This window comes from Erpetoichthys calabaricus, chromosome 5 (genome assembly GCF_900747795.2).
Source record: "Erpetoichthys calabaricus chromosome 5, fErpCal1.3, whole genome shotgun sequence".
Lineage (NCBI taxonomy): Eukaryota > Metazoa > Chordata > Cladistia > Polypteriformes > Polypteridae > Erpetoichthys > Erpetoichthys calabaricus.
Genome location: NC_041398.2, coordinates 193,047,282 through 193,191,460, shown reverse-complemented (window position 1 = coordinate 193,191,460; position 144,179 = coordinate 193,047,282). Strand labels below are relative to the sequence as shown.

The window sequence follows — 144,179 nt, the reverse complement described above, 5'->3', positions numbered from 1 at the left end:
CATATGCAAGATTAATAATAATTACCTTCTGCTGAGAAATAAGTCACTTGCCTGCAATTGTTATATGTGGGACACGCTCTTGACACTCAGCCTTTGAATTTGTCAGACAGTTCATACAATTCTATGATTATAAAGCTCAAAGGCATATAACAAGACCTCTTTGAAAGCACCTTACATTTGTTCTTTAAACTCTGATAACTAAAAACACCATATTTAAACTTAAAAAATAAGCTTTGTTGCCTTGTGACCCCAAACAAGAGGAAATAGAAGCAGAAAATGGCCAGCAGAGTAAGAAATCACACATATGTATGTTTCTGATGAGAATTTTACAACTCCAAGGCTGCCGTAAGACAGTTCATTTGCACCAATGTGAGAAACGTTTTGGTATAAATCTAAAATCCAAAATGTTGCTGTCAAGGGAGTGAGGTTTTGTGTTTACAAAAACATGGAAACCAGTGTGACTGTTCACAGAGGTAACAAGAATGTTTTATTCACATTCTAAACTTTGAAAATAATATTTAAATAAGCAAAGGCACATTGTACAATCCAGAATGATGTAATAAATTTAGCCATGGTATGTATTTGAAATAACAAAAGCCGAAAGAGTGTTGAGTATGGGGAGAGTCCTGTGCTGAACAAGGCCAGTGCACGCCATTCTGTCGTTGTAGGCAAAACACAATTGTGCTTCCCCTTTGAATTAGCAAGATCACAGCCAAAAGGTATTAATAAATAAAGAGTAAATGCTGTAGTACCATGACACTTCCACTTTAAAAGCTAGTTATGTGTGTTATTGGACAGATGAGCTTTGTAAGATTTCTGAAGTTTTAATGACAGTTCAGAACACTCATACTGCACCAATTAAAACCTGCCAGTAATCAACCATCTCTCACGTGCATAAACGGACACAAACTGGAAGTCTACAGAGAAAGATTTCTGCACAAACTCGACTGACAGCATACTTAACTAAAGAAGGATTGTTACATTAATAATATTAATACATTAATTAAGCATTACAAGTGTTATTATTTCACTGTTGTTGCTTTGTGGACTTTGCAGCCATTGATGTCAAAATATTTATGCTTACAGGTTAGTTTCAAATGCTAGCATTATTTGGTTTCGGGATCTTCAACATTTCTTTATGGACAAACCTATTAATTGTCACAAATGAATTTGGGAGCCTCCTGTGTAATTCCATATAATTTGTTATACTAGTGATGTGGCTATTTTGATTTTTTTTATTTAATTATTTTATCTTGTGATTTAACCATGCCATCCTTTTGTAGTCAGTTTTCTCATGGTGACATCATGTTCTATGTCATTTTCATTTTCTGTTGCCAGTCATTTATCTATTTGGCATAACAATGTGAATGTTAAGGAAACAATGTAATGCCCAGAGATTATTGTGACTACCAAAAGACCAGAAGATGATAAAGAAAACAAGACATTGTCCGGGGCATTAAAGAAAGTCGCAGTGAAGATGTAATAAATGGGCCGAGAATATACAAGACAAGAGGCAAGGCGAAAACCGAAAGTCAAGGACATAAGCGAGAAACTAAAAAGCAGCTTAGCACTAGAGCCTACTTGGATATAAGCTAAAAAGGTTAACCTGAACGTTCTTTCATCGGCTGAGGGATAGTGAATACTGAATCTGTTACATATTTATGATGTTACCACCACAACGCCATTAATTTAATAATCAAGGTCACATAATGCTTCCAACTGATTTGCATAAATAGTAATAACAAGACAGTAGCCAAAATCAGCTTTTCAAAGCAAGACCAAAATAAAAAAAATAAAACAACTCAATGTGATCTGCAGGTCCAAAATATTCAAAAACACCTGCTTAAAAACTAATATTATTACAGAGTGATGGTATCACTTTTAAAAAATATAGCAGTATGTGCAGATTATTGTCCAAGCTTGGATCTGTTTAAATAAAAAATGAATTTGTTATAGCAGAAAAGGAAAAGACAGTAGTACAGATTTAGGACTTTTGTCTGTGTTATTTGAATTTGCCTAGCATTTCATCCTGACTATGAGACTCAACCACTTCAGGATTTCATTTCAGTTCACATCCCATTTTATGTGATCAATTAAATTGATTTAAGATCATATTTTTTAAGTGTAACTCTTTTAATCAAATGTACTGTATATTTAAAACTATCACTATAAGAGAGAAAGGGAATGTGGACAAATTCTGAATGCAATTTTGTGCGTGTTAATTAGATGAATTAATGTTATGGTCAAGATGGAAAAATGACAAGTCTTGAGAGCTCAAACTTTATTTAGTTTAAGAACAGGAAATCAAGTGCTTTCTTTTAGGTGCAATTTGAAAAGACCTGTGAGTATTCAGGCAGAGGAAAACTGAACTTCAACATTTGTCATTTTTCCTTCTTTGCCATAACATTAATTCATTCTTTCAGAATCTTTCCATATTCTCCACTCTCTTATAGTGATAACTTTTAATATGCATTAGATTAAAAGAGTTCTACTTTAAAAAGTGTGATTGTTAATTATTTTAATTGATCACATAAACAGAGCAGTGAAGTAGGATGTGAACTAAAATGAAATCCTGAAGTGGGTTAGTCTCACAGGGGCATGCATCACATAAAATGGCACATTAACAATTCCTGTTATTTGTCAGGATAAAACGTAAGGTAGTGAGCCATTCAACAAATGCGTATGCTTGAAGAGCATTGTCAGTGCGTGGGTGGCTATGTCTTAGAAAATACTGTCAAGGGAATTAATTTCTAACTACTGTAATTATTTTCTATAGATCATTTTCCATGTACCAGATTTTTGGTGGAAACCTAACTCATGGCCTTTACATATGGATAGCAATGCAAGATCACAGAACTGAAGCTACGTACTTGAATTAAATGGATGAGTAATAATTTACTCAAATGTAAGTTGTATAGTCCATCAGTGACTCTGACATCCCAGACACATTTTCACAGCAAAAAAAGTACATTTACAGTAGTGATAATTATATAGTGAGATGTAAAGTAATTTGACTTCTTATAAAAGGGAAGAGGAGGATTTAAAGGAAACTAAAAAAAAAAACCAACAAATGCTGCAACCAGCTACTGAACAACTAAAAATGTTAAAATAGACACAGGAACTATTACTTAAATTTCGTTTCCCAGTACTTCAACTTTCTAATTGTCACAAACATAACCTTTTAAAGAAATTTTTTTTCTTTCAGTTATGACAAAAAAATTGAAAATGATAGCAATCTGTGGGCTGACAATGGGGTAACCCTGACTTTGCCTTTTGTTTTTGGTAGCACTCATTTTTTAAATTCTGAACAAATTTCACACTACTTATAAGAAGAGTGTTTTTCTGTGAATCTATAGCATGTTTTTTCATCTTTTTAATTTGCCGGTAATAACAATTCTCTTATTTCACTCTGGGAAACTTGGGATTTCACCTCATGATAGGAATGGTCTTCTATACATTTACAAAATCAGGGTTTACATACTATCTTTGAAAAAATGATAGCTGTTGATTATTGACAATTATATACTCAACAGGATTTACAGTAATAATTAAAATAGCTGTGATACCATTTAAGAATTTGAATGAAGGTAGACAATTAATTTAAATATTTTAATTACAGGTTATGTTTTGTTATTGTATTACAGTATTAATAAGTGTTTTTATTATTAATGTTAAATAACAACCCCACTTAATCCAGTGTAGGGTTATGGGGACAGGGGCATGTCCCTCCCTCATCTTAAAGATTTGCATGACTGATGTAATGAGCAATAAAGTGACATTTCATATGTGAGTTTGGGTCCTGCAATAGACTGACACCTTCTCCAGAGCTGGATCCTGCCTTGCACCTGACACTGCTGGAGGCTCCAGTCCTCCATGGTTCTAGAGTTGATTGTGAAGGTTTTAAAATGCAGTGTTTTTGGATGTGGGAGAAAAGCAGAGTAATCTGAGGGAAACCAGAACAAACACAGGGGAACATGTAAAGTTCATATAGACATTAGTAAGTTTGAGACTGCAGTGATGTTCAATGTGCCACCAGGCCACCATTGATTAGTTTGTTTTTACCATTTGTGTTGCCTTATGAAGTAAGTTTGGAATAATAATAATAATAATAATAATAATAATAATAATAATAATAATAATAATAATAATAATAATAATAATAATAATAATAATAATAATAATAATAATAATGGGCGGCACGGTGGCGCAGTGGGTAGCGCTGCTGCCTCTTAGTTGGGAGACCTGGGGACCTGGGTTCGCTTCCCGGGTCCTCCCTGTGTGGAGTTTGCATGTTCTCCCTGTGTCTGCATGGGTTTCCTCTGGGCGCTTTGGTTTCCTCCCACAGTCCAAAGACATGCAGGTTAGGTGGATTGGCGATTCTAAATTGGCCCTAGTGTGTGCTTGGTGTGTGGGTGTGTTTGTGTGTGTCCTGTGGTGGGTTGGCACCCTGCCCAGGATTGGTTCCTGCCTTGTGCCCTGTGTTGGCTGGGATTGGCTCCAGCAGACCCCCGTGACCCTGTGTTCGGATTCAGCGGGTTGGATAATGGATGGATGGATAATAATAATAATCTCTCTATTATAAAAAAAAAATCTTGCAATGATACAAGACTTTTTTCCTGTGACAAGACGTGATCTTTTTGAAGAGAGACACTTTCATGTCCCGCGAGACAACCTTTGGAAGCAAGTCCCACGATACACATGCACAGCAGGTTAGAGATAATGGAAGTAGGGAAATTCGAAAGGCTCAAAAAAATGAGAGTAAATATCGCATTAGCACAAACAAACGGAAAATATTACTTGATGAAAAAACAGATCAGCAAAAAGAGATTGAATAGTGTTTGATGATGTCTGGGGGAGAAGAGAGACAAGGCAGTGAGACAAAAGGACAGGTGCAGTACAGGCTTTTAAACGTTCAAAGCGCCGCACGAAATGCAGATCATGTGGCATAGCAGCAGCAGCACGCCAGCAGCTGCTTGAGCAAAGAGGAGGTAAAAAAAAACTGTTATTTATTTCCCATTGTTTCACAGTTTAAGAGGGGTTTCGGAGGAGTGGCCGCAAATCCTTGGAGTGGGTTCAGCCTCACTCTTCACAATGGTGTGTAGCACTGGTGGGGGGAGAAAGGGGTTGGCGAGTGAAGTGAGCAGGGGGCAAAGCCCCCTAGTACTTTATTAATATAAAGTTAAATAAAATGCCTTATTATTCATATTTTTGAATAAGTGATTAATTAGTTAAATTTAGACTTAGAATGCATCACGTTCAGGAAGCTATTCTAATTATGGGTGGCAAAGTATCTGCTCTATAGTTCCAGTGTCCTGGTTTCAGATCATTTGTCAGGTCATTTTTTGTGTGAAGTTTGTACATTCTACTCGTGTCTGTTCAGATTTTCCTCCTGGTACTCTGGTTTAACTACCCAAACACCAAAAACTACAGGTTCATTTGACTGGCAATTCCAAACAGTCCCTATGGCACCCTGTCCAGTACTGTTTCCTAACTCTTTTGCACCTAGTACTGCCAAAATTTAGTGAGTATTGGAATGGTATGTTACTTTATTCACATATTATTTGGCACTAAACAAAGTCACATTATAAATGTAGTAAATGATAAGCTCTGGACAGGTGTAAAAGGATGTGCAATTCTTGAAATCAGCAGTGATTAAGAAACACATGGTACAGGGGAGGATCAGGGTGCACTGTTTTGAAGATGTGTCATGCTCTATGTGAGTGAAGGACACTGGAGTCAAAGTATTGTGGGAATTACAGGCATTGTAACCAGCTATACTGTAGATGATTCAGAAGTCTGAATCACCTCTCACCATGTATAGATGTGTCATTTATGTAGTTAAGAGCACACATAATAAATTGTTATATGTTCAGCATTTTAGCATTGCCATAATGTGGTATTTCCTTCGACATTGTGACTGCTCTTTATGTTTTCATACTCCTATCTGTATTTTACAGGTGACAGACATTCTTTGAATAGAGAGGTTCTCTAATGTTGTGGTCTAATGATAGAGACACCACCACCAATGTTATATTATCCTCTTTATCCCTTAGGGAAAATACCTTTCAGCGCTCATTTTTGGTAATGTATACAGTAATAGAGAGAGAGAGAGAGAGAAAGAGAAATGACACAAAGGATGGACAGGTACCCTGACTAGGATGGAGAGCAATGCCTTACCCAGCAGGGAGGCTATAGTGGAAGGACATCATGGATGGGTTCACAGCCCAGTCAGGATGGTTCTCAATTCTTATCCCAGCTGGGGTGAATGAATGATGGATGGACTGAGGGAAACCATGCACCAGGAACAGTTGGGTGGCACTCAACCCCCTGTTGAGATCCTTGGGTGCAACTTGGGGGCACTACCAGGAGAAGACTCCTCTGCTTTATGGAACTTCCACATGTCACAGAACTGCTTCCAACATACAGTGCTGTGGCACTGGAAGTACTCCTGGGTCCAGCATAAATGAAGCCTTCTCACCTTAATCTGAGTTTTGTAGTTGTGAAGAGGTGGACAAGGCTTGCATGGGAAGGAGAGGAAAAAAAGAGTTCTATTGATTTTTAAAGTGTCCTGGAAAAAGGAACACATGATAAGTACATTGTATATAAAAATCTTTTTCTCTTGAACCCAAGATTGTGTTAGTGCCATTGTGTGTGGCATTTGGGAGTTCAGTAATGCCTCCAAGAAGCTGCTCTCTCTCTCTGCAATGGATTCAGAATGCATTCAGACCTACTATTTTTACCCATCAATCTACACTCAACATTCAATAATGACAAAGTGAAAACGTTCTCAAATAGATTTTCAAATTTATTAAAAATCAAAAACTGAAATCCCTAACTTATATACAGTAAATATTCAGAATATTTTCTGAGGCACTCAAAATTGTGCTCATTTGCATCCTGTTTGTTTTAATTATTCTTGAGATATGTCTAGAACTTGATTGTAGCCCACCTGTGGCAAATTCAATTCAGTGAACATCGTTTACAAAGATATACACCTGTGTATATAAAGTTCCACTATTCATTTTGCATGACAGGACTAAAACCAAGCCATTGAGTCCAGGGAACTCTCTGAAGATCTCTGTGATAAAACTGTGGTGAGGCATAAATCAGTGCAAGGGTATAAATCATTTCCAAAGCTTTGAATGTTCCCAGGAGCATAGTGGCCTCTATATTTGAGAAATTGAAGAAGTTTGGAACCACCAATATTCTTTCTAGTAAGAAGAGCCTTGGTTGGGGAGTTTACCAACGACCCAGTGGCCACTCTAACAGAGCTTCAGAAATCCTCTGCTGAGATGGGACAGCCAGTTGGAAGGATGACCATTCTTCAGCAGCACTCTATCAATCCGGCATTTATGGTAAAGTGAATAACTCCCGCTTGGAGTTTGTCAAACACCATTTAAAGGAAAATTCTCTGGCACTGCTCATCACCTGCCTGATACCATCTCTATGGTGAATCATGATGCTGACAGCATCATCCTATTGGAGTATTTCTCAGTGGCAAAGACAGGGATACTGGTCAGAACTGAGGAAAAGATGAATGCATTCAAATACAGAGAGGTATTTGAAGAAAACCTATGCATGATTACAGTCATACCACAAATAGATTTGTAAAATGAGCAACAATGTTTGAATCTAACCTCTCCAAGATTAAAGATCATCTGTAACAACTACTGAACTACTACTAACTACTAGAAGATCAAGAGATCATCTGGCATTCTCAGATTTTAGGTTTATAAGGGCATTATTGTCACATGTTCAAGGAATAGTGAGATTTTTAATCTCATGTGCTAATCAACATGCAACATATCAGTACTCTAAGGCTCAAAGAATTGTAAGTATGACTACCTTACCTGGAAACATCTGTCTTCCATACCTGAAAGAACTTTATTACATGGAAACATTTGTCTTCCTTACATGAAAAAATCACCTTACCTACAGACTTCTGTCCTCCTTAGCTGAAACATCTCATAATAGTTTACAATAATCAGAAAGTAGTGTTTTTCGAAACTTAAATGGATGGAGAAGAGTGTCAGGAGTAATTTGTGACAGACGGTTATCAGCAAGAATGAAAGGGATGGTATACAGGACGGTAGTGAGACCAGCTATGTTATATGGGTTGGAGACGGTGGCAGTGACCAGAAAGCAGGAGACAGAGCTGGAGGTGGCAGAGTTAAAGATGCTAAGATTTGCAATGGGTGTGATGAGGATGGATAGGATTAGAAATTAGTACATTAGAGGGTCAGCTCAAGTTGGACGGTTGGGAGACAAAGTCAGAGAGGTGAGATTGCCTTGGTTTGGACATGTGCAGAGGAGAGATGCTGAATATATTGGGAGAAGGATGCTAACGACAGAGCTGAAAGGTAAGAGGAAAAGAGGAAGGTCTAAGAGGAGGTTTATGGATGTGGTGAGAGAGGACATGCAGGTGATGGGTGTAACAGAACAAGATGCAGAGGACAGAAAGATATGGAAGAAGATGATCCGCTGTGGCAACCCCTAACAGGAGCAGCTACAAGAAGAAGAAGATTTTGACCAGCAATAGTAGCTTTTTACATACATACTGTACCTGTATATACATTTTCTATCCCATTTTTCCAGTTCAGGGTTGTGGGAAGCCTGTGCCATACAGTGACTTGTATGACTAATACCAAAGAGGTCAAGTTTTTTAATGTTAAGATAGTTGTGCTCTGGTTAAACTTTGCCCTAGTAATTTGCTCCTTGATTGTTCATCTTGGTACATAAATATTTTACAACCCAATTGTGTTCACATTTTTGAATGAGCTACTGACACTTGTGGTTTACTAAGTAATGAAAATGAGGCCAGTCTTATTGATCCATGCTTTTGATTGCATGCCCAGCAAGATATACTATTAAAAACATTATCTGCAACCAAATTTTCTGCTGGTGTATTTTATCACAACAAACATGAGCATGGGAAAGGCACTATACAAATTATTATTATGTATTATTATTATTATTATCTAAGACTTTGGGTAAATGAATCACAGTCTTAGGTAAGTGGTATTCTGCTGGAGAAGGGCCAACCACTAGTTATACATCCTAACATCTCATAAATAATTAAACAGACTATGCTTTGATGGTTTAAAAGAACTACTGTATATGCTATCTTGTTTGAACTGTAATAATTCCCTTCAACATACAGTATCTTTGGACATTGTGCTGTTATCTAGAACAAGCACAGACAAATCTTCGAGCCCTTTATGTGTAAATCGCTTACATAAGTAACACATAATATATTAAGGGCAACATTTCGCTTTATAGGTTTGATGTTGTGATCATCTGCCAAATGGAGAAGGAGATTTCTGTTTTAGACATGGTATCCTGGAAGGCAATGTCAGGCAAAATCTCTTGGGCACTCAAATACATAACACATTGAGCAGAATGGATTGAATAATGCAAACCTGAAAGGAAATCTGAATAAACAATAAGTGTTATACACCTCATAAAAATTGAGTAAACTAATAGAACAGGGTTTGGTCTGAGAAAAGAGGAAACATGGAGACACAGTTGAAAATTTGTTAAGGGTAAATTTTGCACAAATGTTAGAAGGTTTTTCTTCACACAGAGAACCAAACACATTTGAAATAAATACCCAAGTAGTGCAGTAAAGAGTAGGACTTTAGGAACCTTTCCCTACCAATCAGTTTATCTCCTGCCTCTCACATTCCTATTTTCTCTATACTGTACACAATTCTTTTTTATTGTTTCCTGACTCTCTACTCAAAACCATACTTCTGCCACACCTTCCTTTTCTCCTAACTTCTCTTGTCACTCATCTCCTAACAGATGTGTCAGCCTCTTACAAAACAGAAGCCTTTCACCCAGTCCCATTACTTGCAGCATTCATTCCACCCTTTCTGCTCCCCAAAAGCGCACCACAAGCTGCCTGCTCGTCACAATATATTAACAAAACATAATATAACAGAATTTAAAAAGAAAATTACAATACTGGAGAACATTAACATTAATACAATAACATTACTGTCAGTGATTTCCATTTTCAACACATTGTTCAATTTTGTCGGCATCACGTTTTATATCATTCACTGTTGTTCTTTTTGAAGCAATAATACAAGCACTTTTGCCGTAGTACAGTAGGCGCTGATGGTTAGCAGAGACTGACGGTTAATCGAGTGACGGGTTTTACTGTATTTTGGAGAAATTATGTTCATAGGATTGGCAAGCTTTGTTATGCTAATAGTCAAAGAAATAAGCTGTTATGGATCAATAGCATGATCTTCAAAGTTCAGAATATTATTGTTGCCAATTGACTCACAATCACAGAATCATGCAGAGTCACATGAATACGGAAGAGTGAAAAAAGACTTTCATGTGCAAGACAGTGAGAACAAGGTAGATGTATCACATGTCTCAAAAACAACTTGTAATTAGGAGACCAAAAATTCACCACAAACTATAAAGTACTGGGAAATTCAAATTCTAGTACTGTTACATTTGCTTTCACATTAATGCTTGATTCTCCTTATGTATCGCTGCTACTGGGTCTAGTGAATCATCATAAGTGAACAAATGACCAATCATTCTATCACATTAATAATTCTGTGGAACCGTTTACTGCAATTACGTACTACTACTACTATTACTACTTGTATTTTGAACTTGAAATGGTTTTAAATACTGTGCTACATCTACACATCTGATGCACCAGATACTGTCACATGAGATACTGGTCTCCAAGATGGAGCAAAACAATCTGAGACTTTTGACAATTAAGAGTTTCCAACAGTACAAAAAGACTGAATTCCCCTGATGAATCACTAATGGAGAAGAACAAATCAGAGAGGCCCTTTCTTTAATATCTTAGAATATAACAACACCCAAGTTGAAAATATAAAGCTTCTATCCTAACTATTCATAAGTTCCAAACTATGATTAGTCCACTCAAGGATGACTCAGTGGCTTCAGAAGCAGCTCATTAGAAAGAAGAAAACACATGTCTGCAAAAAGGAGAAATGCTTATTTCGAATAAGTCAGCCAAATAACCTAAAGAAATGCCATAAAAAGTCAGACAAACCACATTCACAGCTGACAGAAGCGGAAACAATTAGAATTTGGAAACAAGCAGATGTCTACATCATCTGATACTGAATGATCTTACCATGTGTGCATTGCAGGGCAGGTGTACTGCAAACATCATTGCCATTGCTCAATACAAATGACACAAGCTGTGCTGTGTTCTCTGACTGTAAGAGACAAGTTAATATGAGCACATGCCTACTAAACCATTTATTTAAGAACAGTCAAGTGGTAAAGACAAAATAACTGAAACAATAATTTAAATAATGATGAAAGAGAAATCCACAATTATGCTGGATCTTAGCATTTACAAGGGTGTAAACGGTTCACAATGCTTAAAAGAAAATTATGTTCAAATTGGTTTTGTTTTTATCAAGAAATATTCTAATGAAAGTGTCATGTAAAATATGCACTGTACGTCTGAAGGACTTTCACCATTCAAGGACAGTGAAAGTGCCAGAGTTTAAAAACAGCTGTACTGTTGATGATTTTGTATGTAAATCTGAAACTGATAATTTAGCAGTATGAAAGAAACAGACATCAACAGATGTTCCTTGTATACCGTTAAGATGGTGTTCAATACATAGATCTGTGTGCAACATTTTACTAGTCAGAAAGTCATTATTTGCAGACAATATACAAAACAGAAAGACCTGAATTCTTCATACACCACTCATTTTCTATATCCTGTTTTTTAAATGTATCACTTTCTTCACATTCAATTCAATTCATGACATCCCCTACCTTCCTCAATGTCCTCTGCCTTCCAACTCTTAACTCAATGTGTTTGGCAGAAGGAAGCAATTTTAAAAGCATTTTACTTTCTGGCATTCCTCAGAATAATTTTTGTAGTGGTGGGATGCTAGTCCCCCAGGTCATGAGATCTTCTGGTAGCTAATGGAGCCCACATATCTTTGAGCCCTGACATCCATTTAAAAGCTTATTCTCTCTGAATGGATCTTGGTGGGCTTACAGCTGCAGGAAATAGCAGGGACAGTAGTTACCTTTAGATGGTCTCTGGTTAAACATGGTGACAATGAGGAAATTGAAGGTCTTGCATGAGATCCAAAAAGATCATACATTGTGCTGTGTCAACAAATTTTACAGTATTTGGCCCAAAAAGGCCTAGGCCCACGTGCTTTACTCATTGACTGTTTCATAACTTACCTTTTATTTGTTTCTTTACATACATGTATTTTAATACGAATCTTCCATAATCAAAATATTGCAGGGTTTACTGAAACAGGAGAGACGCAGGCATACGCCGTGCAGGACAAGCAGGTCTGTCCTCTTTGACAGCTGGGTGTATTTATTATTTTACTTGACCAAAAAGAATCAGCAAATCGCTAAACCCCTAGCATGCCTAAGCAAATGTCCCCATTGTTACAGGAAAGTTATGTCTCAACTTTTCTTTTTCCTACCCCATACACATTTGTATTCGTAGGCCATACTCCATAATGCACCTGCTGACCTGTGGCGACCTCATCATGATCCTCTCTGTCTCTCCCCAACATGTAAATATTCAGAAGTAGTTAAGTCCTGCTTTCTTGCCAACTGTTTTGCATGCATTACTTCAGTATTATTCCTCACCACACCATCAGCCAGCCAGGTAACAGACAGAATTTCAAAATCTTTCAGAGTCTGAAGTTGGTGTTGAAAATGTTACTGGAACAGCTAGTGAAAGCAGAAATTGCTAGCAGTGCTACTACTGGGTATGCTGAAAGATTTAAGAATGCTCTGTCAACAGATGTTGGAGGATGGTCAGAGGTCATTGATTTGTCTAATATGAATGAGCCAATAACTCCACAGGGTGATTTTTCTGACTTTTACGGTTCAAAACATAAACATAAAATATTCAAGTGTAACTGGCAGGAGTTTAAAGCTTGGAATGTGTAGTATTAAATGTGCAGCAGGAGTTCTCCTTTGTACTTGATTTTGTTTTCAAGTTGCTGATTCTTCTATTTGTTTGTTGTTTATTGCAAATTGTAAAAAGGAATGTTAAAGTTGGTCTATGGTGAGCATTATTAAATTAGAAAAGACCCATTTATGTAACTCAGAGTATGGCAGTTCTTAGCGTACCATACATATGCGCTCGCCTCCCTTTACATCAAACCCCAGTAAGTGTGCAACCAATGTGAGAGAGGCCTGCACTGGGGATAAACTAACTCAGGACCAATTCACTCACAAATTCAGAAGTTGGAAGGGCATGACGTACATGAGGATCATTCAAGAGGAAGCAAGCAGTTTATTTTCATGAAGCAGTCATTTGTATATATATGGAATAAAACTGCAGAATGAAAAATGTTTTTATACTGGATGCCACCACAACAACAAAGAAGTCCTGATTTATGTCAATATAAGTGGATTTGATTTTTTTTTTAAATTTTGGTAAAAGCAAATGGCATTGAATAAAAAGGGAATGAGAAGGGTAGCATAAACCTAATATTTGCAAAATACTACTCACAATACAACACAAATGAATCAACTTAAATAATTTGCTTTAATATATCTTTTTTTGTGTAAAAGATGGATATTTATTTTTTTAAGTGAAAAATGTTGCTGACTTCAAAGGAGTGCCTCATAGTACCCAACGATTATTATCAAGCACTTCATTGATGATGTTTTATGCAAACTAGACGTCTGCTTTTTTAACATCCATATCCAAGGCTAGGTAATCATTGCTGAGAACACCAGAAACTACACATGAGATTGTAAAATAGTTAATACAAGACCGTGGCAACAACAAAAACTAGACTAAACAAACAAAATGAAAAAAACAAAAACAAATAAGCCACGGGGCACTGCAATTACAAATGAACACCTTGTTAAGTTTAATTGGGTCCCTGCTGCTTTTCAATTGTTCTTCCACTTTCTTTAAATCTTAACTACATTAAACTAGGAGGAGATTTTTGACAGAAAAATAAAATCTGTCAACTGAATTTATTATTTTTTATAGCTTTCTTCATATTTATCTTAATTACCAGAAGTTAAAAAATAGTATTTGTGTTTATTTTTTCCTTAAGTTCAAGTTTATTTCTTGACTTAAGTATTTTTAAGATGTGTTAGGCCGTTGTTTTAATCATATGAAGTATAAAATAAAATAAATGATAAAATGATTAAAGAACAAAGGTTTCCCGCAACACATTTACACATATATAAAAGAACAACACAGTCCATGCGTGGGTGTAATGTCTTTTGGCTTCTGCAGGACAGCTTCAATGTCCGATGAACAAAGGCAACAAGAAGCAACAAGAAGCACACAGGAAGAGGGATGTAAGAACTAGTTTGTCAGGCAGACAGAGGTTCCTAAATGCACAAGTTGATCGAAACAGAGTTACCATTGTACCCATTTTAATAAATGGGTATTTTACTATGCTAGTTTGAACATATGAAGCTGCATTTTGTTCCATATTAGCTTATTTAAGGGAATCCTTGGTAAAGAATTGCAATGGCTGCTTCTTGACAAAACCACAGTTAAAGCCTGGTAATTAAACTAGTAAACTAATAATTTTCAATGACATAATCAAATGAAGTTAAAACTTTAATCAGCATGAGACAAGATTAGAGGAAGAATAGTGGGGCTTCTGCATCCCTAGTTAAGAATTGCAGAACAATTATCAGTTTCCAACCAGCACATGACACTGCTGAAAAAATGTCTGGTTCGGTGGTGTACTCTGTGTAGTTATAATGTATGCAGTGTGCCAAAAGACAATTCAGAACATGAAACACATAATTCTTTTGTTCATTTGAGTAAGGTTTTAATTAATTTTTAAATCATGTCAAAATGTTACAAAAGAGATTAATGAGATTTTCTCATAGAATATCTCATAGCTGATTACTTCACTGGAAGGGAATATGATTATGATCAGAGGAACTCTTTCAATTACAGAACTTTTTTTTTTGAAGATACAGAAAAAAGTAATAGGTTTTAAAATGAACAAAGTGCCATTTGAAAGAAATACCTATTTCATACTTTTTTTTTGTGATTAAGTAAAATACCCCTGTCTTCATTGTTCTTAGGACAGTCCTATTTTTCAAATTAAATGGTGTTTTTGGATTTCTTGCGTATTCTGTAAAATGCTTTTTTTACTAATACAAATAGATTGCATAGTAAATGAAAGTAACTCAGAAAGGTGTATTTTCTCTGGAGATGCTGCTGACTGCAGTTTTTGTTTCCTGTTCATTCCTCCATTGTCAACCGGTCATAGCTTAATGATCATGTTAATGGACAGATATTGGTAGTTTCTCTTTACATTAATCAGTTTGGGACTGCTGAATTGCTTTGTATTACTGTGTGTTTAGACAAATCAGTGTATTCATGTATAAGCATTTTGTAAATAGTCATTTGTGAAGTTGTAATTTTTATTTGGGCGGTACGGTGGCGCAGTGGTAGCACTGCTGCCTCGCAGTAAGGAGACCCGGGTTCGCTTCCTGGGTCATCCCAGCATGGAGTTTGCATGTTCTCCCCGTGTCTGCGTAGGTTTCCTCCAGGTAACCCGGTTTCCTCTCACAGTCCAAAGACATGCAGGTTAGGTGCATTGGTGATTATAAATTGTCCCTAGTGTGTGCTTGGTGTGTGTGCGCCATGCAATGGGCTGGCGCCCTGCCCGGGTTTGTTTCCTGGCTTGTGCCCTGTGTTGGCTGGGATTGGCTCCAGCAGACCCCCATGACCCTGTAGTTAGGATATAGCAGGTTGGATAATGGATGGATGGATGTTGAAATATATGACCAGGTGAATAAAACAGAAATTGAACATGGAAAAGATAAGAAGAGAAGCAAGGTTTTGATTATAGAAAAAAAAAATATTGCAAAATTTCCAGTGGAACTAGAATGTATGCTTGTTTTCAAAAGCATAAAAAGTAACAAACTGCAAATACTGAAATTAAGAGCATGTTAAAGTGATGTGATATTCAGTCTCAACCAAATGATTAGGGAATGTGTTCCTTAGGTCTACATCACAATACATGGTCAGAGAGCATATCAAAAACTATTGCGGTTGCTAGATGTTGATGCTTTGAGGATGTTGGATTACACAGCTAGACAATGGGGATAACAGAATACATGACTACCTTGCAACATTTCAACTCAGTTTTAGATTTCATATTGTACTGGGAAAAGGTCAACTTCTTTTTTCACTCTGTTGTGAAGAGCTATAACTGAACGTATAGATTGAAATTTCTTGACTTTCAGAATCACACACTCTTTTCTGGCATTAGCAGACGTTGGATTAAAATTGGTTTTTAAATTGCTTTTTAAAGTAGTTGTACCATTAATTAATTCCTAAACTTTTAAGACAGTCCTTTTGTATGAGTCCTTGATTTGAGACTGAAAATATTAGAAAATGGTGTTGCAAAGTAAGATTTCTCAAAGAAGTCATCACCAAAATTTCTCTATCATATAATAGACTAGGGTCCAAAAAAGTAGCTTGCACTATGACAGGAACCAAGCTGAATATACATACCAAATTTAATATAAATCAGTTAAGCTGTTCTTGTGTGATGCGTAGACGTAAGGACAGGCAGACAGACTTTCCTTACTTTATTTAGAAAGATAAAGATTAAGTTTAAAGCATGTGGCCACCCTTTATAAAGTGGTTACAATGACATCAGCCATTATGCAGTACATGTTCCCCAAGCTTAGCAAATTGCAGCAAGATAACATCAACTTTCTAAATGGTGATGCCTATGAAATGGGTTCTATTCAATAAGGGCGCGCACAAAAAGGCGACCTTCAAAAGGGCGACCTCAATTGGGCGCGGAGAATAAAAGCGCACATAAATAAAAGCGATCTTCAAAGGGGCGACCTCAATTGAGCGCCGAATAAATGTGCGCGCAAATAAAGGAGCGCTTCAAAAGGATGACCTTCGGAGCTAATTAAATTAATTGTCCTTGATTATGCTAATAGACCGCATCTCGAATATCTACGTGGCATTGCACATAATCTACAGCTTCAAGTGTAACTTGCTTTCACCTTTTTATACATTCAGTCATTGCCTTAATCTAATTTTCTGTAATTTTGAAAACAAGGAAATATAGAGAGCTTTAGAAATAGTTCGTTAGAAGTAGTTCGTTAGAAGTTCATGCATTAATTAATTGGATGTTTTAATATTCTTGCTTTCACCTTTTTATACGTTCAATCATTGCCTTTATCTAATAAATTTTCTGTAATTTTGTTGCATTTGCCTTTATTCGCTGCGCCCAATTGACGTCACCCTTTTGAAGCACTCCTTTATTTATGCGCGCATTTATTCGGCGCTCAATTGAGGTCGCCCTTTTGAAGATCGCTTTTATTTATGTGCGGTTTTATTCGCCGCACCCAATTGAGGTCGCCCTTTTGAAGGTCGCCTTTATGTGCGCGCCCTTATTGACGGATACCTATGAAATGCAGATGCGCAAAGTTGGAACTGCCATGAGAAACACAAATGCACAAAATCTTTGTAAACATGGCATTACCGAAGAAACGTATTAATACAAATAAAGAAATAAAAAATGGAGCATCAGTTTTGCAACCCTGATATCTGTGAGATCATTTATGTATGGATGTACTGTATCCTCAAAAAATGAACACATTGGTATTGTTATTTTACGATTAACAGGTTCTGAATAAGAACATCAATTGCAAAGTGAAAGTGCTAAACTAAGGAATATCACAATGAAGAATTTCAGACTCTGTTAAAGCACAGTTGTATGACTTTAAAAAATACAAAACAACAACTTGCAGAGCACACAGTCATCAAAGAGCAGCATGAGGTTTCTAAAGAACCTACTTAAGATAGTAAATCTTCTGGTAGCTATTGTCCTGAAGAAAAGGTAAAACAAGGTGGGCAGAAAATATGCAGCATGCCACTATCTTTCAAAACACACTGTGGTCCATCATGGTGATTTGAATGGGGGTCACATAATATAATTGATTTTACTGGTGTGCTGTCTATTACTGTCTGTTTCATACTTTCTCTCAATCACTGTCTGCCTGTCTCGGTGGAGTTTTCATATTTTCCCCATGGCTGTGTGCCGTTTCACCAAGCACTGCAGTTTTCTCCAATAACCTAAAGACATGCATGTTAGGTTGATTGACAACACTTATTTGTCTATAAAGTAGTGCATGTCTGTATGCCTTGCAATGAACTTTAATGGTTGCTCCCTATCTTGCACCCAGTTCTACTACAACAGACTGCAGTGGGTTCAGAATACAGATGAATGGACTCTATATCTTAAGGCGCATTGAATAAAATCCAGGTGGAGAATTTCTGTCTCGTTTGAGTATTTCCAAAATGTAATGTAATGTTTCTTTTGTTTTCTTAGGCATTCAATTAGGGGGGTGAATGATTAGCTTACCAAGATTTTTTTATGACAGCTGAAACCTGGGAGGTCTTATCTGATAGCAAAATCACTTTTGACCTATGTTTGACTTGTTATTTCTGATTTGCTTTATGCCTTTGGTGCTTTGATTTATTGATGCTACTTACAGTATTACTAATCCAAGCTATGACTGAATATTCTTCCATTTTCCTTAAAGGCTTGTATATGCATCTCTGACACTAACGGAGTGGTGGTTCTGAGGCTAAGGATCTGTGCTGGTATCCAGAAGGTTGCCATTTCAAAAACCTGTCACGGCCAAAGGAGATCCTACTCTGCTGGACCCTTGAGCACGACCCTTAACCTGTAATTGCTCCAGGGGCGCTGTACAATGGCTGACCCTGCGCTCTGACACCCAAGGGGTATGCGAAAACTAACAAATTCCTAATACAAGAAATTGTATAAGGTGAAATAAAGAACAACAAAAAAAATCCTGTCAAATAGAGATTATACAAACCACTAACAGCATAACACAATATATACATACTTACTTATTGAGTGATGGTATATATATAATTCTGCAAATTTTTTGATCATAATCTTGACATTTTTCTGTTTACATACAGCAAAAGAATAAAATTATAAAAGTGACATACAAGGCCTAGTAAGTTGGCAGCCTTACAGAAAAGGTCCACCACTGCCAAAACCATTGTAAACCAACAGGATGGTGAGAAATTTGTGATTAAATCTGCACTTCATGGGTATTGACAGGTGGTAGATAATGTCTCTCAAGGTTTTCTTCCTTTTTTTCCAAAAATTAGAGGTGGCTCATCTTGCATAAAACAATAGTGGAGACATGAAGATTTACTTTTCTGGGTCAAGGATCAATTTATAGGAGAAGACAAAATAATAGATATTGATGGGTATTCATACTTGAAACTGACTGGAAGATTATTCAAGAATGTAAACCTATCCTGGGAATATTAAGAATGTCTGCATTTCCTAGGTGTGCATTAATGAGTTCTGAAAAGTATTAGAAGCTCTATATTTAATTGGCAGCCAATGTAGTGATTTATAACTGCTGTTATACTACTGTACTTCTTCGCTGCAGCTGTACACATTGGTATCTGCTTTGTTGCAGTGTTTTAATTAACAGTAGACTGATGATAGAAAAATTTGAATAACCTAACAGTGTCAATTATACTTGTAAGAAATGAATGAATCATATATCCTGCCATAATAAGGGACTGATACAATGTTGCAATATTACTAAACTAGAGAAGCCAACATTTATTTAGTGAACAAATATGTATACTGAAGATTAGATCACTGTCAGACATAACACCTATATATCACGTGGAATGAGACAAACTAAACTTCATCACTTCAAATTAGGAGTTGTGTTATTTGTAGACTTACAGCAATTACTACCTACTAAAACTGTGTTTTTGCTGTGGTCAATGATAGCAAGGGCTGAGGCTAATTCTAAAAGCATAATGTATGTAGCACTTCCTGCATGAAAGTACATTAGAACATCATTAACAAGAAAAACTAAGTCTCTCTCTCTGCACTGTAACTGGGATTAATCAGAGACTGAAATTTGCAAAGGTTATATTTTTCAAGACTGGAAGTGCAATGTTACTCTTTTTGTTCTTTTCAAGTACCTTTTCCCTGGTTTACCTGAATTAATTTTATAGTCTTTAAAAAAAATTGGATTCAAATGAAATTTTCTTTTGTGAAGCTCTTTTAAGCAATCACTTTGATAGACTTACAGTATGTACAATGCCAGTCAGTACACACACGTTCATTGTATTCAGAAAGGGCTATGCAACTGCCTCAAAAAAATTTTCAAATTGGGTCTCATTGATAGATGGTTGCTTTTATTTAAGGAATCAATTTTAAAATGTTCTGTTCTGTTATTAACCTAAATTTAGTAAAGTGATACATGCAAAAAGTAACTTGTTATGATGAGTGGTCATGGTTAAAGAAAATGTTAATGGACAGATATTGTAAGGTTTCGTTTATGTCAGTTTGGAACTGTTTTTTTACTGTTTATTTAAACAAATCCGTATTTTTATGTGTCTGCTTTATGTAATTAGTAATTTGGAAAATGGTAATTGCATTTTACCAGTGAACTTCTTACAGCGCTCTGATCGTTCAGTCAATAAAAGTTCCATACAAAAATGAAATAAACTGAATTATATTGAAATATGAGCAGTATTAAATCTAGAAGTTAGCTGTTCAATCATCAATCATCATCTAGTTTATCATTCAATATGTTTAAAAAAAATCTGCATTATGTGGAATTGCAGTGAATATTTATTATGACATATTTGTTAACTTAGCTATTGTTCTAACTTCACATAACTTCAAGTAAGCTATTGTTTACTTCCTTAGAAGGCTGGCGTCCTTCAACATCTGCAATAAGATGCTGCAGATGTTCTATCAGACGGTTGTGGCGAGCGCCCTCTTCTACGCAGTGGTGTGCTGGGGAGGCAGCATTAAGAAGAAAGACGCCTCACGCCTGGACAAACTGGTGAGGAAGGCAGGCTTTATTTTTGGCATGGAGCTAGACAGTTTGACATCTGTGGCAGAGCGACGAGCGCTCAGCAGGCTCTTAGCAATTATGGAAAATCCACTGCATCCACTAAACAGTGTCATTTCTAGACAGAGGAGCAGCTTCAGCCGCAGACTGCTGTCACTGTCCTGCTCCACTGACAGACTGAGGAGAACGTTCCTCCCCCAAACTATGCGACTCTTCAATTCCACCTGGGGGGGTAAACGTTAACATTTAACATTATACAAAGTTATTGTCTGTTTTTTACCTGCATTATTATCAATCTTTAATTTAATATTGTTTTTTTGTATCAGTAAGGTGCTGCTGGAGTAAGTGAATTTCCCCTTGGGATTAATAAAGTATCTATCTATCTATCTATCTATCTATCTATCTATCTATCTATCTATCTATCTATCTATCTATCTATCTATCTATCTATCTATCTATCTATCTATCTATCTATCTATCTATCTATCTATCTATCTATCTATCTATCTATCTATCTATCTATCTATCTATCTAAATAAAGCTCAACCTCAACGTCATCCATTATTTTTGTAGCAGTAGTACTTGTATTTTCACACAGAGTAAGACTCTATTTTTTGCCATTCCAATTTAAAAGGTTGTGTAATACCATTAAACCATGATGAGTTTCTTTTCAGTTTAATTAACTTTATTTGGAGTGGAGCTACTTTATGTGAGGCTTGTTTTATCTACACACTGTATTTTCTATAAACAAATTTTCTTTTAATTTCATAGCTTAGGTTTCAGGTTCTGAGAATATTAATACATCTTGTAATTTTTTTTATATTATGTAAGGATGTCATAGTTCTGGTTCTTCTATGTGAAATTGCTGCAGTGGGCAAAAACAAATTTATCAAAATTAAAATTATCAAAAATTATTTCATTACCTTGAGAGAGAATTACGCTTTAAATAATACCATGAGTGATTATTTAATCTAAGGCATTGTTATAAGAATAGGACTTTTAACTATTAAAATAAACATTCTGGGCATGTGAAGTTAAAAAAAATAAAAAATAGTAATACATAAAATAACACACCAATAAGTAATACATTAAACAACCAAACATTTAATTCAAAAGCTCTCTTACACCAATTTAGGGCTGAAGAGAGCCAAAGCCTATCCTGGTAGCATGGGGTGCAAGGCAGAAACCACCCATGGACAGGGCTCCAGTTTGTCACAGGCATCCACTTATACATGTGATGAGTTTAATATGGCCAGTTAACTTAGCACATCATGATTTTGGTCTACTGTTCAGATATTCCCAGCATACCTCTTCTCTCATCTAGCAATAGGTTTTGTCATCTCCTTCACAGGTTCCACTTCTGTTTTTGGCACATGTTGGAGCCAAAGGGGAAATGGATGTTTTCTCCACATACATCTATCCTGCTTCTAGACTTTGGAGTCTATGAAACTTCACCCTCAAATGCTGGGCTTTAGCCTAAACATTTGGACAATGCAGAACATTGTTTAGTAGCAGGAAGCAACAAATTAAACATGCAGTGTACAGTAAAGAAATGCAAAATTACTGAAAAACACATACAGAAATATGCAGATAAAATACTTCTTAATATATAAAGCTTAAATATAGGGAGGAGCACAAAAATGCAGACTCACACAAATGTAAGGAGCCTTGACCTGGTCTTATCAGCAACAAATGTACCCAGATGCAGGACTGCCTGCAAGCACTGTCTTTTGCTAATTCTATTACTGTATCTTTGCCTGCTGGAGATAAAAACAGGTCATGTTCGCTCACACCCCATATGTCAGCTGTGGAACTGTTATGTTGACACATGAGTGATTTGTAGAGAAATACCTTGTTTATTTGGTTGAGAAAAATGCATAATTCAGCAGTTGGTGATAAAGTGGCGTAATACTAGTTCTGTGAGCAATGCACCAAAAAACCGTGAAACCTTTCCATTGCATCCCAGGAATGTATAGAAAGAAATTTTCATAAGCTAATGTGGCAATCATAACAAGCTGAAACTTGTTTTCATGAACATTTTATGCAATACGGAAATTTACATGAACACAAGTGGAGACCATTTTGATCACAACTTTTAAAATGACCAGTAACATTTTTAATAATTTCCTATAATAATAATAATAATAATAATAATAATAATAAAATGTAATATAACATTTGCTATTTTTTTACTAGTAAGATTATTAACGACACTAACACTAAAACTGGGATACTTTGTTATACACCACCTTGTATAAAAAAATGCAAATCAAGCAAAAAAAATCTACTGTATAACTCCCTCCCCTGACAGAAACTGCCTAAAATATAAAAGGATGCTGACAAAAGGAATATTTGCTGAATGTTTTCTATACAATTTTTAAATACTTTCAACATCAACAATTTAGCATTATTCATTAGGTGATGTTCTTTCAAGATTAGATAATAAATCATTTAGAAACTTTAAAATAGTCTAATTATAGTACTTCCTACAATTGCCTAAAATTAAGCATGGTTTCCCATAGTATTCAGAGTTTGTATCAATGTTATTTTCTTTTTGCATTTTAATGTTCTGAAAAATCATTCTGAGAAACAGCATTCATTTTTTAATTTTGCCTTGATGAAGTAATTATCTGTGAAACCTAATTACACGTCTCTTTTTTGTTCTTTATTAACAACTTTAAAAGATATAAAATTGGGTGGATGAACACAAATTACCTGTCATGGATACAACATTCATTCATTAATTTTGTAAATCCACTTATTTTAATACTGTATGAATAGGTAAGGATTATTAATCAATGGTGATGGGGTAAAGTCAAATTTAAACCTCAGAAATCATTCAGATTTTGAGAGTTACCTTTGACTCTTATGTAATTGTTAGATGCATAATAATTCATTAGAAAGTAGAATTATTACTAAGTTATAGGATTTTTATATTATGTAGCATAAAAAAGCTAAACCACTGGTTTTCTTAAGCAGGACTAAACATAATGCTTTTCTGACATATATTTTAAACTGTTCTCTTTATTATATTTTTATTTATTAACATTATTTGAAGAAAATAACAGCCAATAACATTACATATATAAGTTAAACTTATATAACAAATGACTTCACATTCAAACTGGAAAAGTAAATCAGAAAGTTAAAAAAGAAAACAAGAACAAAAAACAACAAAAGCCTAACCTAACAAAAAAGAATTCAACCATCACCCGACAGTTATTAATTAAATCTTGCTTTATTTTAAAAATGTTTTGAGCAAATCCTCTAAGTGAGAAGTTGATTTTTTATCAATTTCAAATAGTACAGAACATCAGTTACCCACTGACTTATAAAAAGTGGGTTGGGATTCTTCCTGTTGAGTATGATAAGTCGATGTGCTAGTGGTGTGGTACAGTATAAGCAATTACAATCAATTTGTCCTTCTCCACTTTAAGCCCATCTGGGAATACAACAAACAGAGTTGTTAGTGGGATTAAGAGTGATTGTGACACCAAGGCTGTTTGATAAAAATTCAAATATTTTTGTTCAAAATTATGTTAATTAGGTGCACTTCCAAAACATGTGGCCCAGTGAGACTTAAGCTAGATTGTGGCGTTCTCAGGTGGGATCTTGCCTTGGATACATTTTGGACAAGTTTAAATGAGATAGATATGACTGCTGAAAGATTTTAAGTTGAAGTATTGAATGCTTTGTACATATAGAGCTAGAGAGCATTCTATGCATGGCTGACTTCCACTCCTTTTCTGAGAAATTAATTGAAAGATCCTTTTCCCACCGTACTCTAGGATCTTTGAAGGGAAGAAACTTTGACATGTTTTTATATATTGCTGAGATGCTGTCTGAGTCTTGGCAAGGTACATTTGAAGCATAATTGTTCATTAGTTCTCTAAGTGTTTTAATTCCTGGTTGTTTTCCAAATAATGTAAACTTGCTCTAACCACCCTGGAATGTAAACTTAAAACTCCAATTTTGAGGTCTTTAAAAAGGAAAATATTTTTGTTTTGAGCTGATTTCAACATTCATGTTCTGACTTATTAAAACCATGAAAGGTTCAGCTCTTACCTTACTGAACTTATTACTGCTTACACGTTGCTTTTTTATTTAGAAATGCAACAGAATGTCTGAAGTAGGCCCTTCAGTAATCCCTCCTCAATATAAATTTATATAACATATGAATAAAAGGATACTGAGAGAAGACTTTCAAGGCATTGAGAAAGACTTTCGCTTCCAAGAATCGTCAGCAACCGAGGAAAGCCCATGGCAAATGTTGTGTCAATCATAGCTTTGTGGCCTTCAGATTCATCATGTTGCCTACTCAGATGAAGCATAGGGTCATGTCCTAGGTGCAAAAAAAAAAAAATTGTCATGATTGAGCTTCAGCATCACCATTGGAATGTCTGTTATCGCTCCATCCATTAAGGCAGGATAGAGTTGTATGCCAAGAAATATGATTGGTTATAAGTTGTTTTTCCTTCTCACCAAACTAGCTAAAACACTTACTGTCCTAACCAGTGAAATAGCTGTTTGGTACAGCTCTGTCTGTGCTGTTGACTACAGATGAGTTCTCAGCTGAAGGTACTGCATTATTTGTTTTATTCATGTCTGTAAGGTAGTTCTAAAAGTGACACAAATTGCACTTTTATGAATGAAAGGCTATATTCGAAAGCAGAGGTACAACCTAAATATTATATACACGCTTGCCTTCCAAGATGGGGCTCACTACTCCATGCTGAAACTTGTTATGCTAAGACAGGTTAAAGGCCTTTTAATGCAATTTTTTTTTTTTTAAGATATGCTAAACAATTATTAAGCAGTTGGCTTAATAATTAAATCAATACCCAGACAGCAACACAAAGGCCTTCTTATAGTACTTCAGTCCATTTACTGATCTCTAAATCAGCTTTTTCTATTTTATTGTTTGATTACCAGTTAGGTCACTGTTTTATCCACATTTGCATTGCTTTTCCGCAGGTACTCCAGTTTCTGCGTTATCCCAAAGGCATGTGTTTTGCTTTGATTGGTCTCCCTAAATTAGGAATGACTATGGACAATTAAATCAGTGTGCCCCATTATGGACTGCAATTCTATCCAGTGCTAATTCTTTCCTTGCATTCATTGCTGCTAAGATCGACTCCGAATTACCACATTGCTTTAATGGAGGAAGTGGGTTTGGAAACTAGATTGCATTTTTGGATGAATGAACATTGAGTCAGAAGGTTCCGCTTAAAAACAAATTGAAACCATTTTGGAAGTCAACAATCATGACCTTTTTACACAACTTTCAGGGTACTTTTCTCCTTATGGACTGTCAAATACGAATGCTATTGACCTAGGAAATGAATCATTTATGCCTAAAAATTTGAACAAGTGAATCCCAGTGATCTACAACACTAGTTAAATTTGATAACGTATCAGTTTCAACATATTTGCCAAAATGAAACAAAAAAGGAGTGAACAATTAAAAAATGCTGGATCCCTCCACCAGTAATCAATTCTGAAAATATCAAATGATTTTATGTAAGATGCAGCCTAGCTAAGTTGTCAAATTCATCACAATAAGGAGTTGATTTTTTCTCTTCACTCCAATCCCACAAAATAAATGAATCTATAAAATTTTAGAACTAACCTACTTACTAAGAAAGCATGTGCTAGTTACATCAGTAAAAAGAATAACAGCTTATTTTTATGAAACACTGTTAAACAATGATGAATAGTTGTCTCTCGGGTATTAGATACTGTAACATCTTAAAATAAATATTTTTGTTTGTGTAGTAGTAGTCTGTTCAGGAACATGAAAGTGATTTTCTTAGAGCCATAAATGAAAATGCCAGATGTAAATGGTTGCTTTCATTATCCGCCTTTAACAGCTATTGGGTACTGACTAGTATTAATTTACTCAACAGAACTTACAAGATCAAGGTAGGCTACACCTGTTTGCAGATATTTTTCTACAGTTGGGGCACAGGAAGTTTAAGTGATTTGCTTGGGGGGGTCACACAGTGAATCTGAGGTGAGAACTGAACCAACAAAGTTGTGTTTTAAACTGCAGTGCTTTAGCCACTACATTATAAATACCTAACACAAGCTTAGTAGGAGTTTTGGAGAACCAAATTTCAGTCAAGTCAGTCAGTGAACACTGCATTTTATATATATGAGACCAGAAATGGCGTGGCTCTGGGTGCAAGGGAAATTACCTCATTGGTCTTATGTGATTTATCTTCCTCCATTCTAAAGAAATAGATGGAGTAAATGTTATTGACAATGCACTCTTTTCCTTCCCTGTATTATTCCAGGACAAACCCATAAAATGCTTCCTACGCCCATGTGTCTAACAACATACAACAAATCCTCATGGTTTGCTTATCCGCTTCTATAGGAATTAACCCCATTTTGAAACACCTGCAGGCTACTCAGCCCTATTCAAAGTCATGCACAGTACAGAAAAATTTCTGGGAAACCTATTATGCAGCAGCTACAAGTGAGATTGAGCAATAACAGGTCTGTGATGACCTTGGATGTCCAGGGCTATAAACACGCTACACTGAAAGGATCAACCCATGTGTACCCGGCTTGAAGAGGCATAGGTAAGCTGTTGAACCCCGTGGCTTGCACTTGTTCCCCATGAATTAGGAATTCCCAGTAAGTGCACATGATAAGCTTGCACTGATTAAGTTCCTGTCCTTTGTACACACCGTTCATCGCTACTAGGCTGAATGATTTAGTGAGACTCTCGATTCAGCCTGCTGTGGTCACTCACAACCTTGGGTGGAGCACTGAGAAGATGATCGAACTTGGCAATTAAGGGAAGCAATGAGGAAGTTACTGAGCCACATGTGGCAAGAGTGGAGGGCCAACGGGTCCACCTGACAACATCTCCCCTGCCAGTCTTCCTCCGGCAATGCAGCGGGTTTTCCAGGAGGAGACTCAAGCCAGTGTCCTGTCTGACTTCCCTGCTACCTGTGCCTGACTCTGTGAGTCCTGCCTACTTAATAATAATTCTTTGCATTTATATAGTGCTTTTTTCACTACTCAAAGCACTCAGCAATTGCAGGTTAAGGGCCTTGCTCAAGGGTACAACAGAGCAGAGTCCCTATTGGCATTTACGGGATTTGAACCGGCAACCTTCCAATTGCCAGTGCAGATCCCTAGCCAGAATGGTTCCCTCAATTACTTCAGTTTTGGCTGCAGGGGACCAAGTACCTACCTGTTGGTTCCGGGAATGCAGTTTTATGATTCCATTCTTGTATCTTCGGTTGTGTTAACAAGTCTTTATGCTTTGATAATACTTCCATGTGCTGTCAGTGTTTTATGCTGTTTTTCAGATACATTAATACATTTCAACAATGGCGGCAAAACGCAGTACTAATGAAAGTGTTTTGCCAGGTGCTCCTAAGTGCGAATGTGTTGTGATGAGCTTAGTTGATTTTTGATATACAAAATTATGTGTTAATATTAATGGGCAGCAAAAATGTATAGTGAATAGGGCTTGACAGAACCTAACCCCATTTTTCACCAAAGGATCAATGCTTCACATAGCCACAGTTTCTATTTGTGCAGGATTTTTCAGGAATGTAACACCTTTATATATACATACATACATACATGTGTGTGTCTATATATCACACTTAACTTCAAATAAAAAACAGTAGTGGGAAAGGTAGAGAAAATGTAATTTATGGGACATCCTGAAAGACAAAAGCCATGCAAAATGAGTCCAAATAAAGGAAGAGGAAAGGCAAAATATGATTAAGTGCCTCTTAAAGGTTTTGTTTATTATGAGGGCCTGAAACTTCAGAAATTTCTGGTGCCCTGTTTCCATTCATAATTTTTAAGAGTTAGAGTTTATAGTAGAATCATCCCAATATGAAGACAGAGGCTGTGGGACTAAGTAAGCAGATGCTACAGCTATTTTCACAGAGGTTATTTTACCAGAAGCATCAGCTGTTTTTGCAGAGGCTGCCTTTTAAGAATCTTTTCTGTCTGGTTGTTCATCATCCCCAAGTAAAACAGGCATGTGTTTGCATTTTAGATTACTATATATAAAATGTATAGCATCATTTAATTAAGGATACTTTCATAGCATATGCTAAACATTGTAAACTATTATATATTCTGGACTGTATATGTGCCCTAGAGTACACCTAAAGTAAGCCTCATGAAATAAAAACATACACTTGTGAAAAAAATAGTATATATTTACTGTATTTCCTATGATGGCATACCATCTGTTTGTGAATCCCAATGCTTCAGTGCAGTGATGGGGACACTGCTGAAAAAATGTTGCTGTCCCTCAGATGAGATGTAAAACCAAGATCCTGACTCTCTGTGGTCATAGAAGATCCCTGGACATCTTTTGAAAAGAGTAGGGTGTCCCCTTGATTAAATTGCCCATCAATGCCTTATCTTTTTTGGCCCCTAGTCATGCCTTGTCCCTAATTGGCTATTTCTTTCACCTTTTCACACCCTAATAGCTAATGTGCTGTGACCATACTTGCAAAATGATGTTCGCCACCATATCATCCAGTTGGATGCTGCACATCAACTGTGGTCAAACTGACTCCCCATGGTCTATGTAAACTGCTTTGAGTAATTAGAAAAGCACTACATTCATGTAAGTAAGTAAGTAAATAATTAATTAATTATTATTATTATTATTATTGTTAGTATTAGAACATTGCTGTTACAACAATAAAATATTCAATAATCATTCAAAGTTTATATGTGCGGCATTATTAAATCAAAAACACATACTCGGACAGAAAATATTATAATACATTGAATCGACCTTCATACAAATATGCTTCAATTAAAATGTAATTATGAACAAACTCAATACACCAGATTTGGTTTATACAAGAGGGTCATAAACATGTTTTTTATGTGTTAATCTAATTTGGCTATATTTATATCATAAAAAATAATCATATGCTTTAGAAGATGACAAAATGTCCATAGTACAATACATTTCACTTCAGAAACAGTACACTGAGCTCTGATTCTAAGTATAAACTACATGAGAGTACACTCATATGCATAATTTAGCAACACTACTCTAACAAGAAATCAGCGATAGATATAAAAAATAATTGGTATTTTTTCAGGTGGATATCAATGAGTACCACACTTATACTCAATTGTGATTTATTATTTTTGGCAGGGAGTATATAGTCACACATAAAAATAAATGCATCCTACATATTTTTTAAATAAAGCTGTTGCGTTATTATTTGCAGAATATTGCCTCTGATAGGGAAAATCATTAAACATCAGATAAAGTTAACAGGCACCTTTTAAATCCAGTGACACTTCTACAGGATTCAACTTATTTTAGCACCACAGTTTTTATTTTCTGTATTCCTTTTTCTGTTGTCCTAACTCCTTTGCCAAATATGAGTGCTTCTGTTTCATTACTATGAGTAGCAGTTGTTGAACAACTGACTAACTCTTTGTGCTACAAATGGCATCTGTTTGACAAGTCTAAATGCAGCAAAAGACTGTAAAACGCCCACCATCTGGTACTAAAATCTTGCACCTGCTATGTATTACTTATTGTAAATCCAGGACTACCTCTCATCACTGCTGCTCACATGAGAATTAGACAAATAGCCTAACACCATTCTTCCCAGAGAAGCTCTTAAGGCATATCAGAACCTAGAGGAGAAGATCAACCAGTGGTGAAATAAGAAATACTGTCCTGCCTGGCAATCATTTTATGTGCTTTAGCACAAAAGTACAATATCTGGAGCTATGAACTTCATAAGCCCACAAGCATTCAACGTTTTGAGGTCTGGAGCTTTTGGTAGTGAAGTGCCTATAACCAAGTTCTGACTTGGCCAAGAGAAATATTAAGAGGACATTGGCCAAAAAATATTAACTCATCTTTCCAAGTCTCTTACCCCAAATCTGTTTAATAAAAACAGTATATCATTCTAAAATAATTAGCAAGATTTGTAGACTGGCATGAGAACATACTAGAGGACATGATGTTCAAGGTGGCAAGCGCAAGGATAGCATCTTGGGTTATCCGAGATATCAAGTAGCAGAAGACTTTTTTTAGGGGGATTTCTATTTCAATTTAAAGGTTACTGTTATTGTAAATTTATATATATACAGTGGTCGAATAGAAATAAAGACAGAGTATAAAAAATGTTGGAGTGCCAGCTAGGTCTTTTTATTTAATTTCTTCAAAATATGTGCATAATGGTGCAGAATTTCAAAACAAATGTAATTACAGCCATTCAAGCTCTGTGGTTATAGTTCACTTGAATGGGTTTGGCTTGGAAGGGTTCCATCTTGAGGTCACATTGCTACCAAAATGCTACAACTTCTTCCAGGGGCAGCCAGGCTATATAGGATGTGGACCAGAAATGTTGGGGTCAGTTGCCCTCGCTAGGCATTGTAGTTCTGATAAGTTCTGTGGAGGAGGAAGGAGAAATACCGTTAGGAATAGTGCATACCCCAGAAGGCAATCCACCGAATCATGTATATATATATATATATATATATATATATATATATAGTGAGAAGCAGCCCAGACACAGACAGATGGACATCGTATCTGCACCTAACACACGTTTATTTACACTATTTACAGCACTTGTCATTGCACAAACCTAGTGCCTCCAGCACCAATCCCCCAAAGTCCAAACCTCTCTCTTCAGTGCCTGCCTTCTTCAGGCTGCCTCCACTCCTCTCCAACACGACTCTTGTCTACTTCCGCCTGACTCCAGTCACTGTCTGAAGGGAGGCGGCCACTTTTATGCACACCCGGATGGGCTCCAGGTGCTTCCCGACACTCACTCTGCCGACACTCCCCTGTGTGGCGGAAGTGCCGGCTGCGCACCCAGAAGGACTATGGGTGTCCAGGTTCTTCTTCCCCCCAGCACTTCTGGGTGTGGTGGAAGTGCTGAGGTCCAGGGCTCTCTAGGCACGGGGGCGCCCCCTGGCGGTGACCACAGGCCCCTACAGGATTGGGCTTCCAAGCCCTGCACCCGTGGTCCCCAACACAACCATGGCGGTCGCCCCCTCATGGTCTGGAGGAGGCGCAAGCCTTCCTCCAGTCCTCTCGGGCATCCCAGCTGGGTACCACCCCCAGTGACCTGCCACAATACCATACCACAAGCTGAGACCCCTAGGGGCCAGTGGCCTGTCCCGCGAGGGCAGGTCTTCCACGGCGGAAAGCCGACATGCTCCAATCCAGGGCCCGATCCTGCAAAATATAAAACAGAACAAGGGGCGGAGACTTTGCCCTGATGCTGCCACTCGGCGTCTCTCTGCCTTGAACAGGGGCAACGCTCTGCCCTCTGACCGGCACCCCAGTGCTTGCGACCTCGGCCCACCTTTTGAGACCTCCGTGTCCCCCGTGCTGGGACATTGGACGGGACAACACGCACCCCCGTCACCTCAGCCGGCTGTGGGGTTTCCTTCTGCGCCCGCAGAGGGCGGCCCTTCTCTGGACGTGAGCGTCCTGCCTCACGTCCTCCCTTATCGGAGGAACCGGCATTCTTCCCTCGATTCCTGCCGTGATGGTCTGGGTCTGCCTATGGCAAAAGCACAGCCCCTGATCCGTCTGCGTCCCTGTAGAATGACTCGAGACTGCAGCCGGCTTGGAGTGGAGGGCGCTAGGACCTAGGGCACTTATCAGCCCATGTCCTGCCAGCCCCCTTGCTGTCTCTCCCCTCACTCTGCACGCAGCACCCGCCGCCGTGTCTACTGTTGGAGATCCCCCTACTTGATTCCGTTCACGAGGTTCACAGGTCTTTTCGGTGGGACCTCCCGCATGCTGTATGGGGTCAGCTTCACTTACCTTCCCCGCTGTGCCACTCCGGTCAAAGGATCTAGCGCCGCGCCGTTCCGTCTGCGCATGCAGCGCCTGTCCCGACGCAACTGCCTTCCCCTCCGGCTTCTGCACCTCTGCACGGAGGGCACACAGCTCCTGTGGAAGCGACTCTAGGGACCATAGGCAAACCTCCAGCACCCGCAGAGCCGCAGACAAGGACAAAAAGACAGCCGGCGCTGGGCTTACCTGCTCGTCAGCCTCAGCCGCTGGTTGCTTTCTGTGGGCCTTCTCCTCTGGTCCAATCGGGTCTCTTCCTGGCACGAGATAGACATTCCTTGGTTCCGCCCCTGTACAGTCAATGGCAGGCACACAAGACACACCGTCCAATCCTGTGCCTGTCATTTTGGCCATTTTGGCTCTTCTCCCCCTGGTGCGGCGGCATGCTGGCTCTTTGAGTTGCAATGCCTCCTTCCCGGCAGCTCTCCCGACTGCCGCCTCGGCATGTCCCTGCCACAGACGCAGAACCGGGCAGTCCCTGCCTGCAACACAAAAGGTGAGTCCGACCCCGCTGGGCTGACCACTGTTGGGCAGGGCACTTACCTCCCGGATCCCGTCACTCAGAGGCGCCTGCTTCGGTGTGGCCTTACTCTTCTCAATGCTGTCCTGGCCATCCTTTACGACAGCACGTCTGTCGGAGCCCGCTGCACTCTGGCAACACCCATTGCCGTTCCACTGCACCCGGGAATTATGGCCTTTCTGCGGACCGGTGGCGGTCCCTGGGGAGAGCTGCTCCCGCGGGGTAGGGCATGCGGCGCTCCCGCGGCGTGTGTGTGGGTTTCGCTGCTGCGCTGGGCCATTCACAGATTGATTTTTTGATGCAGGTCCCTGCCTTGAAACAGGCAGAGCATCCTGCCGACTACACCACTGTGACAGATAGGGGGCGCTCTCGCTCCCTTGAACCCTCGGACACCAAGCTAGACACCAGGTAAAAGTCCAATAACTGACTTTATTATAATAATAACGTGCACAAAGCACCCTCCTCTCCACAATACTCATATACAATACAATAATCAATCAAACAAACAATCCTCCACACTCCCAGACGCGTTGCCACCCTTCCATCCAGCTCAGCTCGACGTCTGAGATTTCCCACAGTCCTTTTATAGTCCTTGACCCGGAAGTGTTTCTCTCTCTGTCCATGTGACTGTTAACACTTCCGGGTCAGATAAAAAGTCCTTTTCTTCATCAGCCCGGAAGCACTTTATTTCTTCCAACCATGTGACTGGGATCTACTTCCGGGCTGTATGGAAAATAAACATCTCTGCGTCTCCCTGCAGCGTCCCCTGATGGCCCCGACGTTATCCAGCAGGGCTGTGTATTAAAACTCCATAGTCCATGATGCCCTGCTGGAATTCGGGGCATCTCCACGTTGCAAGGAGGGCTCCATCTAGTGGCCTGGAGGTATTGGCTGGGATGAATGACTCTATATATATAAAATCCTAAGCCTAAAAGTGCAACAACTTTGTGCAATGATTTTATGTGACGTTTTCTGTCACGCTTTAAATCGGCTTATTTTAAAAACTTTAATGTGATGCTGTTAGATTTTCAGATTCTTATTCCATTTTTAAATTATAAATTAAAAAATATCAAGAACTCACGTCCCACGAGACGAGACTTTGTGCCAAGAGATATAATCATGCCATTACCGGAAATAAAAGACAAAAAGTAGGACCAGCTGCAGTACAGGCTTTTAAATGTTCGAAGCGCTGTGTGAGATGCAGATCACGTGGCACGGCAGCAGCAGCAAGCCAGCAGCTGATCAAGCAAAGAGGAGGTAAAAAAAAAACTATTTGTTTCCCATTGTATCACCGTTGAGGTGCGTTCAGCCCCCCTCTTCACAAGATGGCAGAGATGTGAAGTGGCTGGCGTGTAGCGCAGGCCGGGGGGGTTAGCGAGCGAAGTGAGCAGGGGGTGAACCCCCTAGTAGATATATATATATATATATATATATATATATATATATATATACTAGCAAAATACCCGCGCTTCGCAGCGGAGAAGTAGTGTGTTAAAGAGGCTATGAAAAAGAAAAGGAAACATTTTAAAAATAACATAACATGATTGTCAATGTAATTGTGTTGTTATTGTTATGAGTGTTGCTGTCTTATATATATATAATATACACACACATAAACATAAATATACATATACATATATACATATCTACATATACACATATCTACATATACATATATATACATATATATATACATATATATGTACACATATCAACATATATATTGTGAGCTGCGAAGCTAATCCTACCCCCAAAAAGATACAGACGCCCCTGGAAAAAGCCCTAGGAAACCCCTAGCAAACATAAACAGAATACCTTCACATTTCTCCTTTTCCTTCTGGCCGGCTCTGTCGCGTAATCTGCCTCTCGCGCGCTACTCCGCCTTATCAAAAAGCCTGTGCCGACTTCTCTCTGTGGTTATAAATTGATTTTCTGCTTTTCTCTCTCTCTCTGACTTCTGGTGCTCCTGGCATGTATTCCTCCTCCTCCGAAGAAATCCTTGGTTGCTTTTAAATGACAAGCGGAGGTGTAAACTCTTTCAAGGAGCATGTTTGAAACAGTTTTAAAAGATAAATGTTTTTTTGCAGTGTTTGAATAAAAATTCGAGTTTCTTCAACTTCCACTGGTCTTCTGTGCAATCTTGTAACCCAAGCGTGACAATATATACACACATACAGTACATACACACACATATACATATATGCATATACACATACATACACATATCTACATATATATACTGTATATGTAATTGTGTAGTCATTGTTATGAGTGTTGCTGTCATATATATATATATAATATATACACACACACACACACACATAAACATATATATACATACACATATATACATATATATACATATCTACATATACACATATATATATATATACAGTAATCCCTCCTCCATCGCGGGGGTTGCGTTCCAGAGCCACCCGCGAAATAAGAAAATCCGCGAAGTAGAAACCATATGTTTATATGGTTATTTTTATATTGTCATGCTTCGGTCACAGATTTGCGCAGAAACACAGGAGGTTGTAGAGAGACAGGTACGTTATTCAAACACTGCAAACAAACATTTGTCTCTTTTTCAAAAGTTTAAACTGTGCTCCATGACAAGACAGAGATGACAGTTCAGTCTCACAATTAAAAGAATTCAAACATATCTTCCTCTTCAAAGGAGCAAACAAATCAATAGGGCTGTTTGGCTTTTAAGTATGCAAAGCACCGCGGCACAAAGCTGTTGAAGGTGGCAGCTCACACCCCCTCCGTCAGGAGCAGAGAGAGAGAGAGAGAGAGAGAGAGACAGATAAAAAAAATCAATACGTGCCCTTCGAGCTTTTAAGTATGCGAAGCACCGTGTAGCATGTCGCTTCACGAAGCAGCTGCACAGAAGGTAGCCAACGTGAAGATAATCTTTCAGCATTTTTAGACGAGCGTCCGTATCGTCTAGGTGTGCGAACAGCCCCCCTGCTCACACCCCCTAACGTCAGGATCAGAGAAAGTCAGCGCAAGAGAGACAGAGAAAAGTAAGTTGGGTAGCTTCTCAGCCATCTGCCAATAGCGTCCCTTGTATGAAATCAACTGGGCAAACCAACTGAGGAAGCATGTACCAGAAATTAAAAGACCCATTGTCCGCAGAAATCCGCGAACCAGCAAAAAATCCGTGATATATATTTAAATATGCTTACATATAAAATCCGCGATAGAGTGAAGCCGCGAAAGGCGAAGCGCGATATAGCGAGGGATCACTGTATATATATATATATATATATATATATATATATATATATACACATATACACATCCACATATATATACATATATATATATACATATGTCAACATATATACACATACATACACACACACATATACATATATACATATACACACATACATATATACAGTGTATTTATATATCTACATATATATATACATATCTACATATATATATACACATATATATATATATTTATCTACATATCTACATATATATCTACATATATATATATATATATACATATCTACATATCTACATATATATATATATACATATCTACACATATACATATATCTATATATATATATATATATATATATATATATATATATATATATGAATGAAAGAGAAGGTCTGTGATACGGTTTGCATATTTGCAGTTGGAGATCCACGAAGGGAGAAAAAAACGAATCATGTATCATAAAATAGTTTTATTCCTGAGCTTTCAACCCCTCAACAGACACTTGGACATAAATCCAGCATATGCCAACTTAAGAAGGACATGTACACAATAATTAAACTATACAACCCCCCCCCCCCCCCCCCCTTGACCATACTGACTTAGTCACCTCCACCCACCTCTGCCCCCCACTGAATGTGTTGCTATATATTGCCTTTGATTCTTGTAAGTCTAAGCATTATCCTCTGATGAAGACCACCGATAGGGGTTGAAAGCTCAGGAATAAAACTATTTTATGATACGTGATTCGTTTTTTTCTCCCTTCGTGGATCTCCAGCTATCTACATATATATATCAAAATACCCGCGCTTTGCAGCGGCGAAGTACTGCTTTAAAATTTTTATTAAGAAGAAAAGTAAACCTTTTTAAATCGAGGGAAAATGTATCAATAATTATTTGTTAAGGATCTCTTTGTATACCACGTTGTCAGTTCGCCCCTCTGCTTGTAATATGACCAAGCTTACTGTTGAGCATGCAACGTACAGTTGGCCATGTGAAAAGCAGTCCTGCCTCAAATCAATGCCAACCTTTTGTAGGGTCTGTCCCTGAGACTTATTAATTGTCATTGCGAAGCAGAGCCTTAGTGGAAATTGGAGGCGTTTGAATTGAAATGGGAGATCAGAGGGTATAACGGGGATGCGAGGAATAAAAACTCTCTCCCCTGAGCCACCGCCAGTAAAAATAGTTGCCTCAATGACGTTCTTTTGCAGACACGTGACCTGAAGTCTCGTGCCGACACAAAATTTCAGTGGCTGTACGCAAATCCACAATCGGTTTCATATTGTTTTCGTACCTTATCATTGTGCAATGTGTTTTTTGAACAGGTTTGATTCATCGAAGTGATCACTCCTGCTGCGTTCAGTCACTTCACGTGAGCCGCTGTCTTGTGTGATGTTGCGATATCCATAACTCGTGTCTTCTCATTAAACTTGTATCTCGCGAATATGGCATTGCAAACGGCAGCGGGTCAGTTCACATGCTTACGTGGGAGGCGTGATGACGCAATATATTTTGATATATATCAAAATACCCGCGCTTCGCAGCGGTGAAGTACTGCTTTAAAAATTTTATTAAGAAGAAAAGTAAACCTTTTTAAACTGAGGAAAATGAACCGGTTGTAATATGACCAAGCTGTGTGCTGAGTTTACTCTTGAGCATGAAATCTAACGTGGTTTGTGCCCTTCAGAATGAAAACGGTTTGCATTTACTTCTTTAATAAAAGGTGAGCTTTTAAGCCTGAGAAATCACCCCACAAATGCACACGTTTAATTGCACATGTGTTAATATGTATACCTACACAGTATTAAAAGACACTCAACAATTAACGTTATTTACTTTTGTTCCCGCGTTTGATAAAAGGCGAGCTTTTAAGCCTGAGAAATCACCCCGTAAATGCACACGTTTAATTGCACATGTGTTAATATGCATGCTTACACAGTATTAAAAGACACTCAAAAATTAACGTCATTTACCTTTGTTCCCGCGTTTGACTCGTGCTGTAAATCTCTTCCTTGTTTTTAGTTCACGTGATTATGTAGGAGGCGTGATGACGCGATACGTGACTCCGCCTCCTCCATTAGAGTATATGGACAAAAAACAGGTTCCAGTTATGACCATTACGCGTAGAATTTCGAAATGAAACCTGCCTAATTTTTGTAAGTAAGCTGTAAGGAATGAGCCTGCCAAATTTCAGCCTTCTACCTACACGGGAAGTTGGAGAATTAGTGATGAGTGAGTGAGTCAGTCAGTCAGTCAGTGAGTCAGTCAGTGAGGGCTTTGCCTTTTATTAGTATAGATAGATATATATATATATATATATATATATATATATATGTATGTATATATATATATATATATATATATATATATATATATATATATATATATATATATATTTATATATATATATATATATATATATATACAAACACACATATATTTAAATATATTAGGGCTGGGAATAGATTAAAAAATGAACTAATTAATGTATGTATTAAAATGTAAATAATGTAATGTCATAAAGACGAGACATACTCAAATAAAGGTTTGGGGTAGCCACCCATATAATCTGGTATCCTGGCTGCAAAAGTCGTTTTATGTAAATAAACAGCACTGGTGTGCATACAATTGAGTCCAAGACAAGACTGAGGAATTAGGACAAAGGGCAGGGTTTTAAAGGGGAAGACAGGAAGTGAGGTCATAAGAATCAGGGACGTGTTCGTTCTCCATTGGTTCGAGCCCGGACGTGACGTCAGAGGGGCCGGAGCCAGTAAGGACTCCTTCCATTGCCTCGGTCCCGGAAATGATGTCACGAGAGCCAGGTGGAATCTCCCGGGAATGGTCTGCAGGCAAGAAAGAAAAAGAGTCAGTGTACTCTGCCACCTCCCGGCATATCTCAGAACTGCCGTCACTCAAGCCCTTTAGCTGCCTCCCATGCGCACGTGTGTGACAGTATGTAAATAAACGTATGTAATTAATTGTGATTAATCACATTTAACATTAAAACATGTAATTATAAAATTAATTCACAAATAAATTCATACAGTAAATTAATTCAATTAATACATAAATCATGTAGAAAACACACACTGAATCACAAAATTAATGTAGAATCAACACAAAGGAATTAAAAAAAATAATGGCATAGTTTAAACCTGAACTTTTAACAAAATACTACTTGAGCAAGTACAACCTGAATTTGAATGCCTTCCTAAAAGGCATGTTGAAAAGAAGGCAATAAGAAAAACGAGGCCAATTTATTAATTCTCAAATTTGCATAGCATATGAGACACTGACGTGTTAAAGTAAAATATGATTGAAATGACTGTTGACTTTGATTGCACTGCTAAAGACTGACTTAATTGAACAAATATGTATCTCTTAAATGGGCATACATTAAAACTTGTGTTAAAACTTTGTAAATACCATCCCCAATTGTTCATCACCACCAACAACTTGACAATTATACTCTACACAAGTGTTTTTCAACTGGTGCTCCTTGTAAATAACAGTGTGATTCCCCCAGCTCCAGACCTGAGAGAGACTTGCTCTTTAGGTGGTCAAGACCTGTCCAAGGATTCTGGGACTACCTGGAGAAGCTGATATAAAAGCAGTTCCATGATAATCATTTTATGGACACATCACTAGGAGAGCACTTTATCAGCCAGGAGGTGTGTCAGGGGACATTCTGCTTGAGTGCGTGTTCATCAGCAGCTCTCTCATAGCTGAGGGCCAGTGGGCATAAGAGTTGCTTCTAATCCTGGGTCAGTGGAGTGAGGCAGAGAACGGACTGTCTGTATGAGTGGTGTGAAAGGGTACTGCCCGGACACAGACAGGCAGACACGTTCTTAGCCATCACCACACGTTTATTCCTACAACTATTATTTACAATGTCCTATGTGCACCGCCACCAAACACCCCCCAGTCTCTCAACAGTCCCGGCTTCTTCCCTAGCCATCTCTCTTTCTCTTTAGCACTCTTCAGGCCTCTCTTCGCCCACCTCCTTCTCCGACCTCGTCCACCTCCTCACCCGACTCCAGCCTTGATTGTCGGGAGGCGGACCCTTTTATAGGCAGCCGAATGCCGACCACACCCAGCCACCTGTGACAATACTCCCCCGCTAGCTGAGACCTCCAGGGGCCAGCGGACCGATCTGCGAGGACTGGTCTTCCTCAGCGGCAAGCCGACACTCCGTAGCCTAGGGCTCGATCCTATATTCAAAAAAGAAAAACAAGGGCGGAGACGTTGCCCTGACACAGCCCCTCAGCTTGTCCTCTGTTGGGCCAACATTCTCGGCCCCGATCGGCACCCCGATGCTCCCTTTTTCGGCTTCCCAGTCTGACAAGTCCGCGGTCCTTGCCATGGGACCACCAGCGGGAGCACACGTGGTCGTCTCCTCCCAGCCAACGGGTAATTCCTCTGCCTCCGCAGAGGACGGCCCTTCGAGGGAAGCGCGCACCCAGCTGCACGTCCTCCCGTGTCGGAGGAACTGGCTTCCTCAAGCCACTTCCTCCTTTCACTTTGGGACGCCGTGACGGTTTGAATCTGCCCATTGCAAGAGGGCAGACCCAGCCCCGCTGGCATCCAGAGCTCCACGGGGTCGGTCTCTCTTACCTTCCCCACTGTGCCTCTCCGGTCAGAACTCCTGCAGCGTGCCGATCCTCCTTCACCTGTGGCTCCTGATCGCACGTCACTGCCATCCCTCCTGACTCCTGCGTCTCCGCCCAGAGGGCACATCGCTCGGCCGGCAGCGATAGCACGAGCTGAAGCTCTTCCTGCAGCTCCTGCAAAACCGCTGCCAAGGAGAGAGAAACAGCCGGCAGTGAGCTTACCTTTCGAGCAGTGTCACTCGCCGACTGCTCTCTATGGGCCCTTCCCTGCGGCCCACTCGGGTTTCTTCAAGGCACGAGACGGACATTCCCTGCTCCCGCCTCTGACCAATCATTGGCGAGGAAACAGGACACGCTGTCCAATCCCGTGCCTGTCACAAGGAGGGACTTCTGGTCGGTGGCCATCTCGTCCTCCTCTCTCACAGGGAGACGAGATTCCGGGCAGCTCCGCGGCTGCTGCGGCTGTCGAAGCTGCAGCCCTTCCTTCTCGGCAGCTCCTCCTGCTGCCGCCGCATCTTTGAGCTGCCCCTGAAACATAAAGTCCAGCGGCGGACCGCTAATGCTCCGCGACTCTACATTTCCCTGCGGGGTTGGGTGCATGCCACCCTTGCGGCACGTGGGTGAGCTTCCCTGCTGTGCCGGGCCTTCCACAGACTTTTTCCACAATACAGGTCCGCATCTTGAGCCAGGTGCAGCATCCTGCCGGTTACGCCACTGTGAAAGGGTACTGCCCAGACACAGACAGGCAGACACGTTCTTAGCAATCACCACACATTTATTCCTACAACTATTATTTACAATGTCCTATGTGCACCGCCACCAAACACCCCCCACAGTCTCTCAACAGTCCCGGCTTCTTCACTAGCCATCTCTCTTTCTCTTTAACACTCTTCAGGCCTCTCTTCGCCCACCTCCTTCTCCGACCTTGTCCACCTCCTCACCCGACTCCAGCCTTGATTGTCGGGAGGTGGACCCTTTTATAGGCAGCCGAATGCTGACCACACCCAGCCACCTGTGACAGTGGGCAAAGGAACAAAGCAGTTGGGAATAAAGTGCTCACTAAGTGCTGTGTCTGCAAATGTCAATCTCCAAGCTGCTTTTTCTGCCACCCCACTGTCCTGCCATTTTGGATAGTTTGGCATGTCTAACAGGTTTAATGCTTTTTCGGTTGGTAGAATTGTTGCGTGCCTTGGGTTTTTGAGTTACAAAAAGTGTGCCACCACAGAAGAAAGGGTGAAAAACACAGCTCTACCTACACATTTGCTCCTGGCGCAGTAAAAAAGATCTCTGTAGCTGCTATCTCACTTAAAAACTTTGATGGGTATGATGCGTTCTTTGCATAAATTAGAATAATGGTTAGGGATAATCATTACACTTCTATTTCGTAGAATTTTGTCATTAAATTAGGGCAGTCTAGCAAGTTAAATACAGAGGTACTACAGACTTATTTTGGATTTAGTGCCACTCAAGGATAAAGCATTTAGCACTTATGTGATATGACATTGATTTGATCTTCTTGCAGAAACATGAAATACAAAAAAACGAAGAGGGTAATTTTTTACATTCACAAATTTTCTCCAGCATTGCACCAGGACTGCCATAAATTCCCCTAACACACCCACTTTCCTTTCCTGTCCTGCACCTATGTTAGTATGTATAAATCAAAATGAACAGGAGTGCTAAGTAGTGACATGTGGCATATCGTTATGAACCACATAATACAAAAATGTAAACCTTTAAATGAAAATTTTATTTCATAAAATTTTTAAAGGTAGTATATAAATATGGTACTGGATAAGTATGTAATTCTTTAGTTACACACTTAACTTTTTTATAATATTGTTACATAAAAAAAATTATGAAAATGCTGCCCTGACCAAAGCACTGCCTGAGGCGCTGACGTCGTTGGCAGCTCTGGATTCGACATTATTTTTTAACATGTTAAACAGGCCAAATTAATACATATATAGTCACACACGTGCACATGAGAGGCAGCTAAAGGGCTAGAATGAGAGTAATTCCGAGCCAGACTGGGAGGTAGCGGAGTGCACTGACTCTTTTGTCGCTTTTCTGATAGACCGTTCACGGGAAATTCCACCTGGCCCTTATGATATCACCAGTAAACCCCCGATTCTCTAAAGAATCGCAAATCCAAGAATGGTAATCACTTTCTGTTCCCTCAGATCTTTGGAGGGATGAAAAATGATGGAGGGTGGGAGCGTCCTGGGAAAGTTTTCATTCAATTAAATAAATATATTTGTACTAAAATTAACCAATTTATTAAAAGTAAAATTGAAATTTAATTGTTATATCATTTAAGTCCAAAATGTCTTTGAGTTGCTGCACTTATAAGTAAAAAAAATATCGGAGTGCAAAGGTTTAAATGAAGTAAATTGGAAACAAAAAAATCATAAAGTGGTAAAATTCATAATAGTTAATCACAACTTTCTTTATAAACAACATTTTTGGTAAAGATGGCTTCCTGTCCTTGAATTAGCTCTCCCTGGTATGGAGTAGTTAAAACCTTCACTTTAACGTCACACGAATGCCGAACTCTTGAAAAGGCAACATAAAGTTGTCCATGTCTAAATACAGGCTCAGATAGGTAAATGCCTACTTTGTCCACGGTTTGTCCTTGGGATTTATTGATCGTCACGGCAAATGCAGCCTTAATGGGAAATTGGCATCTTTTAATTTTAAAAGGTAATTCCAGGTCAGAACTTGTAAGGTGAATTCTGGGAATCAAAACAGTATTGCTAGTATGGGATCCCGTAAGCACTTGTGCGTCAATAACATTTTCTCTCATGCTGTTCACGACCAACCATGTACCGCTGCATAAACCTTGTTTAATATCAAGGTTTCTTAATAGCATGACTATTGTCCCTATTTTAAGGTTAAGATTGTGTTGTGGTAATCCGGCCGGGTTAATAGTGTTTAAATATTCTAATGGGAAATGAAGATGCTCAGTTTCGTATTCAGAATCAACACTGTCAGTACTTAGAAAGACGCGGCTTTCTCAAGGAAGCAATGCAATCACTTGGTTATTTATCTGGTCAACATCAATATTCTTTGGACATAATATAGCCCGGTGCATCAAAAGTGCTATTTGGTCTAATGATATTGCTTCACCAAAAACCTCTGTTACCAAGTCGTCGCAAATAAAGGCGTGAGGGATTTGAATAATATCTGGGTGAAGTTCAAACACATTGGTAAGGTTTCCATTTCCTAGTTGCAACAACCAATTGGTATATTGTGGATCTGTACACCGCATGTTCTGTACCAAGCTTAGTTTCTCAAAGTAATGCCAATTTTCTGCGTATTTCAAACTAGACTGAACAATAGCTGAACGCATGCCATGTGGAACAACAGCCAAGCACTGTCAAAAATCTCATAATAAAAGTACTTTTCCTCCAAACGGAATATTATCCATTAACACTCTGAGAAGTTTATCAATGGTATTGAGTAAATGACTGGACAGCATTGTACAGTCGTCTAAAATCAATAGTTTTGCCAGACGGATCTCATTTGCACTGTCACTTTGCATTTTCATAGTTGAAACCAATGTTTCCATGATTAAAACTGGAAGCTTGAATAAATAGTGATATGTCCGACCATTTATCAACAAATTAGCCGCTACCCCGGTTGTAGCTGATGCGAAAAGGTGTGTGCGTTCGGGCGGCGGTTGTATTGTGCATGGCTTGCTTCTGGCCTCTGCAATCCTTGCATATACTCGTATGCAAGCATTACTAAACAAAGGTTGTATATGCGGTGGTGTGCGCGTTCGTGTTCGGGCGGCAGTTGTATTGTGACCTGAAGTTTAGTTTACAGGTTGTGTTGTGTTGCTTGGACGCCAACTACTGACTCTGGGAAGCAGCTGGGTTTGACTCTGGGGTGCTGAGGCGCAGTGTGGTGCTTCTGGCCTCTGGTATCCGTGCATACTGTATATACAACCTTCGTTTAGTAATATAGATTCCTGGTTCCGGCCCCTTGGAAGTCACTTCCGGGTGCGAGCCTATGAATGAAGATCCTCCTGGTTCCTGCCCCTTTGATTTAACTTCCTATACTGGCCTTTAAAGCCGCCACCTTTCCTCCATCTCCACAGTTCTGTTCTCGACTCTAATCTGTACACATCAGTACAAACCTTTAAACCATTTTGCAGCAAGGAAATAATATATGGGTGCCTGCCCCAAACCTTTCTGTGGTTTTCGTTTGATTTTGTGACAATATATATATATATATATATATATATATATATATATATATATATATATATATATATAGTCATACAGTCCTGCGGTGGGTTGGCACCCTGCCCTGGATTGGTTCCTGCCTTGTGCCCTGTGTTGGCTGGGATTGGCTCCAGCAGACCCCCGTGACCCTGTGTTCGGATTCAGCGGGTTGGAAAATGGATGGATGGATGGATATTGTCATACACGTGTGCATGGGAGGTAGCTAAAGGGCTCAAATAAGGGTAATTCCATGCCAGACCAGAGGGTGGCGGAGTGCGCTAATCCTTTCTCTCTCTCCATTTCAGACCAGTTTTGGGAAATTGCACCTGGCCCTGATGGCATCACTTCCAGTCACATCGGTAATGGTGTCACTTCTGGTCCCGAGGATGCCACTTCTGGCAATAACATCACTTCCTCTGCCTTGCTTTAAAACTGCCATCTTTACCTCATCCAGCCAGTTCTGTTTTGGACACCAGTCTGTACACTACTAGTGTACACTAGTAGTGTTTGCAGTCGGGTTCAAGTACACAGGAGGCTGCCCCAGACCGTTTTTTGACTCTTTTATCGTTCTTTTGACAATACTGTATATATAAATAATACAAAGAGTACACGATGCATGTTTCCCCCTTATTAGGGCTTGTCAGGTGTATGCACTTTTACATCCCCTTATATACTGTATATCCCTTTATATATATATACTGTAAAAAAAATTTAAAGGAACACTTTTTAATCAAAGTATAGCATCAAGTCAATGAAACTTCTGGGCTATTGATCTGGTCAGTTAAGTACCAGAGGGGGTTGTCAATTAGTTTCAGCTGCTTGGTGTTAATGAAATTAACAATAGGTGCACTAGAGGGGCAACAATGAGATGACCCCCAAAACAGGAATGGTTTAAAAGGTGGAGGTCACTGACATTTTTCCCTCCACATCTTTTCTGTTTTTCACTAGTTTTGCATTTGGCTACAGTCAGTGTCACTACTGGTAGCATGAGGCGATACCTGGACCCAAAAGAGGTTGCACAGGTAGTCCAACATCTTCAGGATGGCACATCAATACATGCCATTGCCAGAAGGTTTGCTGTGTCTCCCAGCACAGTCTTAAGGGAATGGAGGAGATTCCAGGAGACAGGCAGTTACTCTAGGAGAGCTGGACAGGGCCATAGAAGGTTCTTAACCCATCATTAGGACCGGTATCTGCTACTTTGGGCAAGGAGGAACCGGATGAGCACTGCCAGAGCCCCACAAAATGACCTCCAGCAGGCCACTGGTGTAAATATCTCTGACTAAACAATCAGAAACAGACTTATGAGGTTGGCCTGACGGCCTGACATTCTCTAGTGGGTCCTGTGCTCACTGCCCGGTACCGTGGAGCTTGATCAGCATCTGCCATAGAATACCAGAATTGGCAGGTGCACTGCTTAGAGCAGGTTCACCTGAACACATATGATAGACGTGAAAGGGTCTGGAGAAGCCATGGACAATGTTATGCTGCCTATAAGATCGTTCAGCATGACTGGTTTGGTGGTGGGTCAGTGATGGTCTGGGTAGGCATATCCATGGAGGAACACACAGACTTCTACAGTCTAGACAATGGCACTGCCAGACCCTATGCTGGTGCAGTGGGTCCTGGGTTCCTCCTGGGGCAAGACAATTCCCAGCTTCATGTGGCGAGAGTATGCAGGCAGTTCCTGGAGGATGAAGGAATTGATTCAATTGACTGCCTCCCACGCTCACCTGACCGAAATCCAATAGAACACCTCTGGGACATTATGTTTCAGTCCATCTGACGCCGCCAGGTTGCACCTCAGACTGTCCAGTAGTTCAGTGATGCCCTGGTCCAGATCTTGGAGGAGATCCCCCAGGATACCATCCGTCTTCTCATTAGGAGCATGCCCCAACATTGTCAGGCATGCATACAAGCACGTTGGGGTCATACAAACTATGAGTATGATTTTGAGTTGCTGCAATTAAATTTCAGGAAAATGGACTAACCTGCCACATCATTTTTTCACTTTGATTTTCGGGGTGTCTTTGAATTCAGCCCTCTGTAGGTTGATCATTTTCATTTCCATCAAACGATGTGGCATCCTTTTGTTCCTAACACATTATCCAATTCATCCATCCATCCATCCATCCATCCATTTTCCAACCCGCTGAATCCGAACACAGGGTCACGGGGGTCTGCTGGAGCCAATCCCAGCCAACACAGGGCACAAGGCAGGGAACCAATCCAGGGCAGGGTGCCAACCCACCGCAGGACACACACAAACACACCCACACACCAAGCACACACTAGGGCCAATTTAGAACCGCCAATCCACCTAACCTGCACGTCTGTGGACGGAAACCGGAGCGCCCGGAGGAAACCCACGCAGACACGGGGAGAACATGCAAACTCCACGCAGGGAGGACCCGGGAAGCGAACCCGGGTCCCCAGGTATCCCAACTGCGAGGCAGCAGCGCTACCCACTGCGCCACCGTGCCGCCCTATCCAATTCATATCAGTATAAATATCCAGCATGATTTTTTTCACACTGAGATCTGATGTGTTTTCAAAGTGTTCCTTTAATTTTTTTGAGTAGTTTATACAGATACACATGTACACTTGAAAGAAAACTTTAGGGCTTTTCATATGGTGATTCCACTTAGGGTCAAAGTTTGGTGCTGTCAATTAATAACTAATAACCTCCCTCTGAAGAACTGAAGAGTGACAGACGAATGTCTATGATGTTACTTTGGCCTTTTGACCTCCGGAATCTGCCTAATCCACCTGTCCAGCCTGATAACTAGCCCCACTGCCATCTTGCATCAACTAAGTGAAGACTCGCCTCTGAAAAAACATCTCGGCAGTTATTGGGTATTCGTCTCATTTCTACCTTTTGTCCAAATATATGGAGTTCACCTTTGGGTGCCCCAACCCTTCATGATCGCTCTGTATTTTGATTTACAGTATCACAGGAACTACACCAAAATGATGAAAGAAGTGATTCTAGTGGTAGTTTTAACTGCAGGTTCAAGTAGGAAATCAGCAAACAAAGTTCACTAAGGCAGATTCTTGCAATCAAGCCAGGGCCGTTTTTTGGGAAAAGCAAGCTTTTGGACTTATGCAACTTCGTGCTAAATATGATATTGAAATACTGTATATCTTCTATTTTTTGAGTATACAGCCACACAACATAACTGGGATTATGGTGATCGTTCACATATACTGGTGCCATTCCTGATGGGTGAGGCTCAACAGGCTTACTATGACCATGACAAGCAGGTCATGAGTGTTTTTGAGAAGCTCAAGGTTGAGATATTAGCCAGGTATGGAGTGACAGTAGAATAGCAGGCGAGGCAGTGTAGGGATTGGTATTTCTACCTATAGAGTGGCTGGACTACTTCCAGGCCTTCCAATTGTTGGGAAAGCTCAGGCAATGGCTCACACCCAGGACTAATACTGTTGTGAAGGTAGTGGAAATAGTTGTGTGTAACTACACAGTAAATGCCCTACCCAAGTCTTTTGACCAGCAGGTCCGTCAGCATACCTGCTTGAAACCTTGGAGCGACATAGGGAGGCTACGCAAACTGAATAGTCAGAACTGCTGGATGATTGCCCCAAACCTCAGATAGGATGTGCACAAAAAATCCAAACCCAGTTACCGCAAAGTGGAGTCTGCAGCATGACCAAAGGAAAAGTCCCCTCCTCCCCTTTTCTTTTTCAAGTACGGGGAGATGGGTCACATCATCTCAAAATGGCCTTGCCTTGACGAGCTAATGAGCTCACCCTGGCGACATTAGCAAATGTTGCTTACCAACTTCTAAATGCTAACTGTAGCGTTAGTTTTTTTTTAATCTAAGATATATGGACTGAACACAATTATTGGCTAAGCTACAAAGGCCTCCCTACATATGCCTCCAGCATAGTAACTAAGACACTGCACTTTAAAACCCAAAGCTGCTGGTTCACTAACTTCTTCTTTATCAATGTGTAACACTCAACAACCAATTTCACCTGCCTAATGCTCCAATAGTAAAAAAATACCTGTAAATGATTTTAGTGTATGACCTTGTATGATGTCTTGATTTAAGGTTTCTACCAGCTTCATAATAACAGTACCTCTGAGATTCTTCCAAAACTGGTAAGGGAGGTATGAAAAGGGAGGCAGCAGCCATATCACTGTGCTTCCTGGAGTTATGTGTTGACAGACTGCAGACACTTCCCATTAATAAAAGATAAAATATAAAGCAACCAGTTCCTTTTATTTATCATACACTCTAATGTAATAAACAATTATTTTCAAAACCAGAGTGCTTCTGCACTTTTGCATTCAGAATAAAGTACCTGGTATGAGACAGGATGGCTGGTATAAGAGCCACACCTGACACAACATCAGATCCTGAAAAATTCCCTACATCCTTTTGTGCTACCATAGAACAAATACATACAGAAATAAATACAAAATTTTATACACATCTCTTCAGAACAGAAACCTTGCTTAATTATTTTCTTTTCTTAGTTACTGCAGATGTTTCAGTGCAGCATCATTTGGTTTCCTATTTATAATGACGTTCTATACTGACTAAACAATTGAGTGGTTGTCATAGCATTTGGCTCTGGACAATTTTTGGCATCTGTTAATTTACAGATTAAATAATTTTTCAAACAACATTTGGCAAAGTGAACTTTTAGCAACTATTGTTTCTTTTATTGCGCCTGGTAGAAAGTGGTTCTGGATGGATGCTATTCAGATCCACATGTAAACAGGTACTGCCAAGTAACAATATTGAGCAGTGAATCAATATGGAATATGGCTATGAGTGTGCATCTATATGGCAAGGGTTATCTTCTTTCTAATTGAAGATTTTCTTTATCTTATATTAGTACAGATTGTCAATTTCAACAGGGGAAGACCATAGGCTAGGCTTCATTCCATTTTTTTACCTCTTGAGAAACTTTATTTGGTGACTGCTCCACTGCATGATTTGGGAAGTCTCCCAGGAAGCATATTTGGGACTTGGTACACAGTAGGCATGCAAAGTTGATTCCCAAAGTGGTCAATTAAGTTTGGTTTTTAGGACAAATTTAGCAAACTCCAAACACTGCTGCTAACAACATTAATTCAGCAACACTGTCAAGTATGATTGTATCACATTCTGGGGCTGCTTTCTGGTTGACAGATTTGTACAATTTTTTGTCCTAAAGGAACCTTCTCTGCCTGCTACTTTTCCAATTTTTCACCAGTTTCACTTACATTTATTAAATATCTGGCCTGTAAGATAAGGCCTACTTCCTACTTGTACTTGTGTACTAGACCTCATCCCCACCACACTTCTCAAATCCTGCCTTCATACTATAATTCTGACTATTATGACAAAAATAAATACTTTGTCACCGTCTCTGTGCTGTCTATTTTGAAAAAAGCTCCTGTAACCCCAGCATTAAAAAAGTCTGGTCTTGATACTGACAATTTCAATAATATTTGGCCCCTCTCACATACCTTTTCCATCTAAAATTCTGAAGTGTGCTGAGGCCAGCCAACTCATCAGTAACTTACCTTGTAATGGGTTCTCATCATCCCTTTCAGCCTGGTTTCAGATCACAGCATGGCTATGAAACTGCTCTGCTTCAAGTAGCTAATGATTTCCTATGGCCGCAGACTCTGTGCGAACCAGCATAGTAATTCTGTTAGACCTTAGTGTTGCATTTGGTACTGTCAAACATGATCATCTACTATCAAGAATGGAGAACTTTCTGGGTATCTCTGGCACTGCCCTTCAGTGCTTTAAGTCCTTTCTGACTGATAGGCAACAGTCTGTAAGTCTTTGCAACAGCAGGTCCCGCATAGCGCCAGTCACACAAGGAGTTCTGCAAGGTTTTGTCCTGGACCCTATGATCTTCTGTATGTACATGCTTCCTCTTGGCCATTTTATTCGTAGCATTGGACTTGGTTATCATTTATATGTGGTGGATACCAGGGCCGTCTCAACGCATGGACATGCTAGGCAGTTGCCCGGGGGCCCCACGAGCATAGGGGCCACATGCTAATCTATGTATGTTGTGACTTGCTGAATGGTTATGTAGATAGGGGCTCCAGTGCACTGCTTTGCCTGGGGTCTATAATGCTGTTAACTCAGCCCTGGTGGATACTCAGATCCATTTCAATGTTAAAAATGAATGTTCATCATAGATTTCTCAGCTCACAACTTGCCTCAGTTTAAATTAGAACCAGGACGGAATATAACTCTTTAATATTAAACTGTAACAAAACCGAAGTCATGCTAATTGGAACTAAAGCTCAGTGTTGAAATAAAACAAAAGCTGTTCCTCAATCATCCTTGGTGATGATGTCATCACCCCATGTTCTTCTGCTAGAGAATCTTGGTGTCATTTTTAATTCCTGCCTTTTCTATTTTATATAAATTCATCACATTAAGAAATTCTCTTACTTGCACTGCCACAATGTATACCATGTTCACTCGTTCCTTTCCTTTTCCAACGCCGAGAAAATTGTCTGTGTTTTTATCACATCAACTACTGTAAATCTCTACTGGCAGGTGCCCCTTCTAATCTGTTTTCACAGTTCAATCCAGTTGGTTTAGAACTCTACTGCAAGAGTCCTTACACTGACCCGGAACAGAGAGCACATAATACCCATCCTGCTCTGTCTTCACTGGGTCCTTGCGTCTTACAGGATAGAGTATAAAATTCTATTAATAACCTATAAAGCTTTGAATGGTCTTATACACCATATTACATCAGTAACCTCCTCCACAACTATGCTCCTGTCTGTCCAATAAGGTCCAATGAATTTGACAACTTACCCTGACCTACTGACCTTTCTTTCAGTTTACTGACCCTGTCTAGATGCCCTAGAAGATTTGTGTTTATACCACAAAATATGTTATTTGTTCAGGGTTTTCTTGTAGTGTTTGTATTTTATCTACTTTATTATCTCTTATTCTATTTCAGTGCTTTATATAACCTGTATTTTATCTTTATTTAGTGCTTCATGCAGATATTATTTGTATCTAATGTTGTATATGACCTGTTGTTCTTTCTGAATTCCTGTGAAGTGCTTTGAGAAATGTTCTATATAAATAAAACTAGGGGGCTTTACCCCCGGGCCTGCGCTACGGTTCTGCCGCTCGCGTATGGGGATGTGGATGTACAATTAAAACAGATTTTTAATTTCATGGGAATTGTTACATATGCATAATAGAACTACCTATTTTACATTACAGTGAGTAATTAATCATATTAAAAAATAGTAAAACACAATTTGAAAGTAAATTATGTTTCATGTTGCGTTAGAGTTATTCATTGAGTAATACGATTTCATTCTGTTTGGCTTTGAAATTAACACGCAAATACTTTTTAAACTTACAGTAAAACTTCAGTAAAAAATTTTTTTTGAATTACAGTTTTGTCAATATTGCATAAAATTTTGATTCCGTGTTTGGACTTCCATCTTGACAATGCAACGTATAACTGCCTGTGATTAAGTTTCGCTTCATTCTCTCTATTAAATAAAATGACTTTTTTGAATTTTTGGCTCTGAGAATTTGTTAATTGTCTTTGCAAAATCTATTATAAAGGGAAACTGTTAACGTTTTAATACGAATGGCATATCAAGATCTCCTTTGTTGTCTAATGTTTACCATGGAAGATTTACTACATTCCCTTTCTTGAATATATCCTTCATTCTACAGTAATTTGTGCGTTGGAAGACCAGACATTGTTAACGGTTGTAGATATTCTTCGGATATTGTAAGTTGATGTTTTCATGTTCCACACAATCACCACCAACTGTTTCAGCATAGTCTATTGATACGCATTTAACCAATTTGCTGTGTAACCGATCAACATTTTTGGTGTTAATTCATTTGACTTCATCGTTTCTCAGTGCTAGGATTGCCCATTTATTCATTTTTTCTGTTAATAACCCTTCGTGATGAAATTCTTCAATAAGATGTGGACATAATACGTCTTCTTTAATTGGAAACTTAAAGTAAGGAAAATGTTAAAATTTATAAGAGCTGAGAAAGCAGGAACTGTATCTGACAAAAACATTCACATGAATGAGAGGTGAGAGTACCGTGTGTGTGGTTGAATATGGTTGAGAGGAGGTCGTGACTTGAAAAAATTTCATGGCCAAAGTCTTGCGGGACTTGAAAAAAATCTCTTGAAAAAAGTCTAGACTCGTCGCAGGATTTTTTTTATACAATAGAGAGATGTATTATTATTATTTTTATTATTATTATTATTATTTTGGACTCTGGAGTCTTACCAAATGTCCCAGAAGGAAAATGTCATGCTATTTGTTTGTGAGTTTTAACTGGACCCAACATGGGTCCTCCAATATGACAATGATCCTAACATCAAATATATAAAAATCTACTTTTTTGATTTGGAATGGCTCAGACAAAGTTCAGATGTAAATGCAATAGAAATGTTGTTTCAGAACCTATACAGGCTGTTTATGCAAGACACCAGCAGAATTTGGAGTAGTTTAAAGTTTCGTAGGGAAGAATTTTGAAAGTATGTATAAGATGCTAAGTAGTAATAATAAAAAATCTTATTATTGTTATACTGTAGCTGCTAGACAAATTGTCATTGCTTACTGAATTAAAAATACATTGCTATCATTGAATTACTGTTAAATATGCACAACTTATTTAATTAATAAATAATAAACGTCTTACCTTTTTTGGCTAATTTCTTTAAATATTCATCACACTATATACATTCTCAACATTGCTAAAATCCAAAATCCAGGGTCCCTGGGGATACCATCCATTAAATACAAGGCAGCAACCAACAAAGAATGGAGCCCTAGTCCATGAAGAAGCTCACTCACATATACATCCATGCTTACACTTGCATACAGCAACTTCCAAATTGCCAGTTAAACTAATATGATCATTTTTGCATGGGTTCACCTCCAGGATAGTGCATCTATGAGGTAAACAGAATTAGTCCTAATCACCATGATTTTTTTTTTATTATTCAGTATTAAATCATACAACTTGTATTTTAGATGCTTTATCTAAAACATAAAAATGAAGACTTCACATTTTCAAAGCAGCAGTTTAAATGAGGTCCAAACAGCATATTTTACTCTTTCTTTTTCTGCTAGTGATTTGTGTGTGCGAACAATACTATAAGGTTTAAAGAGTACAATTTGGGATAGGCTATGCTATGGGATGCCTTTGTTTTCAAATATATTCATACCATTTACACGTGGGTTTAAATGTCAAATGGACCCCAGTCATTAACTGTAATAACTGCTTTAAGTGTCAATATGGTGCAGTAGTTGGGGATGTTTCTTTAAATCTCTTAAATCCTTATATGAAATCCAAGTAGGGGCACTATCTGTAAATTTCGTTCGTGCTCTCAAACCATATTAGTAAGATGGCATCTATAAACTGGCCCAATGTGGCATAGTAGGAGCTGAGATGTCTGGCAGCCCATCCAAGAATGATTGGTTCCTCGAACTGTCGAAATTCATCCCATGGCGACCATGAGGTTGGGTGCAAAGTGAGTTAAACACTATTCGCACAATCCGCACAGCTATTGTACTGTATAATCGTGAAACGCTATATATTAATAAAAGCTCCTTACAAACACAATACAAGCAGATGTTATGTACTGAAGTAGCCAATTAGATTTGAAAAACTACTTCGCAAGTGCTTTATAGTAAAAATGATGAGTCGAGGAGTATTTCGCAACCCACGCGTGACTCCTTATATTAGTTTGGTCGTGCTGAGTGAAACCCGACGCTTATTTATCAACTCAGTTTGACTTCATGATGTCATCACCAGACCTACAATTTCTCAATCCGACGATTGCTTACTCTCGGTGTACAGGGTGTACCGTTTTTCCCCTGAAGGAGAGCAACGCGTCTGAGATCTGCTGGATGGACAGTAGTTGAGCAGCAGCTCCTGTTTAGTCAGCGTCATCATCCAATCAGAAAAGTGCATACGGTTTCGGTGACGCAGATGCCACGCCCCTTACTAAAGAAGGAAACAAACAGACGTTGAATTAATATTATAGCAACCAGAGGCTGGGGAGAAGAAGTGTTGGGTACATTGAAGTGGAGCAGAGGAGGATACAAAAATAAAAAAGGAGACAATCATCCATTTTCAAACTCTCCAAGGAAATTAAATCTATCAGTTATTATTACACCATCGTTAATTTAACAGGTAAGATGAAGACGTAGCGGGAAAACGATTTTTGTTACCCTATTGTTTGATCGTGATTTATGAAAGCGTGGACTATAAACGAAAAGAAGAGAGGAACGTTCAAATCAGACTGTATAAAAAATGTTCTTCGTAACAAAAAGGGGGAAACGACGGATTATATCTTCCTGCTTTTTTTCAGAAGTAAAACTGACCATGGATTGCTGTATTTTTAAGAGGATTCAGTTCGGTTGTTTTGCAAACCACCAGAAAAATGGGGAAACAATCATAATCGATTCGATCTAATTGTTTTAAATGACCGCGCGGTGTTTCCAGGCTGATAGTTTTGTATTAAGGCGAATACTTGTTTTGAGAGTTATCAGTTGCTGGGATAGGAGAACTCATGGGAGAGATTTGTTGTTTGCTTATGTCTGTTTTAACAAAGAGTCACAGTTTTCCTTGCTGGCCGATCAGCCCATAAGCTATTACAAAATCAAAATTTGACAAGAGAATCCGTCGATTTCGGGCGACCTCGTTCCCGGCAGAAGGTCATGCCTCGTGTTAACGGTGGCTTTCTCGAATCGTTTTGCTGTGTCCTGTCAAAACAGGAAGAGGCGAAGAAACAAAGAACATACAGCTCAAGACAAAGCGACCAAGACCCCCGCCCGCCCCGTTTTCACCACCGTTTAGAAACGAACACCACAAATTCCGAGAAATAAATTAGGGGTGATGTACGTTGAAATTGAAGCTTTGAACGACACAAAAATACCTTATCCGCTTGATTTTATTCATATTTGACGTTTTAGTAGTACGAGCAGCGGAGTGTACAGCCGCCTGGATGCATGACTCAGTGATTTTGAAGGAGAGGCTTGACAAAATGCGGCCTCCCCTTATGTGAAGCTTATTCTAGCGAACTGGTTTGGTATCGTCACACTACGTCACTTTATTATTACTAGTATTATACGTTGTTACAACCTCATTTTATTATCTTTGATCTTACTGTTGCATCGTAATTATCTGATTATTATTGATAGACTAGCATAACCCACTGTAACGCAAAAGCTTTGCTTGTCGAATATAATTGTGTAGGCACACATTGGTTCGGTTTTTAATTTAGGTAGAGAAAAATAGAGACTTTTAAAATGGATGTTCAGCTCGCATAAGAGACTCACCCACTTTTATACACACACATTCCTCGGCCCAAACAGATCAAAACCTGTGCTGACTTCGTGCTGATTGCACTTAAGAAAACATAAAAAAATTAGGGAATCGTTTGACGCAAGTCGCTAGGATTTAGATATTGATGGGCCTCTATCCTTTCTTAGACCGGTTAATTTTTTTTACACTTTCAACTTTAACCACTGCCCCCTTCCATTTAACTCTGGCATCAATGTTCATCAATTATTTCAGAAGAGAAGTAACGCAGATTTCTAATTATTGTATTAGTTTCATCAGTGCTTTTAAAGAAAAGCGATCAGCTAAAATGAAACAATCCACATATACGTAACTGTTAAGCTTATATGCGCATTGAGGGAGTTCTTTAAGTCACCATTGCCAGAAAGCAATGATGTGTATATTTCTGTAGTTAGAAAGAACATTGGCATGCATAGATCATGCTGTGGGTGAGTCAGACGTAGGGGGCTGAAGTAAACTTGAGCGTTATAAGCCATCACCTCTAAGCCACATTGCCTGCACACTTCATCTCGTAGAAACACTATTAGAAAAAATACCTTTTTATACATAAAGGCTAATACAAACAAAAAAAGTTAAATTGTTTATCTTTGTTGTTGTGATGTTGATTAAGAAGTAAACAACACATTTGTATTTCCTCAGTCATTTCTAGAAAAAAATCGCATAACGATGCGATTCTTGGCCATTTATTAGTTTGGGACATTGGTTAAATGCTTTTTTTTCTCTTGCTCTAAAAGTGTTATCCTGTCTTTATAATTAACGCGTTAACTCCGGTCGAAATAGCTGGCATGTATACATAAACGAATGGACAAGGACAAACGGGTGACAATAATTTTCATGCATGTATAGATTCGTAACGTGTTAAGGGCCCTTCCAGGTAATGGCTCGTATATATGGTAGCAAGGCGAGATAAAAATAGTAAGTGATTTCAGAGCTCCTTTTTTGATGAGGTTTCACGCATCACATCCGAGACTCCGGATGAGAGCGTCAGTCGGTCACATTGCAGCCTTGTGACAGGCGGAGGACTTGCCCGAGCAGGCCACGTGACCGGCGAAGCTCCGCGGCCATGTGACGCAGTCCCCCAGCTGCTGAGTGAGCGGCAGAAGCAGCGGTGTCGCGGGCGGACACGAGGCTGTTATGCATTTAAAATGGTTTAGCTGAAGGAAATGTTTTTGTTAAACGTTAAGCACGCATTGTGATAATAAAACGAAATCCGCATGAAAACAAAGGGAATCCGGTATGTGCGAAAAATGAAAGACATTTGGTATGACGACGCAAAGTGGTTTCTCTTCTTAGAGAGCTGACCTCGTATAGTCAGATTATATGTGGGTGAAAAGTGAATTCAAGCAGTTTCTTTGGCATATTTGAACATAGATCTGTTATTCTGATTTTTCAGTGAAAGTAATTCAACATCTTTTTTAATCACTTAAGAAGATGGAACTTCACATTTTAAAGGGAGGCTTAGAGAAATGTGACTTGAATTGCATTCAAAGTAAATCTTTAAGTGCAGTTGATAAATTGTAATTTGCGCGTTGTGTTTTTTTCTAGAGATTATGAATACATTTAGCCACCGTGGTTAGATTATGAAAGATCAATTCATTAGAAATGTGAAAAAAGCCTATTTAGTGTCAGATCAGTGCATAACACAAAGTTGTTTTGTGGGTCATTGCTTTACAATTTCACCTTTGGTTGGCATCATGAATCCATTTTTTCTTTTAATCTTTCTTTCACAGAAATCAGGTAACCTTTTTGTGTACTAAGTACCTTTATATTTTGAATTGTTTTCTTGATTATGAGAGCAGAATTCAGAGGTTTATTGATTTACATGGTGGACTCAGTTTAACTATGCAATACTATAAACTTTTCTATATATTTTCTGGACCTGTTTAATCCAGCTCAGCATCACAGCAAGCCAGTATCTGTCTTAGCAGAGTTGAGTGTAAGGCAGGAACCAGTCCTAGAATTTTGGTGTATGTATATTACAGGGCAACACTCTTTCAAGTACCCACTCTTGCCTATACTGGGCAAGTTTAGTATAGTTCAGATGTGGGGATTTAAACCAAAAGACGAGAGAAAACCTACATTGTGAAATTCAGCTCCCAGCCACCTTGACCATAGAGGTCTTCAGTCTGTTTTTGTTAATGCAGCATTTAAAGTAACTGGCAAGTAAGTTTGCATACATTGCAATATTTAGTTTGTCTAGCAGACTGAGACAGCATTCTCTTAAAATAACAACAAAATGATTTGTGCTAAGGTGTAACATGTCTCTGTACAATACTTGCTTTGGCTAGTTTTGGTATTGAGTTCTTGCAGATAAACAGGTTTAAATTATCAAGTGTCTACACTGCTGTAGTCTTATCAGATTTCGACATTTTTAGGTGTTTTGGAGCTAATCGTGTTATGTTTCTTTATAATTTATACTGCCTTTTTTGTAGTTGCTTTTTTATATTTTTTTGCCTTGTAGATTTTTTTTTTGTTATTTTACAATTCATTATACATTACAAATGCATTGTTAGATGATAGGCTGTTATTAATTTGATTGCATTTGCATTCATTATGACTGTTAGCCTGGGATTTGTTCCTGCCTTGCGCCCTGTGTTGGCTGGGATTGGTTCCAGCAGACATCCGTGACCCTGTGTTAGGATATAGTGGGTTGAATAATGACTGATTGACTGTTAGTAAGTAAATTGCAGACTGCTTACTGTCTGTTTGATACAAATGTTCATTTTTGTAGTGCAGAACATTTTCACTACCAAAGTGTTTTTAAGATTTTACACCTTGATGAACAATTAGTGCTTAATTGAGGCCGAAATATTCTGCAAGTTTTTAAAGCTGTTCACTGGCAATAGATAGGATGTACTGAAAACATTGTCCAAACAGCGTAGACTAAAAGATTAATGAATTATCCCCCAAAACAAAGTGCAGAGATTTGAGCCTGATTTTAAGATTACCACATCTGGGTAACATTGGCTGCACTCAAATGTTAGTAAAATTGGATTATACATATGCATGTCTGGTTCTGTGGATGTTCATGAGTCTTGTAAGGAAATTTGCACCATCATTGTTTTCAAATCATTTTCTCCAATTTATGTTTTCTACCATTAACTCATTGATGTTTTCAGTGTCATTGGTAATTAATTGCAGATTGTGTGATAAACATTTGTTATTTCCACCCCGCCATATATTTTCTTAAGACACTAAGTCTAATATAGGCTTGTCAATAAGCCAGTACAAACTTACTAAGTAAATTTGTGTTTATTAGTAAATAAATTCATTCATATATATATATATATATATATATATATATATATATATATATATATATATATATATATATATATATATTTATGTATATATTAAACTCATCAGCTTTGAGCAAAATGAAGGATATCCTGTCATTTTAGCTTGTTTGTGATTTCAGATCCCTTCATTCAGAGTTGTCATTCAGTAAAATACAGTAAGGTTATAAAAACAAGTTACATGCAGGATGTGACAGGAGCGCACAGGACTCAAGGTCTGGCGCTTTAAAAGTGACTGCTTTTTTTAGTATTTCATATGCTAATGTAACGGCTGATTGCTTTTTTGAAAAATTTCATTTAAATTACGAATGCATAGATCAATGATGTCATAAACTCAGATCCTGCAGGGTTGCAGTTGCTACAGGTTTTAGTTCCATCCACTTTCCTAATTCATAATTTGTTACTGCTGCTCATGGATCGGGCTTCTTTTGTCTTAATTTTAATTGGCTAGCTTTTTAAGATTCATTACCCTCAGTTGTTTCTTTTGTCCTTAACCAGTATCCAAACGATAACTATTGAGTTACAAAGCAAGCCACAAAAGACCAATCCAATTGCAACTGTGTGTCCATTATACAGTATGTGTTTCAGTACAATATTTGAAAAGAAAATAGTGAAGATCTGAGAAATACTAACCTACTCTGGTTCACAAAACATTTTAATGGTGATCTAAGGAAAAGAAAATGAACAGATTTGGAAATGTCTGGTATGACAGAATGAAAACACTAACAAGCTGCAGAATTAAACATGGTGTTTCGTTAACAACATGGCTTGACGTTTAATTTGTTTAATTAAGAATTTGGTTGGTATGCAAGCAGTGACCCATCAGGAACTGTGTTTGAGACTCTCCACTTTCCATTTTGTTATTTGACAGATTGTTAAGGAACAAAAATAGTTAAGGGCTTTGAGTCTTAAAAATAGTGTCAGTTAAAATTAAGGGCAAAAGAAGTATGTTTTGTTAGCAGCAGTAATTGCTTACTAATGAGGAAAGTGCTTAGGACAAAACCCTGCAGCTACCGTGGCCTTCCAGGATCTGAGTTTGACATCTCTGGCATAAATAATAAACCATTTTAATGTTTATTTTAACCAAATAAAAACTTTCTCCGGCCATATTACTGTTTTTTAGTATGCTTGTGTTTTCTCTCCAATGGCACTTACAATAAGTAAATATGTATTATGTAGACCCACTATCTGCACTTCTAAAGTAACAGTACACATTATTGATGCAAGTTATGTTCAACTGAGGAGCTACTGAATGCTCTTTTCAGATGTGGATGGTATAGGTATGGATTTAAATGGTAAAATAGACAAGGACATACATTTTTGTCTCTTGAAGGCTGATGCATGATGTTTTAGGAGAGTACTAACAAATATTAGACAATAGACCTTTTGGTTTTTTTGAGGTAAATGTGAGCAGTTTTACCCATCTGGAAGAGCTTTAGTGATTTAATACTAAAACATCAACATTTAAAACTATTAAACCTGGGAAACGTAATTTTTCAGTATGCTGTTTAAATTCTTTTATACTAAAAGAATTGATATTATGTGAAATAATTAGCTTCTAGAAAAGAATTAGTACATGTGTCATTCATGTTTTAAGCTCCATTTTTTGGTAAACGTCCAGATAATTAGGAATCAGGGTTTTCCTCAAGTCATGTTATGTAATTGTGGTTCCTGCTGAAGAGGAACACATGATGATCACATATCATGATCATCACTCCATTTACTAAACTCTAGATCATATTATGGTGAGACACAGACATTTACTGTATAATGCCCAAAAATGACTTTTACTCAAATATTATTTGTACAATGTTTATAAACAAAAATAACTTTACATAGTTTCCTCAGCTGATAGGTTTGCCTATGCTACTGTTGAAAAATTGATATGTTTGCTTTTGTTATATAAAATCTGTATTTTTCAAGGTGACTAAGGAATCTATTGACCTGATTGTATATCAATGAAGATGGTTTTTTTTTTGTTAATGTAATTTGCTGAAATGTTGAAAAGTTAAAACTGATTATTCAAACACTTACTCCATTTCAGCTAGCCTGCAGAAAATGTTAACAGCAGTTCAGAAAAGCCATGTGGTGATGTGGGAGGTGGTATTGGGTTGCAGCATTAAGATCTGGCATAAAACCAGTATTTTATCTTAATGGGAAGTTGGTGTTCATGCTTGTTGTGCTTTGAACCCAAGAGAACAGATCAAAGTAAAGAAAAGAAGAAATCTTATTTTAAAAATAAGTACATATGAAAATAAAGCAAAGAAGAAATGTTTCAAGAATAATACATTTTCTTCTATAATATGACTATTTTCCCTGCCTATTTAATATATTTTCCTATTTGTTTCCATACTCACTGAAGGAGATCATTTTATCATATACAGTAGACTTCTTTTTTCATAGTTTTTTTTGTCCTGTTATTTTGAATATTCGCCCAAATATTTTTACCATCTCAGTCACTGAAGCATAAGAATTGTTGTGGGCATTTTTTAGGAGTGATTGGCAAGTAAATATTGGTTTATAAACAACTAATTAATGTAACTTCTCAAACCCTCATAGTCTAGTTCAGGGTCATGCCAGAGCCTATTCCAGCAGCTTTAGGAGCAAAGCAGAAAAAACAACTTGTCAGGGCACCGCTGCATCACAGGGTTCACTCACACCCATGCAGCACTAGGTTGGAATCCTAAGTGAATCTGACCAGAATGTCTTTGGAAATGTTTCGGGAATAAATGAGTATCCACAGAAAAACCTAAGCAGACTGGGAGAAAATGTGGAAACTACATGGACAACAAATGGGTACAGGTTTTAAATCCAGAACATTAGTTTCATGAGGTAGCAGAGCTACTATCTACACCCCTTTGTCATGCAGCAATTAATTAATAATTAATTAATTTTGTAAATAAAGTGGACTGGATGCCAATGTAATGGAAGTTCATGCGTAATGTAGCATTTTTGCTAGAGCAGCTCTCTGCAGTCATAAAATTTTCTTAAGAAGGTTTAATAGGTTGATGGATAGATTGATAAATGGTGTTGTTTGCATTGTGCCCAGAGGTGTTGCTAACATGGTTTTTGTTGCCACTGTGATTCTTTAATGAAAAAGGTAAGTTTGGAAAATGGATAGTAATTATATATGAGTTTGCTGCATATGTTTGGGCAGGCAGGAAAATCAGAACAGACAGTGCTTTTTTAACTTTATGAGATCATGGTTGCAGTCTGTACACAACAAGTTGGTGAATCCAGACTTTATTTGTCTTCAGTGTAGCTTCTACAGTGTAACATTTGACAGTTCGGAAGAGCTGTAATCAGTTATAGAACTGCAGGTGGCAGAATCTGCAGACCTATGCTAATACTTTATCTGTCTTGTTCCTCTTTACCTAGGGTGGGCACATGATGAAGTATATTCTGCTTGATAGTGTCTTATTAAATGTGCAATTTGGCTACTTATAACAATTGCACTCACTTGATTGAACACTGCACTTCAAAGTAATTTGGCCTCATGTCTTGTAAAAATAAATTTAAATGTATTTACATTACACAGAATAAAGCATTTTGCTATTTCAGTGTTTAGTGGCATTGTTGCATTACAATATATATTTGGAAATTTTAAATTTACCTCATAAGTTCAATTATAATCTTTAAAATAAATAATCAGATAAAGTGTCCTGAATAAAATCAATCAGGTGAGTGGCATGCTTTGAACATATATAATCAATACCTTGCTGACTGACACCTGATCTGCTGCTGATTTGCAGACACATTGCCAGCAATACTTTAGTGTGAAACAGATACTGAAAAATTGTAACATTTAGCCGTAACAATTAGCCTTTCACCATAAAACCTGAAGCCCCTCCTGTTATAAAATAAAGCAAAATTAGACTGTACTATTAAAGGAGTATGATTGATTGTGCATTCAGAATTGTTAAATGAAGGAAGGCATTGAGGAAAATGAAGATATGATTTAAATTGTAATATTTTGGCACTTAATTAACCTGCCAAGCTCCATTAAACTGCAAAGCTGCTGTTAACTTTTTGCTATCTATATATAACAGCCCCATTCTGCCCCATGTAATTGTTCATGTTTACAGATAACAATTACATTTGCTACTATTGTAACCAAAAGCTATTCATGTTTGAAAAGTTTGCATGGTAATCCCTGTAAGAGGAGAATGAGAAGGCTTCGGGACAATAGCACATTTTTTAATGCTGGCAGGTTCCTACATTTATACTTTGATTTCTCTTTCCTGCAAAGGCTTCTCACACAAAGAATTCACTTCCAACGTAGTTATGTCCATTGTTCTGGAGCGCAACCTTTTTTAACATACTTTACATAGAATAACTAGCAAGTGTAAAATTAATAATTTGAGACAATTATTAGATGCCGGACATATAGAATTAAAGGGGTTGCCATTACCGAAGTGGACACTCAAGTAATATGTCATGGTAGTATATAAGTGAGTGGCATGCAATGATGGATATAGATTGCTTGAAAGAGAGTAAAGGGAAAAAGTAATCACTATAACTAAACAGAATTCAAACAAAGTGCTTTGTAGTAGTTTATATTAATTTGCTGTTGACTGTGGCCATTGAGGAAATCATTTAGGAGCACAGAGATTGAGCAGCATCTTGAATTTTAGAAATGTATAAATATGCTCACTTGAAAGCATGAAAGTCCTGCGGTGGGTTGGCACCCTGCCCAGGATTGTTTCCTGCCTTGTGCCCTGTGTTGGCTGGGATTGGCTCCAGTAGACCCCCGTGACCCTGTTCGGATTCAGCGGGTTGGAAAATGGATGGATGGATGGATGGAAAGCATGAAATCCTAAAATCTGATTATTAAAAAGCATTGACTAAATCTGTACTCACTGCTGTAATGTACAAATGTCAAAGCATAATTAATAAAATGTATTCACAAACAAAATTACATATAGAAAGAGAACAGTAAAAATTGCAGCAATTAAGATGTGGCCTGACAATTATAGTGCTCATGCTATGACGTGTTGGATAAAGAAGAGTTTAAAGTGAAGGAACAGTAAGCATATAAATAAATATATATAGTATAAAGTACAAAGTAGACTTTGGCTTAGTCCACAGTACTATTAATAAATTTGAAAAAACTTTCCATGCTAGAATTTTCAAATCATTTTCTAAAAGTTTGTTGACTACAATGAAGAAGAAGAAACACATTATTCTTGTCAATTGGGCATGTGCCATTTATCAGCTAAGTGCACTGTTTGCTTACAGGTTAGACCTAAAGTTAACTGAAATGCCAAAAGAAGAGGGAAAATATAAAAATGGCTTTGTTGTCTGGACAGACAATGAAATACAACTGTTTTTAAAGTTACAAGCAAATATACAAGTGAGAATAAAGTTGTCATAGCCTTGGAAAATGTTGACTGGGATCCTTGCCAGAATAAATACAGCCATATACAGTATTCATAGTATTTAAAGGCACAATACCAGTTTCCTGATGCAAAGTAGTTAGGGAATGAATTGTATGAATAAACTGAAGCTGGTGGCTGATCAAATGACAATTCTAAGTAAGTGTTTTCAAAGTTTCATTTTTCCTGTCCACACTGCTATCTGAGACCCAGTGTTTTACATATACACACTTAGAAAAGAGTTTTAACAGGATATGTTTTCAGTATCCGAAAACCCCATTTCAGTGTGGATGGAAGGTCAAAACCAAAAAAAAAAAAAACACATCAGTGTTAGTGTGTACAAAGTCTAAGGTGTCAGAGCATTTTTTTTGTCACTTTGCTTAAGTGCAATGGTTTACACCTTGATGAACCACTTGTCTCACTCAACCACATTTTGGGACAAGGCAAACTTCATCATGCATCTGCATCCATGCTGATGTTGCATCACCCAGGAGTTCATATGGTAAACCTAGAAGAGGCAGAAGTTGTTTTTATTAGGATCACAATAGTCTGAAATATTTCAAGCTGTTGCGTGCTAATATTTGGATATTGGTAGGTTTGTGCGGTAAAATGGGTTACATAACAGCTTATTCTACAGGATACTATATGTTAATTAATCAATGCAGTCCTGGGGACATTTCATAAGTTAAGTGTTTAGTGGACACTGGAGTTTGCCGAAGTGCCATAATAACTAAATATGATACAGTAACTGTGTCCTTCGGTTTGCTAAAGTGGAATATAATGTATTTTATTAATGAACAAGGTAGTAGGGTACAGCAGTACATGCTATATATATATATACATCCAGAAACAATCCAAAAGAATTACTAATGCAACCGTCATATATAATAAATCCATAGCCTGTTCTGGTAAATTAAAACATTTCATTCACTGTGCAAACCATGTTTTGTGGTAAAACCATTTAATGTTTACTCAGGCGCTAGCTCAGACACAACAGTCACTGCCCAGACCTGCTTATTTTATGATTATTTCTGAATTAGAAAATAGAATAGGAATCTACTATTAGAAGTAGAATACACATGGACATAGTATGCTTTATTAAAATTAACCATTTGTACCTTTTAACTCTGCAAAAGAACGAACAACAACACACCTTGCTGAGATAAGTACAACACTGGTGACCCTGGTGAAGGGAAGTGTGCTGATTGCTACACAGATACACAAAAGATTTTATAATTGTTACATGGATCTTTTTTTTCCTGTTTATTAGTCCTCAAGTTTAAAAAAAAACACCCAAACACAGTGTATGAAAGTTAAAATTTCCAATATTAATGTGTGTGTCCTTATTGTATATCTCCTTTCTCATTCACAATTTTAAGGTCTGTCCCAGAAAGAATGAAAAAGAAGCAATACTTATTTCTGTATAGTCCTGTATTAGAAGTGTTTCTCATGTTACTTATGGTGGCCAAATTATCCATCAGCAGGTGTTGGGTGTAATAAAATCAGTTTTTATGAGTGTAAATTAAAATAACATCTTGTAAAATATAATCGATTACTTCTTTTGTTGTACTACAGGTACATATAATAGACTTCTCACAAAAGTTTCAGTAATGAAGTATTCCATTATTATATAGTTCTCTAGTAGTTTTTGGATTTTTCAGTAAAACTGTTTTGAACTCTTACTTTTCTAAGCATGACCCACATAATAATTTGAGTATTTCTGAAAAGGCACTGAATGTATTGTAAATTTTCAAGATAAGGTTAATCCTTAGGGAAGGAGTTATATTTATATTCTTAAATTAAGCAAAACTTTGTATATCCTGAACAAGATGATACATCCTCTCTGTCAAAAAAGAACATATGACGTGAAGAAAACAAAACCTGGATGTTTTTAAGGCTATGAGAGGGCAGGACTCCATAATCCAGTCTAAACAATTGATTCCCCATTTTTTGTGACATTGGAGCATATACTTGAGATGAAGTCATGATGGATTTATTGGATCTTCAGCATAATGCACTATCAGGAAGGAAGCCTTCTTCATACGTATATTCAAACTGTTTGGCTTACTGCACTGAAAATATGTATGGATACCATTCATTTTATTGTTTTATTGATATCTGGGATTTCTAATATCAGTTATATTAAAATGAGTGTCTTCAAAAAATCTGGTGACCTGATGTTGATGTCTTTGAGACCAAGCAGATGGCAGATTTTGAAAGGGAAGCCCAACAGCTGTACCTGAAAAGTAAGAATCCTAGGTTGTTGTATTTTTCACCATTCAATAATTAATATACAAATTTGATATTCATGATAAGCCGCCTTTTCATAGAGAATTTTAATATACTGTGATAATTTTTTACAAAATGACACTGTTTTTACTATTGTAATTTACTCCTTTCTTAGAGTATATCACTGATGAACTTAAAAGTTCAGACTTGAGAGTTGTCAAAAACAATGTATCTTTTCACAATTGTTAAACGAAATAAAGCAACATGAAGCAACTACAAAATACAAATTCGATTTCAAATAGATTAACAAAGCATATGACCTATTAATATATTTTAATAATGCAATACTATTTTAGAGTCTGTGATTGTTGTTTTAGTGTATCTGTGTGTATAAACACTACACACAGATGAGTAAAAATTATTCATATTGTTAAAATAGATAGTAACATGAAGATTTCCATTAGATTTTGGTATATGTTTAGTATACATGTTCTGTAGTGCATACATTTTATTTACATTTTTTCTTTTAAAATAAATATATACCGTCAGTGTAAGTAAAGAAAAATGAAAACATAACAGACTGTTAAATTACTTTTTCTTTGTTGTACTTTTTAGCATACTTATTTATAGTTTTCCTTGAGTTCTTATATATACTGTTTGCTGCTATAATTTGGTAGCTTCCTGTTTTAGGTGTTTATGCATGTTTTCATTGTGTTAGCTGTTTGCATTTTGTAAAAATAATGTTTTTAGATAATAGCCCTGCAGGTGCTATATTTTTTAAAGGTAATTGAATCATTTCCTGGGCTGAAAATACAAGTGAAAATATATTTATTGAATTGTTTATAGCATATCATTTTTGTAATTTCAGAGCTTTGTCTGATATGTCCAGATTTTTGAGACTTAAACATAATTGTACAAATCAGACAGTTTATTTCGCTCAGGCATGTGCTATTTTGTTTTATCTGCTTTTCAATTTTAAATTGTCAGTTTTCTGTTAGAGAATACATATGTTAAATTCAGTTGTCTTCATTAGCAAATAACAGATGTTTTTCCTAGAATGTTTAGTGCTGTATTAGATCCTTGTTTCCATGTTTAATGTCTCTTTATATTCTCTAGTTAACTTCCCTTGTGATTGCTTTATAATAATGTAATAATACATTACAATACAAGTAAAGATTTTTGCTATGATTCTACCTTAATTAAAGGTGACCTGGAGTGAGCAGTAGCAGTCTTATAAAAATTAAATATACATGATTGTTAAATAGTCTTATCAATAAATGGGAGTTGGTCATTTGTAGAGAAATCTAAGTTTTACTTGACGATTAGCAAAGCACATTTCTAGAGAAGTTAAAATATTTTTAAAAAGTATAATTTTACTTGAAATTTGGAGTCAAGATTTTGGTATCCTGCAACCGACATATGGTGTGGCAACTAATGTGTTCCAGTTACATCAGAGGAGCTACCAGTCTTTAATTTTTAAGATGTAGGGAAACAAATAGAATGAAAAATTGATGCATGTATACAGTTTTCAAATTTGCCTGCAGTATAACTTTTTAAAGTGAAACATATTTAGAGAATTTGTGTTCTGTTTCAAATTAATGAATACTAAGATTATTAAAAAATACCAGCTATATTGAAGACCTGTATTTCCCACAAGTCCATTCTGAAGTCTGTGCCATTTTGTTTACTTGCAATGATCGCACTGGGAAGAGCACAGCACCAACTTGTAAATAGGGACTCAATGTACTGTTTTAGCATTTATAAAATTAGGTTATGTGCTTCCTGGAAATACTGTACTAGCTTACTATTCCATTATGTGCTCAAAATAAAACTATTGTGATCTTGCTTTTGATTGCACATAGGAATGTGCATTCTCTGCAGTATACAGACTGCCACTTGGATGCTTGATTAGTCATGAAAATTGTTGTCAGGGACACAAGCATTTCCCTTAAAACTACCCTGCACCCTCTCAGAATCAAAAGAGTAGAAGATGTGCATTTTTCCTACTCAAATTCAGGTTAATGTTCATAGGGTGATGTATTCCTTTAAATACGGTTTATTTATTCCCTATAAACAAGCACACACCTTTATTGACTTGTTTTTAAGTTGCATGCTTTATTATCAAAGGACACTGCTACCTGAATTTTCTGCTGCTTGACAGGAAAAATGGTTAATGAAATGAATGGAAAGACTAATGTTTGTCAGAAACCTATGTGTTATACTTGATAGGTTTATTTAAGCAGTAGCCACGCCCTGAATTTCATTTTCTTCACAGGTGGTTATACACCCCCCCATGTTAAAACAAATGGGAATTTTGTAAACTTTAGAGGTTTGACACAAGTTTATGTGATCCTTTCGTATTACTTCATATATCTTAGTAGTTGCATATGCCAAATTTATTAATTAACTTTTTATTTTCAATAATTACACAATGCTTAATAAAATATTGTTAAATTGTAGTATCAGTACCACATAACTTAGTAAACACCAAGATTTAAAATCGAAAATTGTCCATAAGTTACCTTGTCAAGTATCTGACATTACTGTTTTATAATTGTACACATTAAGAACACATTTGTGAGTAGCAACTTTTATAAAAAATGATGACTGTTTTACTATCCAGAATTTCAGAATTCCTGTATAAACAAGTCTTTATTTTTTGTTTAGCTTTCAAGTTATGTCATGTAAGTAATCACACATTTGCTATTAATACGTGTGGATTAATCCAGAATAAGTCCAATTTTAGAGCTGAGTTTAACATAAATAATTTTCTTCTGTCAATGTATGAGGTGAACTTAAACCTTAATGCACTCTGTCCTGAAATGTAACACTGTATAGTCAACTGCATACTCAGTATATTGGAACTTTGCTTCATATGTTGTATCCTGAAAAACATGCATTTCATACTGAGGTTTTTTGTCTTCTACTTGCAATTATTTAACACCTGACAAAAGAGGATGTTGTGGTTTTGAGCATGTAATGTTTTCAGAGCCGCACCTAGACACTCTGCTGTGATATTGACCTGGAAAAATTCATCATATTTGTTATTTGTCCTTATTATACAGGAAATTATTCAGTAATATCTTCAGTGTTAGCCTGAAGTAAGCACATACATATGATTAAAAAGTACCTAATTTACATTTTATGGATGAATTCTGTGAAATAAATAAACATACAAATACCTTAGAATCTCATTTATATAATAAATTATTATAGAGAGTTGAAATTCAATATGAACCCTGACATTTCTATATGTAAACAATGCATTTAATTGTGATGTGTATACATTTAAGCATACTGTATATGAGTTTAAATATATAACACAGATCTTGAGTTTACAGTTTGTTCATATCAGCATAGACTGTATACATTTTAAAAGAATGAACCGTGTCCTAAAGGGCATTCCATATCAATTTACTAACTGCAGACTGTGTCTCAGTCATGCCATTACTATTTCTATATGGTGTGAGCTATATGAATTTAGACACCCAATAAACATCATGAATTTAGTGTCAATTTGCTTTTTAATAGGCCAAAGTGCACATATTTACAAAATGTAGTGTAACTAACATGTATTTTTATTAGACAGGTCTACCTTGTTTTAACTGCAGACTGTGTCTCAGTCATGCCATTACTATTTCTATATGGTGTGAGCTATATGAATTTAGACACCCAATAAACATCATGAATTTAGTGTCAATTTGCTTTTTAATAGGCCAAAGTGCACATATTTACAAAATGTAGTGTAACTAACATGTATTTTTATTAGACAGGTCTACCTTGTTTTTCCCTTTCAAAGCAGCTTTGTGTACTGAATCATGTGAGTATCCTGCTAAATCTGAACTTTTGAAAACCAATACTGATAATTTGTTTCTTTTGGATTGATACATAGCAAAGCTTATTTCACCACAATTGTAGTCTGAGATTAACAGTTTGAAATTTGTCTTAATTTTTGCGTGCCATATCAGGTAATTCCATTACACTCTGGAAAAATGTAAAGATTCCTTATTAGAGTTATGTGCAGTGTTTTTTAGCCAGTGATCCATCTCACCATCATTTTGAATTCTTTCATTATTCCTAATTAAGGCACTAAAAGTTAAAATGTTAAACGCTATGATCAACTGGTCACAGAGCAAGCATTAAGTATACTTTTGTTTCTTGCATTGTAATAAGATGAAATTAAAAATAATGTTAGCTTTTATTGATTTTTTTCCCTACTTTATATAGTTCAATTATCTTTTTTTTTTGTAAAATAACCCAGCAATGGACTGGTGCCTGTTTTAGGTGCACATTGTGCGTTTTTGTTCCTTTTTTCATTGAAAAAGTTACAGAAAGACTTGAGGGTAAAGATGTTACCTTGGCAATTCAGTTCAGAAATTAATAAGTACTATTTAGCTATATACAGTATCTATCTTTTTAGCTGGCTATCCATCTATCTTGTTAGTCACTTAAGGTGTGTCTTCATGAAACCTAATACAATTGTACATTTTCAGTGGAAACAAGCATCTGTTTTATATTTGATATTGTTTAGTCCTGATTTATCACAAAATCTGTGGTTAACACTGAGACGTTGCAGTAATATTAGTTGTAGAATTGTCATGTGTGTACACTACCATTCTTACTGTTTGAAAATGCACTTTAGCATTTAATCTATTTTTGTGTTTGTGTTTATATTATTTTATTTTTTTAAACATTTTATTAAATTTATTAAAATTAAACAACATTCCATACAAGCAAGTCAAATTTTACAAGACTAGGTTGAAGTCAAGTCGGTCCCCACCCATGAGAAAGAGTGCTAGGCCAAGAGAGTAAAAATTTAATAGCAGAAAAAATAAGTAAGTAAATAAATAGAATTAAAAGGAGAAGAGAATCAGCTTCCTCAATTTAAATGCTTATTCTAAAATGTTATCAATTTTTTCTGCAAAAAACCTTGTAGGAGTGATCATCATACTTTAAAAAATCATCTTGTAAAAATATTTTCATACCTTTTTTTCTCTGATTTTGCTATCTTCTTCACTTCGTTGTAGTTCCACTATCCCTGGGTCACAGTGGCAACATGCCAAGCTAGACTGGCCTCCTAAACTGTCCTCAGCATCATTTTTATGTTTTTTTTTTTTTTTGATGATCCTAGGCCAGCTAAATCATGAAGAATTAAATCCAGTAAACCAGCCTATTTTGGCTGCTTATACTAATAATGTTATTCTTTCAGTAACTTCCAAGAACTTGTGACAGTAGGTGAGGATGCAGATATAGTTTGGTAAATCAAAAGCTTAGGAGTTGGCACGTGCTTTTTCAGCAATGTCCATAACAGCAAGCTCCATTTTTTAATACTGTTTACATTGGAAGTTCCCTTAAAATATGAATTGAAGTACAAATGATACTCACATGTGTTTGTGGTCACTTTCTCTATGCACTGCTTGCTTAATTTTCTTTAGAGAATTTGGGGCACATATTGAATAGGTTGGATGGTGACATGTTGTCATGATAACTTCAGTATTCATACAGAAACCAAGTAAGGAACCTCACGTTATGTAACTTTGCCAGCAGCCAAGAACACAATTCTTTTCTTGCTCATCCTTAATAAAGTAATACTAAGTGTAACAGACTAAATCATTTACAGTGTCTTTAAAAAGAAAGAAGGAAATAACTTGTAATTGCTGACAGGCAGATTAATTTTACTAAGAAGAAAATCAAAAACATGGGCCTATTCTGTCTAAAGAGTAAAGTTGCCATGTTAAACTATTTGCAGAAGATTATGTGTTATCTGAAGAAATAGAAACCTATGGGAAAATGGTAAAAGCAGCTATTAGAAAGAGCTTTCTTTTCTGTAATAAATGGTTTAAGTAGTCCTGCGGTGGGTTGGCACCCTGCCCAGGATTGGTTCCTGCCTTGTGCCCTGTGTTGGCTGGGATTGGCTCCAGCAGACCCCCGTGACCCTGTGTTCGGATTCAGCGGGTTGGAAAATGGATGGATGGATGGATGGTTTAAGTAATTACAAAAGCTGGCTGGCACTGTAACCACTGGAGATGACTCAACTTTATCAAATTTTCAGAACCTCTTTTACTAAGACAAAAAGAAAAAGCTTCGAGGCATTGCAGATGGCTTTTTCCCATACAGTAAGCTAAAGACTAGTATTGTACTATAAATCATCACCCCCTCCCAAAAAATAATAAATGGACAGGAGTTAAAAGTGAAAAGGCTTATAGAGGCCAAGTGAACTTGTGGATTTTAATTTCAACTGGATAGTTGTTTCCTTAGCTGAAGAAAATACCCCAAATATAGACAGTAAAGCAAAACAGCTGCATCAACAGTTGGCAAGGCATCTTAAATAAAAAATAAAATGTTTCTTCAATACAAATAGCTCACAGTCTTGGAATGCGTTTATTTGTAATAAATGCTTATTCACACAATAAGAAATTAGATTATATTCAGTAGGTAATTATTTATATTTATGTTTTTGTTAAAAATGCTAAACTAATGAAGTAAGCTTTCAGATAGGGTCATCTGTTTTCAATGTAAATTTTATTTTTATTGCATGTTTGAGTTAAGAAGTGCTGCTGTTTGGCAAATTAATATGCAAAATTAGAGGCTGTACACCAGAAAAAAAAAAAAAACAATGTTCTATACTGGATTAAAAACAAAATGTTTTGCGGTTGAGTTTTCATCAGGGCAGCAACTGAAGTGCTGGTAGTAATTCTGATGTAATAATGTGATGGTAGTGTATCTGAGTAGAGTGTGGATGTGTGGGGATTGTTAAAACCAGAGGAGATAAGAAATGTAGTAGGCTACATACGAAGAACATGAATACAATGGTGACTATATCTGTCGACCCTTGTTGATTCTCAAAACTATTAAACGTTATTAATACATGTTATTATTTATGTGAACTGGTAAATTAAAAATATTAAGCTAAGATTCAACTTTTCACAAGGAAGGTCCATCCATCCATTTTCCAACCCGCTGAATCCGAACACAGGGTCACGGGGGTCTGCTGGAGCCAATCCCAGCCAACACAGGGCACAAGGAAGGAACCAATCCCGGGCAGGACACACACAAACACACCCACACAACAAGGCCAATTTAGAATCACCAATCCACCTAACCAGCATGTCTTTAGACTGTGGGAGGAAACCGGAGTGCCCGGAGGAAACCCACACAGACACGGGGAGAACATGCAAACTCCACACAGGGAGGACCCGGGAAGCAAACCCAGGTCCCCAGGTCTCCCAACTGCAAGGCAGCAGCGCTACCCACTGCACCACCGTGCCGCCACAAGGAAGATATGAAAGATATATATAGAAAGATATATTAAACTCCTTTCTATTCAAACTCCTTTCTATACACATTACTAAGAAAAGTGTTTGGAACCACAATCCCTGGGATAAAAAGCAGGTCAAGATTTGCATGACTCTGGTCAAGTAGTTGCTTACTGTTTCTTATCTTTCTGCAACAATTCAGTTTGTAGCACTTGTTTTCAGGATACTTTCATTCTGATGGAATAATAATGTCATTAATGATTACACAGATATTTTGTGCTCCCAGTTCAAGGATATTTTAATAAAAATGGAAGCAACACTAGTTGCCACTACAGCACAGATGAAAAGGACCAAAGAGCAAAGACTTGGTTACAGCCAATTACAACAATTGCAAAATTTATTAAAAGCAATACAGCCAGCCTTACCAGAACTTTGTTAACAACTAAGTTGATTAAATTATCATACATCATAGTAAATGTCAAAAATTAGTAAATACTGTAATACCATACCTTTTAGCTGTGGATTGATATATGTGAAATAAAATTTAGCATAAAAAATTGCACAACTTTCCTCACTGGAAATTTTGAAAAATAGTGACGTCTGAAGCTAGAATGGTTAGATTACAGGGCTTGAATCTCAGTTCGACATTGCAAGTAAATAATTGTAAAAATCCCACGTGGTTTTTATTAATAGAGTGAAACAATTATGTTGCACGTCCAAGGAATACCATTAAAAATGTTTTGTTATCTCACCACTCTTGTGCCATTTTACAGTTAAATGAAAAATAAAATCATATGATATGTGCATGCTTTGAGAGTACAGTGATGTGTCCAATCAGCTGTCAGCTGAGTGAGTAGTGAGATTATTGGCTTTTAGATGCAGTGCCTCACACAACCGTGATATTGATTTTTCTGACATAACTGGCTTTTGTGTATTGTGTATTGTTACAAGAATTTTTGTAAGTAAAAAAATCCTAAATTACCTCAGTATTAAGTAACGTGATATAATGTTTGAGTATTAAGATAAATCAGGTATTCCATGTTTATCATATCATTTTAATACACCTTAGGCTAACCCCATCCATTTATTATTACACTCCCCTCTTTGTCAAACATGAAGTTCAAGCCCTGGATTATGAGATAGCCTCAGCAGAGTTTGCGCACAGTGTTGAGAACAAGTGAAAATGTTAACATTTTTGAATGGACATAAATCGGAGTACACCAAGCAAATAACAAATTTAAGCTGATTGTAAAAATTCCAGTATATGGATATGATTGTATTCCAAAAGCAGTAGCACAATGTTTTGTTTTTTTTTCATTTGTGACATAAGTGTTTTATAAGAGCAGCATAGTTAAGTGCTCATTCTGGTTAAGATTATCTATGTTCAGACTGCAGCTAAAATTGGATTTTGTTCACTTACAAATGACACAGATGTAATCATGTTAGAGAAGTATGAACAGCAAAAATACATGGAATCAGAATGTTTCAGATTGGATTAGACCACATATTTTTTGTCTGTATACACTAAATGCGATGCACATATATACAACTTAAATGTGACCTGTGTTTGAATGAATGAATCAAGGTTGTTTGGAAATTAACATGCCCCAACTAATTTTACTGTTATTTATATCACCTGTGTTATTTATACACATTGAATATCAAGATGGGTGACAATACTGATTCAGCATTCCAATGGAAAGAAAGGGAAGTAGTAGACTTGATAAGAATTTGGGGTGACTGTTGCCAGCCACACTACCCAATTGCTATGTGATTTCTGATGGAAATGGCACTTGTCAAGCAGTTGTTTTATGGAAGAGTCGTGCAGATACATGCTGACATAAGTAATCAAACATGTACTTTAATGTGCTGAAGTTTTCAAACCACTCTTTTGTATGAAAACATTCTACATCTTACCCTCACCGTCCCTGGCTCTTCTCTCTTGTTACAGCATACTGAAATAGCTGTGATAATTGCACTCAGAGCAACCACTATGATCCTTCACTTTCTGTTTCTCTTCCTTGCCATCATGAATGGATGAGTTTACAAAACTCCTTCAGTGAAAACAATGTAAAGTAGCATAGCCGCAAGCATGTATTACACTCTGTTATACCTTGTCACTTGTGAGAATGAAATCCTGTCATTAAAATTCCTTTTAACTTTGAGGAGATTTAAAAATACTGAGCTTTACTTTACAAAGATTACCTGAGAATTGAAGTCTTACCAGGTCAGGAGAGAAAATGCTGACATAAAAGTGTATATTCTCATAGCATTAGATTGTAACTATGCTTTCAGCTTTGGCATGACAGCTTTAGAAATGTACAGTGTGAAACATTTAATGATCTTAGTGAAATATTCACTAGTAGCTATTTCACTTTGCAGTGAACAAATCTGCAAAGCCCCCCAGTCCTATAATAAAACAAAGTTAAAAAGGTGTGTTTATAATTGACTCGCTGAACATATTTCTTTGCCATATTTTAAATAACTTTGAGTTTTGTTTGTCCTAAGGCCAGAACTGATCAAATCTGTTTTAGTGGTTGATCATCAGATTAATTGTCATAGATATTAAGAATGACAGTGCTTCCTTAATGGATGTTCCATACTAAGCAACTTGTAAAAAGGATAGCCTGAATTGTGGTCTTCACTTGTTACTATAATTCAGTATATTTATGTAGCACTTGCTGAATTAGAAAACCTAAAAATATACAGGAACAATGCCACTGATAAAAATTTTAGTTGTAAAGCAAGAAACTACTCCTGTAATATGATTAATTGTTTTTAACCAAAATGATTACGAAGAACAAGAATGAACTAGACTTGAGTATACTGTAGTCATGTTCTTATATGCAGAATTCATGTGCACGGAATTCTCAGTAAAACTGTGATCAGAATATGCCGAGGTAGCCATTTCATGTATTATTTCAGGAGTGGTTAACTCCGATCTTGGGGAGCCACAGTGGCTGCAGGTTTTTGTTCCAACCCAGATGCTTAATGAAAAGCCAGTTCTCACCAATAACAGATCATAGGGTGTACTCACACTGGCAATTCATTCTGTGCCCGAGCACATTTGTTTGCATGTAAACCCCGCAAAGTCTAGTTTGTTTGACTAGTGTGATCACTCCATGCCAGGCCAACCATACTAGGCCCTGGCCCGCTTGGAAGAGGTGGGCTTGAGCACGGTTTAGCAGCATTTGGGAATGGTGTGGTCACTAAACATACCCGAGCACGGAAAACAGAAATGACATCAATGATGCGACAAGTCAGATGGTGCAATTCTCAGTTAAAAGAGTTAAAAACAGGTTTTTATTCTCACCTTACATGTGAATGTGAATTGCAGTTGGCAAGAAAAGCTACAAATTCCTCCATTAACATCATTTGTCACCATAACAATCTTCTCGTATTGGATGTGCAGTTCGATTAACAGCAAAACGCTGTGCTGCACACTCAACAAATCTGTAAGAGGGTAGAACGTTATCCTGTCCTACACGCCACCAATACAACCACAAAATAAGTAAAATCATTTTGACATGTTGTCACTCCATGTTCAGATCTTGTTTTGGCTTTACACAAAGTCACATGGTCATGATGAAAGCATGCTAAGCGTAGTGTTGAGTGCAGGCCAGTAGGGAGTGGGGACAGTTGCGCAGTACAGAACAAATGTGCCTAGACTGAGTACACCCTTATTTAATTTCATGGCTTGTAAGTGTTTTAACTCTACCATGTCAGTTAATTCTTAAATCATATATTTGTTTTTCCTTTCTAATGATGCATGTATCATCCAAGTGATTTTCAATTAGTTTCCTTCTGAGTGCTTAATTAAACCAAATAGTGAATGATGAATATACATGGGTGGAAATGGAGACAAACTAGATGTAGAACTGTCATTTGCACCTTATGGCTAATAAGGAGTAGTTAAAACAATTAATATCACTGTTTGAGACTAAAATAAGCGATTAACGGTTCAAAATCTTTAAAAGCGAGACAGCTAAAATGAAGCAGAAAAATTTTACTTGAACAATAGTGCTTCATCAGCAATGAATGATTTCTCATCAAGCAGTTGGGTTGGAATGAAAACCTGAAGCCATTACAGCCCTCCAGGTCCGACATTGCTCTGCCCTAATTTAAAGGGTCTGAGTCTTAAATAGCAAATAAAAGTTAATTAGTAGCAAAAACTAGCCACTAATTGAGAAAATAGTTATAATGAAAACCTGTAGACACTGTGGCTCTCCAGGATTAGAGCTGGCCATCCCTGTGTTGTATTTTGTGCATTTTCTTACTTGTTACAGAGGCTGTAAATGGTAAATTATTGTATTTTTATAGCAGCATTGATCATTTTCAATTTAAATGTATTGAACAACAATTCTGTGTACATATATATTTTAAATTAAGCATTATATGCAAATATATATATATATTTTTTATATATATATATATATATATATATATATATATATATATATATATATATATTAGGTTATGGCACTGTTTATGATTTGGTCAACTGAATTTAGAAGAAATATCGTGTAGAATATGTGAAATTATTCTGAAATTTAGTTTCTCTGCCTTTAAAACTTAACTGCCAAAAGTTGTATTACTCCTTTGAGTAATTACTAAGGAAGTGAGCAACAATGAGAACAGTGTGTTACAGAAAGACTGAATCAACTAATAGTAAATAAGCTAGTCATAATCACATTAAAAAAGTAATAGTTTCAGATATGAAGGTAGTAGTATGGGAGTTTTCTTTGGATGGAAAAGGCTGGTACATAGTTTCATATTAGTTGGTAAAATAACGATTTGAGCATTTTTGAGTTTTAAAATGTGCATTTACTTTCAGTAAAATGCCAGATATTTAGTTGAAAATTTGTAAAATGTACTCTTACTCTCTACAACTGTAGTATAATTAATGTTCAAAATAATGTAACATGCATATACTCTTTGGAAAGCTGTGGTCCAGGAATCAGTGATATCATAGTTTTATTGAGAGATCATTAAAGCCAAGAATGCAAATGATTAGATTTGCATATCTGTTTCACTCACATTTTTTCACAGAGCTGCAGATCAGGTTAGTAACTAAAAGGTGATTATCATACATGACAGATTGGGGACATTAGTAATGCTGCTGTTGAACACAGCAGAACACAAAATGTAATGACACTGCAGAACTTTGGAATGTTTGTTGGTTTATTGACATGTATAGACTAAATTATTGGTCTGTGTGGTGCTCAGTGGTCAGTCCAACAAAATGAAGCACATGTTTAAAATGTGGCAGTGGGCAGGTGGAGATAATGATCCCAAAAAAAGCCTGTGCAGTTATTAGAAAGGGTTTGAAAAGACAGGAGGCAGAAAAAGCACAGGAGAACTAGAAAATCACAAACTAGGGTTTTTTTTAACTCTAGTTTTCAATACTTGAAGCTATTCACTGATATATGGTTCTCTGCACAGGTCCCCACACATTCCTATGTCTTGGCCAATCAATTTGTAGATAGTGGGACTCTTTTAATGGTATCCATGGCAACATCTGCCATTGAATGTCTGATGTTGGCAACTGCTTCTGTGCTAGCATCTGGTTCTAGCAGCCAGTACTGCTTTGTGTCTAATGACCACTAGATTTATACAGTGATTATGTGGACAACAGTGTAACCCAGGTGACATTCTCTGACATCAAAACAAAAAAATTGGTGTCTCTGTGTGTGGAACCATTGGTTAAAAACATTTCTGTGCTGTTTGTAAGTGATAGCCTAATCACACAAACAAGTGAATCTCATTGAATCATTCTTCATTGGTGGTCTGCATGGTGCAGTTTTCCAGTAGAATAATGTCCAAACACACATGGCTGTCATCTTTTGAGAATGCTTATATGATGTTAGCATGGTTCCCAGACCTGTAATTTCTCTTTGATTGTTAAAACAAATGTTGAATAGCCTGTGATATTTTGAGAGATCTGCCCTGCACCCTACATAAACCTTTGTCTCCCTAATTGTGCATGCCACAGGAAACCATTTCGTGTCATGTCACTTCAGTTGACTACATTGCGTACTATCCGAATATACTATAACCGAATAACCTGGCACAGCACTGTTTTTAATCAAGTATTTATTCTGGATCTTTGGAATAATTTCTATCTTACATATTATAAAAAAAAGTGCACCTATAGTTACCATTCAGTTTTTCAAGCTGCATGGTTATTGTTGATATTCTGATTCTCAGGCTCACAAAATTCAACAACTGTTTTCAAAATCAGCATTACTCCAAAGTGAAAAAGCAGGCTTTTTCAGCCTGCACAGGCTCAACAAAACAGTAAAGATTTTTTTATCAGAAAAACTCATAAAAGAAAGAGAACAATCCTCTGGCCCTAAGTAACCAAAAAGGTTCTTTAAAGTGGGAGAATTCATGTGCAAAAAGTATTTTCTCAACAAGAACACAGGAAAAAGGCAAAAAAGAAATGCCTGAAAGGGCCAGACTTGAAAAATAAACAAGGCCAGTCCACAATCTAGTGATCATATTCCAGACAACATAAGCAAACCCAGAAAAACCAAGAAAGTATTTACAATAATTAATCAACCAAACAAAGAGAATGTCAGTGTCGAAAAAATGGATTTTAGCCACCCAGTCTATTATAAAGGCTGTTTAAGGTCCCTAAGCTGCTGTATAAAAGGGAGTTTCTCCCTAAGGCTCCACCCATAGGGAACATGAGACACAACATATAAATATGTTAATGACATAATAAAAAAGAAAATATACATAACAGAATTCAATAAATAAGCTAACATAAAGAAAACAGAAACTTAATAACAATATTTACAAAATCACATTTTTACAAAACAACAAAAAGTTTACTTATAAAGAGAAGACACTTTGGCCAGGGATGAGATCCAAGTGGAAACATAAAATATCAATGAAGCTTTCAACTTTTTACATGCATTTGTGTACACCATAAATGAGGCGGGAAAGTACAGGAGCTTGTCTTGGCAGCACTAGGCACAGAACATAAGAAATTATACTATCTAGACTTTTAAGTATTAAACTGTTTAATCTGATAATCCAATAAATAAAAGCAAGTTAATTATGCTTGTAGTGTCTGTAGGTAAAGTGTTTTAGTTGACAGAAAATGTCAGCAGTGGACATTAATACTAGTATACTGTTAACATTTTGTTACAGCAGATTGTTTCTAGGATAAGTATTATTTAAACCATTTATGCTTATAAAGAAACAGTAGTTCATTATTTATTTCTGTGCATTGTGGTATTTGATATTCTGGTAAAATTACTTACGCATATTAAGGATTCACAATTTGTATACTGGCAATATCAAGAGAAATGTGTCTCAATTAAGCCATTTCTGACTATTCCAAAGTGAAGTTATTTTACGTGACCATCTTGCACAGGTGAATAGGCATTTTACTGATGCTTTCTAAGTGTTATTAACACCAAAGAAGCCTATAATAAGGTCTTGTTACAAATGAGTAAACGAGTAATAGATGTATTTTTGCAGTACCTAAACTAAAGTGTTACCAGAACATGTAGAATTTTAGTACTTTCTTAAAAAGCAACTGCTTGAAATGGCATTTTTGCATCTAAAACTGCACTTCTTTAATAAAGTTTTAAAAACATGTAACGCTAATGCCGTCACATTGTTAGTTGCTTTGACTATCTGTGGATCCCAAGGGAGAAACTGATGACCATTTATAACTTATTCATTATCTGATTTTAAACCTGATGCATTCTGTTGTGAATTGTTTTGTTTTAGTATATCTATTTAGGCAAAACAAAGTGATTGTTTCCCTTCAACGAATCCTTTTTCTTTCTTGTGATCCTTACACCTTCCTTCCACTACTGAGACTGATACAAGCTCTCCCCTTGCTAATTCTAAACTCATTATATGAGCTGAACCACCTTTTAAAGCTTAGCCTGTTCAATGCCAAGCTCTAGAAGCATTGCTTAGTTTGGGATGACCCAGGTTCAAACTCCTATGTCTTTACACACCCAGACAATGTCGAGCCAATCAAGATCACTTCTCTTGGCCACTTTCTAAGCTGCCAGCTCTCTTAATAACAACACACTATTACCTCTTTACAAACCTGAGTTAGCCACCATCTGATACATGCTTCTCTTTCCTGGTGTTACTGTTGAAAGTGGTTATACAGTCCCAGGCATTTACCAATACTACCACTTATTGACCAGGTGGAATTATGGATTTGTGGCAGGTCTAGCTGGAGTGAGGGTATTGCCTGCAATTTTGGATTTTTCGGGAGATACTGAAAGACTGTAGGTAATGGTACCTAGTAAGTTCTTTTTCACAATGCATCATTCATGCTGATAGAGTCTGCATGCAGTGTGGAGCACACTTTCTCAATGGGCCGGGAGTAACTTGGTCAGCATAGTTGGGGCATAGGAGGCATGCATTCTAGGAGGAAATAGAGACATGTATACAGTATGAAAGAGCAACCCCGCAGATCTTTAAGTATGCATTGCTAAAGATGTGTTTTAGATGTATTTTAAAGCGACCTGCTGATATAACCTGTATGAACTATATTGTACCATCTGCTGACAGTAACTATTTAATGTAAAGTGACAGGCCACATCTTATTTTTACTTACTGAATTTGTCAACATTCCAAGAGTGTAGATCATGGTCAGTTGTACAGTAAAATAAAATGGGGAAAAAAATCATCCAGTTACAAACTGATGTGGTTGATTGCACTTTAGGAAAACAAATTGTGTTTTTCTCATCTCTGGTTGATTAATCTGAGTGTCCCATTAACATGCTCGACACCTGCATTTGTATAGATTGCCAAAAAAGATCTTATTCATTTAAAAAAATCAGCAGAGCATATATTCTGAATTATTAATTCCCATTGCCTGGTCTTTAAATGTGCACCTTCATTTAATTTTCATTTGAAGTTACAGTTTTGTTATTGTAAAAAGAACTTTTAAAAAATATTTGTTAAATGTGTACATTACTGAGGTTGCAATTTATTGTGTGTTGGCATTACCCCCAAAGTTTGGTAATTGAAACCCTAGAAAGCCTTAATTGGGAAGTTTCATTAATGTAACCAATATGAATAGGCATTTTAAAATAATGTATTATTTGCTTACTTTAACAGTATTTAAGCACATTTAATAGTACATGCAATATGATCCACCTCTAATAGCATCAGAAAATTAAGCAATAAAACTGCTAGATCTTTAACCTCCTTGTAATCAATGTATGTGTAGTTTACAGAATAAAGCTGTTAGTTTTTGGTCTACTGTTATGAATACACTTTTTAACTATAGGAATACTTACTTTCTCCATCTTCAACAAATTTTCATGTCTTGGTAGTTTGTCCTTTTTGTCCTGTAGGTCATAATTAAAGAAATGAGTTTTGTAGGCATTCCTAGAATGTATGCTATTAGTGAATAACATGGACAGTAATTAAAATCATAAAATATGAACTCTTCTAATTCTACAAGGCCACTGCTGTTTTTTATTGCATTGTGCTAGTAATTTCAAAACTGAGTTAAAAACCTTTACTATACAGGTCATCTGTGTTTTTTCTTAAGGTGGCATGTCCAGTTTTGTTTTCTTTTTTATATGTTTGAGGGGGTTATTCAGTGAGCCATTTTTGTCTTTTAGAATGCAAATGTTACATAATGTCCAGCAGTCTTGGGGGTCAGTTTCACTTGTTTCAAGTTGGGTTTTGACATTGTCACACATCCATAGTCAGTAAGTGTAAGACATTGAAATAGTGTAAATGTATGTTCTAAGAAGGCAGACCTGTATATGGCCTCATATTATTATGAGGTATTTTGTAGATAAAATTTTTTTTTCACCATTGTAGGAAAATGTAATTGTTTCTTACTGATGCCCTGCATTTGGCAGTCATGTCTTTTATAAAACTAAGCAGAAAGTTAAAAAAAATGAGAGAAATATGAACTTCATGTGAAACATATTGCATGACAGTAAGCAACAGAGGCATTGTGGCATAGTGTAAAGAAAGAGGGCCCAGGCTCAAACTGCTGTTTTGATTGGTGCCACTTGATACATGTCACTCTCAGATCTTTTTTATGTGTTCTAGATGTTTGGTATTTAGTATGGTGTAGTTCAGAAAGTGAATGGATGAAAAAAGAAGCAAAGGCGCTTAATGTAACAACTGAGAAGGTTTTGTGCCTGAATAGTTTTCAATTTTTAATGAACATTAAATTTGTCAAGTCTGCTAAAGAGTCATTTTTCTTTGTAATGCATCTCTTGCTGTTACTGTGTGACATGCTTCCTGTAGATGAAGCAGTACCTCATCTGTAGACATGGCATTTCAAAAATAGAGATACAACATAATCAGTTTTTCTCTGCAGTAGATAGCTTCACTTACTGGATTATTTTACAGTCTCATAATTGATTCTGGGTCTATTATAGAATCTAATTTATTTTTTCTGGTTGCATTTACAGCATATAGATATGGCCCAAGAGACAAACCAGAGTCCAGTGCCGATGCTGTGTGCCACAGGTTGTGGCTTTTATGGGAATCCAAGGACAAATGGAATGTGTTCAGTTTGCTACAAGGAATACCTTCAAAGGCAGCAGAGCAGTGGAAGAATGAGTCCTATGAGCCCGATGGGTAAGTATTAATTATAGTCTTGATGCTGCACTTTTGTGCCTATTTATTTTTAATGCAAGTTGGCTAACTGGTGGTAGAGTGCAGTGAAAGGAAAATGACACAATATGTGCTCTCTTCATACCTTACTGACTGTTGAGCTAAATTATGAGTCCATTACAAGTGTCACAAATCTTTCTGTTTATGTTCAATCTGTACCGCACTATTAGGAATGGGTGATGATTCAGATGTTCCCAATAATGGAATCGTCCATGCTAATAATATTAGATGTATGACTATAAGGCTGGGGTGCACACTCAATTGCAAATGGACTACTTTGGAACTTGGGTGGGGTGGGGGTATTTTTTTATTTAATTATTTGCTCAAAAATGGTCAACAATCCCTAGTCTTGCATGTTAACCTTGAAGCACATGTTCAGTAAAAATGCTGTTGGTAGCATCTTTCTTGCTTTGCTCTTCTAGTAGAAGACTTGCTTGAAAAATGGAATGAATTTAGTATAGGCTCATATCCCAGGAGGAAAAAGTTCATCAAGTAGTTGATCAGTCTCAGGACTTCATACAGAAAAGAGTTTACTGGTTTGGTTAGAACAGCTGTTGCTCTATAAACGTACAAAATCATCATTTGAACTTATGCCAGTATACTTTCTGAAACATCAAACATTAGAAACTATCGAGTAAATATTAGGCATAAGGTACAGGCAGCTTTTGTAGCCCTTCATATTATTATTTTGCTATCTGTTGAATTTTTGCCCACTAGATGTACTTTTTTTTTCCAAATGTAATGAGAAGTTTTCATTCATCCACTTTTTAACGTCAATAAAAGAATGTATTAATAAAACAATAGGTGAAGTTGATATGGTGAATGTCATTGGTATGTGGAAACAAACAGTTTGTCTTAATGTCAATTCAGTGAACAAAAATAGAATTAATCCCAGCACTGAACCCTAAAGAACACCAGCCCTATCTTCTTTGAGCATAATAAAGTTTGCCACATGCTGAAAACCTGATAAGTAGGAAGTAAATCACAAAAATAGTGTATTCCAAATACTTTCTCAGACTACTATAATAGAATGCTTAAATCAGTTGTGACACAAATCTGAATTTAAGTCTGATTCATTATAACTGCATTACAGTCATCCCTCACCTATCGTGGGGGTTACGTTTCAGAGCCCCCCGCGATAGGTGAAAATCCACGAAGTAGCGACCTATATTTATTTTATTATTTATATATATTTTAAGGCTTTATAAACCCTTCCCACACTCTTATAAACCTTTCTCACTCTCATATTAACCTTTCCCACATAAACACTTCCTATGCTCATAAACACTTTCTACACTCTTAAACACCGCAGAGCAACACTACACGCAGCGATCAGATGGCAGGGAGGCAGCTGAACGCATGCTAAGCAGAAGTGGACTTTGTGCTGCTTCTGCCAAAATGCCTGCTTTTCGCTCTGCGTGTTCTGAAGGGGGGGGGGTGTTGGTGTGAGGGCTGAATGCACGTTTGCTCAAACCCCCCTCCCCGGAAGCGAGGTATACTCCTGCCACTTCGCTTTGCGAAGGGGGGAAAGCTGAATGCAAGCTCAGGAGAAGTGAACATTGTGCTGCTTGTCACTCTGCGTGTCAATAATTTAAAAGCCTGTACAGCAGCTGTTCTCCTGTCTCACTGCCTTGTCTTGCGTGAAGTTAAAATGTTTTATAATAAGAGAGATGTTACTCATATCCTTAGCCCGACATCCACATATCATATGTGTTAACAAAGTGTGTTTTATAAGTTTACATGTGTTTAAAGCATGTGGGATGGGTATTTTAAGGCTTAAACTATAAAAATGTTTATTTATATGGTCTTTCTATATCACGGATTTTCACCTATCGCTGATGGGTCTGGAACGTAACTTCCGCGATAGGCAGGCGATCACTTGTATTTAAAAAACCCGCGATACAGTGAAGCCGCAATAGGTGAACCGCGATATGGCGAGGGACGACGTATATCATTTATAGGAGGATTTTAAAATATCAGCAACAAACAGTAAAAGTTGTTTCCCTGCAGCTCTCAGTGGGTGCAGTATTAAAAATATTAACAAACCTAGCCCGATTCTTGATAACTGACACGTGTAGTGTAGCCTCATTCACTTCTTTCCATTAAAGCCTGGATTTTAGATAGTCACAGTTCTCAGTGGCAGTTAAAAACAATATTCCCTTCAAAATAGTGTGCATCTGATGTGAGATTAACCTTAAATTAATCAAATAGGCTGGCCTGAACCTCAAAATTTTCCCGTCACACTAATCCTGCATGAAGTCATTTGTCTACAAAATGTAAGTACATAAAGATAGATGAATATATAGAACTGTGGATAGTGGAATTAATTTGTTTTAGGGTTATACGTGGCATATGTTTATAGCCTCAAGTGAAAGGCAGGAACCAGCCCTGAAGAGAGCATCAGCCAATGGAGAACCAGAGAATAATCCAAGCAGACACTGGGAGAATGTGAATACAGAGTGTCTAGGCAGGAGTTTAACTTCATACTTCTACAGTCCAACGTTGTTTCAAAGTTTTTGCTTGTGTTTCTGTTTGAGTTGTCTTTCAAATGTCTCAGTATTTGATAGGAATGCTTCTTTCGGGTTTCTTGAGGGCCGATACCAACCACCTGTTTAACATTACTAGAATTGGCTGATTCTGGTTCCAATTCAGATTCCAATTTGCTCTATCTATTATAATGTTTTTTACACAAAGTTCCTGTATAACCAGCCATGTAGAACCCTGTGTTCTATATTAAAGCAGTATTTATATAATTAAACTGCAGACCATAGTTGTTACAAAATGAAATTCTGTAAGATAATTGATTAGCTACCATAAAAAAATAATAAAATAAAATTCCCTTCAAAGTATTTTTAAACTAATTAAAACATGTACGAACAGATAACCTTTAAAGGAAATAAATAATTTTCTAATAAACTGTTCATGTTTACTAAAAAGATACAAAACTAACACGCTTAACATGTTTTCATATAAAATAGACATATTTGACCATTAACTTAAAAGGCCTATTGTTTACTAAACACTGAGGGCAATATATATATATATATATATTTTCTAATTAAAAATATGAGCTTCATGCAACACTTGAAAACCTTGCACTCAAATGGGATGAAACTTTTGAACTGAAGGCCTTTCACCCCATGTCATTCAATGATCAGGAGTCCTGTCTTTAATTCGATAGTTCAATCCCATCTGAATACACTTGACATTGGTGCTCTGGTTTGATTTTTAGGAGGCTTGAGAATTTCATGTTTTCTTCACATTTAGTTAATATGTTAGACCAAAGTCTGAAATAGAAGCAATTTTTATAATTCATCTATGAAAAAATAAACATTAAATATAAATGTGGCTACTGAGTTACGAATGAGTTCTATTCCTGTCAACAACTGTGACTTGATTTTGCATATAAATTGAAACTTTGACTAAATATGTCTACTAATGGAAAGAATGGCTACAGTGCACAAAGCTTTGGTAATTATTTTACAGAAAAATCTTTCAGACTAATACAATGACAGTAAAGCAATATTACTGTATTTTAAATTACAATAATTTAAACTACAGTGCACCATAGTTATAATATGTTGACCATATTATTAACACTTAACCCTTTGCGGTCGTTAGGCCAGAAAACTGGCCTTAGTAAAAAGTGCGCTATAGGTCGTCAGGCCACCGCTGGTGGCCCTGCAAGTTTCTGACCGATTTGCACAGTTGCCTGGTCGAGAAAAGTGGCCTGTGTTATTCCTACGTGCCTGAAAAAAATAACTGCTGTAATTATTGGCGTTTTTTCAATAATTAATTACGACTAATGTAGCGTGACGTTGAAAATTAAATACGACTGCAAAGGGTTAACACTAGAATCCCTGAAGCTTATGATTTTTTCATTTTCCCTGACCTCCATAAATTTTCTTGACATTGGACAAGCTCGTAGCTCCTTATCACTGCGCTGATCGCCCGCTTTTGTTTTGCAAATGTGTGGATTAGCAGAATGCCGCCTGCTTCACCCCCGACCCCCCATTAATTCAGATAAAGGCATCATCCTGCTGCAATTATCACAGTTCAACCCTGAAGAAATGTTGAGCTGCGTTTGGGTGTCTGCTTTTATCCCTTCAGCGCTATCTTTTACAAGTACCATAAATTTACACAGAATGTTACAGACTCGCATCAAATGTATGTTTTTATTATTTCATAATAATAGCTGTTCCCTACTCAATGGGCTAAATGCTGAGACGACACAGGATTCAAGTTACCTTCAGGTTACTAAGCAGTAACTCATCCACTGCACCATCTGTGCAGATCTGTAACAGAGCAGCGTTACCAATGTGACAACTGGTAAAAAATGAAACGTGCAAACACACATGTATGAGAATATTTTTTACTTTGTACCAACTGGTAGTTGGGCTTCAGTAACATGCCAATTGAGCAATTTATTTTTCTTTGGTTTTATTCTTGAATAAAAGCATACTTGTGTTGTTATACCTTTGGTGATTTATTGAATATTTGGGCTTCAGTTACACTTCATATCAAAATTATGTTGTTATCACTATAACAAATGAAAGCATTTTCTGTTTAGTCATGTGTTCAGCATTTCTTACCTTGCATTTCTTCTGTCATTCTATATTTACACATGTAGACACAGAACACACACGAAGTGTATGTATTTCAAATCATGGTATTTAATTACCTATATGATTCCTTACAAACACGTCGCCAAATAAACATTTCAACACAGACTTGAACTGTGAGGATTGCAGCAGGGTGATGCCTTCACCTGACTTAATGGGGGATGGGGGGTGTAGCAGGCTGCGTTCTGCTAATTTACACATTTGCAAAACAAAAGCAGGCAGAGCTGGGAAAGGTACTTTGGACAAAGCTGCCTGTACTTTACAGATTTTGATAACATCGTTCTTAATTCTGACAGTTTTGGTAGATACCAGTGTAAAGTATTTGTATATACTTTTCAGACTGAAACAGGCAAGCCTGTTTTCTATCAAAACAGTTGTTATATACTTTTCAGACTGAAACAGGCAAGTCTATTTTCTATCAAAACAGTTGTTAACAATATGGAACTTAACACCAGAATTACCAAAGCCTACGAAAAAACTCATAAATCCAGCCCACCTTAAATCCCTTCGCACCTCTCCATCAGTGTCTTTTGTATTTTAAATGTGCCGATCAAGACAAGCAGCCTACTATTCCATCCCCCCACCTCCGCAAAATGGGCACAAAGTTCTCCCAGTTCCAGCCTTGATTATCTGGGGGTGAAGTGCTGGAGTTTTAAAATGGAAATAATAGATCATTATTTGGAATACATGCATTTCATGTGTGTTCCGTTTCTACAAATCTGTGTATGTCCAGTTCCATTGTCTCAAAACACCTCTCACATCTACAAGTTATTCCCAGTTTCAAATAAAAACTAACAGCGTCAGATCCCTGGTTGGGTAGTATGTATTGTGATCGTGACTAAGAGAATAAAAGTGAAGAAAAAAACTGCTAACTTTTACAAGTACTATAAATGTACACTGCCTGTTACAGACGCAAACCAAATGTATGTGTTTATTGTATAATATTAACAATAAGAGCAGCTCACTACTCAAAAAGGTAAATATACGAGGCAGTAAGGATCGAACCAGGGGACTGGACTCTTGATTACAAATCAGCAATTCTTACCGCTGCAGCACAGAAACTGTTGTATCATCCTTGAATCTTTTGTGAAAGTGTTTATTTGACTTCAGGCTTCACACATTATATAGTTTATGTCTACATTTTGTCATTTATTACTAAAATATGAAAAACGTTTCTGTTTTAATGATGTGTTTACACAGATTATTGTAGAAATGGAACATGCATGAAATGCATGTACTCCAAATAACGGATCTATTATTTACACTCTAAAACTCTAGCACTTCACTCCCAGATAATCAAGGCTGGAACTGCGAGAACTTTGTGCCCGTTCTGCGGAGGTGGGGGGGATGGAATAGTAGGCTGCTTGCTGCTTGTCTTGATCGGCACATTTACAATACAAAAGATGCTGATGGAGAGGTGCGAAGGGATTTAAGGTGGGCCAGATTTACGAGTTTTTTCGTAGGCTTTGGTAATTCTAGTGTTAAATGGATTCAATTGGAGGTATTCATCTTTGTTGAACCAATAAAAGTACACCTCATTTCTTTCTCACTCACACTGCCACTAAGCTAACACTGCACTAACTAATCAAATTGAACTGTATAACAGTTTTATTATTAATGGGTTATTTTCACTTATTTCACACATTTCATATACAAGTCCATGTACAAAGACATTACCTTTAAGATGCTAATACACAAATATTAAATAATACTTCCCCTTTCTTTTCCATACACAGATTTGCATGTTTTGAGATACAACAAGTTAACATCTCTGTAAAGTTTTCTCTACTTTATAGCATACCAAGAAAATGGCTAATATTATAGTTCATTTTCCCCAAATATTTTTAGCATGAAAATTGACTTAATTTTGTTTATCTTTAAGCTTAGTTTTATTGAACCTTGAAACATTGTGTCAATGATAGTAATTAGTTAATAATTAAACATAGGTTTGACCAGTGAATCAGTAGTAATAAAAATCTGTACTTTCAACAAATTTCCTTTTTTTCCTCTTTATTAGGTACAAATAGTGCATCCAGTAGTCCTACAACAGAAGTCTGTGCAATCCAGAGAATAGAAGCAAGTTTAAATAGTTCAGAGTCCACTTCATCTAGCGCGTTGGATACATCCAGGTGAGTACATTAGATAGTGTTTTTATAAATTAAATTAATTTAATTTTCTTACATTAGACTTAGACAGTTATTCCAAATAGATCTATCAGCTGTAGAGTCACTGGCTCTGTTTTATATTTTATTTTTCGCTGCAGACTTGTTTTTTGTAAAATATTTTCAATTGTTGCTTTGTTTTTGCACAGTGCATTAAGTAGATCAGGTGAAAAGAAAAAACAACCTGCAATGTAGCGGTTAGCTATGCCAATAAAAGATCACTTTTATCTGCTGTGGTGTATTCAATGGTTTTAAGTCTTATGTTGCATTACCTTCACAATTTCACTGTACTTTGTGCATGTGTTTAATACTACCACTACTAATAAATTATATGATAATATACATATTTGTAGTTTTTGAGTAGTTTGACTAAGGTTTACATACTTCGTGACAAGCAAACTTATAATGTAAAAATGGTTCTGTCAAAATTAAACTATAGTTTCTACATAGATTTATTTATAATTCATTCTTTTTCCCTACCATGAGTTTTTTTTTAAGTTAGTCATTCTAATTCAACAGTGATGTATTAGGACAATTTTTATCCTGACACTTTTTATTGGACACAGATACTGAGTGGTGCTAATTCAGTTGTTTACTTTTCAGTTTATCACCCTTGTCTTCTCTGCCATATTTCCTTATTGTATACTATTGCTTATTAGATAGCCCAATATGCATTCAAGTAAAAAATATATTCATATCTAATAAATACATTTATGGGGTAGGACAGTGGTAGTGCTTCTACCTCTAAACACCGAGGCTGGGGTTCAAGTCTTTAGTGCTTATTGTATAGAGTTCGCATGTTGTTCCTCTGTGCTCTAGCCTCCTCCTGCAGTCCAAAGACATGTGGGTTATTTGGACTGACGATGCTGAATTGCCCCTGGTGCGTGTGTGTTCACCCTGTGATGGGAATTCACCCTGTCCAGGAATTGCTCCTGTCTTGTGCCTGATGTTTGCTGAAATGTTTTATGTCTAGCAGCACCTGCAGCAGTTTTAGCTGTTCTTTAAACTAAAATAACAAATATTTTTGTTTGTTTCATTCAAAATGCAGGAAAGTTAAATAATGAACAAGTCTTAGATAGGCAGACAAACACTAATATTGTTTTGAGAAGCATTACAAAATTTATACTGGATGTGCAATATCTTACAAAAATACAAGCTGCATATTGTTTAACACCTCAGATCATTTCAGGGCAAATTTCCTTATTGAAGAGGTTAAGTAATGCTTATCTTGATAAATAATTGGCAAAGGGTGTAACTCTTTTAAAAATCTTTAAAAAATAAAAGTATGGTTCTCCAACCATGGTCCTAAAAAAGCCTACATCTGGCTGAAGCATTGCATTACTTTATATCTTGCAGTTCAGAAATATTTCAGAAATCGACATTCTAATAATGAATCTTTTCTTAGCAGATTAATTGTCAGTTGTTAAGATACAGGTAATTTTTGTGACTTGCTGGATGGGAGCTGTCTGAGACCAGAGTGGGAATTCTGCCTAGCTTATATAACTCTTTGTGTGTTCAACAGGGGCACACCAGCATCTTCTTTGCCAGTAACGCAACAAATGACAGAAATGAGCATTTCAAATGAAGACAAGGTCACAACACCAAAAACTGAAGCTACCGAACCAGGTACATTTAAGAAAAATATTCTTAGATGTCAGTAGCCTTTAATGAGTACTTTTAGTAAACTCTAAGGAGGCCGAAAAGAAAGTCATAAAAGCAAACTGCAGCAGAAACCAATATTTTATTTCTTCTCCAAATTTTTTAGTATACCAGTATTATTAAGTACAGTTTTTGGTGCAAGGAATACAATCAAAATAATATTTTTTATAAGATGTTCACCAGAGGTATAGACAAAGCCAGATCACTGGTCACTCTGTCATAAAAAAATAATTCATACTAAGCCTGACTAAAGTTGGCAAAATATTTTGGTGTGTAAACTGTGTTTTATTTTTGTTTTTACTGTTTTTTTGTCACTTATTTTCCTTGTTTGTAGGCCGTAGTAAAATGTACAATTTATGTTTGAAAGGTGATGTTTATGATTTTTCTATTTGACATAAGACATAACAAAGGTTTGTGTGCCATATTTTGGGCAGTTAAACATAATCTATTATGAAATTGTGTTCAACATTTATAATGCAGCAATTTCACCCACTTCCCAGATTACAGTGACGGTATATGCCCAAGTAACAGATATTTACTTTAGCTTGCTAGATAACTTTTCTGTCCAGACTGCCTGTAGTCTTTGAATAAAAAAAAAATCAGAGTGATCCCATAAGAGGGATGAGCAGTAGCAGGTGTGAATTTCAATTTGCAGCACTCTTAGAGATGCTGATGCTCATTGCAGAGAAATGTGAATGAAAACTAGGGAGAAAATAATAATGTTTAATCTGCAAGTTTGTTACAGTGAAACAATAACACCACCCTTGCTGATAATAACAATGACTCCCACCCCAGTTCCAGATCTTTTTTAATTCCTCCCACTCAAGGAGTTTAAAAACATAAAATTATAAAAATAACATCAGTTATGATGTATGAACATTGTCTTTATTTAACAGTTACATTTTAAATATCAAAACAAGACTATGGGAATATTTAATCTTTAATTCCTAGATCAACAATCATGTGTCTCTTCTAAGCTTACTTACTAAGTATCATTTTCATATTCTTGGTAAATTGTAAAAGTAGTCCTTTGCTTATACTGTGTATATTTTATTTTAATATATTTACATATTGCATATTCATTTAACTTGTCTGGAAGGTACCAGGTTTTTACTGCATGCTGAATACTGCAGGCTAAAAGAGTCTTCCTTGGGCTTAGATTTAATTAATAAGTATTTTTATTTAGTTGTGAAGTGACACTTTAGTTGATGGCTATTCATTCTCCCATTTTCAAGTTTGGACCATAGAGAGATCAAGCCTGTTGCAACAGCATTAGCCAAAAAGTAAGAACTAATCCTGGATGTAACGCCAGTCAAAGTCCCTACTGATGCACTCACAACCAGACTTGCAATACCAAGTCTGCCTGAAGTTGTTTTTAAAATGTGGGAAAATACAGAGTCTTCACATAGGCTATATAACTAAACCATTGTACTATATATGCACAAAATTATACATCTTGAAAAAGTGCACATTTTCCTTTATATGTAACATGTCAGATGGTAGGAATTGAGCCAGCTACTGCCTATTAACTTTGCATGTAAGATCAGTTTAACAAAATGTTTTCAGACTTAAGGATTTAAAGAGCAATTTAATATAGTGTCACATATATATACCATGTGTTTGGGTAATACAAAATTTGATGAGTTTGCCAAAAAATAACACAGAAACTACATTTCAGTTGTTTGCAAGTCTTAGATATTTTCAAGTCCATTTTTTGTGATATTGCATTTGTGTGCCCATTTTGTTGGGCTGCCATCCCATCCAGGTGATTCACTGCTGTTACTCTATATAATTTTAATACTTGTATAAATTAGCACTCCTGTACTGCAAACCCAAGTACTAACTGATATAAGATGTGCAGTCTTTTTTGCAGTATTTTTATGAAAGTGGATTCATTTTAAGCATGATACACAGATATATTGTGTATACTCCAGAAGAATAACCTGCAAGTGGTATTATTATCTTTGGCAATATTTTCAAGAGAGATATTTTTATTTTTTAACTAGATAGAATGTCAGCACTAATTTCCAAAGAAAAATTATGATGTAAAATTGCATTGATAAGTGAGAAATTATTTTGTGCAGAGTATAATTTAGATATACAGTAATCCCTCGCTATATTGCGCTTCGTCTTTCGCGGCTTCACTCTATCGCGGATTTTATATGTAAGCATATTTAAATATATATCGCGGATTTTTTGCTGGTCCGCGGATTTCTGCGAACAATGGGTCTTTAAATTTCTGGTACATGCTTCCTCAGTTGGTTTGCCCAGTTGATTTCAGACAAGGGACGCTATTGGCAGATGGCTGAGAAGCTACCCAACCAGATCACGTATTACGTATTAAATAAAACTCTTCAAATATATTGTGAGCACGGGGGCTGTTCACACCCCTAGAGGATACGGCCGCTCCTCAAAAAACGCTGAAAGACTACCTTCACATTGCTCTCTTCCTTGCTGGGCTTACATATGGCTGCTTTGTCAAGGGATATGCTTCCTGCACTGTGCTTCGCATACTTAAAAGATCAAACAGCACGTATTGATTTTTGATTGTTTGCTTTTCTGTCTCTCTCTCTCTCTCTTGCTTTGACATTCTCTGCTCCTGACGGAGGGGGTGTGAGCAGGGGGGCTGTTCGCACCCCTAGACGGAAGCTCGTCTAAAAATGCTGAAAGATTACCTTCACGTTGCTCCCTTCTGTGCAGCTGTTTTGTCAAGCGACATGCATCCCGCACGGTGCTTCGCATACTTAAAAGCTCGAAGGGCACGTATTGATTTTTGATTGTTTGTTTTTCTCTGTCTCTCTCTCTCTCTCTCTCTCTCTCTCTCTCTCTCTCTCTCTCTCTCTGACATTCTCTGCTCCTGACGGAGGGGGTGTGAGCAGAGGGGCTGTTCGCACACTGGCCTAGAGGATACGGACGCTCCTCTAAAAAATGCTGAAAGACTACCTTTACATTGTACATCCTTGCAGCTGCTTTGTCCGGCGGTGCTTCGCATACTTAAAAGCCAAACAGCCCTATTGATTTTTGTTTGCTTTTTTCTCTCTCTCTCTCTGACATTCTCTGCTCCTGATGTGCACTCCTTTGAAGAGGAAGATATGTTTGCATTCTTTTAATTGTGAGACGGAACTGTCATCTCTGTCTTGTCATGGAGCACAGTTTAAACTTTTGAAAAAGAGACAAATGTTTGTTTGCAGTGTTTGAATAAAGTTCCTGTCTCTCTACAACCTCCTGTGTTTCTGCGCAAATCTGTGACCCAAGCATGACAATATAAAAATAACCATATAAACATATGGTTTCTACTTCGCGGATTTTCACCTTTCGCGGGGGGTTCTGGAACGCAAACTCCACGATCGAGAAGGGATTACTGTATTCATAAACAATTTTAAATGAATCTCTGCATGTTTAGTGCAACAATCTAAAGCAAAAGTACTTACTAATCTTATCTATATAAAATGATAAAATGTCTGGTTTCTGTTTCCAGGCGTAATGTTGTTCAGCATCCACAAAAGGGCTGCAAAGTGAACAAAAGCAATAAGAAGCAAAATGAAAGAGAGACATAACAGCTAGAATATCTGATTAACAAAATGAAAAGAACAGAGGTTCCTAAACTTGCAACATGATCGAAACAGACAGACTTACATTTGACCATTATGCCCTAATTAATAAAAGGGTATTTCGCTACACTAGTAAAACATAAGGCAATATAAAGTTTCAACAAATTCTTCCAGAAAAATCACAGCATGTAGCAAAATGGAATGCCTATGGGATGTGTAGGTCCAGTAGCAAGATTATTTTTTATTTGTTAGCTCAATGTGATAACACATTACTTATAAGCTGTAGAAAGATGACTGCTCACAGAGCTCACTGTGTGGATTTAATATTGGCCGTTTGTCCACAACAAAATATAAGTGTGTAGATTATGTTCAGCAGATGTCTTGGATTGCATGAGTAAGATAAACTATGTTGACCAGATCATCATTCAACATAATTAGTTTTCATTTTAAACAACTATGAACCACTATTAAGAATTACTTATGAAACATTTTTTGATTTTATTTATTTTGTTCCTCAAACAAAAATATTTAAATAGTCAGTGTGCATTTAAGCCATAACTTTCTTTAACTTTGTGTATGAACAAAATCCCGAAAAAGAATATGGGAAATAATATATTGGTACAATGACATATGAGATAGGATAAAGAATTTTCAAGGTTGGCCCAGAATTGGAGTATCAGTGCATCGCTGTTCACTGTGTTACTTTGTAACTGTTGATGAATCACTTAGTCACTTAATCTGCCTGGGCCATAATTGTAAAAGCTTATGTAAACAATTACATATGTGTACGGTATTTCTTTATAGTAAAGCTTCTTAGTACTTGCCTTAGTGATGAAAGCAAATGTTGGTTAGTTGTTTGTTACCTTAGGTGCAGTGTAAAACTAAAAATGAGCTCAGATTGAAGATACTTTTCTTTAAATTCAAAAGCATTTGCAATTTATATAATTTATATACTGGTAAAATTTCATTACAACAAACTACCAGGGACCTAAAAAATATTTCGTTGTAATGAAAACTTTGTAGTAATGAGATTCTGTATTTGTCATTATAGTGCTCTCTTTAACTTGCGTCCAGGCATTTGCAATCATTTCAATAGCTTCTTTTGAATTCATTTTAATCTCCTCCTTTCTACAAGTTATGCTGACGAGAATTTTTCTCAGCATTTCCTTGCGATAATACACTTTCAGGGTGCGAGTGATGCCCAAATCCAATGGCAGAAGCACTGCTGTGCAACTGGGTGGGAGGCATTCAACGTGAACATTATGTAAATGTGGAAACATGCTGTGGGTAGCACAGTTATCAATCAGAAGCTGAATCATCCTTTTCTTCTTCTTCATATTATGAGGTTTCTGAACTCTTTTGAGACCCACCCCCCACCCAATGGGACAACAACCTGAAGTGCGTCCCGAAGCGTGATTGCCCCGCCTATGGAATTTGTTTGTCCGTTGCTGGGGCAGGGCAACAGCAGGCTCACAGCGCTGCAGCGAAGTGCCACAGAAGCAAATCATTAAAGATGGTCTCAGTACTTTAGCAAAACCAGCTTTATTCAGCTTGAAACAGCACGGTTATTCATTGTAGCATGATCTACCACTCTCAGTCTTACACCTTTGTTTTAAAGATAACCAAGTGCAAACGTGGGGCGTGTTGTGGGGTTAATAGTTTATGATTAGTAAAAGAAATGTATTTCTATAATGTAGTTTTTCTTAATGTAAAGAAGTGACACCCAAATTTCACTATACAAGACCTTTTTGACATAATTGGAGCATTGTCAATGAAATACAATTTCACAGTGCCACAGTTTTTCAAATCATTTTGTATTATAAATTTGTTATTTAACTAGTCCTAATTTTTTGCATTTATTTTGTCTTAAATAATTACACCATTAGATGTTCAACAAGGTTATTATATCTAAAAAGTCAAGTTAAATAAAGGCAAATGCTACTCTTTTTGTTTCAACAGAAACAAATAGCTAAAGGAAGAGCATAATTTGGTTTGTTTCCTAAACTTGTTAGTTTATATTTAGTAGTTATTCAGTGTTAACACAAATTACTGCTTTGACACTGAGAAATGCCACAACCTGAGATGATTTGTTAATTAATGCAAACAAATGTTTTACTGTATATGTGTGTAAAGCAAAAAAAAACTTTCTAGATGAGAGGCCAGATAGTCTTTATTCTTCTGTCTGGCTGTCTTAGTATACTATGCTTTCATTTTAAAAATACATTTGTAAACAAAAACAATCTCCATCCATACTAGTGTTTTCACATTGTTTATGAAAGCATCTCCAATGCATGCTTAAATAATCGAAAATGCATATGATGTAAACGGTCACCTACACTACATTGCAGGTCATGAGATTTACCATAATACTCTAGCAAGCAGTAAATCATTTGCCTTTTCTGCATGTATGCAGCATTCAAACTGTACAAAACACAATTTAGTTGCATACATGTAAGCAGCACTACAAGTGTTGGAATATGTTTTTCTTCCGTGAAGGGTAACCAATAAGTGATCGAGATGTTGTAATGAACAGAATCAACTCGAAGAACGGCTATGTAATAAGCATGAACAAATCAAAGTATGATTAGGGTCTGTATTTTTGAAAACTTTTGTTTTTGCCTGTCGACATTACAACAGTGAGGCTGCATTTTCAAGAGAATACTGCACTGGAAAGAGTTTTGAAAAGTCTCCATTTTCAGGGTTGAGAACGGGGTGGATGAAAAGCAGAAATTGATACTAATGTCTGCTTTTTTAAACAAAAACATAAAAATGTGGATGGGGCCTTAGAGCTCAGAATTTGTGTGAAAAAATATACATTAGCTGTAGTGTTTTTATATGGACCTTAACTTGTTAGATAACTTACTTTATTTATTTATTTTTTAGGTATTTTCATTTTAAAAGAGCATATACAATTGACCATGTAGTCACTGAAATAAAACTGCAATTATTCCTTTGTTCTGTAGTGGGATACTGTTTTCTACATATGTGCAATGCATACTTGTAGATGACCAGGTGGCTTACTCTTAGAAAAAATGTTATAAAATTTGTGTTCCATATTCTCCATCAATATATTTGTGATTCCCCGAAGACTTTGAGTTGCAGCTTGCCTTAAAGCCTGAATCTTAAGCAAATCACGTGTCCCTTTCAATGTGAGGGTTATTCTTGATATTTAATGAGGGATTAGAGCCATCCAGCTAAGAGATGATGCTTAAAGCATTCTTGTCTGATTTAAAATTCTGAAAGAGAGCTACATTTTGTCTTTTTTTTTGTAACTTTGCTCTTTTGTGTGCTGAATAAAAGTAAAGTTATTCATCATAATTGAAATAAACATTATAGTGTCAGTTTTATTTATTGAAAGTGACTATGCATGTTCATAGTTAAAATTAAAGTTACTGAAAAATAAGGTGGAATTAATTTTCATATGAATTGTTTTCATATGTTGTGGTCTTTTTTATTTTAGTTGTTACTCAGCCAACTGCATCAACTTCACATCCCTGTGCATCAGGCAGTGAAGAACCCAAAGCCCCTGAACTCCCCAAAACAAAGAAAAATCGATGTTTTATGTGCAGGAAAAAGGTTGGACTAACAGGTAGGCATTTTAATAACCACTGCCTCTGGACATTGTATTTTAATACCAATGATTCACTGGGTATGGTTTTGTTAAGTGCATGTACTTTGCTTTGGCAAGCTTAGAAATCACAGAAACTAACAAACTTTTTTTATATTGCTGATCTTTTTAACTGTTAAGGTAAATGTCACTACTTTGAAAATTTTTAAGACGACGTATAAACAGTTATACAGGTTCCTCAGGTGTGTGTTTTTTAAATATAAAAAATACAAACCAGGAAATTAAGTTTAGTTCCACCAGTAACTTACAGTTACACACAACACCATTACAGAAAAATAGAATCAAATATACGAGGGTGGGCAAATGTAGTTTTACACTTATAAGCAAGCAAAGCCAGCAATTTGAGCACTTATGAGGTTATACCTAAGTGTGCACAGTGTCATTGTGACATACTTTTTAGTTAATAAAGCTGTTGAGTTATTAAAGCTATTGTAATAATCATACCTGAATTTTTATCCATACAAACAGTTATAAACCTTCTTTTGCCCACCTCTGTATGTGGGCAGTGTGATATCTATCTATACTGTATATATATACAGTATCCTGCAGTGGGTTGGCACCCTGCCCGGGATTGGTTCCTGCCTTGTGCCCTGTGTTGGCTGGGATTGGCTCCAGCAGACCCCCGTGACCCTGTGTTCGGATTCAGCGGGTTGGAAAATGGATGGATGGATGGATATATATACAGTACTGTGCAAAAGTTTTAGGCAGGTGTGAAAAAATTGTGTAAACAAAGAATGCTTTCAAAAATGGAAGTGTTAATCATTTATTTTCATCAATCAACAAAATGCAGTGAATGAACAAAAGAGAAATCTAAATCAAATCAATATTTGGTGTGACCACCCTTTGCCTTCAAAACAGCATCAATTCTTCTAGGTACACTTGCACACAGTTTTTGAAGGAACTCGGCTAGCAGGTTGTTCCAAACATCTTGGAGAACTAACCACATATCTTCTGTGGATGTAGGCTTCCTCACATCCTTCTGTCTCTTCATGTAATCCCAGACACTCTCGATGATGTTGAGATCAGTGCTCTGTGGGGGCCATACCATCACTTCCAGGACTTCTTCTTCTTCTTTACGCTGAAGATAGTTCTTAATGACTTTGGCTGTATGTTTGGGGTCGTTGTCCTGCTGAAGAATAAATTTGGGGCGAATCATACGCCTCCCTGATGGTTTTGCATGATGGATAAGTATCTGCCTATATTTCTCAGCATTGAGAACACCATTAATCCTGACCAAATCTCCAACTCCATTTGCAGAAATGCAGCCCCAAACATTCAAGGAACCTCCACCATGCTTCACTGTTTCCTGCAGACATTATTGTACCGCTCTCCAGCCCTTCGACGAACAAACTGCCTTCTGCTACAGCAAAATATTTCAACTTTTGACTCATCAGTCCAGAGCACCTGCTGCCATTTTTCTGCACCCCAGTTCCTATGTTTTGGTGCATACTTGAGTCGCTTGGCCTTGTTTCCATATCGGAGGTATGGCTTTTTGGCTGCAACTCTTCCATGAAGACCACTTCTGGCCAGTCTTCTCCGGACAGTAGATGGGTGTACCTGGGTCCCACTGGTTTCTGCCAGTTCTGAGCTGATGGCACTGCTGGAAATCTTCCGATTTCGAAGGATAATAAGCTTGATGTGTCTTTCATCTGCTGCACTAAGTTTCCTTGGCCGACCACTACGTCTACGATCCTCAATGTTGCCTGTTTCTTTATGCTTCTTCAAAAGAGCTTGAACAGCACATCTTGAAACCCCAGTCTGCTTTGAAATCTTTGTCTGGGAGAGACCTTGCTGATGCAGTATAACTACCTTGTGTCTTGTTGCTGTGCTCAATCTTGCCATGACATGAAACTGTCTTCCACAACCTCACCTTGGTAGCAGAGTTTGGCTGTTCCTCACCCAGTTTTAAGCCTCCTACACAGCTGTTTCTGTTTCAGTTAATGACTGTGTTTCAACCTACGTGTGACATTGATGATCATTAGCACCTGTTTGGTAGAATTGGTTGATCATACACCTGACTAGAATCCTACAAAATCCCTGACTTTGTGCAAGTGTACCTATAAGAATTGATGCTGGTTTGAAGGCAAAAGGTAGTAACACCAAATATTGATTTGATTTAGACTTGTCTTTTGTTTGCTCACTTTGCATTTTGTAAATTGATAACAATAAACAATCATTATTTATATTTCTGAAAGCATTCTTAGTTTACAGCATTTTTTCACACCTGCCTAAAACTGTTGCACACCGTGCCATATATATGTGGCATGGTGGTGCAGTGGGTAGCACTGCTGCCTCGCAAGTTAGGAGACCCGGGTTCACTTCCCAGTTCCTCCCTGCATGGAGTTTGCATATTCTCCCCGTGTCTGCGTGGGTTTCCTCTGGGCACGCCGATTTCCTCCTACAGTCCAAAGACATGCAGGTTAGGTGCATTGGTGATTCTAAATTGTCCCTAGTGGGTGTGTGTGTCCTGCGGTGGGCTGGTGCCCTGACTGGGGTTTGTTTCCTGCCTTGCGCCCTGTGTTGGCTGGGATTGGTTCCAGCAGACCCCCGTGACCCTGTAGTTAGGATATTGATGATTGGATATATATATATATTCTTAGGATAATCCTTCTAGCTTTTATAACCTGAAGTGTATGTTTTCACTGACCTTTTCATCTTTAGACTGTGAGGATGACATACTTATACTTTTGGGGTTCAATAATATGACTCACCATGAGCTGATTATTAATCCACATTGTAGAACTCTCACCTAAACCTCAGTGAAATATTTTAACAAAGATTGTCTTTCTTTTTATGCAGAATCATTGTTTTTGTTGGTGAATTCCACATTAAATTTTTCTCTTTAAACACCCAGTAATTTGAACTGTTGAGTGCTGAAGATAGAATAGTTACCCTCTAAAATGCCCTAGATCTCTCTGTACGAAAGTCAGATGTAATATATTCATAAAGAAAAAGACCTCATTAAATAGTAGCTATTCAAATAAGCAAATGAATTAAGAGTTAAATAATTATCTTGCTAAACATACTTACATATGACCTAAATTCTCAATCCATGAACTTTTATTTTCTGTAGTAGTATTGCACCCAGGTCCAAATGAAAATTTTCCTTCATCTTTTTCAGAGCTTAGCTCCCCTATTTATGTTGTGGACAACCCTGTCCTCAGTGCTTCCTGCATGAAAGTTTTATTGCACCACAGAAAATATTTCCTTTGGGTAAACGTTTTGACTGTCTCTCTTCAGTATTGTTCCCTCCTTGGTTAAGGCTTTGGACTTAAAACCTTGAGGTTTTGTGTTCAGATCACACCACTAACACTTAGTGACCCTCAGAAAGTTACTTCACCTGCCTTTGCTCCAATTAGAAAATAAAGAAATGCCACCAATTGTTTGTCAAATTTTGTAAGTCACTTTGGATAAAGGCTTTGGCTAAATAAATGTAAATGTAAATCTTCTAGTGTGGCCTACCAAGAAACGTGTTGCAACTCCTCATACCTTGCCTCATTCTAGACTTTGTTGGTTACTGCAGGAAAGGGTATTTATTTGGCTTATTTGATTTAAATCATTGGTTATTTTTGCTGCCATATTTCTAAATGTGATAGTAATCTCAATACCTTAAGCACAAAATATTAACCTTAAAAAAGTTTAGTTTATTAAACTAAAAAAGCACACATGATAAAATCTAGCTCTCAATTTGTTTATTAAAATACTAGCCAACCCGCGGTGTAGTATACGCCGCATAATTATTTATTGATGGGTGAACACTTCCTTAAAGACACAGTTGTCCAAGTGGGGTGGGTTTGAGGATACGACTGTGAGTGAATGAAAAGATGGAACTCTGGAGAGAGCAACATACAATTGTCCGTGACTGAAAACGGGATACGCACGACAGAGCTCCGCCCGCCAACTCTAACCCTCATCCCGCGTCATGCTCATGTGGCCGTACACAACACCTCACCAAACACCGTCTCAGTCATTTTCGTCTCTGCTACAGTCCACATGCACATCTGAGCTATGTCGACTTTTGATTGTTCTTATCTGCTACAGTCCACATGCACCTCTGAGCCACGTTGACTTTTCATTGTTCTTTTCGGTTCCGGCTGCTTTTAGCGTATCCCATGGTCTCTGTCTTGCGTGCCATGGTCGGCTGCTTAGTGAATTATACAAGGAAATCCGGGGAATAAGCTCAGTTTGTGAAGTAGCAGCTGTGATAGTTTTACACTCCAGTACATTGTGGTGAATGCTGGTAACAGTCAGGCGGGCGGGCAGGGAGGAGGGTTAGAGTTGGCGGGCAGAGCTCTGTTGTGAGTATCCCATGGTCTTAGAGTTGGTGGGCGGGGCTCTGTGAGTTGGCGGGCGTGGCTCTGTTGTGCGTATCCCATGATCACTGTCTTGCGTGCCATGGTCGGCTGCTTAGTGAATTGTTGGTGGGCGGGGCTCTGTGAGTTGGCCGGCGTGGCTCTGTCTTGCGTCTTGCCTGCCATGGTTGGCTTTTAATATAGTGACTTCAATTTTTTTCTTACAGAAACAAAAAATAAAAACTACCTTTGATACAGTTGAATATAGCAGCTCTCACTGACGGTGTGGAATAGTACTGCTCACTACCGACTTTGTCACCATTTTTAATCATTTTGTGTTTTCATGCTGAATGTAACCAGCAGCACACACAAGTTATCTCAGTCATACATGTAGATGAGCAGCTCAATTGGTATATAGTCTTGGGGAGGTGGTAGGTGACACTCCATAATCCCTAAGCAGGTGTCATTAAATGTAACCAGCAGCGCCAACAGCAGTCCAAAAAGCTCTGTCACAGGTAAGCAGCTGTCCATTTATCTGAGAAGAGGTATAATCTGCTGTGTAACTTCAGGGGGCACAGCTGCTGCGAGGAGAAAGTGACAATCCTAGAGATCTGTCTTCAAAGCATACTGAGTGCCATAACATATACAGCAGGTGTAAACTCCCAGTATTTAATGAAGATAACTCTAACAAGAGACACACATACATATGTCTCTCTATTATAAAAAGAAATCATGTCCCCTGTCCTGATAGTCTACGATACATGATCTTCTTGAAAGATGTCTACAATACGTGATCTTCTCAAAAGATAATTTAAAGACCCGCGAGACGAAAGAGACCTGCCACGGTGCGTCTCACGGGAACATAGAACGAGAGTCTTGCAAGACACACCCTACTTACAAGCAATATCAAAAAAAAACAAATCAGTAGTGTAAAGGCAGTCACGCAGCACACACAGCTCCAGGGCTCTCAGTGCATATAAAGTGTATAAGGTCAATACGGTAGAAATGAATAGGGTAGAAATGAAATGAATAGGGTAGAAATAAAACGTTGACGATTAAACGAAGAAGAAAGAAAAGCGCGGAGAACAGAGACCCAAAAGCGATGGAGAGAAAAAAGAGCAAAAAAGAATAATCGAGGTGCAAATTCAGAAAATAATGAAAGTAATTATCAGCCCGGAACAAGTGGAATTGAAAAAAAGCACGTCCAATCCGGCTCAGAATTAAAAGACAATGAGTAAATGAAAGTGGAACTTCATAAAGAAGTTTACAAATGTTGACGCTAAACACATGCAGAGCAGGTTAGAGACTATGAAACCAGGGAAATTAGAAAGGCTCAAAAAAAAAAGGCGCTATACACGTGGAGAAAGCTGCGACAGCAGCTACCCCAGCTGAACGCGAGCAGCGTTATACATCCTGCAAGAAAGAATTCAACCACGCCCGTGGCCAGAAATAAAAGACAGATATTGCTTTTACAATGTCACGCGAGACCAGGCAGTGAGCTATCATTTAAAACAAGTCAACAGACCTCTATGCTAGCAGTTGTTGGATAGCTTTTAGCAGGCAAACATCGTGTGCTCAGAGCTCTTAAAACAATGACACGTGACAGGTAGAAGAGGCAGCTAGCAAGCAGCAAAAAGACAGTAAATGATCCAAAGGCATACCCTTAGCGTACGTTCAGCCGCAACACCCTTCACAACACGAGCAGTATTATACGTCCGGGAAGAAAGAGATGTATCCTCGCGCTGGGCAGGAAATGAAGGAACAACTATTTTTTTACAAAAGTTTTTAAAGTAAAAGTGAAAATAATGCATATATAACAATTCACAAGAAAATAACAATCTCTTTAAATTGTAGATTGCCTGCCTAAGGTAAAGTCATCCCTGAGGAATGGGGATGTGGGCATGAGGGGTCCTTTCATCGGATTAGCACTATTTCAGATGTGGAATGGCAAAATGGGGGAGGCAGCTTGATGAATAAGGTCTCCAGGACTTAAAACAAATCCAAATCATATTATGTGATATCATCTAATGTGAAATTCTACTCCGTACTTCTAGAATTTTTATTTTTATACTGTATTGAGGATTTATTCTGTTCTATGTATTGTACTGTATGGCTCAGAATTAAAAGACAATGAGTAAAATGACAAAGTAGAACTTCATAATGATGTTTACAAACGTTGGCGCTAAACACATGCAGAGCAGGTTAGAGACTATGAAACCAGTGAAATTAGAAAGGCTCAAAAAAAAAAAAGGCGCTATACACATGTGGAGAAAATTAAAGGATATGAAAGTAGGAAAATTAGAAAATTTAAAAAAAGAAAGTAAAGATCGCAGTGGCGCAAACAAACAAACTGCCTCATTTAACTATGCACCAGTCTAACTTTGGTTTTGCACAATAATTACTACACTATTGCACCTTAAAACACTTAATTCTACTTTATTCACATAATTTTACTTATTTATTATGTTCTACTATACTGTTATCTTTCAATCTATGACTTTTTGTTAATTTAACTGATATTCTTCTAACTTTGCACAGTTTTTGATAAGCAGATCAGGGTGCATTTCACTGCGTGTTGTCCTGTATAACTATGCATGTGACAAATAAAGAATCTTGAGAATTTCAAAAACGGAGTTTACCGCACATGCATTTATTGATTACTTTGTTTGTGTATATATATTTATGTGTCTGCTTATTTAAAAAGCTACATTTACCCCAGGAGTCAAAAACGTTCTGTCTAGCCCTTGTACAAAAACCTAGACAAAAGCTGGGGTATCACCTTGGTAACCCCATGTACCTTTGGAACGGTGACAGGAAAATAGAACGACTTTAAAGACAGGAGTCCAATGCAGAACTCTACTTACTTTTTTACTTTGTAAAAAAAAAATTATTAACTGCTGATGATGTTGATCGTTTTGTCTGTGCTGAAATTCCAAACAGAGAAACCTATCCTGACCTCATTAAAAGGATTCAGCATATTGGTACTCGCAATAATATTGTTTTTACAGAAGTTCTGAAATAAAAGTGAAACTAATGAAATAGCAACAATTCAAAGAAAACAAAATCTTAAAAGTGTGTATCCGGAAAACCAAACACGGGGGTTGGCGAGCGAAGCCCCCTAATATAAATGTACAATATTGTTTTACCTATCAAATAATGAAGCATGTTTATTCCCAGCTTGAATTGATACTTAATGTTAGTTGTACATTAAGTAAGATTGGCAAGATTGGATAATGGGTATGTGTTTTTAGACATTTCTTGTGTGATCTATTTGTACATTTTCATTTCATGGTGTGGTCAGGTTTAATCCGGATCTGCTGTAGCTGAGTGGAGACCATCAGCATCATTCTCATCTGCATTTAGTTAATAGATTCCTTCTTGTGTCGATCCCAATGGATTTAGAGTATATTGGAATGTGTCCTCCTTACTCTTCTGCTCACCATGCTAGCTTGACTCATAGGAGCCAGCAATAAAAGACAAATGTAACTCCTGTGGTGAAAAGCAGGATGTTGCCATTTCACTTTGGTAATGTAAAGGGTGAAAGTTGTACTTCATATTCTGGCAAATTGTGCACCACAGACTATTTCTGCTCCCATGAAAAATGTGACCTTTTGCCTGCCTTCTTTCCACAAAAATTGTTTTGATTAATAGCCTTCAATTTGAGAACCTAAAATGGTTGGCAGCCACTAACAACCCAAAAGGTGCAAGAAAATGTATTAAGTGAGATATATTTATTACAAAGATGATTGACTCCATAACTACAAAAGTAGGTCCATGCTAGGATTAAAAAACATCATTTTTATGTTTTCTACACCTCCAAAAAACTAAAAAAAACAAAAAAACAATGACCTATTAGAACTGCTTGTGAAAGTTCAGGCATCAATTTTACTGCAGCTGAGCTAGTTCTGGATATGTAACAACTCTTCAAATATCATGGTAGACTAATGCAAAAACTATTACTTTTGGATGGGTAAATCCACAGAACTTGATGGTTTGGTATGTTAAATACCTGTGTGGTATAGCGGGTCCACAGCTTCAAAAAAAAAAGCGCCAAATTTTAAATCCATTGAGCTGTGTCGCTCTCCGTGGGCACGATTGCACAACTGTGGGGAGTTAATGAGGTAGTTGGAGCGAGTCGCACCTGCACGTGTGGGTGTGATCGTTCTCAATTGCTTCATTGGCTTCCTGCGGCGTGTGATTAAAGCGCTGCGCCCATGGAGATGCGGGTGTATATATATATATATATATATGGGTCAGAACAAGGAAAGAGGAGGAAAAATAAAAGATGGGAAGAAAGTCAAAGAAAAGAAGGAAAGAGGTTAAAAGTCATGAAAAGGCAGTCTTGGCAGGTGGATCTGGCCACCTGGAAGGAGGAGACAGCACGAGCCGGGGCCCCGTGAAGGAGTATTAACTGTGGCGTTCTAGGGGCTAGTTCGCTGCACTGAACATCCAGGTAGAGTGTGGCGAGCAAGGCAGGAGCACTCCCTAGGTTTCCGAGGTGCGACTACGTGAGCACGAAGGAAGAAGAGAGGTGAGCCGACCTCGGACGGTCTGGCCGTGATGCCTGGTGGCAGCCAAGACGGAGGTCGGCCAAAAGGAACTCGTGGCTACTGAATCTCCACCGGCTACTCGAGCAATGGGTGAGCCAAGGAGCGTAAGAAGGAGGTGGACAGAGATCGGAACAAGTTAGACTGCATTTTAACCTTGGATTTTAATGGATTTTTTTATTATTTTTATTCTCACTTTTCACTGGATTTTATCGATTTATATATGTACTTTGTTTTTGAACACTGCACCATTGGCACTTTTGTTGGTTTTAGTTCTGTTTTGACTTTGCTTTTAATAAAGGCACTTGAGCACTTTTTCCACCATCCTCTGGCAGCTCATCTCGGTCATAACTATCGACGATGTTGGTTCTACAGACTCCCATGTTGGAAGAGGGAGTCTGTAGGGGACCGGCATCGTCACAACCTGATCTCATATACTGGAGCTAAAAGGCATCAGTACTGAAGAAGACATTTGTTTATTTGATTATTACATTAGTGCAGCACTGTGGCACAGTAGTTAGTGCAGTTTCCTCACAAATTTAACATTGCAGGTCCAAATCTGGACTTTAGTCACTGTCTGTGAGGAGTTTGCATTCTCTTCATTTTATTTCTAGTTAATCCTTTTTGTCCCGCATCCCTGAATAGATGCGCTGTCAGGTTAATTAGTGATTATAAATTGGTCATCTGTGTATACAAGTGTTGTGTATGCATGAGTAGGCCCTGTAGTGAACTGCTACTATGTCCAGGGTAATTTCCCACCTTGCACCCAGTGCTGTCAGCATATGTTCCAGTCCCTGTAACCCTAAATTTTCTTAGGAGTTTGTATTTATATAGTATGTATGTTAAAGGGCAAAGAAGTGTAGAAATAATAGTTTATTCAACTTTGTGGCAGGTTCTAACATCTTGCAAATCTTACTGGAGTGGCTTCATTTATTTGACTCTCTAAAACAAATTTGTCTGAATTTACAGGCCGCTCGCTACTCAACTGTAAATAATTAACTTGAGATATCATTGATTCATACAGTATGTGCTATCTTTAAAGTAATACAGTATTTGTGAATTACCCTTGATTTCTTTGACTATTCTTTTAATTTGCTTCCAATTGTTGTCTGAAGACCATAAATAAAGATGATGTTTTCTTCCTCCAAGTAATAAAGCAGTGCATTAGAAAGTATCTAACTGTTAAAAGTTAATGCAAACTTAGAAGTTGCTTTAAATAGATTTGAAAGTAATTAAGCTTTTGTTTTAATCCAAAATAAATTAAGCATATGAGGTCTATTTTAAATACGGCTAATTATTGTGAATATTTACTTTTGTTAAAAGGCAGATTATTTTAAGCAACTGTTAATTCTTCTTTCTTTTGTGTGGCAGGTTTTGATTGTCGCTGTGGAAATTTGTTCTGTGGGCTCCATCGTTACTCTGACAAGCACAACTGCCCCTATGATTACAAAGCAGAAGCAGCAGCAAAGATAAGGAAAGAAAACCCTGTCGTCGTAGCTGACAAGATCCAGAGAATATAAGGCAGACACTTTTTTTCTTCCTGCTGAACACTGTTAAGAGTGAAGAAAGGACAATTTCTTTTTTTTAAGATCTCAAAACTCGTATACTGAGCACATGCATGAATGATCACTTTTTCTTTTTTTTCATTTTTTCTTTTTTTTTTCTTTTTTTTAAGGTTATTCAGCATTTTACTTTATTCCCGTTGTGTATCGTTCCTCTTGGCTTAGGGAAATAATGCAGTCCCGGGCATCATTTCAGGAAATCTTACATACTGTCAGCCAGCCTTTTATTCAGAGGCGATAGATGATCTTCTTTAAAGCCGGCATATTCTTTTTGTGCCAAAATTTGGAAGGAACTCTCATGGCTTTGGGTTTTTCTTGTCAAGCAAAGCATTGATTTCAGTGCTAATGCTAACTTAGAAAGGTGCGTCTGCACGCTTGCCTACTTCTTTTAGGCCGATGAGCAGATTAAACACTTGCATTATATTTTGTCCCTTGTTTATGTCTTCAGTTTCCTTTGTGATCTGTTGAAGGTGAAATTCACATCTTTAATACAAAACTTGCCTGGATGTTCTTGGTGTTCTTGGACAAGATATGTGACTGTGTTTGGTATTTAACTCCCTGTCACTCCCTGCCCCTCAACCACATTTTGTTTTAATCACTTTCTGATGAAGTTGTTAACCTGATGCTGCTTTTCCAGGAAATGCATATCCTGTCATGAAGCTATTGCAAGTTATATTGTGCCATATGCGATAGCATGTGTGGGAAACTTGCTAAAATCAACGTAATGTCTTTTATAAGCTGCCTGTTAAAAAAGTAATTTAAAAAATAATTGTAAAGATTCAGTGTTGAAAAAGGAACGCTCAGAAGAGCAGGTGTGCATTGTAAACCAGTTGAATGCTGTGTGCCATCAGTTAAAATGGTTCCGTCCGTCCATCTTTTGAAACAAGTTCGGCAGAGTTTTATGAGATAGTGAGTTTATAGGCTTACAATGAACTCTTCAAAGCAGTGATAGTAATCTGATGCCTGAAACCATGCCCAGTAGTCTGCTTCTCAAATTTACTTGGGTGTAGGAGTGTAATTTTGGGTGTATTGCATGGGTTGCTTATCTACAGTGTAAAATATCTGAAATGTAGAAATGGCAATATACTTCACTAATGCTTGTTCAGTATTTCCACTTCTGTTCATAATGGAAGGTTCTTGTGACATCCTAGAGATTGTGCTGATATTTACATATATAATGTGTATGTTTACATAGCAGATCTGTGAATTGCATGCATATGTACACATACACATATCTACATATATACAGGATTCAGTGGTTGGAGCTAAGAAGGAAATAAAAGGGTTGATTTTGCTGGTGCTAGGATTTTATTCAAACCAGTGTGTTTTATCTAAAAGCTTGAACAGTAGTGTAATAAAATGTGTGTATGTATATTTTTATGTTGCATATATATTTAAAATGTACTCATACCCAAATAGCCATCCATTCTAAATACTGTATGATTCTAATATGACAATTTATTGACAAAATACCTCTGTTGTTTAAAGGAATAGTCCTCCCAAACTTCATGGCTTAATATTTTTTCACCTTGAAAAGTATCTATTCAGATAAGAGGAAACACTGATATTCACCACAGTTAAGTTGTTGTTCAGGATTTAGGAAAGGAGTTTATATGATGAAAAATGAAAGGCCGAATTATCTACAGAGCATCTTCAAAGCCGTGATGAAGAACGTAAAGCATTCAGAGCCATAGAAATAAATGAAAACGGTATTCAGGTTATTTTGAATGTACTCTTCTGCCATTTTTCTCACTGCAAACTGATGGAACTTCCACTTACAAATAAATAAAAATGAATTTATTTCATGTGTTGTTTTCAAGAGGAACATAGTGCTAATTCTGTTTATGCCATCAGCCTCCATGACATTGCTGAATGTTTTTGGCACTGAAGATGCTTGGTGGAGATTTTGCTTTCTATTTACTGTCTCTTCACTGTTCCAAGACAAGACCACGGACAAGACGAGACCATCAGCCGCCTACAGAATATTGAAGAACTGTTTAACCAGAATACAAAATGGTTTCCCCTTGACTAAATATATTTTTCAGGAAAATTTGGGCTCAGTATTCCTTTAAAAGTTTACCTTTTAGATTTAAATGCAAGTTGAACAATCTGCTTTGGCTCCTGTATATGTGTATAACTATATAGTCTACATTAGCAGTGTGGTAACCTATATTCTTGTAAATAGATTCCTTGTCGGGATATTGCTTCATATCCATTTTCCTAGTTATGTATTTTATTTGGTTATTCAATGCTCTTTTCATATAGGAATGTGAGATTTTTGCTTTTGAAACTAATGTATTATTTTCACTTTTTTCTTTTCAACTTCATTTTAGTTATTCAAATTTGTTCAAGAGGGATAGGTGTGTTCATATTTATGTATTGCATATAATCTTGCTATTGAGCATTAATGCTAAACTGTATTATGTAAATAAAATTATGTACAGAGAGATTATACCAGACTGGCAGTTGTGTGTATTTTTGAGATTCCAATATTTCCTAATATATAATCTGTGGTCCAAAAACAATTAAATGGAAAAATAGTATCATGTGAAACTAATACACATGTCACTAAAGGCGAACACACGTGCAAGAAAAAGAATACTCTTGTAAAAAGAAACTATTCATAATTTGGCTATTGCACTTGGACTAATGTGTTGAAATGAAATATAGTGAATACTCTGTGATGTATGGAAATGAAACCTGGCAGCACCACCCTTGAAGTTGTGGTTATTTTTTAGGTTATGTAGCCTTTTTTTTGCCGAGGCATGAGGTGGAGTATTCAGTAAAATGCCTTTTCATCAATGAGGCTTCTTGCAGGTGCTCATTCTGGTCTTTTAAGAACTGCCATACTGTATGTTTGGCCTTCTGTAAAGCCGTCACTGGGATCAGTGAGTTGTTTCTTTTGATTAGACATACTGTGCAGAGTCCAAAGTATACGTTCAAACAGTATTTTTATGAGTGTCCTGAAGAGTCCTTGTCTCTTTAACACAAAGTAAAAAATCTTCAGAATGTAAAAAAAATGTGGAATCAATCTTTATTAAAGGTGCACCTAGGTAATTAAAAGCATAATTAAAAATGGTTGCTGTGAAATATGTACAATGTACAAATCTGACCATTCATTGGGAGGAGGAATGAGGGATTCCTTGATTGTTCTAATGATTGCACTCAGATTTTGTTTGGTAGATGTGCAAGGACGGTCATAGGATGAATGAGGCTGATGAAATAATTAAAAATGCTGTTGCCAGTGTACTGAAGGACCCCAAAGAAGACAAGTTTCTAAAAATGGTTCAAGGAGTACAGAGACCAATATGTAGTCATTTTATAAGACAACTCCCATTACGGTCAATCTAAACCTTGACCTTGTATGTGTCATAAATATTGAAAAAAAAGATGTAATAAATCCATTGCTTTTCTGTTTATTCTTCTCCATCTGTGAGCACCTAATAGGCAGCTGGTATTAAATGCTGCTAAATCTTTCCATCTTTCCCTTCTATATTCTTCAGGTCGACTGTCTTGCAGTAGGGCATTCTTTTAAGCAGGTAGGTTTTTGAATCAGTCCCCAACTTTAAATTACTATGTGACCAAGAGACTAAGTCATGCAATCTTATGGCAACCTTTAATTGTAAAAATATATGAGGAAATTTGAAATGGGACAGGAACATTGTAGACATGTTTGTTAAATTAATAACTAGTTAACTGAAAACAAGTCACCTTGGTCAAGAGGATGCCTTGACTTAATAAATATTTCTTAATTCAATAAATGTTTATTTTCCTGTTTAAATATCAGAGTGATGTACAATACACAGAGCATGTAACATTTTGCAGAAGAAGAGGGTGTTAAGACATTATATGATGAAACTGCATATTTCCATATACAATGAAAAGACACTTTTACAATAAAAAACTAGTGGGCTCTGTCCCCTGCTCACTTCGTTCGCCAAACCCCTGCCCGGCGCTATGCGCTAGTCATTTTGCTGCTCTGCCTTACGTATGGGTAAGTGGATGTACAATTTAAACACTGTTAATTTTCAAAGGGAACTGTTACATATGCATAATAGAGCTAACTATTTTGCATTACAGCGAGTAATTAACCTTGGGTAAAAATAGTAAAACGCAATAAATTGAAAGAAAATTATGTTTCATGTTGTGTTAAATGTATTCGATGCATTATACGTTTTCGTTCTGTTTGGCTTTGAAATTAACACACAAATACTTTTTAAACTTACACTTTTACTGTAAAACTTCAGTAAAAACAATATTTGGAATTAACTTTTCTTCAATATTGCATTAAATTTTGATTCCATGTTTGAACTTACATCCTGACAACGCAACATGTAACTGCCCATGAGTGAATATCGTTTCTCTCTAATAAATAAAGCAACTTTTTCGAATGTTTGTCCCTGTGATTTGTTAATTGTCGCAGCAAAAGCTATTCTAATGGGAAACTCTATAAACGTTTTAATACGAATGGCATATCAAGATCTCCTTTGTTGTCTAATGTTATCCGCAGAAGGATGTACTACATCGCGTGTTAAAATTTTACATGTCAGTATTGTTCAACCAATTTTGAATACAACTAATCTTGTCCTATTGCATAGCCCATCATCCATCCATTTTCCAACCCGCTGAATCCGAACACGGGGGTCTGCTGGAGCCAATCCCAGCCAACACAGGGCACAAGGCAGGAACCAATCCCAGGCAGGGTGCCAACCCACCGCAAGCCATTCATTCATACATAAATTATGCAATAACATTAATATACATCCTTCTTTCAACAGTAATTTGACTGGTGCAAAACCGGATGGTGTTAACGTTTGTAGATATTTTATGGGATATTGTAAATTGATGTTTTCATCTTCCGCAACATCACCACCAACTGTTTCAGCATAGTATTGATATGCATGTAACCGATCCACTATTTTCACATTAATTTGTTTGACTTCATCGTTTCTTTGTGCTAGGATTGCCCGTGTACTCATTTCTTCTGTTGATAACCCTTCGGGATGAAATTCATCAATAAGATTTGGACATAGTAAGTCTTCTTTAATTGGGAACTTAAAGTAAGGAAAACGTAAACATTTATAAGAACTGAGAGTGCAGGAACTGTGTCTGACAAAAGCATTCACATGAATGAGAGGTGAGAGGACCGTGGGCGTGGGCTGTTGAAAGGAGGGTGGGACTTGAAAAAATCTCTTGGCAGTAGGCTCGTCTCAAGACTTTCTTTTATAATAGAGAGATATACATGCATAAATGCTGCATTCCGAAACAATATGTAAGACAACATCAGAATACTTAGTAAATATGGAGACTTAATCGAGTCAGCCAGAAGTAGTGCACTATACTGTGTGTGTGATCTATTAAAATAATCTCTGCCCAGCTTGTCTTGACTGCTGAAACAAATTAATTGAGTGAGTCGCTGGAGGTGAACGTGTGTGAGTGTAACTGTGGTGAACTGTCAACACAGCCCAGGGAACACAATGCAAGGCTCCAGTGCTACTGGGTAGGCACAACTCTGAGAGCAGGTTATAAAATAATAATACCTTTCAAGCAAAATCTTATCCTTTTACAAGTTGAGATAACCTAATTTTGATTTTACCAACTTTTAGGTGTTGCAGTCTTTTCTGTAAAATAATAAAATCATGAAAAAGGAGATACAAACAGCAAATCATCTGCATAATGTCTCACTGGGACTGTGACAGTCAAGTGTGTGTATTTGTGTGTGTTTATTTAATGAGGTTCTGTAAAAAGCTATACTTCCCCCTGGGGACAGATAAAGTTTTGTTTATGTATCGTTAACCAATGCTTTATGTACATTGTAAATGGTTGGTCTGTCTGATTATTAGTAGTTGTTAATGCTTTATGTAGTTGTTTTACTGTGTTTTCATATACAGCTGTAAGATTTCAGCCTTACATTTAAATGTTAATGTCATGTTTTATATTTTAAACATAAGGAAAAATGTGTTCCCGTTTCTTTAAGTCTATTTTAACTACAGCTTAAAACATGTAAACAAAATCAGGTGTGGCCAGGAGGCATACAGTTAACAGTAGAAAAAAGTGTAAAGTAATGTGTCAGATTTGAAGAGACATTTTGGTTTATGTGTGATCAGAGAATGTTATGTTAAACATTATTACATGTTCTTAATGGTCTGTCCTTCCAACCCGGAGGCACACTTGGGAATTGACTTCTGTGAGGTCTGTCAGTATTTCGTTGGTGGCTCTATTAATGTTCACAGATCAGTAATTTCGTGACAGAGCTTGTGTGCGTCCATGTTTGAGGGATGCATATTCTCTGGCTTTGTCTCCAAACCATCCAACCTGAGCTGACCCTCTAATGTACTCGTTCCTAATCCTGTCCATCATCGTCACACCCAATGCAAATCTTAACATCTTCAACTGTGGTCTCACTGCTGTCTTCCCTTTCATTCTTGCTGGTACCCGTCTGTCACAAATTACTTCTGACACTCTTCTCCACCCATTCCACCCTGCCTGCACTCTCTTTTTCCCCTCTCTTCCACACTCCCTATTACTCTATACTGTTGATCCCAAGTATTTAAACTCATCCACCTTCTCCAGCTCTATTCCCTGCATCCTCACTATTCTTCTGACCTCCCTCTCATTTACACACATGTATTCTGTCTTGTTCCTACTGACCTTCGTTCCTCTCCTCTCTAGAGCATATCTCCACCTTTCCAGGGTCTTCTCAACTTGCTCCCTACTCTCGCTACAGATCATAAATGTCATTTGCAAACATCATAGTCCATAGGGACTCCTGTCTAATCTCCTCCATCAACCTATCCATCACCATTGCAAATAAGAAAGGGCTCTGAGCAGTTCCCTGATGTAATCCCACCTCCACCTTGAATTCATCTGTCACTCCTACCGTAGACCTCACCACTGTCACACTTCCCTCGTACATATCCTGTACCACTCTTACATACTTCTCTTCCTCATACAATACCACAACTCCTCTCGAGGCACCCTGTCATATGCAACTCCATCTGGCTTTCTCTATACTTCTCTATTAACACCCTCATAGCAAACATCGCATCTCTTGTGCTCTTTCCCAGCATGAAACCATACTGCCACTCACTAATCGCCACCTTCTGTCTTAACCTAGCTTCCACTACTCTTTTTCATAACTTCTTGCTATGGCTCATCAGTTTTATCTCTCTGTAGTTACTACAGCTCTGCACATCAATCACCCTTATTCTTAAAAAATTCTTCTCCACTCTTCAGGCATCCTCTCATCACTTTCCAAGATTCCATTAAACAATCTGGTTAAAAACTCCACTGCCATCTCTTGTAAACAAATCCATGCTTCCACAGGCATGTCATCTGGACCAACAGCCTTCCCATTCTTCATCCTTATCGTTGCTATCCTTAGTTCCTCCTTGCTAATCCATTGCACATTCCTGATTCACTATCTCCACATCATCCAACCTTGTCTCTCTCTCAGTCTCTTCATTCATCATCCTCTCAAAGTACTCTTTCCATCTGCTCAACACAACTCTCCTCGCTTGTAAGAACATTTACATCTTTATCCTTTATCACCCTAACCTGCTGCTCAATCTTACCTGCTTGGTTCATCTGTTTAGCCAATAGGTACAGGTCATTTTCTCCCTCCTTAGTGTCCAACCTTTGATACAACTCATCATCTGCCTTATCCTTAGCCTTCTCCACCTCTCTTCTTCACCTTACGTCTTTTCTCCTTGTACTGTTGTCTACTTTCTTCATCTCTCTGACTATCCCACTTCTTCTTCGCCAACTTCTTCCTCTGTGTAATCTCCTGTGCTTCTCCATTCCACCACCAGGTTCTTTGTCCTGCTTTCTCTGTCCAGATGTCACACCAAGCACCATTTTAGCTGTCTCCCTTACCACCTCTGCTGTAGTCACCCAGCTGTCTGGTAACTCTTCACTGCCACCCAGTACCTGTCCGACCTCATCCCTGAACTCCACCCTACAGTCTTCCTTTTTCAACTTCCACCATTTGATCCTTGTCTCTGCTCTCACTGTCCTCCTCTTCTTGATCTCCAACGTCATCCTACAGACCACCATCCTATGCTGCCTAACTATGCTTTCCCCTGTCACCACTTTTAAGTCTCCAATATCCTTCTGAGTGAAACCTCCTTCATAGGATATAATCTACCTACTGTATGTGCATTTTCCACCACTCTTGTATGTCACATTGTATTCCTCCTTCTCCTTAAAATGCATATTCACTGCAGCCATGACCATCCTTTTCGCAAAAATCCACTACCATCTGACCTTCCACATTTGTCTCCTTGACACCATACCTACGAATAATCTCCTCATCCCCTCTGTTCCATTCACCAACTTGTCCATTGAAATCCACTCCAATCACCACTCCCTTGGTTACACTCTCCACCACTTAATCCAACTCACCCCAGAAATATTCTTTCTCATCCATTGCACATCCAACTTGCAGATCATATGCACTAATAACATCATCACACCTTCAATTTCCAGCTTCATAATCAACACTTTGTTTGACACTCTTTTCACCTCCAAAATATTCTTGTCATACTGTTCCTTCAGGATCACCCATACCACATTTCCATATTTCCCATCCACATGATGGTCGAACAAGATGAAGCCATCTTCGATACACTTGGGCTTGCTCACCTTCCATATGGTCTTTTGCACGCAAAATATATCAACCTCCCTGTGTTCCATTATATCGGCTAACTCTTTCCCTTTACCAGTTATATTGGCAACATTCAAAATTCTTAACCTCACTTCCACTATTCTACCCTTCCTCCTCTCCTCCTGTCTTCCCCCTCTTCTTCTTCTTCAGCCAACAGTAGCCCAATTTCGCCCAGCACCCTGTTGGCTAACATACTGGTGGCAGCCATGGAAACCCGTATTGCTGTCCGCATATTGATCTGGCACATTTTTACACCAGATGCTCCTCCTGACATAACCTTCTCCATTTATCCGGGCTTGGGACCGGCACGAAGAAACACACTGGTTTGTGCATCCTCCATGGCACATACAGCAACTAATACTAGTTACTGCATGTGTGTGTATCCATAGATACACAAACATAGTGTATAATATGTGATATACCTTACATATTAATATGTAATATACCTTTGGGACACATAAAGTACTATCTATCTATTTTAGAGCCAGTGTATAATATGTAGCTATGTAGTTTCCAAAATTCTGCAACTTCAGCTTACGTCACAGAACGATTCAGGTTTAAATAATAATTCCACAGTCCAAGCATCTTCCTTTTAAAAGTTTTAGTAAAATTCAAAGCAAAGCAGTTCACACACAAATACATAGAAAAAATTCATATTACAAAAAGGCAAAGTTTTTGTTTAAAGAAAGTTCTGTTCTGGTCTTACTTCACTTGTTTTATTTGTTTCTGTATGGTCATACAGTCATACTTTCAAATGCTCATACAGTATGTTTATTAGATGTGTTTAAAACTGTATGCCAATGTTCTACCTGTAAGAGAGACTATTCCTAACTGACTTAAAATTAACACTCTGTTTTTACCAGTATTGCTAAGAAAGTTCTATTAAGTGCTAGCTTACAGGGGATAAAAGATTATAATATTATCTAAGTAAATATGTGAAACTAATATTCTATTCAAATTAACAAACACTTATGTGAATTTAACATTAACATGAACTTTGTAAGATTGGCTCTTACATAATGTTTACTAATAAAACACAAGAAAATATGAAAAAGAGTTGGGTGCCATGGACTACCCCTTTTTTTCTTTTTTGATTAATTTTTATTGATTTTAATTAGAAACAGATAATATTCCACATAGTCAAGTCAAATTTAACAAATCAAAACAAAATTTGATCCCCACCCAAGGGAAAGAGAAAGAAGCCAGCAACCGAAGCTAATGTCTTGGAGCAAGAAGGTGGAATTGATCCTCAAGAGGTTCAGATTCACTGAGTCTATGGTATGAAGAGAAAAACTGGAAAGCTGCTGTGAAAACATGAAATCCTCCACCTGTAGACCTTTCAAATGGGAGCCTGTAGGAGACAATTAAAATTCAGACATGTGGGACTATACTGTATAGCATTACGTTCTCAGACTCACTTAATCCAATTCAATGTTGCAGAGCACTGGAGCCTGTCCTGATAGCACTGAGTGCAAGAGAGGAGCCAACTCTGGATTGAGAGAAAGTCCACACACGCCTCACTGTCTCTCTTTTACACACACACACACAAACTATAATGTGCCAATATGGAATGACTGGTTAACCCAAGCATCTTTGGGATGTGGCAGTGAAATTCATGCACTCACAAACTAATATGGCATTTATTTTTAATCCTGAACTGTTAATTCAGTCTGCGGTGGGTTGGCACCCTGCCCTGGATTGGTTCCTGCCTTGTGCCCTGTGTTGGCTGGGATTGGCTCCAGCAGACCCCCGTGACCCTGTGTTCGGATTCAGCGGGTTGGAAAATGGATGGATGGATGTTAATTCGGTAGCTGTCAATCACCTTCAGGTGAATCATGGGAACTGCTGACCTCTTGATGGGCTTAGAAGGGGGTGTGAGCAGGGAGACTTTGGCAATTGAAGATGAACAGGAAAACATGGACAAACTAGCAGAAGGAAGTTTAGGTTTTCTCAGGCATGCGAGTACACCTTAATATGTAAAACGTTCTGAGATTTTTTTAGCTAGCGGTAGCCTGAAGTTTCAAGATAAAATCAAGACCAATCATGGTGCTGGAGAGTGGTTGATTAGGCTTGTAAATCAGAAATTCACTGCACACATGACACGTGAGTGAGTTTGCCACATCCAGTCTTCTGCCTTGACCCAGATGCTGCTGGAATAGGCTCATGTCCGCCTCAAACCTACATTGAAGTGGTGAGCACTGTACAGAAATTAATGGATATATGGATGAGTGGAGGTATTTAAATATGAAAGAAAGATGCTGATGTGTGTGGGTGTTCTTGGCAGTGTGTTTGTTCACGTTTTATCAATACCTTGGAAACCTCTTAGCACATTTAGCTCCTTTGTACCCAAAGTCTTAGTAAAAGAAAAACAAAACAACAATGAATACACACTTTGAAAAGGTGTAAAAATTGCATTACAGATATGGCTTATAGTCAAAATCACTGACAATGGGAATAGTATGCTACCCTGTATGTCTTCTACCTTACAATTTTTTTTTTTATTTTGCTTCCCGGTTTCAGTCAGCTGTCATCTATTTACACGCCCACACTATTTATGTTAGTGCCGTTTTCTTATTTCCACCAACCTGCCCTTTCTTCTGATGTGGCTCTCCCAAGTGCCGGCTGTAGTGTGGGTGGCATGTACTCCCCGCAGACATTTTGGTGCATTCCCTACAGCCCTTCAGCTCACATCCAACAATTCCTCACTTTTTGCATTACAGCAGTCTGAAAAGCCCAGCTCTGTAGCTCTTTGTGAATTTGTTTTCTTTGTATGGTGTGTTACATCTGGCATAAATTAGCAGACAAGTGTAATTCACACGTTCGTTTGGACAAGACCGACATTTTGCTGATCTGCTGCAAGTGTGAAGGCAGCCATAAACTTTCTAGGTCATTAGTCTGACTTGTCTTGAATAGAAGCTATTGTTGCTTGCTAAGTCAGTATTTTTTCATGGCTTATGTTATACATTTAGTCCCTTACTTAATCCATCAAAGCACAAAGATCTGGTAAGCTTACTCATTTTAAGAGGCCTCCTGTATGTGTAACTTGTCATTACTTTTGTCTTATAATACTGATTTTTTTTCTTGCATAAACAGGTTCTAACATTTGCAGTAAAATCTTTTTCTGAACATCTTTACTATAAGGGAGAACACTCATGGAGACACAGAAACAACGTGTAAGCTTCATCTAGTGACCATCCCAAGACTGAAGCCTTGTCAGATAACAGCACTAACTTGTTATAAATTTCTCTATTAGTGGAACTGACAAGACTCTATCACAGTTCTTTGCTCAGAAGCTCCCAGGGAGCATAGAAAAATGTCTAGCAATGTGTGTCAATCCATCAGCTGTGTCAGTTGAACAAGTATTGTCAAAATGCATCATGCAGGGGTATATGAGCCAAAATCAGCATCACAATGTCCCTAATGGTCAATCCTATGTGAAGAAGGTCACACAACAAACATGATGGAGATGCATTCTAGGGATTCTGAAAAATATTAAGCTACCCACCTAGTTAATTTAAATGAGAAAAAAAGATGAATTGATGGATGACAAGATGAGAAATGTGTGAAATATTTTGCTCACCTCAGTCTCCCAGGAAAAGCCAATGGTTGAATATGGGAATGAAGACTCCAATTAACAGCTGAATCTCAGATCCAGGAGGAAAGAAATGGGTTCTGTCTCAGCTGTAAAACTGTGGACCAATCCTGAGTATTTAAGCCTTTGAGAGGGTGGTCCTGGAATATCTGAGTCCTGTAATGGTAGACCACCTGGACCCACTGCAGTTTGCCAATTGGATAAAGATAGGAGTGGAGGATGCATCTATCCATCTGCTCCAGAAGACTTATGCTCACTTGGACAAAGCTGTGAGGACTGTGATCTTTGATTTTTCCAGTGCCTTCAAAATCTTCCAGACATCCCTGTTAAGGAGTAAACTTAGAGATATGTTGGTGGATGAGCCTATGGTGGGAGTATGTGAGACTCAAGGACTATGTGTCTGATAAAGATGGGAGTAACACTTGAGCACCATAAGGAACGTTCCTGTCTCTTTTTTTCTTCACACTGTACATCTTTGACTATAAATATAACACTAGGTCATGTCACTTGCAGAAATTCTCAGACGACTCTGCAGTTATGGGGTGTATTAATAAAGGAGGATAAGACAGAGTATAGGAGTCAAGTGTAGAACTTTGTCTCTTGGTGTAGAAAGAACAGCCCGCATCTTAGAATCAGCAAAACCAATGAACTGGCTATTGACTTTCATCACGCCAAAGAGGAGGTCACTATTCAGGGATTGGATGTGAAGGTAATACATTCCTACATGTACTTGGGGATCCACATCAATAAAAACGTTGGACTGGTCTTGTAACAGTGAATAACTATGTAAAAATGTTGATGTAGGTTCTTTTTTCTTAGGAATCTGCATTTCTTTAATGTGGGAAGTAACATCTTTCACATTTTCTACAACGTTGAATGCAATTTTCTACACTGTGGTGTGCTGGGCCTGCACCATAACTTCAAGAGAGGCTCACCAATACAACCAACTAATTAAAAGAGCAGGCTCGGTTATGGGACATAACCCAGACCCCCTGAAGTTTGCTATGAAGGAGAAAATGAAAACAAAACTGAGTGCCATTATGAACAACGCTGCACATCCACTCTCTGACACACTAATACGGAGGACTTTCAGCCAACGAATTATTCAGCAGAAGTGTGTCAAGAAACGCTACTGGGGCTCCTTTATACCAACAGCAATACAACTGCATAATACCTCAAGAGACTGTGAGAATCAAGTCAGAAGTTTTCTTTCTTTGCAATTTTCATTCCATTCTGTTGTGCATTCAGACTATGTGTGTGTATATATATATATATATATATATATATATATATATATATATATATATATATATATAGTGTAGCAGTAGGGGGTGCTATTGCTCCCTTGAACCCTCAGGTACCACGCCAAACACCAGGTAAAAGTATAACTTTTCATATTTTTTATTATAAATACATGCACTAAGCACCCTCCACTCCACACTACTCATACAACACTCAATAATCAATACACGATACTCAATACTCAAGCCTCCTCTCCCAAACACTTAGCCACCCTTCCTCCCAGCTCAGCTCAGTGTCTGGGCTTTCCCACAGTCCTTTTATATCCCCTGACCCGGAAGTGGTTCCAACCCTACAGTCCATGATTCGCTATCACTTCCGGGTCAGGTAAAAAATCCTTTTCTTCATCCCGGAAGCACGTCGTTCCTTCCGGTCATGTGATCAGGACGCACTTCCGGGTTATAGGGCACGTAGCACTCTGCAAGCCTCCCTACAGCGGCTCCTGGTGGTCCCCATGGTATCCAGCAGGGCTGTTTATAAAAACTACAAGGTCCATAAGGCTCTGCTGGAATTCGGGGAGCTTCCATGCTGCTGAGAGGGCTCCATCTGGCGGCCTGGAGGTGTGGGCCGGAATATTTGGCCGGCCATCCATCACTATTTATTTATTTATTTATTTATTTATCAATCTGTTTATTTGTTTATTTACATAGCTTCTGTAAAAAGTCAAAATTACCCCTGAGGATAAATAAAGATTAAAAGAATATTCCACCTAAAAAGTTATTTTTTGAATATGTTACTTACCTCATGTGATTTGTACTGATGGCTGAGAAAAAAATGTAATCTCCTGTTTTCATGAAGAATGGAGAAAACAAAGCTTCGGAGACAATGGATAACAGCATAAACATCCATAAAATAATCTCACGTTACTTGTGCTGCATAATCCATGTATCAGCTCATCCACTTGAATGCAGCCAGTGTGCAAAATGTAGACATTTCTGCAGAAATAATGTTAGATAAATACTTTTGGAAAACCGGAGCAGTGCATGAAGAAGTAAATGCGCTTTTATTAACATTGTTGGCTTCTCAATAGGTTCAGTTAAACATCTCAAAGCTTGTACAGAGTTTGGTGATATCAGGCTTCTTTTGTTCCACAATCTTTCCATTAAATTTCCACTACCTTTCCTTTGATTTTTTCCATACATCTAAGGTTAGCCATTAAAACATGCAGCATCTCTCTTATCTTATCTCATCCCTTTTTTGTTTTAACAATTAGCTTTCAGTGGAATTCAGATCTGGACTCCTCTTCTAACTTTAAAGAAGCTAAAAACTCCTCCAAAAATTCAAATCACCAGTTTATTCAATATACAATTGTCCATATTCAATATTAAATTGCCCATAGTATTCGTACTAATTCTTTAAAATGATGTTTAATTGGCTTAGCCCTTGATCCAATTTGTAACTTATGCTCTCTTAAGTTACCTTTTTCATGTCTTGCTCCTGCCTTCCTTTTGCATCTTTGTGGCCCTCCATCTCCACATCTTTTTCAATCGTTCTGGGTGTTTTTATTCCGTGATCTCTTTAGCTGTTCTTACTTCTTGATTTTTCATTATACACCTTTTTATGTATTAATAAGAAATTAATTTCAGTAAGATTCTCTTGGCATTTTGCTGAAAAAAAAATAGACCAATGCTTAATAATTGCCTGGAAAACTTTATTTTATAGCTTATTTCTTATAGAACTGCTGCTTGTAATAATTTCTCATGTCCACATCCTTCCTCTATCATCCTTAAAACAAGGAATTCCACTTGTTACATATCTTGTATTTTGTTTTAATCAAGATGTATGCCATGCTTTCAGCCATCCACAATTGGGGGGGGGGGGGGGGGGGTACTTTTCTTATTTGGTTCTACTTTGGGTTTTTATTCTTCTTAAAAACAATAAACAGTTTGTTTACAAAAAAAAAAAAAGAGTTTGATGACGTCAGATTCGGCATCTCCAACATTGGTTGTATGCCAAAAACGATTTTTTTTTAGTATAGTTATTATGTTAACTTTTCATGTGGTTTTACAACTTTGGTTGCACACAATTTGTGTAATTAAATTAGCTGTTCTCTTTTATGAGGTCTATGATTCCACAACCAAATGAAATTAAATGTGCTTATTTGCAGTAAAACTCACGTGTCTCCCCTTGCAGTTCCTAAATTTGCTGTTGTACAGGACAAATGACATAAACCAGAGCCATTGCCTGGGGTGATGGCATAATTGACAAAAAGCACATGGAGGACAGTCCTTCAGCCCTGGTGCAGTGAATAAATGGTCTTAAAAAATAGGAAGCACAGTAGAGCAGGGTTTTTAAGGTCAAGCAGATGTAATTTCTTGTCTGGAAACTTTCACATTAGAAAAACAACCTAATAATGAATCGCCTGAATTTTGCATCAAGTCAAAAATGCCATTTGACAATACTTGCAATCTGCACAGAAAATGAAAAGCTTCTTCAGGGGAAGATGGAAATGCTTTACACCTGCTTTCAACATAAGCTATATATTTGAAGAATTTAGATTTTAATTCCAAATATACTTATAAAACACATTTCCTTTTTTAAATAACTTTTATTGAATTTATTTGAAGCATGTAACATTCCATACAATCAAAACAACACCCACCCATTAGAAAGAGAGGAAGGACAACAGCCAGAGTAAAACTTTGAGAGTAGTAAAGAGGGAAAGGAGCCCTTCTCCTTAATATAAGTGCTTATTCTAAAATATTATTGATTATATTAGGTTTTTAAAAAGTTTTGAACAGATCCTTGAAGTGAAAATTTGATGCTTTCCAATTTCTAATAGTATATAACATCAGTTTACTCCCTGACTTAACAGAGGTGGTGTTGTGATGTGAGATTTTACATATAACTTGATGAATATTTTATATGTCTTTATTTGTAATTTTGGCAAAGCAATGTAATTTAGTGTTTACCCCCCCTTAGGAATGGGTCTGTTTGAATTTTACGACAGGGTTTGGGGGATGTGTCTTAAACCAGTTTGCCGAGTGTTTCTCTGCTAGTCATTTCTACCCCCGCAAATAGGCTAAGGTGTACTTTAATATATGGTTTGGGGGCAGGTGTTAAGATGTTCTATTTCCCCCATTGGTCCGAGGTATGGCTGTTTGGAATTGGCTTGTCTCAGAGGCCTTTAAGTACCATGATGTCCTATTGGCTCTAGGGGTTGGACAGAACATCTATAAATGTATGTGTTTAACCTCACAATCTCTCTCTTGCTAACCTGTGATGATGTAGAAGTATCTCTCTCTTACCAACCAACATATTATGAAGAATTATCTCTCTCTTGCTAACCTGTGATGATGAAGACAACACAATGAAGAGCACGGCTCAGCAGCCATTTTGAACAGACATGTGGCTGAAAGCTAAGCACTAATGATGCCTTAACTAGAGACATTTAAGTAACTACAAGTCTGTTTGCTGCCTGAACTACATATCATCATTTAATCAGGTTGTATGGTTGCCAATATTCAAATATACTTTGCATTTTGTTATTATTTATGAATATTATCAATAATACATTATTTTATGTGTAACTTAACTTCTGCTTGTCTTTTTACTACATCTAATTGCCTGAGGTTATAGATATAGAAGGGAAGGTGGGGAGAAGTTATATACAATAGTACCTTATAAACAGTGGTAAGTCTGTGAGATTAAGCATTCTAAGTCTACATATTAATAATACAATAGGGGAAAGTATAGCAATATATATTACTCTACCAAGACAAAACAATTGGCGTAGTCGGCAGGATTTTGGGGTAACCAGGTTTTGCACCCTGTTTGCAAATACTGTTGATGTATATTTGTGTGTATGTATGTGAATTTTAGGGAATCCAGTGTACAAATGCAGTGGAAGTAAACATTGTTTGGTTGCTGAATGGAATATAATCAACGAAGTGTAGAGACTTCATGTGTGTCACGAGGACACCCGCATGTTTGTTAGTGCTGGTGGTAGTGAGTCCCTAATTAAAGTGCTAAAGAGTGGTTGGACATTGCATGCGTCATTCATATGGCATTTAAGTGGTTAAAGTGTTAGGGAGTGATGGGACATGCATGCATCATTCATACAGCACTTATTTGTTTAGAATCTTTGTGTATGTACGTGTATGTTTGCTTACAGGGGCAAAAGTAGGCCAACCCATAACGAAGGTGGCAAATTGTATTAGAGCAAAATTGTAGACTCAGAAATGCCTAAATTCATATTAAAGTCAGCCATCTTCCAGTGGAGTGGCAGAAGCAAGCAGGCTAAAGCTAGGAAATGGAAATCTGTAGTGCAGGTAGAGAAAGCAGAAGCTGAGCTGAGCACACCACAAAATGGAAGGGGGCTGGAAGGATTAAAAGCAGGAAAACAGAAATCTGGTTTAAAGAAGACAGCTGCTGTTATAAGAGGTTTACTATCTTGTATTGTTGGTAATAAGGAAGATCAGTATGAGAAAGAAAATAGCAAAGTGAATGAAAGTGAAAACAGAATGTTGTGTGAAGGTTTTGAAAGACGTAACAGTTGGTGTGATAATTGTGAAGTGCTAGCATGTAGAACACCCAGTGCTGAAGTGGAAAGCACAGAAAGCAGGAGGAACAAGGAGAGAAAACCAACCATGGTGAAAGTTAGGGCAATAGTAATGGGATCTTACTGGAACCCTATAACATGGGTGGGTGACTTACATGAAGCAGATGAGTGGTTAGATAAAGGGTGGGAATGTGAGTGTGAGGAAAAGGAGAGAGATGAAAGGAAGGGAAAACAGCAAGGGTGTTTACTTTCATTATTCTCCACTGCACCACAATCTCCAGGTAATTCTGAGGTCTGTCCATTATTTAAAGAACATGCTACACTGATAGATATTTCACCACTGTTAGGAAAGGTAACCAGTGCTGCACTGAAATTTGATTTAGGACAAAGAAACCAGATAGAAGGCAGAGAAGCTGGTGAGTGTGAATGGCAATTGTTGACTAGAGGGCATGAAATGGATAATGGCATATTGGTACTGAGTAAAGAAAGTGTGGAATTAAAACAAAGAACAATGGAAATTAAGGGAATTCAAGTGTTTGTGTGTGAAAGGTCTGAAAGTACTAGTGCAAGACTGACTGTATTGGAAAAAAAGTGCACCAGTTTAGGATTTGGTTTGAATGAACCAGACAAGCCAAAGAACAAAGGATGGGGGATGGTGCAGCAGGAAGGTTTCCAAGCTCAGCCAGCAAGTCAGGAATGCACAGGGGTGTGAAAGTCCTAACAGCTCTGCTAGGCCAGCAGTAATTAAAAAGCACACACACTTAGGTTCAGTAATTCAAAACCTGACTGACCAGTTGTTTAAAAAGACAGTCTATGAATCTCCCTGCAATAAAATGGAGAAAAGTGAGCTGGTCTTGGGTAAAGAACAGAGGTCAGTTTTAGGAGAGATGCTGGATCTGGCACTCGGATTTTGGAGAGGTTTTAGCCCACACTTTCAGGTAGCAGTTACCATACAATAAAATAAAAAAAGGACACACAGGCAAATGAAAAAAATAGAAGGGTAGCGCAGGAAGACAGGAAAGGGAAAATAGTTATGTCTGTTTCCATTTTCTGGCCTTTTGCAATAGTGTTACTTCTGTTGTAAGGTTTTACGGACTTTGGGTTGGTGCAGGTAACAAATAGTGAAGGCAATTAGCAGAGTAAAATGCATGCAGGAGATTGGGTTACAACTAGCACATTGGAGCAGAGTGGCAGTGTGGCCAAGCTGTTCCAATGAATGCCTGGAAGCAAAGTTTGTGTTTTGGCACCAGGTTTAACAACCAAAATGTTGAGATGGACAGAAAACTGCTTTGTCACCTTCTATTTTGCAGACCTGCCTACATAGCAGAATGAAAAAAGAAACAGGAAAAGACAGCAAGCAAAGACTAAAGACAAAGACAAAGACATGAAGAAGAACCGAACAGACAGCAAGAAAAAGACACTTACTGGGGTTTAAGTGAGTAACACGTCCACAAGTCATGCAATGATAAGGCTAGTCAGAATAGCTATAGTTTAAAAGGAAAGGTTTGTTCATTACTGCAGTAAATTTATATTCCAAGGGGTGGAAACTGAACAAACCAGATAGGAATGCCAAAATAAGGGGATTAATTTTGGGTTCATAAAGTATACATTCTGGGTATTAATTAATTAAGTGGGATAATTAACATAATTAATACTATTATTAAGGAAAATGTATACTAAGGAAATTGGTGAACATTTCAGGAAAGCAGGTGCAGCTGGTACATTTGCAAGATATATGGGTTCCGATGTTTAGGTATAGTCTAATTGGGAAAATACGGAAGCCCTGCTGAGGTTGTCAGCTGTGGTAAAAGCAGAGGACCAGTGGGCCAATTCTCAACCGAGGTGTTTAGCACAGCAAGTATGCATATGGTGAGCAAACAACTCTAGGGGTGGCCTACAGTAGGAATGAAGAGTTGCATAGCTGTGATGTCTCATGGTGGTGATGCCAGCCTATACTGGTAAAGGCTGATGGCAGTCAAAGGTTACACCATGGATAGGAAAGCACAAGAGGCAACTAAATCAACCCCAAATGTGTGAAGAGGGGCCACAAAGGTTGGTTTGTGAACAGTTTATGCAGTGGCACATGTGCTCTCACTTGGGCAGAAGTGGTTGTAATGGCACCTGTGACATGTTACCTTTCAAATTTTGATGTTAATTGTACAGCTGCATATGCTTAAACAGATAGTTTGGGACAGGGGTCTAATTAGCAGTTACACACAAAACCAGGTCAGTTTTAGGCATTCACAATAGATTTAAATTTCAGTGGGCTAGTTTAGTGGAAGGTGTGGACTTGTCTCATTTTGAACCACCAGATCTGATGACATATGAAGACTGCAGAAAGCTAAACAAACAGTTGAAGCAAACCGGAGCAGATACACGTCATTAGAAGCGCATCCAAGTTCTTCAGATTGTCTTTGAAATAAAGAAGATATGTAATGGACAAATGGTCATGGACAACTTTTAACACTGGGAGAGCTAATACTGCAAACCAAAGCACAAGTTATAACAGACTCTTTAAACAATTAAGACTGTTTATAAAGACAATGTACAAAACATCCATCGGGGTGGAGTGTTGTGATGTGAGATTTTACATATAACTTGATGAATATTTTGTATGTCTTTATTTGTAATTTTGGCAAAGCAATGTAATTTAGTGTTTACCCCCCCTAGGGATGGGTCTGTTTGAATTTTACGACAGGATTTGGGGGATGTGTCTTAAACCAGTTTGCCGAGCGTTTCTCTGCTAAAGTCACTTCTACCCCCGCAAATAGGCTAAGGTGTACTTTAACATATGGTTTGGGGGCAGGTGTTAAGATGTTCTATTTCCCCCATTGGTCTGAAGTATGGCTGTTTGGAATTGGCTTGTCTCAGAGGCCTTTAAGTACCATGATGTCCTATTGGCTCTAGGGGTTGGACAGAACATCTATAAATGTATGTGTTTAACCTCACAATCTCTCTCTTGCTAACCTGTGATGATGTAGAAGTATCTCTCTCTTACCAACCAACATATGATGAAGAAGTATCTCTCTCTTACTAACCTGTGATGATGAAGACAACACAATGAAGAGCACAGCTCAGCAGCCATTTTGAACAGACATGTGGCTGAAAGCTAAGCACTAATGACGCCTTAACTAGAGACATTTAAGTAACTACAAGTCTGTGTGCCGCCTGAACTACATATCATAATTTAATCAGGTTGCATGGTTGACAATATTCAAATATACTTTGCATTTTGTTATTATTTATGAATATTATCAATAATACATTATTTTATGTGTAATTTAACTTCTGCTTGTCTTTTTACTACATCTAATTGCCTGAGGTTATAGATATAGAAGGGAAGGTGAGGATAAGTTATATACAATAATACCTTATAAACAGTGGTAAGTCTGTGAGATTAGGCATTCTAAGTCTACATATTAATAATACAATAGGGGAAAGTAGAGCAATATATATAATCTACCAAGACAAAATAGGTGGGTTAGGATTCTACTAGTTGAGCAAGATAAGACTATGTCTGTGTTTGTCCTTCTCCACTTTAAGCCCATCTTGAAGTGCACCAAACACAGCTATTAATGGATTAGGAGTGATTGTGAACTAAAGCTGTCTGATAGGCATTTAAAATTTTTTGTCAAGAATAATGTTAATTTGGTGCACGCGCAAAACGTGTGGCCTAGTGAGGCTGGAGCTCGATTGCAAAGTTCACAGGTTGGATTTTGCCCTGGAAATATTTTGGACAATTTTAAATAAGATAGATGTGCTCAATAAAAAATTTAAAGTTGAATAATTGAATGCTTTGTGCATATGGAGATGGAGTGAATTCTGTGCATGACTGCCTTCAACTCCTTTTCTGAAATATTGAGTAGGAGATCCTTTTCCCACTGTACTTTGGGATCTTTAAAAGGAAGGGACTTTAAAATGGTTTTTATATATTATAGAAATGCTTTCCGAGTCTTCAAGACTGATCAATATCTCTTCTGGAATAGAAATAGGTGGGAGATTTTGTTTAGCAAAGTTTCTAATTTGGAGATAGTGGAAAAATTGTATTGATGGGAAACTAAATTTAGAGTGTAATTGTGTAATTGGATGCAAACACATTATTTATATACAAATCTCTAAACAATTTAATCCCATATGTTTTCCAAACATTAAAAACTGTAAGTTTCAGAGGGTGGATAAAGGAGGTTATCATGTAGAGGTGCTACAGATAGAATACAGTACTCTCTAACTTGAAATGCTTCGTACATTGGTTTCATATTCTGAGTAAATGAAGGACAATTGGGTTGTTAGTATATTGACGATACCTTGTATTTACTAGTGTACAAAGCAAAGAATATAAAGAAGTACTGCAGGATTTCATTCCTATTGCAGAATAAGCTAGTGTGTATTCATCTATTTGTGTCAATATCCAGGTTTTTATAGCTTGTATGTTTGCCGCCCAGTAATAAAATTGAAAATTAGGAAGAGCCATACCACTTTCTGATTTAGGTCATTGTACGGTTGCCCTTTGGATGCGTGGATATTTTAGAATCCCAAATAAATGAGGTTATGATTGAATCTAATTTCTTAAAAAATTATTTGTTAATGTATATGGGGATGTTTTAAAATAGAAACAGAAGCTTATAGGATATTCATCTTAATAGTGTTAATTCTCCCTGCTAAAGTAAGATGGAGGGTAAACCATCTATGCACGTCTTGTTTAATTTTGTCCATGCAAACAGCAACATTTTGTTGAAAAAGAGCTTTATATTTACTTGTGATGTTTACTCCTAGATATTTAAACTGATCTGCAATGATAAAAAGGAAGGTGTCAAAATAAATTCTGTTTGCTAGAGAATTCACTGGAAAAAGCACTTTTGTTCAAATTTCCAATTACAGCACCAGTACCATTTACAAGTAGAGGGTGGCCAAGCTGAAATGGCAGCAGTTAATCTAACTGTAAAATGGCATATTGTTAAGTGAGAGAATTTATGGACTGACATTTCTTCCAGAATGGGCAGCACAGCTGCCACAGTCCTGCATCTGACATCGTTCTTACAGATAATGGACAACTAAGTTAATAATATGTAATGTTGATTTAGATTATGAAATGATATATACCCTGAAGTGAATAAATAGGTGTATTATCATGAAGTGTCTAAAACTTACCAGGAACATTTTTACCAGGACAGGAACTCGCCCTTGAAGATTAACACACACACAGATACACACACATACACACAGCGATCTTAGCCAGACAAAGTGCCAATTGCCAGTTACTCCTCAGTATTCTGCATAGGATTCTCTATATAGGGATTCACTATCACCAGCTCTAATAAAAGGCAGGTGCCATCACAATACACAAAAGTGCAACTCTTTTGATTATATGCCACTTACTAACCAAACTCTGTCTTGCTTTTACCACAGATGTTCTAATTATGGAGGAGTGACCTCAAAATAAGAAGGAGTGATGAAATAAGAGTGATGAAACTCACACTTGCTACCCTTTTATTATTTCAATCACTCTAGATAAAAAACAAAGTATAGAAAATATAAAAGCAACTTGGTATGTATTAACATATAATAATACCAAATAGAAGAAAATATAACAGAAAAAAAAAATAGATAGCAAAGTCTGCTTATAAACAAAAGCTTACTGAAATTCAGAAATATCAGCAGTGGATATTGTCCTGGGTGGCTTTTGGTTTAGTGATCAGTGTTATTCATAGGTAGCACTTTCTGACGACCAAATTAGATAGTTTTGTGTGCATTGATCTCTGATGTTGATTCCCATGTCATCCTCTTGTCGTTGTTTTTCTTCTTCCTTTTTGGTTCTTCAGATGAACCATATTTATGCTAAAATGCACACGTATATAATTCATTATTCATTACTCATACTCATTGTGGTGACTCTCAAGCAAAATTCATTCTATTGTTGTGGACTTTTCTAAGATTTATTCATCTGCAACACACTTCATATTGGTTTGAGTACATACAAGAGCATTACTGAGACTTAATCAGAAGCTGTATATACTGCATATACTGTATATCTTAATTGTTAAAGCTTTATATTATCTCATATTCATTTAATTACATTTTATTTTAGACAGTTGTTACATTTAAACCAGTAATTCTAAGTATTATAGCTCATAAACAGTGCATACTTTCAGGCATGTTTACTGACAGCACCATGTCCATAATGTTATATTTAAGGACCAAATAAAATCATATTCATTGTAATCAGAATTATTGTTCATTGCAACTTGTTTTCTAAATTATTCTAATTATTCTCATATATTAGTACAATGTTATTTTTAGTTAATATTTGCATTATTATTATAGTGACTTGTTAAATGAATACTTGCTTTCTTTCTTTCTGTTTCCTTAAAAGAATCCACGCACAGATCACATAATCATGACCATTCATCCTATACTTCATTCATCTGATAATAATAAATTTGCATGTCTGGGAACCCGACATCTTGAAAATAATGGAATTTCTGAGTTTATGAGTGGCTTGGATTTCTATTTTCAATAAAATTTATAATTTATATATTTCTAAATTGTTCTTGCCGGACAACTTGTGGTGATTGCAGATTTATTAACAACTGCAACTAAGGCTTTAGAGAGGTCTCACGTTTGAACTTAATTATTAATTAACACCTCCACAATACACACAATATATTTATATGATGTACAGTATACTCGAATGAAGGGACTTAGAGCAAAGCAGAATAGGTTCTGAAAACAATCATGGATCTATCAAGAATCAAAAACATACCATTACTAAGGAACTTGGAAATCACAGAGAGAAGATCAGTCTTGCACCTTTAACAGTCCTACCCAAAATTGCTTTTATCTGGAAAAATAAGAAAGTGAAATATAAATATTATTATGCCTTGCAAAAAAGAAAGGCATGTCCTTAAAAGTAGAAATGTAAATAGGCCAGGAGATAAATATATATATATATATATATATATAACTCTAAAGACAATGGTTAACAAAAATAGTAGGGGTTGTATACCAGAAAGTCAAATAGAACAGCAATCATCAATACCAAATCATTTTCCAAAAATCAGCCTCAAAATGTACTCAAGCTAAAGTGCTATGCCAGAGATGGAAAAAGGCAGAGAGGCAATGAAGCAATAGATCAGGAGATGGACAATCCTTGGTCATTAATGACAAATTACCAAAATAAAAAAGGCCATATTGCCCAAAAGTCCAAGAATACACACCAAATTCAGAATCTTAATAACATCCAAACTATAATGCCACAAACTATTCTTTGCTTGAAATCCAGTATCTTGGATAACCCCTAAGTGTAACACATTGGCTTTTATAAGGTTGCAACAGTGGTGTCACACATCACAACTTCCAATTGTCCCCGTGGTAGTAACTATGCTAGAAATAATAAGCCAACAGTGCTGGAAAATGGTGGCACCCATAAGAAACAGAAAATAAAACATACGAATACATAAAAATATTAAGTATCTTAAAATAATTTCAACACTGACAACTAATTAAAGAGATTCGCCACATAACAAAATTTCAGAAGAGAAAACAGAACTAAGACAATAAATCAAATATAAGCAGAGAATATTTTAAAGTTTCCCAATATCAGGACAATGAGATGAAAACGGTCACTAATCATTGCATTTTCTAAATAGCACGTAAAGTGCAAGCAACTGTACATGTTTTGAACTTTAACGAAAATTGGAAACACCACAGTGTCATGTGTGAGGGAACACACAATCATACACTTTACATGTTAACAGTAAAACACATGGTGTAGCCCAATAAAAACACAAATCACACATGTGTCAACTGTACAGATTCGAAATAGACTTTCAAAAATAGTAAACAATGTGTCATGTCTCGGCCAGGTTTCCCCCTCTTGGTGGGGTTCAAATTCATGTTTTATTTCTCTTTTATCTTTTTATGTTGATTATGTGCATCTTTCTTTATTTTTGATTTTGTCTATGTATATAAGCTGCGTTTGTTTATGTTCCATGTGTTTTGTGGGTGGTTCTCTTCCACCTTATAAATCCTGAAGGTCTGGTTTGTTGTGAATGCCCTCTGGAGACAGTAAGTTATCTGTATTTTGCTGTGCTTGTGCCCTTTGTATATTCTGGAATTGTGACCTTCTTGCTATTTTTTCGACCACTCTATTTGGATTCTGTATTGGGACTCTGTTCACCTTGGATTGCCTTCTTGTTACAGGCAATTCCATTTTGCCTTTGTGCTCCACAGAGATTCATTGTGATTGGAATTCTTTTTTGTGAAGAATAAATCCTTACTTATTTACAGTAAATATATGGTGCTTGCCCTTATTAGTAGCTGGGGTTTGAAGGTGATTTCCCCCAATAGTGGGCATAATTAGAAGTGTTTAGGACTACATGCTTTGGAAAACTTAAGTGTTTGGGACTCTTGATTCATGACACAATGCTTAAAATGATCAAAACAGTATTTTCTGCTGTCTTTTTTAACCTAAATGTGTATTTGGTGACTGCAGTTGAAAGTCTTGTGTATTGTGTTGAAAACCAGGAAGTAGTTCAGTTATTTTTTATGGTGAAAGCACGGTGCATGAGCTCCATAAAATCCACTGCAATCCTTCATTATTGCACTTAAGAAAGCAATGGCTTAAGTCAGTCAGTTTAATTTTTTACATATTTTTATTATATGTAGAAGATTATGTTGCAATTTACAACTTTCAAAACAATTTACAATCCTTTCTTCTAGATTATGGAAAAGTATTAGAATTGTAAAGTTTGTGCAGTACTGTGAAAGGTATAGTTAGTAATAGCTTAATATTCTTTTACTTTTGTAGTTTCACTCCAATTCATAATTCCTCTTATGATATCAGTTAAACAAGAAGGTAGGATGCTATTACCTAAATCTCAAGTCTGTTTTATGAACGGAGTTTGGCAGGCTGTCTAACTATATAATGTTGCATACACACATGCACAGAGGACAGACTACAGCATACAAAGATACAAACTTAATAAAACAGAAATAAACAAAAACAGAGAAATAGGTAGAATAATATTTAAGATTTAAATGTGAGTTATAGAAGTCAACAAATTGGATATTACAGTGTTGAAAGTAGGCAGGTTATTATCCCAGAGGGAAATTTGCTTGCAGAAGGAAAGTACAAAACATAAGGTAGTCACACGGATAGAAGAAAATAAGCAAAGAAACAAGAACTGACAATCAGTGTTATTATAAGTACACACACTCAAGATAAACACAAAGAAGAATATTTTCCTTTAACAAAACACAAAATAAAACTTCAGAATATAGCAGCATCCCTACAAGTAACAGAATTCAAAGCTTATAGCTCTAGGAAAAAAAGAGCTTTTAAATCTTTTGTTCTTTACATTAGGAAACCTAAATCTACATCCTGATGGCATCAACTGAAATTCAGAGAAAAAACAATGGCTACTGTTTGACTGAATCAAGTTGGCCTTCTTTCTAACCATTTGTAATGCATCTCAGTGACAGACGTCTGCTGATAACTAATAATTTTAATGTTCATTTTTACCATGTTGTTAAGATGAAGTTGCAAACCAACACATGAAAGCAAGTGTAACAATAGATCAATAAAGGACCTATAAAAAGGTGTGATTTGGTTTTACCCCTTTAAAATATTTGAGTTTCTTAAGAAAGAAAAGCCATGTCTTCCCCTTCTTACAAATTTTTCTGTGTTCTGAGTTAAGATCAAAGTTTAGCCTGTTATCAATGATCGATCAAAGATATTTGTAGTGCTCTACCATTTACAAACTCTCCCCTTTTATTATTGTTGAGGGAGTGGAAGGTTGGGAGCACCTAGGATCTACAGTCATATCCTTGCTCTTACAGATATTTAACTGTAAAAATGAACAAATCACACCATTGAACAAACTTATCTACAAAAGGACAATGGCTGCTCATGTCATGTTTATTTGTATCCTTTGTTTTCTATTTTGTCTATGTATCAATTCCTTGTTTAGAGTCCATGTATTTTCTGGGTGCTCCCCCACCGCCAGAAACAACCCTAAAAATTCAGAAAGTTTCCCATAGTTCCTGGCACTTCATTTCGAATGCACTGGTGAGTCGTGAGTTAATTGTATTTTGCTGTGCCTTTTGTAGATGTGTGATATTTTTTAACGTTTTACTTTGTTTTTTTGACTTTGTGTAGGATACGGTATTGTGACTTTGAATTGTCTTTGCTTTTTAGCCAATTCCATTTTACCTTTGTTCTCTGTGAAGCTTGCTTTTGTTCTCATAACGATTTTGTCAAGAACAAACCTTTATATTTTATAAAGATTCTTTTGTTTTTAGTTTGGGTTGTGAGGGCAATCCCCACTAGTGTGCAATTTTGGAAGTGTTTATGGGACTTACGTACTTTTGTGACTCCCAGTTCACCACAGTTTGCTTCTGATAATGCACATAAAGCCTGCTTCATCAATGAAATGCAATTTAATTCAGAAAAACACAATCCAGTGTATTTGGAGTGATTGAAGGCTTGTGTTTTACAAAGAGAAGTTCATATGCTTTGTGGATTTTAGCTAATGTTTACTCAAAACAAAGTGGAAAACCTTAATTGAAATACCCATTGTCCGGAGAATAAAATTGTCATTTTTTGAAACTGCAAACTGTTTATAGTAAGTATTAATTTTGCTCAAATGAACCATAATGAACTTTGAAGGAATTTACAGGACCCTTAAGGCAAATTAACTAACTAATGCACGAGGGCAATTTAAATTGAAATTAGTCTTGTGGACTAATAACTTATGATACCCAAATATATTTGTACATTCTTCCAGCATTGTACCAGTAATTTATAACTTTAATACATTTGTTTTTTAACCAAGAAATTTATCATGCTTTTTACAACTTAATGGTAAAGGAAAACAGAGACATTGTACAGAAACCGGATCAAAGCTTTTGTACAGATCCATCAATCACCAGGATAGCTAGCCAATAACATGTGTGTAACGTCACATGGTCCAGAACCCCACATTGTGATTTCAGCATAAATAGTGGTTTGTCTTAAGGACAAAGAAGAATGACATAGGAAGTGACATCAAAGACCAAGACCCATTACATTTGGATGTTGGAGAACATAAACCTATGCATCACGTCCATTGCTGAATCAAAAAGCCACCCAGGACAACATCCACCCTTGACATTGCTAACATTTACCAAGCTTTTATAAGACTATACTCAGATTTTTGCTATTTCATTTTCTATTATACTTTCTTCTGCTTTCTAGGATTATAATATTTTAATAAATACCATATTGCTTTGACATTTCTATACTTTGTCTTCATATCTTGAGTGATTGTAATAAATATTAGGGCACCTGGTGCAGGAGAGATTGCCATTTGGTCATCCTTGCAGGGTTTTATCATGGCTGAGAGGTCACAATTCAATCAGGAGAACAAGTGTTGTAGAAGTAAGACACTGTTGGTTTGTAAAATAACTAAAAGGTGTACAAACCTTCATGTGCCTCAGGGACTCCTGTACTTTTGTTAGTGCCAGTGACTGTGAATTAATGAGGAGTAACCGGCATTAGGCATAACTGTTACGTGCTTATTTGGTGGGATCCAATGTGGAAGATTTCAGAGAGAGGCTGGCAGTTATGCATCATTCATACATACAGTAGTTGTACAATATGTGTATATCTGTATGTGTCAATCTTAAGGTGCAAGAGTAGACCCATCTAGTAATGAATGTGTTGAGTCTCACTCATCACTTTACAATGCACCCATAGAAACAGAAGGGGACCTGGGGAGCAAGACTGATCATAAATATTCACAGAGCACTACACTGTCAGTACAAAAGGACCTATTGATTGAGACAAGAAGGAAGGAAAGTAGGTGAAAGAAGGACAATTTCCAACAAACAATGCCAAAGTATGTAGTAAAAGATACACCGAAGAAATACGACAAGATGTTTATAGAAAAGCTTTTGGAATATGTACTATATATGAAGGACAAACACAAAATAACTCATCACAATGGAAGGAGAAAAAAGGGAAGCAGGCAAAGTTGTACTTAGGGCCACATAGTTTCAATAAGAAAGGTACGCACCATTAAATTAAGAGTACAGTCTTCGGATTTGCAAATCAGACAAATAATCATACCATGTGAACCCTAAGCAAAGAGGGAAAGCTACTGGAAAATACCTGGATAGAAAGAATGATCTTCAAAATGCCTCATGGGTCCAATGTCCTGGACTTGAATGCTTGCACTAGGGCATTGCTTTGTGGTGTTTAATGTTCTATTCTTCTTTATTTGGAAATTTCTTTAGACTCTCTGGTTATCCTCCTACATTCTAGAAGTGTGTATCAGATTAATTGGTAATTCTAAATTGTGTGTTTATGGGCCCTATGGTTTCTGCCTACCATCCAATGCTGCCAGGACAGGCCAAAGTACTCAACTGGATTGAAAAGGTTCAAGAATGTTATGTCTAGGTTATGTTACATTCTAAGAATTCTTCTACTTGGAATTGTATTAAATGGGTTTGGAAACGAAAGGATGGATATTGTGTGACAAAGACTCCAAGCCCCTTGCAATCTTAAACTTGTAATGGCTTAGAAAATGAATAACTAATCAAAAAGGATACAGACTCATAAGCGAGAGGGAGTGATATACAGGCAAATTTAGAGGAAAAGATGACAGGGTTATTGTCACTTGCTTGCTTACATTCTCAAGAATGTATTTGAAATTATTTCATATTTGATATAAAAAGTGGATTCTTGTAAAGAAACTGTTTCCATAGATACTCTGCCCAGGACTAATATGCAGGACCAAACCTGTCGTTTCAATACAGGCCATAATAGGCAGCTCTCCTCGGATGCAGATTAAACTGTAATCATCTTGCCTGTGCATTGCATTTTGAGTGACTGAGATGTGACTTGTCTTGACACCAAAATAATTAAATGGTATGCTAGCTGCCTAATTAGAATTCTGAAGGCCAATTTGCATCATTTAATTAGTTATGAAAATTCAGAATAAAGAAATATTGCTAGAATAATAAAAAATGAGGAATTTAAAAATAAAAATCTACTCCAAATAAAATTTCCCAATTTCTCCATTAGAAATTTATCCAGATAAAAAGATTAATACAGGTTAAAATTTGTATGACTCATAAACCTTTAAATAGGTTGTGAATGAATCAATGCAAGTGATGTCATCTATTCTCCAGATGCACCCTTGAAGAACAAATTACATTAAAGCATTGATTCTCAGTAAACTTAATTACGAAATTATTGCCTGAAACTCTGACTTGCTGGGAATTAAAGCCTTTTAATTGTATCAGCCTCATGCAAAGCTGTTTGGCGTGAATGGCCCGGTGTTTTTGTATGTTTGTCTTTTTTTTTCTTTTTCCTAAATATCTTCCTAATTTGTGTATTAAATTTCAAAATCTAATTAATTAATCTACAGCAAGCAAGTACAGTACCTGTACATAACCTTGTCAAGGATCTGATGCATCTTACATCTGCAATGAATCTTTCCTTCTGCAATTGACTAATATTTCACAACAGTTTTTTGGAATGCAGATAGTTTATCACACAATAATGAAAAATTTCATTTAAAAATGTTGTGATGTGCAAGTTTAAGATTAGGGACTTGAAATAGGGCTGCAAAAAAGTGGCATTGTTGAGGTGAGGGTGAGCAAACAGGCAAAATGTATGTGCTGGTATTGTCATATAGTGTATATCAATGGCCCAAATATGAGTTGAAAATGATTTGCACACTTAAAGAAACTGATTGTTAGGCTTTGATGGTGTCTCATATCCCATACAGACCCAATGTGGGTTGTCATGGGATATTTACTGGAGTACAGCTGGTTACCCTGGAAAATGGATATTGAGTCTCTAATGCAGGGGTGTCAAACTCCGATCCCTGAGCTCTACAGTGGCACAAGGTTTTCATTCCAATCACTTTCTAAATTAGTAACCAGTTACTGTCGCTAATCGATTGTATTATTGTGCCAATAATATTAATTGACTTCCATTTAAATTGTTTCATTTTTATTCAAGCAGCAGCCAAACAATAATGAGATGCATAGCGAGCCAACAGTTAACCAGACTAACTTGATCAATTTCATACCTTTGAGACTATCATACAATATCTGTCTCAATAAAATATTTGTAAACAAAAAAAATCAAGATCTGAGAATAAAAAAAAAATGGAAATTGGAAATGTCTGGTGAGACAGACTGAGATCACTAACCATTTGTAGAATTAAATGGGTTTCATTAACAGGTAAACAGGAAATGGATTTGAGCAAAAATGGTGGCCCTCCTGGAACTGAGCTTGAAACCCTCAAGCAGCCATGTCATCTTTTGCCTTGTTTTTCATCTTATGCTTGTTTAGGTGCTGGTTAAGGAAAAGGGAAATTATTGCGTTCATAAGAATTTCTTATGAAATCAGTTCTGTTCTGAGTCACCAGTTAAAAGAAAGCCTCCAAATATACTGTTTGACTCATCTTAATGTCTAGTTATACAAGATATTGAGCTTTTTGGGGTCATCCCCCTCCATTTCTGTCCCTGTAAATCCAAAAACTATCATTTTAGGGCCATTTTTTTAAATCAACTTCTTTAAGGAAATTACACCCTTATTATAAAAGAGCAAACCAGTAGGTGTTTTCAGCAG

At 37.2% G+C, this 144,179-nt stretch overlaps 1 protein-coding gene across 4 annotated transcripts; it reads left to right on the top strand.

The window, feature by feature from the left end:
- The first annotated feature begins 55,358 nt into the window (after positions 1 to 55,358).
- On the top strand, positions 55,359 to 113,953 carry zfand5a (zinc finger, AN1-type domain 5a). Of its 4 annotated transcripts, none has more exons than XM_028802348.2 (6): positions 55,359 to 55,521; positions 85,272 to 85,440; positions 92,116 to 92,227; positions 93,783 to 93,886; positions 100,931 to 101,059; positions 111,309 to 113,953. In XM_028802348.2, exons 2-6 carry the CDS (start codon positions 85,281 to 85,283, stop codon positions 111,455 to 111,457), a joined length of 654 nt encoding a protein of 217 aa, XP_028658181.1. In that variant the 5' UTR covers positions 55,359 to 55,521; positions 85,272 to 85,280; the 3' UTR covers positions 111,458 to 113,953. The 4 variants fall into 4 exon arrangements, with proteins under 4 accessions (XP_028658181.1, XP_051784334.1, XP_051784335.1 ...); XM_051928374.1 differs by having other exon boundaries at positions 55,359 to 55,534; XM_051928375.1 differs by lacking the exon at positions 55,359 to 55,521 and adding an exon at positions 66,494 to 67,610 and having other exon boundaries at positions 85,261 to 85,440.
- The last annotated feature ends 30,226 nt before the right edge of the window (positions 113,954 to 144,179 follow it).

What these genes read in the sequence shown, in the direction of transcription:
- zfand5a (XM_028802348.2), top strand. Translation starts at nt 85,281, where the DNA reads ATGGCCCAAGAGACAAACCAGAGTCCAGTGCCGATGCTGTGTGCCACA. An exon ending in GAGTCCTATGAGCCCGATGG is followed by an intron (nt 85,441 to 92,115) that starts GTAAGTATTAAT and finishes CCTCTTTATTAG; the next exon opens with GTACAAATAGTGCATCCAGT. An exon ending in AGCGCGTTGGATACATCCAG is followed by an intron (nt 92,228 to 93,782) that starts GTGAGTACATTA and finishes TGTGTTCAACAG; the next exon opens with GGGCACACCAGCATCTTCTT.